This window comes from Atractosteus spatula, chromosome 24 (genome assembly GCF_055471065.1).
Source record: "Atractosteus spatula isolate fAtrSpa1 chromosome 24, fAtrSpa1.hap1, whole genome shotgun sequence".
Lineage (NCBI taxonomy): Eukaryota > Metazoa > Chordata > Actinopteri > Semionotiformes > Lepisosteidae > Atractosteus > Atractosteus spatula.
In genome coordinates, this window is record NC_142729.1 from 14,352,948 (window position 1) to 14,484,077 (window position 131,130).

General features: G+C 53.9%; 5 protein-coding genes across 8 annotated transcripts; 4 read left to right on the forward strand and 1 right to left on the reverse strand.

Annotated features, from left to right (window-relative positions):
- The first annotated feature begins 11,055 nt into the window (after positions 1-11,055).
- On the forward strand, positions 11,056-48,437 carry LOC148815963 (muscarinic acetylcholine receptor M1-like). The gene is made up of 3 exons (XM_088904868.1): positions 11,056-11,319; positions 28,191-28,297; positions 42,790-48,437. The coding sequence occupies exon 3, from the start codon at positions 42,950-42,952 to the stop codon at positions 44,558-44,560; it is 1,611 nt and encodes a 536-aa protein (XP_088760994.1). The 5' UTR covers positions 11,056-11,319; positions 28,191-28,297; positions 42,790-42,949; the 3' UTR covers positions 44,561-48,437.
- Positions 48,294-78,357, reverse strand: LOC148815964 (zinc finger protein ubi-d4). 3 transcript variants are annotated; one of them, XM_088904871.1, is made up of 12 exons: positions 78,305-78,357; positions 73,148-73,308; positions 71,207-71,314; positions 66,714-66,934; positions 65,510-65,602; positions 65,197-65,281; positions 62,786-62,827; positions 57,181-57,318; positions 55,801-55,929; positions 54,435-54,547; positions 53,587-53,668; positions 48,294-52,018 (listed from the first exon to the last, which is right to left on the reverse strand). In XM_088904871.1, exons 1-12 carry the CDS (start codon positions 78,334-78,336, stop codon positions 51,936-51,938), a joined length of 1,287 nt encoding a protein of 428 aa, XP_088760997.1. In that variant the 5' UTR covers positions 78,337-78,357; the 3' UTR covers positions 48,294-51,935. The 3 variants fall into 3 exon arrangements, with proteins under 3 accessions (XP_088760997.1, XP_088760995.1, XP_088760996.1); XM_088904869.1 differs by lacking the exon at positions 62,786-62,827; XM_088904870.1 differs by lacking the exons at positions 62,786-62,827; positions 78,305-78,357 and adding an exon at positions 77,466-77,562.
- A 2,940-nt stretch (positions 78,358-81,297) lies between these two features.
- Positions 81,298-86,638, forward strand: kcnk7 (potassium channel, subfamily K, member 7). 2 transcript variants are annotated; one of them, XM_088904865.1, is made up of 3 exons: positions 81,298-81,862; positions 83,936-84,331; positions 85,461-86,638. In XM_088904865.1, the coding sequence occupies exons 1-3, from the start codon at positions 81,535-81,537 to the stop codon at positions 85,721-85,723; spliced, it is 987 nt and encodes a 328-aa protein (XP_088760991.1). In that variant the 5' UTR covers positions 81,298-81,534; the 3' UTR covers positions 85,724-86,638. The 2 variants fall into 2 exon arrangements, with proteins under 2 accessions (XP_088760991.1, XP_088760989.1); XM_088904863.1 differs by having other exon boundaries at positions 81,300-81,862; positions 84,043-84,331; positions 85,461-86,233.
- Positions 86,639-86,751: 113 nt separating this feature from the next.
- LOC148815966 (solute carrier family 35 member F3) lies at positions 86,752-98,523 on the forward strand. The gene is made up of 7 exons (XM_088904867.1): positions 86,752-88,321; positions 91,143-91,476; positions 92,948-93,167; positions 94,167-94,292; positions 96,164-96,356; positions 97,581-97,670; positions 98,183-98,523. The coding sequence occupies exons 1-7, from the start codon at positions 88,135-88,137 to the stop codon at positions 98,428-98,430; spliced, it is 1,398 nt and encodes a 465-aa protein (XP_088760993.1). The 5' UTR covers positions 86,752-88,134; the 3' UTR covers positions 98,431-98,523.
- Positions 98,524-101,248: 2,725 nt separating this feature from the next.
- znrd2 (zinc ribbon domain containing 2) lies at positions 101,249-108,599 on the forward strand. The gene is made up of 4 exons (XM_088904866.1): positions 101,249-101,345; positions 102,739-102,890; positions 106,225-106,309; positions 108,047-108,599. The coding sequence occupies exons 1-4, from the start codon at positions 101,330-101,332 to the stop codon at positions 108,415-108,417; spliced, it is 624 nt and encodes a 207-aa protein (XP_088760992.1). The 5' UTR covers positions 101,249-101,329; the 3' UTR covers positions 108,418-108,599.
- The last annotated feature ends 22,531 nt before the right edge of the window (positions 108,600-131,130 follow it).

A 131,130-nucleotide genomic window follows, 5' to 3' on the forward strand; every position in this document is an offset into this window, starting at 1 on the left:
ATTATCTGTCCAAATTCGGGAGGTTCATCGCCGCGGCGATAAGGGATAACCCAGTTGTAGTTAAATTGAGGCCCAGATGGAGGGAGCTCAGATTCTCTGTGCAAGGGGCGGTCATAATTTTCTGAAGTGAATACACCGGCCTTCTGCACGGCTTGCTGCAGAGGTCAGCCAGCGGTGGCTGTTTTGCTCCTGTCATGGTGATGTCTGCCTTCACCACCCTGCTCAACCTGTTCCCAGGTTGTGTGCGTTCAGGTTTACCGCGGTGTGTCAAAACAGAGTCAGCCAAGGGTGGTGGGAGTGTGGAACAAGCCGCCCAGCCCTGTGGTCGAAGCTGATACCCTGTCTCCTTTCAAGAAACAGTTGGGTGAGCTCCTCAGAGCGTGTTAGAAGGTACTTCTTTACACCAAGGGTGGTGGGAGTGTGGAACAAGCCGCCCAGCCCTGTGGTCGAAGCTGATACCCTGTCTCCTTTCAAGAAACAGTTGGGTGAGCTCCTCAGAGCGTGTTAGAAGGTACTTCTTTACACCAAGGGTGGTGGGAGTGTGGAACAAGCCGTCCAGCCCTGTGGTCGAAGCTGATACCCTGTCTCCTTTCAAGAAACAGTTGGGTGAGCTCCTCAGAGCGTGTTAGAAGGTACTTCTTTACACCAAGGGTGGTGGGAGTGTGGAACAAGCCGCCCAGCCCTGTGGTCCAAGCTGATACCCTGTCTCCTTTCAAGAAACAGTTGGGTGAGCTCCCCAGAGCATGTCAGAAGGTACTTCTTTACACCAAGGGTGGTGGGAGTGTGGAACAAGCCGCCCAGCCCTGTGGTCGAAGCTGATACCCTGTCTCCTTTCAAGAAACAGTTGGGTGAGCTCCCCAGAGCAAACGGTTTCTTTTTCTAGACGTCTGGGAACACGCATCACTACGCGAAGAGTAGCAGGGGTATGGGACAACCCCCCCCCCCCAGGTGTCTGGGAAATGAAAAGTCTTGAAGCTGATTTGCGCTGGGGCATTATGCGCGGGTGATGGGTTAGAGATGGAGCCCTGTCGTTAGTAACCTTGTGTCCTCGGGGGCTGAGTTGAGTCAATAGCCCGGAAATCAGGAAGTCCTGTCCTCGGATTTCAGATCCAGCCGCTGGCAGGTCCGGCGGACTCCCAGGAGACGCTCACCAGCTCGGCGTTCCGAATACGGCAGGGAGCTGCGGATCTAGCTGGAGTCAGGGGGGGGAGGAGGGATTGGGGATTAACTCAGCGCGTTGGGCAGTGCCATGAATTCCGCAGAGAGCTCCGGCGGCGTAAATAGAGGCAGACAGTGACGATCCGCAGGCGGGAAAGAGGGAGGGGAGGGGAGGGAGAGGATCGTCAGCGAGGACCAACATGGACGGGACGGGACGGGGGGAGAATCAGGAAAAAGGAGAGGGGGAGGGGGAGGAGTCAGGAGGCAGAGAGAGGGGTGCAGGAGATGGGGGGGCAGATCAACAGGAGGAGGAGGAGGAGAGAAGGGCAGGGCGGGGAGGGAGGAAGGAAGCAGGAGAAAGTCTGGGAGAGGTGGTTGTGTCCGGGCGCTCAGGGACTACTAACGACAACGCCCCCCCGTGGCAGCAGGTTGGTGTCAGAGCAGCAGGATCGGACTGTGGAAGCGTGGAGGGGGGGGGGGTGGCTTGATGTGCAGGAAACACGCCTCTGCACCCTTCCCCGGCCAGATCGCCAGGATAGGGGTGCAGACCGATGAGCCTCCGGTCCCCTGAAGAGTTTTCATATTCCTGTCCTGAACCTGCAAGCGAACACGTCTTCCAATCTCAGCTATCCAGTGCACATCCTGGAAGCCGCCATCTTGAACCTTAACCTGCAGTTCAGGGGTAGAAATTCACTATAAGAACACTTGCTCCTTGATCTCCTCCAGCCGGGTTTCTTTTTAAAGAAGTCAGGCCAGCAGCCGCGCGGCTGGGGCAGCTCGGTCCACGCTCCCCCCACCCTTTGTGTAAAGGCCACCTGCCCTTCAGTCCGAAGGGCACTCCCGCGGAGTTCCCACGTGGGCCCCCCCTGGTTCGTGTGTCAATGCTGGGGACGTCCGGGGGATGGGGGGGGGTTGATTTTGTAGTAGTCTCCTCTGTTCAAGACTGAAGAGATTCAGTTCCCGCCGCCTGTCAAAACCAAGATCAATTAACAGCGGATGCAGTGGACACCTCTGGCTGATATTACAGGATATGGCTGAATACAACGGCCACGATCACGTTTTGGAACTCCTTCGCGCCCGTTTCATTTGGAACGGGAGAATGCACAACATCTCGTGCTCCTAGCGTTAACCACACTACAGACGAAGCTGCTCTTCCCCCTACCCCCCCCCCCCCCCCCCCCTCCTAGATCCTGTACCGTTGAGTGACGGACCAGTCATTACCAGAGAACAACAGCCCGTGCTCCAACAGTGGGATTACCGGTGTCTGAGTGCATTTGCAGGAAGATCACAGCGATTAAAACTGCCATTTAAGCTTTTAGCCTCTGCGGACTAAGCACATCCTATCAGCAAACAGGCAGAACCTGGATGAAGGAGCTTTCTTAATCCTACAAATGCAATTGATCAGAAGACTGAATCCCAGGCTTCCAGTGGGCTTTTCCCACTGACCTGTTTTCCCAGGTGCTCCTGCAAAAGACACTTGCTGTCAGCATCTAGTCCTCCTGTTGAGAATAGTTGTGCTTCTGAAGCACAGGGTTTGAGCAAAGCATTCAGCATGATGTTTTTCGATCTTATAGGAGCACCATGTCCCAGGCGCAAGAGGGGAGTTTTGCTGGTGCTCTGTTGTTTGCCCGATGCCCACTGTTTCTTCAAGGGATCAGATGTACTCTGTCGTAGCCCGGGTACGAGAGGGAGGGCCCGCTGTCATGTTAGCTGGCTTTTGTCAACAGTGAGGAAACAACAAAAACTCAGAGCTGACACTCCTGTTCGTGTGCAGAGCTGACACTCCTGCTAGTGTACAGACCCCACACTCCTGCTAGTGTACAGACCCCACACTCCTGCTAGTGTACAGAGCTGACACTCCTGATAGTGTACAGAGCTGAGTGAAACTCCTGCTAGTGTACAGAACAGACACCCCTGCTAGTGTACAGAGCTGAGTGACACCCCTGCTAGTGTACAGAGCTGAGTGACACTCCTGCTAGTGTACAGAGCTGACACTCCTGCTAGTGTACAGAGATGACACTCCTGCTAGTGTACAGAGCTGACACTCCTGCCAGTGTACAGAGCTGAGTGACACCCCTGCTAGTGTACAGAGCTGAGTGACACTCCTGCTAGTGTACAGAGCTGAGTGTCACTTCTGCTAGTGTACAGAACTGAGTCACTCCTGCTAGTGTGCAGAACAGACACTCCTGCTAGTGTACAGAGCTGAGTGACACTCCTGTTAGTGTTAAGAGCTGACACTCCTGCTAGTGTGCAGAACAGACACTCCTGCTAGTGTACAGAGCTGAGTGACACTCCTGTTAGTGTACAGAGCCGACACTCCTGCTAGTGTACAGACCCCACACTCCTGCTAGTGTACAGAACAGACACTCCTGCTAGTGTACAGAGCTGAGTGACACTCCTGTTAGTGTTAAGAGCTGACACTCCTGCTAGTGTACAGAGCTGACATTCCTGCTAGTGTACAGACCGACACTCCTGCTAGTGTACAGACCGACACTCCTGCTAGTGTACAGAGCTGACACTCCTGCTAGTGTACAGACCCCACACTCCTGCTAGTGTACAGAGCTGACACTCCTGCTAGTGTACAGAGCTGACACTCCTGCTAGTGTGCAGAGCTGACACTCCTGCTAGTGTACAGAGCCGACACTCCTGCTAGTGTACAGAGCTGACACTCCTGCCAGTGTACAGAGCTGACACTCCTGATAGTGTACAGAGCTGAGTGACACTCCTGCTAGTGTACAGAACAGACACTCCTGCTAGTGTGCAGAACTGAGTCACTCCTGCTAGTGTGCAGAACAGACACTCCTGCTAGTGTACAGAGCTGAGTGACACTCCTGTTAGTGTACAGAGCTGAGTGTCACTTCTGCTAGTGTACAGAACTGAGTCACTCCTGCTAGTGTGCAGAACAGACACTCCTGCTAGTGTACAGAGCTGAGTGACACTCCTGTTAGTGTTAAGAGCTGACACTCCTGCTAGTGTGCAGAACAGACACTCCTGCTAGTGTACAGAGCTGAGTGACACTCCTGTTAGTGTACAGAGCTGACACTCCTGCTAGTGTACAGAGCCGACACTCCTGCTAGTGTACAGACCCCACACTCCTGCTAGTGTACAGAACAGACACTCCTGCTAGTGTACAGAGCTGAGTGACACTCCTGTTAGTGTTAAGAGCTGACACTCCTGCTAGTGTACAGAGCTGACATTCCTGCTAGTGTACAGACCGACACTCCTGCTAGTGTACAGACCGACACTCCTGCTAGTGTACAGAGCTGACACTCCTGCTAGTGTGCAGACCCCACACTCCTGCTAGTGTACAGAGCTGACACTCCTGCTAGTGTACAGAGCTGACACTCCTGCTAGTGTGCAGAGCTGACACTCCTGCTAGTGTACAGAGCCAACACTCCTGCTAGTGTACAGAGCTGACACTCCTGCCAGTGTACAGAGCTGACACTCCTGATAGTGTACAGAGCTGAGTGACACTCCTGCTAGTGTACAGAACAGACACTCCTGCTAGTGTGCAGAACTGAGTCACTCCTGCTAGTGTGCAGAACAGACACTCCTGCTAGTGTACAGAGCTGAGTGACACTCCTGTTAGTGTACAGAGCTGACACTCCTGCTAGTGCACAGACCCGACACTCCTGCTAGTGTACAGAGCTGACACTCCTGCTAGTGTACAGACCTGAAACTCCTGCTAGTGTGCAGAGCAGAGTGTCACTCCTGCTAATGTACAGAGCTGACACTCCTGCTAATGTGCAGAGCTGACACTCCTGCTAGTGTGCAGAGCTGAGTGTCACTCCTGCTAGTGTACAGAGCTGACACTCCTGATAGTGTACAGAGCTGAGTGACACTCCTGCCAGTGTACAGAGCTGACACTCCTGCTAGTGTACAGAGCTGAGTGACACCCCTGCTAGTGTACAGAGCTGACACTCCTGCTAGTGTACAGAGCTGACACTTCTGCTAGTGTACAGAGCTGACACTCCTGCCAGTGTACAGAGCTGACACTTCTGCTAGTGTACAGAGCTGAGTGACACTCCTGCCAGTGTACAGAGCTGACACTCCTGCTAGTGTACAGAGCTGAGTGACACTCCTGCCAGTGTACAGAGCTGACACTCCTGCCAGTGTGCAGAACTGACACATAGACTCCGGCTCCCCAGCGACTCTGTGCTGGACAAATTCTGATTATTATTAATAATAATAATAATAATAATAATAATGACGCGATAACGTCACGGCGACCGACGAACTGGTCCCCCCGGCGTCGCGAAGCCCGAGGCGGCGGCGGCGGCGCCTCCGTCGACCGACCTGCGTGCGCGCGCTGCTGAACGGGCCTCGTGCCAGCCGGGGGGGGGCTATAAAGCAACAGCTGTAGACCCATGTCGCCCTCGGCCGCCCCCCCCCCCCGAGCGCCCTATCTCTGTGTTCCCGAGAAGCGCCGCGTGTTTGTCCATGGCGGTATTATGAGGCGATACTGTTAAACAAAGGAAATTGAAGCGGCTGATTTCAGTCATGAAGTCGCACGGCCGGTTTATTTCGGTTTATTATGAAGTCGGTTTATTTCCGTCAGCAGGCGTCAACTGCAAAGAAACAGGCCGAAAAGGTTTTCTTCCAGGCTGGAAAGAGCAGAAACGCAACGTTTCGGCTAATTCCCCGCTGCCCCCGACGCATTTTTAAAAAAAAAAAATGTATTTATGCTTAACGAAAGATCAAAAACTACAAAAACGTCGAAATAGTCTGCAACTACCCCCCTTTCGTCCATTTTAAAACGCTCCAATAAATAATTGAATATGGTGTTCGATGGGGCTGAAACGTATCAGAACAGCTGTTTCCGACGCAGTTAGCGATCAGGTGAGCTCCGTTCAACAGCGCCACGAAAAAAACAGGAATTCAGGATTGATAGATTTGTTGTTGTTTTTTTTTTTTCCTAGAATGGATAATGGCACCGATAAACACGACCCGTTGACTTCCACAGGAAAAGGCCCGTCTACAGGAGTCCGACTCGCAGACGGGACTGGACAGCGCTGCCTGCACCAACACCCCCCTCACAGCTCCCCACAACGTTATGCTGAATTTTGCCCCGGGAGGGAATCGGAGCTGAGAGGCGATCCTATCGTCAGACAGTGTGGGGGGGGGGGGGGGGGGTGAGCATTGCTACTTTAGCAGACCTGGGCCACCTGGGTTCAATTCCTGGGGTGCTGTCTGTGGGGAGTTTGCGTGTTCTCCCTGGAGTCACATGGGTTTCCTCCCACAGTGCAGAGACAAGCTGGTGGGGTCCCTGGCCCGGGTGAGGGTGGGTGAGTGAGAGTGAGAGTGAGAGTGTGAGAGAGTGAGAGAGAGAGAGAGGGTGTGTGTGTGCCCTGTGACTGGTGTCCCATCCAGGGTGTACCCCGCCATGGGAGGAAAACAGAGCAGCCTATCCCAGCCAGCACTCGTGTCTCTGGACTGAGGGAGGAAAACAGAGCAGCCTATCCCAGCCAGCACTCATGTCTCCGGACTGTGGGAGGAAACAAGTGTCATCATGGGGGAGAACATGCAAACTCCACACAGACAGCACCCCCCCCAGGTCTGTGAGACAGCTATGCCAAGCACTGGGCTCTGTCCATATCCTTGAGGGAAAGTCCAACCTTCCCAGCCTCCCAGAATTCATTTCCGCCTAATAATCGTAAAATAATCCTATTCAAACAAGTGAGCTATCAGACACCTAGACAGGACTGCAGAGTAGGTCAGCAGTAAGTGTGCACGCACTGTTTGAGACACACACTGAACAGACATTACAATAATGATTGTTTACGCTTCTATAGCGCCTTCCTGGACCCTCCACTCAGAGCTCTGTCCAGGTCATGGGGATCCCCCTCCACCCCCAGCAGGGTGTACCCCCACCTGGATGAGGCGCCAGTCCGCTCCCCACACCCCAGCTCTCAGTGGGGAGGAGAGCAGAGTGATGGAGCCAGTTCAGAGAGGGGGGTTATTAGGAGGCCATGAGGGGTAAAGGCCAGGGGGGAAATTTGGCCAGGACACCGGGGTGACACCCCTACTCTTTTCGAGGACTTTTAATGACCACAGAGAGTCAGGACCTCGGTTTGACGTCTCATCCGAAGGACAGCGCCCGTTTACGAGGGGCGATATGGGATGATCTGCAACACCCAGCCTCTCTCTGTATTTTTCAGGCCGCCCGTTAATGGTTAAAGTTTTGTTTCTCTGCAGGATCAAGGCCAGGGGTCTCAAACTCCCTTTACCTGGTCGAATACTTCTCATGGGGTGTGTGATATCTGAATGAACAACTGCGAAACACCTTCAGAGAAACCCTGGACATGTCTGCCTGAGGACTAACAAGATGAATCGCTGCACTGAGTGCTCAGCTTGAAACAAAACCCAGGAGACACTGGACACTCCAACCACTGAGGGGGGTTTTAGTGAGCCGACAACATGAGGATCATTCGTCAGGCTGTGAGCAGGTGAATAAAAGAGAGTTTTCAAGCCCGCAGAGGGAATCCAGCTCGTCATACTGCCGGTTAGTTGATTCCAGGCACCCGCCACTCTGCGTGTAAGGACCCCCCCCCTCTCGCATTTGCCAGCTCCGTCTCCAAGGTGACCTCCCCTCACTGCTGGTGCCGAAGCCGGCTGGATCAACTGTCCCACTCCACCTTGTTTTCCCCGGATACGAAGGTCGTCCAGGAAATGAGATTGAGCAATCCCTGATAGAAGTGATTCTAATTAAAGGCTCGTGCAAGTGTTTAATCAGATGTGACAGTGCACATATTTGTAGAGGTTATACAACCCCCACCCCATCCCCAATGTTATGCGAGTAATCAGAAATAAACTTAGTGCTATAAACGTTCATTTGATTAACTAGCCATCCTCGTATAACTAATTAAGAACTTAATTAAGAAGCAGTGAAGCAGAAATCTGAAGACAGACATAGGGGCATGAAAGGCTATATGATCCATCTTGTCTGTTTGTGTGTTACTAGGTAACTCTTCCCAGGATCTCATCCAGCAGGGAAAGAGCCCAGGGTATCAGCTTCAACATTGTGGCGGGGCAGCCTGTTCCATGCTCCCACCCCTCTTTGTGTACGAACTGTTTTGTGCTGAATTGGCTTCAGATAAAAGTGGAACAGGTGTGTGTGTGTGTGTGTGTGTGTCTGTGCGTGTCCTGTGATGGACCGGTGTCCCGTCCGGGGTGTACCCTGCCTTGCTCCTGTTGCTTGCTGGGATAGACCCTGACTTGGACCAACAGAAACACTTTCCTCTCCTGTTGTGATCTAGTGAGGAAAGCCATTCCAGGCACTCAGAGCGCCATTGCTGGATTAAACCAACACTAGCGTCCGAAAGGGGGGCTTAAAATGTAAACATCAGATCACTTTCCTGAAGCAGACAGTGAGCTGCTCTGCTCGGGGGGGGGGGGGGGGAGGGGGTACAGCTACCGTGCTCAGGATTCGAACCTGCAACCTCCCGACTGCAGAGCCGTGACCCCTCTTCCCACAGCACCGATTTTCCTGTGCTTGTAGGGAGCCGTCTTGGTTAAAAAGCAGAGGCTGCTTGTGTATGTGTCGGGCTTTTGAAATACGAGGTGAAACTGGTGACCCCCGAGTGTCGAACGAGTCAGGTGCGCTACGCGTGACGCTGGAGACACTTGATTTATTTGACTGGGGGTGGGGGGTGGCTGCCGAATCTCGTTTTTAATTTACCGTGCTGAACTTCCAGCACGCTTTTAAGGGCGAGCCCGGCGAGAGGGCAGGTCCTGAAAAGAAACACGCACGACCGTTTGAAACGCTGCGCCGAGGAGTTATTCCGCGGAGTTTGAAAAAACCCCGGAGAGACCTGCAAGCGTCTGTCAATACAGACAGGCGCTCCCCCTGAGACTACTTCGGATGAGAGGATGGGAGTCGGACAGGAACAGGATACAGGCATCGTGAGTGGGTAGCTTTTAAGTGTCACCTGATCTTGTCGTCTTAATGTATTGTGTTGAACGTCTGGCGGTCTGGCGGTCTGGCGGCCCGCCTTGTGTGTGTGTGTGTGTGTGTGTGTGTGTGTGTGTTCCGGGCACAGATTGTTCTCGGTCTTTTTGAGGGGGGGGGGGCTACCTGACGCTGCGCGTTCACGCTTCTAATTAGTGCAAACAAGATGGCGAGAAACCTATCAAACAGCAACTGGTCTAATTGCGGGTTGGGTGGCTGATCAGGGGTTCCTTAATTAGTATTGTCTATCCAGTGCCCGACAAGGGAAACTCCTGGCCGTCATTCAAGAGGAAAATTTGCCAATTTGGACTGTCGCTAAAATGACCGCACACAAGACTCATTGACGTGCGTTGACGTCATTGGGTACCGTCCTTAATTAACGCTAGGGGAGATGGACGGCGTCTTTCGGCAGCTCGTGACAGTTTCTTGGTTAGGTGCAGTGAAATGCCTATTTGCACGTGTGCTCCGATATAAAGACATTAAAGGGATCGCCACAACACATCAACAAGTTAAGTAACATACAACTTTAAAAAAAAAAAGTCATACACGTAGTGTTTAGTCATTTGGTTATTATTGTCGCTTGAATTGGCGGACGCAAACGCACACGACTCGAAAAACGGGCGCCGTTTTTAAAACTCCTTGACCTCGCGAATCCCCCACGAGAGTGGGTTTCTCCTCTGTCTATCTTCATTTCCCTCCCGGCTCCATCGGATCAGGGGTCTTATTTCACCGACCGAATACGACAGTTCAGAGCTCCGGCAGGGGCGAGAGCTGCGGGTCACACAGTTTAAGTTCAGCTTAAGAGATCTGATGGGGTCACTGAGGGTCTGCTGGGACACAAACCAGTGTTTGGGGGGGGGGGGAGTCACCAGGGTCAGAATTGGGAAGCTGGGGGCTATCCCAGCAAGCAACGGGCGCAAGGCAGGGTACACCCTGGCTGGGACGCCAGTCCATCCCAAGAGACACACACACCAGGGCCAGTTTACCCCAGAAGCCTAATCACCTCCCAGCACGTCTCCGGGCTGTGGGAGTAAAACGGGAGCAAACCAGTGGGTTCTCAAACGTTTCCATCTTACAGCACGCCTAAATAAATCTTAGTGGTATGCGACACACCGCCCCCGGGCACAACGTTACTCGCATGACAAACCGAACCAACGTGTTTCGGTGTGTGACCCGAGTTGGCCTGTGAATAGCGAGCCAGCGTCCTTAGGGTGACCTGTATCTCACGCGTGTGTGCCCCACGGCTTCCCCTCGGAACTAGTTATCTTCACAAATATCTCATTTATTCGCCGTTACTTGACCGTTGTCATGGGCGACGTCTCCAATATGGCGGAAAACAACAAACAACGAACAGCGGTGATGAAGTCTCCTGCTACCGCGTAGCTCCCGAGTTTTATCCTCCATATATTGTCGGGGGGGGGGGGCGGTCAATGTATCCTCCCCGGACAGTACACACACACACACACATACAGGGGCGCCTCCCTCGAACCCCGGACCCAACCGAGGACGAGGAGGGCAGCGCCGCTCATGACAAACTGTCGGCGCTACAACCCCCCCCCGTGGCGTTGAACTGAGGCTGAGGCCGAGCAAGGCCGGGCCCCCCTCGACAGCCGTCGGCGCGGCGGGGGTTAAGGGCCGGGCGCCGCTCCGGGCGGCGGGCTGGGGAGGTGTCGCCCAGGCTGGTGTTTGTGTTGCGAGCGACATAATATTTGCGCTGGTTGGCAGGTAGGAGCCGTTAGCTTCTCCGCAGGGGCGCAGGAGAGCACATTCGCGGGCGGACCCCGAGGGCGGGCGAGACCGGGGCAGAGACCCCTCCTCCTCCCAGGCGGCGCAGGGACAGCGGAGTCCGCGGCGTGGACAGCCGACGGCGGACTTATCCTTAACGGGGTGGCCGGAGGGGCTTCAATTTCGCTCCGGCTGCCGATTCCGAAAAAGCAGGCGGGGACGGGCTGGAGGAGGAGGAGGAGGAGGAGGAGGAGAGGGGGTAGTTAATTCTAAAGACACGTCGCCCTGAAGTCCCGGGTTAGAACTTTTTCTTCTTTCATTTTTCACGACTCCGGACACCCCCACCCCTCCAGAAAGACACACACACACACAAACTTTAGGGGATTAAAACCCGTGGGGTTTATTTTTTTTTGTGTGAAGAAGGGAGATCCCAGGGTCGTCGTCCCCCGTCCCCCCCCCCCCCGGCACTCAGATCGCCAGTCCCTGAGGTAAGTGCTTGCGGGTCGGCGTGGTGTTTTTTAAAATCTTGTATTTCCTGCTCGGTCCGGTGGTTCGGAGCGACGGGGCCGGCCACACGGACACGTCTCGCAAGGGAACCCGTCCGTTTTCTTCACCGATTGACACGAAGGTGGACGTCCGTGGACTGTGGCGGCGGGTAACGTCGCGTCTCAGCAATGGTGGTGGTCGGGGGGGGGATCTCGTCCACCTGTTCCCCCCCTCAGTGAATGTGAGAAAACGAAAGAGCTTCGCTTTTTTTTACTCGTCTCGACGCTTCGTTTTTACGAAGGAAATCAAACCAGCGTGTCGTTTAAAAGTCTCGTCAAAGCGGAGAGGGGGGGGGGGGGGGGACCGTTTTTTCAAGCCGGACCCCGTCCTCGCTAACCGAGAGAAGTGGCGACTGTAATATTTTTTTCCTTCCAGGAGTACACGTTTCAAGTTCCCGAACTTGACCTGGCCTGGGCTGTGGTGTAGTTTTCACGATTAAAAACGACCCCCAACAGTGACCGGAGAAGGATGTGTGCTGTCCACACGCGTGTCTGTGACCGCGCTTACACGCCATAGAAGCTCAACAGCTGAATCTTAAAACGCCACCCAGCAAGTAGAAACCCGCAGAAAACGACTCATTCCCGGTTCTGGGTGTATTGACGGGCTCCGGAGCTGTTGACGTGCGTTAGGTGACACGGAGGGGTTGTGTGCCTGTCCGGGACGATGAGCATGTGCCAAAAATTCAGCAGCGGTTTACAGGCGACTAGACTTCCCCATAGTGACCAATGCGAGCGAAACACACACACAAACACAGACGACCAGAATACACGCGTGTTAAAAAAAAAACAACAGAATTGATCGATTCGCTTTGCCGATCAGCGCACGTCTCTTCAAACTGTAAGCTCTGAAAGTCGAATTTACATCTGTGTCCTCCCGGGCGGGACACCAGCGTCAGGATACAAGGCATGTCGTAAGATAGCTCGTACGATCAATAGACGACCGATGCGACGAGTGGCCCGGTGCCCCCAAAATCGTGGCAAAAGGTGGATTATATCCCAGAGTTTCGAGAGTCGCGTTAGAAGGCGATCGATGACGATCAAGGACGCGACGTTGGTGGTTGAAGACGGCGGCAGGAGCGTGAGTGACTACGAGATTGATCTGCTTCTCCTCAGTCTTAAATCCCCTCTGTACTGTATGTGAAGAGGGGTCTGTCTGCAGTCTGGTATTGAGAGAGTTGGATCTGTACCTGCAGTACTGACCTAGTTGGGGTGTTACCCCGGTGTCCTGGCCAAATTTCCCCCCTGGCCTTTACCCCTCATGGCCTCCTAATAACCCCCCCCTCTCTGAACTGGCTCCATCACTCTGCTCTCCTCCCCACTGAGAGCTGGGGTGTGGGGAGCGGACTGGCGCCTCACCCAGGTGGGGGTACACACTGCTGGGGGGGTGGAGGGGGGGATCCCCCCGGACCTGGAAAGAGCTCTGAGTGGGCGGGTCCAGAAAGGCGCTATATAGAAGTGTAAGCAATGATTATTGTAATGTCTCACTCTCGATAAGTGCCAGGGAGGGGAGGTGAGCCTGCTCACTGTTCAGCCACTTAATAGGCGTCTGTATAGGTGTGTGACAGCAGTTTGAGTAGAATTATCCGGGCTGTTGACAGTGTTACTAAGTTTTCTCCTCTACAGAGGTGGAAATTGATTCTGGGAGGCTGGGAAGGTTGACCTGGGAAGGGCTCTGAGTGGAGGGTCCAGAAAGTGTATATATAGAAGTGTAAGCAAACATTAATTATTATTATGCAAAGGGACAAGAAAAGCCGTATTCCATAGCTGAAAAGAAACGACGTTTCGGCTGTGGAGCCTTCTTCGGGTGTGACGCCACTGACAATATGACTCCGAAGAAGGCTCCACAGCCGAAACGTCGTGTTTTCTGTCTTCTCTCTTTCAGCCTGGAATAAACCTATTACTTGTTCCTTTGCAGCCTACGCCTGCTGACGCAGCTCCCTACTTGAACTTTATTATTATTAATAATAATAATATTATTATAACCTGCAGCCAAACTCTTTACTGTAGTGCAGTGTGTGTGTGTGGCGCTTTGTGAACTACAGCTATGGTACAGCTGATCCAGTGCGCCGGCGGGCAGGGCGGGTCAGAGGTTCGGGCAGAAACTCGCTTTTTAACCCCCCCCCCAGGAGAAATGAGCCCCTCGCCCAGTTCGACACGATGAGTCGGTTTATTTTATAGACGCCGCGTGTGAAGGAGGTCACCTTTTCATTAATTAACGCGGTGACGTTTATGGCCGTCATAAAGAAATAAACTTTAAAACAAAAAAAAAAACTGTGGGAAACTACTGGGTAAGATAACGTCCTGCCGCCTCAGCTGATATTGGATCGAAACCGAAACAACCAGCAGCGGAACACGCCTTGGTCGAACTGGAGGTCACGTCCCGCGAGTGACATTTTCACGCGTGGGAAAGGTGCCCCCCCCACGTGTTTGCGTCACGTCGTGGACTCGCGGAGGGTCGTCTGGTGTGGGGCGTTTGGTGCTGACAGGGCGTGGGGGTGGGGCGTGACGGCATTTCCGTCGGTCCTCAGCGACTTGTAACGTTTTCTCACGAAGCAGAGTCGAGCGATTGACTCGGAATGTTTCTTTCGCGGTGGAAAAAGTTGTTCTTCTAGGGAAGAAAAAAAGCCGTTTTCTTTTAACCCAGGATGGCTGAGAACATATCTATATATATATAAACTTGTATACAGTAGTTGGTCTGCGAATATAGTAAATATAAGTGTGACTCTTCAATGACAACGACGTTGTTTTACAGCATCTGCTATGTCAGCGCCCGGTCACTGAGGTGAGCGGGTCTCTGGATGTTGGGATGAAACCAGGGCAATTCAGGGGGACCCGTGGGAGAACATGCAAACTCCACACAGACAGACCCGACCCTCAGGAATTGAACCCTGGTGGCAGTACTGCTCACCACTGTGCTGCCCAGCTCTCCAAATGCTAAGATCGTAAACGGGTCCCCTGGTAGACTTTGTGCAAGAAAGCACGCAGACTAACCATCAGTGCCTCAATAGGAGCTCTCCTGACTGCGCAAAGGGGATATTCATGTTGGAAAGGGTCCAGTCGCCCTATAGCGCCCTATAGCGCCTTTCTGGACCCTCCACTCAGAGCTCTTTCCAGGTCATGGGGATCCCCTCCACCCCCAGCAGTGTGTACCCCCACCTGGATGAGGCGCCAGTCCGCTCCCCACACCCCAGCTCTCAGCGGGGAGGAGAGCAGAGTGATGGAGCCAGTTCAGAGAGGGGGGGTTATTAGGAGGCCATGAGGGGTAAAGGCCAGGGGGGAAATTTGGCCAGGACACCGGGGTAACACCCCTACTCTTCTCGAGAAACACCCTGGGGTTTTTAATGACCACAGAGAGTCAGGACCTCAGTTTGACATCTCATCAGAAGGACGGCGCCTGTTTACAGTCTAGTGTCCCCGTCACTATACTGGGGCATTAGGACCCACACAGACCGCAGGGTGAGCACCCCCTGCTGGCCCCACTAACACCTCTTCCAGCAGCAGCCTCAGCTTTCCCAGGAGTCTCCCCCTCCAGGTACTGGCCAGGCTCCCACCTGCTGAGTCTCCAGTGGGGCTGCCAGTGGGGAGCTGCAGGGCGATATGGCTGCTGGCAGAACTACACCAGATATATATACACTAGATGGTCTGTGAATATAGCCGATATATATACTTTTTCTGACCCGTTAGTAGCGTGCGTTCACTTTTAGGAGTGTTTTGGTGACTCTTCAATAACGACGATGCTCAGTGTATTGAGGGGTCAGATGTGATCACTGTGTCAGACACACCCGACGGGAGCATTGCAGAGGTTCAGCTAGTTTACCTTTTAGGGGTACGCATCTGAAAGAGTCCCCAGTTCTGTACCTCAGGCAAGGGGTCGTCCCTGTAGGACCAGGGTTCACTGCTTTTCTCTGAGGGACGGCTTTTAGCTCATGAAAGCCACCTGAGACGCACTCTGCCCCCCCAGGTAAACTCACCCCCAAAATCCCTCTGATTTCCAGGAACAGCAAATTCCAGGAAGGGAGTCAAAAAAAAATAACCCGAGCGTATCTCCCAGCATCCGGGAGTCCCCGAACTCGGATCGCGCTTGCAGTGTGACGATGGCTATCTGATCAGATGCTCCGTCTGGCATATGGGGAACCACAAGCGCCATTTGAGCGATGTGAGAATTGTTTTATTAGGTTTATTCAGCAGGTGATAAAGTCGCATGTACTATAAGGGACAGGAGTGCAATATTCCCATAAAAGTCTCCACATGGAGGTCATAGAAAGGCGTCGGGGCAGGGCTTAAGGAAATTAATCCCGAGGACAGATTGAAGGATCAGAAACACGTAATAAAGCTCTCAAAATGTCCGGTCGTCAGCAGCTCATCGATTTGAGTGTCTTGTACAGCTCTGTTCCTTAAGAGAAGCCCCAGGGTATTGGCTTCAACAACAGGGGCTGAGTGCCCTGTTCCACACTCTCCCACCACTCTTTGTGTACAGAAGTGCCCCCTGTTCTCAGTTTTAAATGCACCTTCCACGTAGCAGTGTCCCACTTGTAAGTGTCCTCTGGTGGGGGTTTTCCCCGTTCGTTCTGAAGGAAATTCTGTATTTGACCAGTATCAACAGCACATGGGAAGATGCCACTGTCTGAATTTTCACACTCGACCCGGGGTCGGGCACAGGGATGGGCACCAGGAAAAGCAATGGAGTACCGATATTTGCACTGATAGTCAAGTACAGGCACAAGGAAAAGTAATGGAGTACCAATACCTCCAGCGATACTTGAGTACAAGATGAGGTTTGGTTCAGAATGTCATGGCTGTGTCTCTGTAAACTAAGAAGACACAGCTACTTAGTAATTAAAATAACTAACTAATAATTAATGCTGGGGAGGCCCACGCTTCTGAGGGCCTGGTGTCTTCTAGTTTTTGTTCCAGCCCAAGCAGCCAATTAATCAATTAACCAAGCAGTTTTTCCGAAGTGAGAGAATCTAGTGTTATTCTGAAATGTCTTTTACAGTAGATGACACGACATTTACCTCACCTGAGGCCGAGTCACCTCTAAATCAGCTCAGAGCCTGGGAAAACATTTTACAAGGAACGAAATCATTGGAATAGTTCGATTAAGTGAGAGTTTGTATGTATAGCACAACAACTGTGGTTGACTCTCCTGTTATAAAGGGGGTAAATGCAGGAATAGACACAATTTTAAAACACATAACTATAAGTACTCACAAGCTACTTCAAGGACTTTTACACAGTAATTGAATATCAGGAAGGTTACAAATGACCAGCCTGCTGGGTATCTGAGTTATTGGGTGCAAGATGTCAGGAGGGGTTGTGAGCAATAAAAATATTTATTAAAATGTAGGAGTATCGGAGTCAGCTCGGTGGCGCAGTGGTTATCCTTCAGGGCCCTGGGTTCAATTCCAGACCCGGAGTGCTGTCTGTGTGGAGTCTGCATGTTCTCGTTCGCATGGGTTTCCTCCAGGTGCTCTGGTTTCCTCCCGCAGTCCAAAGACATGCTGGGAGGTGAATTGGCTTCTGGGAAAATTGGCCCTGGTGTGTGTGTGTTTGCCCTATGATAGACTGGCGTCCCATCCATGGTGTACCCTGCCTTGTACACCTATTGCTGGCTGCCCATCCTCAGATCAGTTTCTCTCCTAACTACCAAGAGGGCTGGAGGGGCTGAGTGAGCGAGCGAGCTCTCGTTCGGAGCTGCTCTGATGTCCTGATCCAAACGTCGCACGCTCGTCTCTTCGAAGAAAATTCCGTCGGCTCCGTTTGCCAGACTCCGAAGTAGTTTCGTCGCCTGCCCATTCTGCTCTAGACCTCGTGTCCTTCTCAGAAAGGCTTAGCGCAGAGGGATCTGTATATATTTCGGGAATGAGTTCGTTCCAGACATAAGGACGGGGGGCTTCAGCCTAAGTAGTCAGATGCTTAGTAAGGGATTAGGAAGAAAAAATCAGTGTGGCTTCTCTCACTGGAAATGCTAGCATGAGAAACAACCCGGACTAGCTCACTGTTATCTAACTGATCTCAGAATCCTTCAAAAGAAAAGGCGATAATGTACGATAGCAGTGAATGAGCGATCCCTCACTTATATCTGCCCATGCCATCTTGCAGCACCCACAGTTTAAGAATGGTGTTGAGGACCTCAAGCCACGCCCCCTCCCCCACACAGGCCACACCCCTTTCTGGACACCCCCCCCCCTTCCGTGGGCCCGCCCCTCTCAATCAGTCACACCCCCCACGCCAGAGCCAGAGCCAATCTTCTGGCACTCACTACACCCACCTGACTGGAGAGTTCATTCCGATTGGTGAGATTGAAGATTTCTGTTCTTGTGTGTCCCAGGCTTGAGCCATAGAAGTCTGGACCACAAGGACACAATGTGACATATCTAACGATTGGCATATCTAAAAATTGGCAAAGCACCCTTTTCGAACAAAAATCATGATCAGGAGCCGTGTTCCTTTAATGCATGAAACCTTCTGATCCCGTCATCGATGCCCTGGTCAGACGGCCTGACCTCGTGCCTAGCAATTAAAGGGTATGGCCAGTGTGTTGTCTGCGAGCCTATGCCAAAGCCACTGGCCTGCTTTTCCACAGCAAGCTTGTTCCACCCTCCCACCACCCTCTGTGTAAAGAAGTGCCTTTTGTCCTGATTGGACAGTTTCATCCAGACATGTCTCGAAAGAAACCAGGGTTTCGGCTTCAGCAGCAATGGCTGGGCCACTTGCTCCCCACTCCCACCCCTCTTTGGGTACAGACGTACCTCTTATCCGCCGTTTTAAAAGCACGGCAGCATATGTCATAAGGTCAGTAATCACAGGGACTGCGGGCTGAGGGCATGGGTATTGCCCAAAGCCAACACCAGCAGCCAAAGGGACTTTCATTTAAACATCAGGCCATTTGACTGAAGGCTCTTGCTCAAGGTCAGAACAACAGCGCCCCATCAAGGATACAAACCTATAACCGGCAGTGATGGACCAGTGCTGCACAGATACTTAACCTGCACTGGGATCCCTCAAGAGATCCAAGCTGTTAACCCTCCCCCCCCAAATCATAATGCATTGTAAACACAAATATGGTGGCAGTTGTATTGTGTGAAACTCATGCAACCATGCTGTAGACACTGCAGTTCATCTTAAATATTGTTAAAATGTGTACATATTAGACTATCACCCTCACTACCATTAATTGCCCTAGGATGCAGTAGAGAACTCCAGCAGAATTCTGGGTGAAAGCGGGGGAGGCGCGTTCCTTGCACAAAGAGTGGTAGGAGTCTGGAGCCCGGAGCGCCGCATGCGGGTGCCCCCGGGGGGTCTTGCAGAAAGTGCCCCCCAGATTAATAATAAGATGCACAACACCGACCGTAAGAAGGAAAAACACCCCAGAGCAACCGTGTCTCAGCGGCAGCCAGTTCTGGAAGCTCTCCAAGTTACACAGCTGAGACGAGCCCACTGCGGTCCGACCCCCTTTCTCTGGCGGAGAGGGTTTTCAAGTGCAGGCTGAGAGTCTGATAATCACTCACGGCTTTTCTATCGCCAGCACGTGCGGGACGAGTTGCTTTTTTCCCCAGCTTGCGCACTGAGGCGGCATCAGTTCACCGGAAGACGGGCGCGAAGCGGAGGGTTTTGTGTGCATTACAAACAGCCAGTGTGATCCAGTGCGGTTCAGCGCGCGTCGGGTGTTTCAGCGCGTCTTGCAATATGTACTCGGTCCAGGCGAGCATCGCCGCTGCCCTGGGTTCAATCCCGAGGGGGACTGTCTGGGTGGAGTCTGCATGTTCTCCACACAACCACGTGGGTGTCCTCTGTGTGCTCCGGTTTCTTCCCAGCAGTCCGGGGCCGTGCTGGGAGGCGAGTCCTCTGGCGAAACTGGAGTGTGTACTCGTGTTTGTGTCCTGAATTGGAAGAAGGGGGTGATAAGATGGATAGCTAGCGAAGCCCCAGCACAGACCGGAGGGATAAAAATAAATCTGGATGGCAGGACAGGAGCACACCGAATAGCTTTAGGATGAGCAGTGCGTTGCTTAAGCTGAATTTCGTCAGGCAAGTCGACCCGAGATCAAATGTCCCCCTGCACAATGTCAAATCTGCACGGACTGGGACAATCCGAGAGATTGCTCCAGGATACAACAGCAGTATCCCTCCCGGGATTTGAACCTGCAATCCTTCGGAGCCCTGGTCACCACCCCAGCCCCCCCTGTTCCTCCTCTGCGAGAACCGAAACTGACTGTGGTTTGTTGTTTCTTGGGACCCTAGAGAATGCACTGAGCTGCCAAACTGCTCCTCCTCCCCCCCCAATAACTGTCATCTTTGTCCTGGAAAATGAGAGGAGGGAGGGGTCCTGTTCTTCCAGAGCCAGCAGATGAATCCCTTCGAGCCTCAGACAGAAAGGAAAAGGATCTGAACTCAGCCATTGTGAGACAAGAGTGTCTCCTTCCTCAGCACTGAAACTGAGGTCTCACTGCAGCACGTGTTCATTTCTAATAATAAAAATAATTGCTTACACTTCTATAGCGCCTTTCTGGACCCTCCACTCAGAGCTCTGTACAGGTCCTGGGGATCCCCCCCACCCCCAGCAGTGTGTACCCCCACCTGGGTGAGGCGCCAGTCCGCTCCCCACACCCCAGCTCTCAGTGGGGAGGAGAGCAGAGTGATGGAGCCAGTTCAGAGAGGGGGGTTATTAGGAGGCCATGAGGGGTAAAGGCCAGGGGGGAAATTTGACCAGGACACTGGGGTAACACCCCTACTCTTCTCGAGAAACGCCCTGGGATTTTTAATGACCACAGAGAGTCAGGACCTCGGTTTTACGTCTCATCCGAAGGACGGCGCCTGTTTACAGTCTAGTGTCCCCCGTCACTATACTGGGGCATCAGGACCCACACAGACCGCAGGGTGAGCGCCCCCTGCTGGCCCCCACTAACACCTCTTCCAGCAGCAGCCTCAGCTTTCCCAGGAGTCTCCCCTCCAGGTACTGACCAGGCTCCCACCTGCTGAGTCTCCAGTGGGGCTGCCAGCGGGGAGCTGCAGGGCGATATGGCTGCTGCCTAGTAAGATAATTGTATCTAGAATTTCACCCATCCTTGTATTGAAAAGAGATCAGAGAACTGGAGTCCCCATTGCAAAGAGAGACAATTTCTTCTTTCCTGAGCTTAAGACTCTTGCAGTGTCAATGAATTTATCACTCCATTGACTTTTAATTTCTCCCCATTAATTTGTACCTGAGCTTGGGAACCTTCTACAGACAGAAGACGCAGGTCTTCCTGTGTAGGTACCGGAAAAAAAATGAATTAAAGGTTCAGGAAAACGAGGAACTATCTATGCTCTCTCCCAGCAGCGACACATTTTACAGCAGAGCTTTTTGTCTTTATTACACCCGATTCTCATGGCAGAGAAGATCCACGTCTTTCTCCCTGGCTCCTCGGGGTGTGATGTGAAGAGATGTGCTCATTCTGATCTTGTTGGGGGGTCTTGTTCCCAGGTGGCCCTGGTGCTACAGATTGCAGGGTGTGGGATTTTGAGCAGGAGGGGGGGTCCTTTTAAAGTGGCCACCCCCGACCTGGGGAGACCAGCCCTACAAATGCAGTCGCGTGGACCAGCGAGCGGGCTGGGGCCTGCGCCAGACGCTTTCTAATGGAGTGTCAGAGGCCAGCAGTGGACAAACACATTAAGGGAGATAAGCTCTTATTAAAAGCCACTAGGATCTAACGCAGCCTTTCCACTCCATTCACTTGGCACACGGATTAATCCCAGGCAACTTCCAGTGGCAGCCGGGGAATATTCTAAAAGGTTGCAGGGAACAGTAGCATAAAACAACAGAGCAGGTGTATCTGCGCGTGTTGGGGACAGTCAGCGCTAACGTGGTATCTTGGCAGTCAGCTGCTGTATAAACACAGCAGGGGAGATTAAACCCCACTGAAGTGTCTGGAGTTAACTGGGAGTTGGCACTCGCAGCCTAGTGGCTAAGAACTCTAGATATGCCATATCGCCCTGCAGCTCCCCTCTGGCAGCCCCACTGGAGACTCAGCAGGTGGGAGCCTGGCCAGTACCTGGAGGGGAGACTCCTGGGAAAATCTAAGGTTGCTGCTGGAAGAGGTGTTAGTGGGAGCCAGCAGGGGGCGCTCACCCTGCGGTCTGTGTGGGTCCTGATGCCCCAGTATAGTGACGGGGGACACTAGACTGTAAACGGGCGCCGTCCTTCGGATGAGACGTAAAACCGAGGTCCTGACTCCCTGTGCTCATTAAAAATCCCAGGGTGTTAGTGGGGCCAGCAGGGGGCGCTCACCCTGCGGTCTGTGTGGGTCCTAATGCCCCAGTATAGTGACGGGGGACACTAGACTTTCGGATGAGACATAAAGAAGGAAGCTATGTCTTCGGATGAGACGTCAAACCGAGGTCCTGACTCTCTGCGGTCATTAAAAATCCCAGGGCGTCTCTCGAGAAGAGTAGGGGTGTTACCCCGGTGTCCTGGCCCAATTTCCCCCCTGGCCTTTACCCATCATGGCCTCCTAATAACTCCCCTCTCTGAACTGGCTCCATCACTCTGCTCTCCTCCCCACTGAGAGCTGGGGTGTGGGGAGCGGACTGGCGCCTCATCCAGGTGGGGGTACGCGCTGATGATGGTGGAGGGGATCCCCAGGACCTGTACAGAGCTCTGAGTGGGAGGGTCCAGAAAAAGCTCTAGACCTGTTAAGGAGTGATTCATTCTAAGTGCATGCACAACGAAGAGCAGATGTCTGTGGGGGAAAAACTGGTTTTCCATGGTGGAACACAATGAAATCTCTCGACCCCCCCCCCCACGCCAATTCAAACTGCCGAGGAGAGCAGTGGATTACTGAGGCCGGGGCACAGCCGTGCCCGACGCCTGCCTGACCTCTGGACCGAGGCAGCTGTAAAGCTTGCAAGCCCAGGCAGGCCTGCTCCCGTGGCAGGAGGGGAACCGATTAGCTCCACTGCTGCCTGAGAGACGGGACTGTTTGTCCTGATGGTAGCCGGGGCGTGTGGAGAAGCTCCACAGGTCACTGAGCAGGACGGGCCGGGACTCTGCAGCAGGTCCTGTTCTCAGGGAGACAGGAAGCAGAGAGCGCGAGGGGAATCTATAGGGAATCGCATTCAAAACAGGGGGGGGGCACCTCTTTACCCAAAGAGTTGCGGGAGTGTGGAGCAGCCGCGTCATTGAAGCCGGTCTCCTGGCTGCTCTCGAGAAAAGGCTGGATGAGGGATCGAAGACTCACTTGCGGACTAGAATTAGAACAATCTCCTCTTTCCCGTTTTGTGCCCGTTCTGTTTAGGGCTGGCTCTTCGGGGGTTCGGCTCAGCCAGGTTCCCCCGGGAATCCCACAGGAACGGACGACATTCCCAGCTGAGAATGGAGCGGGAATCTTGAGATTCAGATGCTGCGCTGTCACCTGGGGCGTGTGTCAGTTCTTACCCCCCCCCCCCCCCGTGAGAGACGTGACCAGCCCCTTGAGGCTTGGTAGCTGGTTCCATATCCAGATGCAGCCATTCAAAACGCACGGTACAAACCCCGTACCGCGGGCATCTACGCGTGCGTCACTGCGGTACGTTATTGGCTGGCCAAAATGACCGACAGGGGCACTCGTTTAATTAAACAATTAACTACTATCTTGGGAAGCGGCTGTGGCACGCTGGTTAGCATTGCTGCCTCCCCCAGCGCTGGGGTTCAACTCCCGTCCTGGGGTGCTGTCTGGGTGGAGTTTGCATGGTCTCCCCAGTGTTCGTGTGGGTTTCCTCCCACTGCTCAGAGACGTGATGGCGAATTCATTGGCTTCTGGGAAAACTGGCCCTGGTATGAGTCTGCGTGTGTCTGTGACAGTGTGTGCCCTGTGATGGACTGGCGTCCCGTCCAGGGGGTACCCTGCCTCGCGCCCGTTGCTTGCTGGGATAGACTCCGGCTCCCCCCTCAACCCTGTACTGGACAAAGCAGGTCAGACAATGGATATGCGATTCCATATTATATCCCCTATTAATCAAATTCTTGGTTTTGGTCGGTCGTGGAAAAATGTAATCACTTAATCTCTTTACTGTGCACGTTTTAGTATTGAATATTTATATGAAATTTTACCACTAAAGGGAAATTTTAGTAGCCGAGCATAAAAAGAAGAGGAGCATAACGCATCTGAAGGTCATAAACGATACCAATTTAGGAACATAAACATATGTAAACTGTATATGGCTGGTCTTGGTATTTTAAAGAAAAAATACACACCAGTATTCCATTTCTCCCTAAACATTTTAAGCATCAAAGTCTTACATGTGGTTATTTCGGAAACGTTTTATGTGCTCCCTGCTCTTTCTGACCATTATACAGTACTCAGTACTTTGTGAGAAAAGTGATAGTTTTAAGCTTTTCTGCGAATACGCTCGATATCAGAGTAAACGGAAGCATACTCTTAGAATTTGATTAATAGGGGATATAATATGGAATCGCATATCCATTGTCTGACCTGCTTTGTCCAGTACAGGGTTGAGGGGGGAGCCGGGGTCTATCCCAGCAAGCAACGGGCGCAAGGCAGGGTACCCCCTGGACGGGACGCCAGTCCATCACAGGGCACACACTGACACAGACACACGCAGACTCATACCAGGGCCAGTTTTCCCAGAAGCCAGTGAATTCGCCATCATGTCTGTGAGCAGTGGGAGGAAACCCACACGAACACTGGGGAGACCATGCAAACTCCACCCAGACAGCACCCCAGGACGGGAGTTGAACCCCAGGCCCCCCAGCGCTGGGGAGGCAGCAATGCTAACCAGCGTGCCACAGCGGCTTCCCAAGATAGTAGTTAATTGTTTAATTGGGTCATCAGGACAGGACAAAATGCAGAGGTCCCACCGGGACCTGAGTGGATCAGTGAATCGGCGATATCCGGGTCTTTAGGAATTGTTTGATCATGAGAACAGAAAAAAAAACTCATTCCGATTACGGACAGGCCGTCTGGCTCGTGAAACCTGCTCGGTCCCTGTCCGTTGACCGATCCGGGGCTCAGCACCAGCAGCTTGTCTGGACAGCAGCGCGTCTCTGTTCCAGACACTCACCGCTCTCCATGAGAGAAAGCACATCCTGTTCCCCAGTCCCTGATTTCCTCTTGTACGGATCCAGGGTCATTTGTTTCACTGTTGATCCTGAAGCCGGCTGGATTAATTTTGTCAATAAGCTTGGTTTGTTTTTTTTTTCAAAAGGAGGTTAGGCACAGCTGTAATCCACTCAGGGTTAAGTCCTCGTGCCTGCTGAGAAGGATCTGTATCCTTAGAACGCAGTGTTTACAGAGATTACAGTGGGGGGGGGGGGGGAAATGCAAACATGACTCACCCACAGAGGCACGGAGCTAAGCAGAGCCCTGAGCTAATGGCTCAACTCCTTTTAGAAAGTTTGGAGGTCCGGGCAATTACTTTTCCCCATTTGGTGTCCGTTCCTGGACTATCTTCATCAGCCAGGTGAGCTTGAAAGCAGAGCCCTTTGAGCGAGCTGAGAAATCCAGGATTCCGTCTTTGCTCAAAAGAAACATCTCTCCAGCAGCTGCCACAGATTCATAAAGTTGTCTGGGAACAACACACCTGCTGAGTCTCCAGTGGGGCTGCCAGTGGTGAGCTGCAGGGTGATATGACTGCTGGCCCTCTCACATCCCCTCTACGACATGCTATTGGAAATGAAGAGCACGTTCAGCAATAGGCTGATCCATCCACAGTGCGACAGGGGGCGCTGCAGGAGGTCATTCTGGCCCACAAGACTGTACAACGCAGCCACCTTGCGTCTGGGCAGAGGCAACACTGACAGGGACCTGTGTCTGGACTGAGCAGTAAACTGATACATCTGCTCTTTTTCCCTGTTTACAACTGTTTTTGTGCAATAGATGCCAGGGACCTGTGCAATACAATTATATTTATATTCATATTGTGCAATATGACTTTTTTGTGGACTGTTCTGTTCTGGTTTGTTCCTTGTGTGTTCTGGACTGGGAGTAACTTCTCGCTGCACTGATTGTATCGTATGTGTTGTATTAGTATTATTGTATCATTCGTGACACTGTGGCTGTGTTGTCTGTGTCAAGCTGCTGTTGATCACGGGATCAATAAAGTATCTATCTATCTGATGTAGGCACTGCCCTCCTCTCGGGTCCAATCTGTGTTGTTCGGTCCGGTTTTGCACCAGGGTGGACGTCCAGCAGGGTCAGTCTCCCTTCTCTGCTGTGTCCAGTCAGGTCTCTCACTAGGGAGCAGATCTAGACACAGACAGGTTCCCTCTAGTTTTCCCAGAAGCCAATTAACTCCCCAACCCGTCTTTGGACGGTGGGAGGAGACCAGAGTACTTGGAGGAAAACCCCACGTGAACACAGGGTAGAACATGCAGACTCCACCCAGACAGCACCCCAGGTCTGGAATTGAACCCAGAGATCCTGCCCTGCAAGTCACTGGGACACCTGATGGGGCCTTTTCAGACACTCAGAGTGTCCCAAAAATAGAGGCACAGAGAAACTCTGTAGACGATGTTATGCAATTAAATAATTAAATCAACAATTAAATAATAATCAACAATTATTCCTTAAGGTCTGTTTGGCCTGTATTAGATTTTATTAATCAGTCAGGGAAACCCTTTAAAGTTTGTTTTTTCCAAAGTTATCCCTAATATTTGTCGTGATATGTAATACTTAACTGAAACAGCACATTGTGTTTTGTTTACAGAGGAGAGCACGACACTCCTTTAAAAATAGCTTTATTATTGCTGCTGGACTCAAAATTTATTTATTTTTTTTGCTTCACATGAAATGATGGTTCTTGGAAAGAATGGCTGCCCTCTCATAAAGCTGCTGTTTTCTAATGTGATGTCTTGTAGTTACAAGAAACAGAGAGCGCCCTATTTGTTGACTGTACCTCATTTGATATTATTCACTCTCTCTCTCTCTCTCTCTCTCTCTGGGCAGAGGGGAATCTGAGTTTGTTCAAGATGGGGATCTGTGATTTAATCGCGGTGCTCCCTGCTTTTAAAACCGAGCCCTGCTGCTTTCAAGCTAACCCCAACTGTAGGATAGGATCAGTTTATTGGCCATATCCAATTTCTTGCATTAGGGATGTGTCTTTTCACAGACCCCAGCTTGTTCTCCATGAGACACACAGACAGGGAGAGAGAAGCTGGGGGTCATAGCACATTTATATGGCGCCCCTGGAGCAGCTGGGGTGAAGGGCCTTGCTCAGGGGCCCAATGGAGTAGGATTCCTCTGCCGGCCGCGGGATTCGAACCGGCAACCTACCAGCCACAGGCACAGATCCTGAGCCACAGAGCCACCACACCACCCACTCTCGCTTGAAACTCAGTATATGTTGCTGATTATCTCTCCTGTTAATGCCAGAGGCCGTCCTTGGGTAATTGGGTCAAACTGTTGGCGTCTGCGCTATTTTGCGTTTGGGATTTTAATGTCAACGCGCATGCCGACGCGTTACCATTCCGTTTGAAATCGCCAAGCTCTCCCGTGCTGCCCTGTCAAACATATTGAGGTGGCAGGAATCGCCTAGTAAGAGGAACGACTTTACGCCAAGAGTGGGGGGTGTCTGTAATTAACAAAGCCGGGTCAGCCTGAGCACCACCGCGTCACAGCCCGAAGGGGAATACCTGACCGCGAAGGTTCTTTTCGTGCGGAAATAGAAACGCCAAAAAAGACGAAATCTTGTCATGTGGGTGACACCAAAAAAAAACCCCAGTCAGAGCTGGGTCATTTATCCCAGGGGCCCAGTCTCGATTGGCCCCTGGGGGACACAGAGTTGCTTTCCGTGCAGAAAAGCTACTCAGACCACGAAGTTTTGATTCTCGTCTTCTTTATATTCTGCCTCTGTGACGGAGCTGGTTTGACTCAGGCCGGGGGAGGTGTCTCAAGCTCTGGTGTCTTCTGTTATTTAGCAGGCAATAAGACTGCTAAACAGCCCACCTGCAGCTCCTTCAGCAGATCACCTGTAATGGCTACATGGACACACAGTCTTCACTGTATTCAGCATAACTGCACTACTTGCATATATATTGTACACATAACAGCCCTATTCATATTGAGTTTTATTCAATTTTCAATATTTATTCTCCTGCTCACCTATAAGGCTCTGCATGGCTTGGCACCTCAGTACCTGTCTGAGCTATTATCGCCCTGCTCCCCACCTCGCAACCTCCGCTCTTCAAATTCTGCTCTCCTTACTGTCCCCCCAAGCCCGTCTACACCCTGGGGGTGACCTCAGGGCCTTCTCCTGTTCTGCCCCCAAGCTCTGGAACTCTCTGCCCAAGGATATCAGAGAGTCACCTTCTCTAAACTCCTTCAAATCCAGACTCCAAATCCTCTTCTTCAGAAGAGCCTTTACTGAACTGGCTCCATTCTTCACCCCTCTGCTTGTCTTAGTACCACGGTCTCCTCTGTGTATTGTCATTGTGTTTTATCTTGTGTATTCTTCTTATTTATTATTGTTGTCATTCTGTAAAGCGCTTTGAGAAGCCACCTTTGAAGGCGCTATATAAAATAGTTTATTATTATAATTTCTATTACATCTATTATTATTTAACCTTATTTTCGTAACCTCAGTTTTGTGGCTTTTGTGAATGTTGTGATTTTTTGAGCTCGCAGAAAAGACATTTCAGCGCCAGCAGCTACCGCTGCACGCTGTATTGTTGTGCATTGGATAAATCAACTTTGATTTGGATTTGATTTTGTGCTCCAGCTCTCAGTCAGGTTGAATGGTTTAAATTCCGAGTGACGACTGGTAACCAGGTTCAAAGGGGGGTTTTACTGTATAGGCGACTGAACTTTAACCAAAGCACGTTTTATTTTTTCCCTCAGTAATCCTCAGTTAAAGACCTGAAGAAATCGCCCCCTTCGGTCAAGTCTGGTCGCTCCGACCCGGAGAGACGGTCCTCCCTCAGCATGTCGGCGGAGACGAGCCCCTGGTGAGTCTGGTCGCCCGTCTCTGGTTTTCCTCTCGGGGCCTGGAAAGCAGGCTTAATTCCAGATGTGGTCTAACTAAGGCCCTGCCGGGGTTCAGTAATCCCCCCGCCTGCCTCCGATCGCTCTCTGAAAGCGTGCCAGCGCCCTTTCCGAGCCCGATTCCTGCTGGTTCGCCGAAGGCAGGCCCGCCCGAGGTCTGGAACTCGTCACACGGTCGAAATGCAACCTGCCAGAGGTTTACAGGAGCCACCGCAGGCCCGGGGGGGATCGATAGAAAACCGCAGAGGGCAGAGGAGAGGAGGTGGGAGTGCGTCAGAGACCCTGAAAAACGAGAGGAAAACTCTCTAGGATATCTTAAACAGAAAAACCCATCGCCGTCTCAACAAGACAGGTAATTAAACACCGAGAGTAGACGCAGAAGAGAGGAGATCTTTTCGATCAGGCATGGGAGCACCGATTCGGGTTCGAATTCGGGAGAAAACACCCCTGATCTAAGTAGCTCACGTGCGGGCGTGCGTTATTCCGGAGGCGAACGGGGCCCGACGGGAGATCTGCGCGTTTCCCAGCTCTGAAACGCGAGGGCGCCGAGCAGCTGCTCGTGACAAGGCCTCTTCTCGAGCTTCAGCTGATTAAAAATATCGTCTGCGTAGGAAGAGCGCGCAGCAGAGCATCTCAACGCATTTTAACAAAGACCTGGTTACCGGTCCAGAAACAAGTGAAGGCTCTCACGCTTCCTTCTGAGGATCTTGCAAACACTGGACGGTCATCGAAGAGCACAATCGCCTAATCTTTACACAAAGAGTGGGGGGTGTCTGGAACAGGCTGCCCAGTTGGTTTTCCTGGAACCCCTTCACATAATAGCTGCACAAGACCCTCGGATCAAAAGCTACAGGCACCAAGATGGGTCAGACAGCCTCACCTTGCCTGATGATGCATGAAAACCGTGGCTCCTAAGTTTTTCGGTTTCAGATGCCCCAATTTTCCTATAACACGCCTTCCTCTAAGCTTTGTAAATGATCAGTAGGTCCTAAGTCAGAGAAATTGTTTAATTTAACCCTCATTCAGTTTGTTTTTTCTGCACATTTTCTATAAATCGTTACATTTTTCAACGATGCCCTGGCAAATCTGTCAGCGGTGTCCACAAATAATTTCCATTCTCGTAACGCCTGGCAGCAGAAAGGTCATATTTTGGCTTTGGAAGACTACTGGAAGGGTGATGTAAGAGGTACCAGGGTTGGGAGAGGGTGGATCAGTGTCATCTGCCTACGTCTGCTCATGCCTTACAGACTAGGAGAAACAATCAGGCGTCGGACGTACAAGTTAAAGGGGAAATTTTTATATTTGTATATTTCTAGTTTAGAAAGGATCGGCAGTGAGGAGCGCATTTCAAACCACCATAAAATTAAAATGTACACAGTGACGTGTAAAACCTCCCATTGACATCACAAACTAGAGGACATTTCCAGGTCTGCTCAGCACCATGTTTCTGCAATTCAGAACGAGGCAGCAGGACTTCCGGTGAGGTGAAGCAGCCCTGTGACCCTGTAAACAAGCAGGCTTGTGGATCCAGCTCTTCCAATCCAGTAGAAATACTGCTCTCCTCTCCCAGATTGTTTCTCTGGCAAATACTACTCGCTGGTTAACTCTGCCTGCGGATCACGCTGGAACATTTCTGCTGGGAAATGTCTGCTGCACAACCTGCACTTATTCTCTCGTACACCTCAGTACATTAGTCAGTACGGGGACTAGTGACCAGGAAGGGCCGCTTCACATCTCAGTACATTAGTCATGACGGGGACTAGTGAGCAGGAAGGGCCGCTTCACATCTCGGTACATTAGTCAGTACGGGGACTAGTGAGCAGGAAGGACCGCTTCACATCTCAGTACATTAGTCATGACGGGGACTAGTGAGCAGGAAGGGCCGCTTCAGATTCAGTCTGATGTTAAATTTGTCACCTCCTAAAAAACGCTGTATTAGAAATTTAGTTAAAGAGCGTAGACCGCCCCCCTGCTGGTCCACCAATTCCACTTCCAGCAGCTGTCTGGAATTGCCTGGAGGTCTAATGGAAGTTCTGGGGCTATAATTGGTCGGTAATGAGACCATTAATACATACTAGATCGAGGCTGGGAAATCTCGGGGGTTCCCGGTTCGAGTCCTACTCAGGCCTGCTCCCTTCCTCCCCGATGAGTCCCCCAAACTTCCTCGTGTGCCCAGGAACGGCTTTACACAAAGGGTGGTGGGAGTGTGGGACAAGCCGCCCCAGCCACGTTGTGGAAGCCGGGCCCCCTGGTCTCTCTCGAGAAGCAGCTGGGCGAGACCGTCAGATCAGTTAGCTGCCAACTTCCAAACGTCGATTTCCCTGGAATCCTGCACAAAATAGCTGTACGAGACCCCTCGGATCAAAGCGGGGTACCAAGCAGGTACCAAACGGACTACATGGGCTGATGGTCCTCCTCTGTAACCTTTCTGTTGTTCTTCTATTGGTGTCAAATCTATCAAAGTCTCATTGGCCTGACCTGAGCTTGCTTTCCCCCTGCTGTGCACACACAGCGGCAGAGCAGAGGAGATAAGGCTCCGTTTCTGTGAAAGAGCCTTCAGTGCTTCCACCACCTGACTTAACACGCTGCAGGAACTTAAATACGAGGACGTTTATATTTCCTACTGCAGATCAACAAGTCCCATTGTCATTTTAATATTCTGGCAGCTTGGGCTGTGAGATAACACTGCCCGATATTGCAAAGGAAAAAAAGAAAGCACGCTCTAGGCAGATGGATTGGACATTAGAAATCCTAGGGTGTCTCACGAAAAGAGTAGGGGTGTTACCTTGGTGTCCTGGGTCAAGAGACGCCCCCCCCCCCCCCCCCCCAATCTAGGAGGTCAAACCTAGCCAGCAGCCATATCGCCCTGCAGCTCCCCACTGGAGACTCAGCAGGTGTGAGCCTGGCCAGTACCTGGAGGGGGAGACTCCTGGGAAAGCTGAGGCTGCTGCTGGAAGAGGTGTTAGTGGGGCCAGCAGGGGGCGCTCACCCTGCGGTCTGTGTGGGTTCTGATGCCCCAGTATAGTGACGGGGGACACTAGACTGTAAACAGGCGCCGTCCTTCGAATGAGACGTCAAACCGAGGTCCTGACTCTCTGTGGTCATTAAAAATCCCAGGGCGTTTCTCGAAAAGAGTAGGGGTGTTACCCCGGTGTCCTGGCCAAATGTCCTGGCTCAAAGCGCTTTACAGGTCATGGGGATCCCCCCCTCCACCACCAGCAGTGTGTACCCCCACCTGGATGAGGCGCCAGTCCGCTCCCGACACCCCAGCTCTCAGTGGGGAGGAGAGCAGAGTGATGGAGCCAGTTCAGAGAGGGGGGTTATTAGGAGGCCATGATGGGTAAAGGCCAGGGGGGAAATTTGGCCAGGACACCAGGGTAACACCCCTACTCTTCTCGAGAAACACCCTGGGATTTTTAATGACCACAGAGAGTCAGGACCTCTGTGCACTCATTATCGCTGGGTTGCTGGGGGGCTGGAGTCAGGCAACGGGCGCGAGGCGGGGTACGCCCTGGGTGGGACGCCAGTCCATCACAGGGCACACACACACACACACACACACACACACAGACACACGCATGCTCACCCCAGGGCCAGCATTATCAGAAGCCAACTAACCTACCAGCATGTCGCTGGACGAAACCAGAGCACACCCAAAAGAAACCCATGGAGAACATGCAAACTCCACACAGACGGCACCCCTGGACCACCACACACTGCCAATGATGACTTCCCAGATATCTGTGCTCCAGCTTCACAGGGCTCAGGTGGGCTCTGGAAATATTCCGAGAATAGCCTTCTCTCGTAGTAGTGGCTCCGGGTTCGCGGGGGGGGGGACAGGGGACAGGGGACAGAGAGACAGGACGGGTTCGAACCCTCCAGTCCAGCACCCTCCCTCACCCTCACCCTCATCCTCCCCTGCTGGTGGTGTAAATAAACTCCAGCTCCCGCGAATAATGACGGGCACGAGTTTGCTTACTTTCAACAAAGACGCAAAATGGAAAGAGACTGCATTATTTCGTATACAGGGATGACAATTAAGGAGGCATTCCTAACAGAGCAAAGCTCCCTGCCCAGAGAAAACGCCAGCCGAAATACGCCAGCCCACACTGCCTCCCTCTCTCTCTCCCAGTGCCTCAGCTCTCACCACAAGCCCACACTGCCTCCCTCTCTCTCTCTCAGTGCCTCAGCTCTCACCACAAGCCCACACTGCCTCCCTCTCTCTCTCCCAGTGCCTCAGCTCTAACCACTAGCCCACACTGCCTCCCTCTCTCTCTCTCCCAGTGCCTCAGCTCTCACCACTAGCCCACACTGCCTCCCTCTCTCTCTCTCCCAGTGCCTCAGCTCTCACCACTAGCCCACACTGCCTCCCTCTCTCTCCCAGTGCCTCAGCTCTCACCACTAGCCCACACTGCCTCCCTCTCTCTCTCCCAGTGCCTCAGCTCTCACCACTAGCCCACACTGCCTCCCTCTCTCTCTCCCAGTGCCTCAGCTCTCACCACTAGCCCACACTGCCTCCCTCTCTCTCTCTCTCTCTCTCTCTCCCAGTGCCTCAGCTCTCACCACTAGCCCACACTGCCTCCCCCTCTCTCTCTCTCCCAGTGCCTCAGCTCTCACCACTAGCCCACACTGCAGACTTGTGTATTTGGAGCTGTTGACGCGGTTGCCGGGGCGACGGTGTGGCGCTCTCTGCTGGATGTGGCCGGTCCAAGGCCTGACTCTCTGATCCTACCCCGCGGGGCTCAGGGCCTATTCAGGCTGTGTCTCGTGGCTGCTCTACAGCCCAGGCCAGATCTAAACTGAGAGCTGCACGATGTTGTTATCCTGTCAGAGAGCTGCTTCTGGACCAGAGCAAGGAGAAGACACTGACAAAGTGAAAATAGTCTTTGATTATTCTATTTTCGAATCACTCTATGCTGTACAGAGCCTCTCCCAGCAAGCAATGGGCCCAAGGCAGGGTACACCCTGGGTGGGACGCCAGTCCATCCCAGGACACACACTCATAGCAGTTACAAATTTGCCAGAAGCTAATTTAACCCGCCAGCATGCCTTTGGATTGTATGAGGAAACCCATATGAGCATGGCGAGAACATGCAAACTCCACCCAGACAGCACCCCAGATGTGGAATTGAACCCAGGGCCCCCAGCACTGGGTGAGGCAGCAATGCTCACCACTGCCCTACTGTGCAGCCTGTTTTTGAGAAGAAGGTTTCAGCTGCTCTGGTATCAATCCAGAGAAGAGCACCAGGGAATGATTTACAACAGCAGATTTAAAGGAACTGAATCTCTTTAACTCTGAGATTGAGATTGTATAGGAAAGTACTAAAAGTGTTTAAATTTCTGAAGTGCATCCAACAAAGTTAATCTAGAGGATGGCTTCAAAATAACAGTAGAGTAACAGCAGAGTAAAGAGATGTCTCCTGTTTCTAGTACAATTCGGTGGGCTGTGAGTCCTGATATTTTATCCTGCAATTGGAGTAGCTCTATTAAGTTATATTAACGGTCACTGCAGTGAATCTGCTTGCTTTGGTTGTAGAAACTAAGAACAGGAGGCCCTTCTTTACACAAAGGGTGGTGGGGGTGTGGAACAAGCCTCCCAGCCATGTCGGTGTTGAACCGAGTGCCCTGGCTTCTTTCAAGACACAGCTGGATGAGATCCTCAAGGCACGTCTGTACACAAAGGGTGGTGGGGGGGTGGAACAAGCCGCCCAGCCATACTGCCAAACCAGGTACAAACCAGAGGAGCTGGATGAGAGCCAGAGATCGATTAACCGCCGCCCGCGTTAGGGGGGCTGCATAACCTCCGCCGGTTTAATGACCTGTCTGATGTAGCCTCTGTGTTAAAGCAGGCTGTAAATAGTCAAACACAAGCCACCTGCTATTTAAAGCTCAAAACGCAAGAGAAAAATCAATCAAGCGGTTGTCAGCCTGTTCAAATATGTAACCCTGTTAAGATACACACCCTGGGCCCAGCGTGCCGCTGTCCTGTAACGCAATGCTTGTCTTGCAGGGCTGGTTCTGTGTACAGGCAGCGCTGTGGCCATTCCCACGCTGCACCTAGAGAGCCGACCCCCGCGCCATGCCAACCAGCAGAATATTGACCTCGGTTAATCCCTGCCTTTGTACTGCAGGTCCGGGTGTGAGCTCCTCCCTCCCTCCCTCTCTCTCTCCCTCCCCCTCTCTCCATCTATCTCTCCCTCCATCTCCATCTATCTCTCCTTCCCTCTCTCTCTCCCTCCCTCTCTATCTATCTCTCCCTCCCTCTCTCTCTCTCCCTCCCTCTCCATCTATCTATCTCTCCCTCCCTCCCTCTCTACCTCTCCTTCCCTCTCCATCTATCTCTCCCTCCCTCTCTATCTCTCCCTCCCTCCCTCTCCATCTATCTCTCCCTCCCTCTATCTCTCTCCCTCCCTCTCTCTCCATCTCTCCCTCTCTCTCTATCTCTCCTTCCCTCTCCATCTATCTCTCCCTCCCTATCTCTCTCTCCCTCCCTCTCCATCTCTCTCTCCCTCCCTCTCTATCTCTCCTTCCCTCTCCATCTCTCCCTCCCTCTCTATCTCTCCCTCCCTCCCTCTCCATCTCTCTCCCTCCCTCTCTCTCCATCTATCTCTTCCTCCCTTCCTCTCCATCTATCAATCCCTCCCTCTCCATCTCTCTATCTCTCCCTCCCTCCCTCTCCATCTATCTCTCCCTCCCTCTATCTCTCTCCCTCCCTCTCTCTCCATCTCTCCCTCTCTCTCTATCTCTCCTTCCCTCTCCATCTATCTCTCCCTCCCTATCTCTCTCTCCCTCCCTCTCCATCTCTCTCTCCCTCCCTCTCTATCTCTCCTTCCCTCTCCATCTCTCCCTCCCTCTCTATCTCTCCCTCCCTCCCTCTCCATCTCTCTCCCTCCCTCTCTCTCCATCTATCTCTTCCTCCCTTCCTCTCCATCTATCAATCCCTCCCTCTCCATCTCTCTATCTCTCCCTCCCCCTCTCTCTATCTATCTCTCCCTCCATCTCCATCTATCTCTCCCTCCCTCTCTATCTCTCCCTCCCTCTCCATCTATCTATCTCTCCCTCCCTCTATCTCTATCTCTCCCTCCCTCCCTCTCCATCTATCTCTTCCTCTCTCTCCATCTATCTATCTCTTCCTCCCTCCCTCTCCATCTATCTCTCCCTCTCTCTCTCTCTCTCTCTCTCTCTCCCCCTGCATGACTTCCAGTGAATCTGGGAGGGAGTGTTTTTCCCCAGGATGGGGGCGCTCCGCTAGCCTGTGAAGCCCGCGGGCTCAGAAAGGGGTTCATCCCACAGGCCAGCGGTCCCCAGCCTTGCTCCCGCAGGATCAGGGTGTCTGCTGGTTTCCATTCCGGCTGGGCTCTGCACCTCTGTAACTCAGATTGATGACTGCACTTCATTGATCGGGCCCACCTGTTTAGACTTTTCATGAACTCAGGTCTTACTTGAATGACACTGGATTAAACACAGCCACAGTGGGAGTGTCAATGTACCGGACACACCCATAGTAGGTGTAGCACTGTATTAGACACACCCATAGTGGGCGTATCACTGTATTAGACACACCCATAGTGGGCATAACAATATAGTAGACACCCATAGTGGGCGTATCACTGTATTAGACACACCCATAGTGGGCGTATCACTGTATTAGACACACCCATAGTGGGCATAACAATATAGTAGACACCCATAGTGGGCGTATCACTGTATTAGACACACCCATAGTGGGCATAACAATATAGTAGACACCCATAGTGGGTGTATCACTGTATTAGACACACCCATAGTGGGCGTAACAATATAGTAGACACACCCACAGTGGGTGTATCACTGTATTAGACACACCCATAATGGGAGTGTCCTAACATTGGATGCACCGAGAGTGGGTGTAACACGGTAGTGGACACACCCACAGTGGGAGTGACAGTATGGTGGAAACACCCACATCGCAAGCGACACTGTAGAAGACACACCCACAGTAGGAGGGGGTCCTATGTCAGACCCGCCCCCACAAAGAGCATCATTTCAAGAGCTGAGAGCAACGAACAAATCTGAACTGGAAAACCGAAGTCAATTAAGCCTTTGATCAAGAACTCAGCTGAGGCAGGAGCCAAAAGAGGTTCTGTTTTAATAATCCTGTTGCTTTTGTTTAGTGAATGAGGAGTTGTTCAGGCCATCTTCGCTCATACTTGACTAATGGTGTAGCTTGTTAATCCGGGAAGCTTATTCGGCTGTTTCTGAAAGGCAATCCGTTTCACCAACATGTCTGGACACCTTGTTCCAGACACCCACCCCTCTTAGTATAAAGACGTGCCTCCTGTTCTCAGGCTAAAATGCCTTTTCATGAAGAAATACCTCTGGATCCTAGTTCTAGATGTGTGTAGGCCTCATTCTGGAACACCTGTGCCAGTACCCTTTTAGGATTTGAAATATTTGTATAGCATAAATCCCTTCTGCTCAAAATTAAAAGTACTTCGGTTCCTTTAGTCTCTGTGTGTAAGACGGGGGGGGGGGTCTCCAGCCCTGGTCCTGGAGAGCCCCACTCCAGTAGGTCTTATAGATAACCATTAAACCCTCACTCTCTAACGACCTGAACCCAATTAAAGAAATGAGCTATGAAATCAGGAACTGTTAATTAAGTAGTTTAGAGATCATTTAGAGAAAAAAAAATAGAACTGTCTTCAGACACAAGGGCCAGATTTCACTTAATTGAACAAATGGCCCTGCTTAATTGATCAGTAAATTGCATTTCCGATCCTTAAGTAACAAGCGATTAGGACCAGGCTTTGTAATCCCTGGTGTAAGACATCCAAATCATGTCATTAATGAACCTTCCGCCCGCTTCTGGATCACTGCTGCAGCAGCAGCGTCAGGTCTGTAGTGTGACACTGACAACTGTTCGAAATTTCCCTGAGCAAGGTCTTAACCGCCCACTGCAAAATTTAAATGCCAGATTGTTATGGCCTGGCAGCACGGCGGCACAGCGCTGGGGCCCTGGGTTCGATTCCAGACCTGGGGTGCTTGTCTGGGTGGAGTTTGCATGTTCTCCCCCAGGTTTACATGGGTTTCCTCCCCCAGTTCGAAGACATGCCGGGAGGTGAACTGGCTTCTGGAAAAAAATTGTCCCTGGCGTGAGTGTGTGTGTGTGTGTGTGCGCGTGTGTCTGTGTGTGCCCAGCAATGGACTGGCGTCCTGTCCAGGGTGTACCCTGCCTTGTCCCGTTGCTTGCCGGGATAGGCTCTGCAACCCTCTACTTGATAAAGTGGTTAGGATACGGATATAGTTCTAGGGCCTGACCCCTCTGTGTTTACCCTTTACAGAATTTACTGCAGCGATCCTGTTTGTTCAGTGACTTGTCGCAACTTGCCCATAGCTTCCCCTGTCCTCTCTGAAGGAACGCTGAGAGAGGGTGAGAGGGAGGGAGGGAGGGAGGCAGTGTGCGCCTGTCGCCTGTATTAACAGCACAACACAGAGATCGTAGAAACTTCCCGACATTGGCGTTTCTGTGTTTCAAGATACTTGCAATCTGTGCGGCTTTTCAAAGCCTTTTGGCTCAGAAGCAGATGTAAGGAAATGAACCTCTTCATAAGAGGAATACATTCAAGACGTTACTAATACGAAGTTATTATGGGCTCCTGCAGGGTACCATTGAGTGTTACAGCCCAGATGTCTCGGGTTCGAACCTGGGTCATGTCACTGGCGCGTATTCCCCAAGCACTGCCGGGTTAAGGCTAATCAACCGGGGTGGGGATACTGAGAAATTCCCAGAAGCCCCCCGGCTTGCTGCGACGTCAGAAGGCGACCCTCCAATCAGCACTCACTCACCCGACAGGCGCTGTGGAGCTCACGGGTGTCACATGATCATCTCTCATGCGTGTCACTTCCTTTCCCGGAGCAGGTGCAGGACTTGCAGTACTGTACAGCCAAGTCTTCAAAACAACACGAAATTCCAAATTTGCGTGGTGTATAAGGACAGAAAGATCCAGAATACTTCTTGGAATAGACTGGAACTGTGATGCACTTACATCATTTCCTAATTATTATGCAAATGTAGGTAGCGAGGTTAGTCTGGATTCATATAGCGTCTACTTGCCAAGTGGGTATACAAGTCACTGGCCCCAGTATTACAAAAGCTGCCCGACGTGGATAACATCATCTATGAGCCAGTGAGACCAGCTTTAATAGGATGTGAATCATAATCCAGAAAACTGAAAGAGTTTCAGCCCTGATCCTATCTCCTGTAGTGGTTAGAGCTGAGAGAGAGGGAGGCAGTGTGGGCTAGTGGTTAGAGCTGAGGCACTGGGAGAGAGAGAGGGAGGGAGGCAGTGTGGGCTAGTGGTTAGAGCTGAGGCACTGGGAGAGAGAGAGAGGGAGGCGGTGTGGGCTAGTGGTTAGAGCTGAGGCACTGGGAGAGAGAGAGAGGGAGGCGGTGTGGGCTAGTGGTTAGAGCTGAGGCACTGGGAGAGAGAGAGAGAGGGAGGCAGTGTGGGCTAGTGGTGAGAGCTGAGGCACTGGGAGAGAGAGGGAGGCAGTGTGGGCTAGGGGTTAGAGCTGAGTAACTGGGAGAGAGAGAGAGGGAGGCAGTGTGGGCTAGTGGTGAGAGCTGAGACACTGGGAGAGAGAGAGGGAGAGGCAGTGTGGGCTAGTGGTTAGAGCTGAGTAACTGGGAGAGAGAGAGGGAGGCAGTGTGGGCTAGTGGTGAGAGCTGAGGCACTGGGAGAGAGAGAGGGAGGCAGTGTGGGCTAGTGGTGAGAGCTGAGTAACTGGGAGAGAGAGAGAGGGAGGCAGTGTGGGCTAGTGGTGAGAGCTGAGGCACTGGGAGAGAGAGAGGGAGGCAGTGTGGGCTAGTGGTTAGAGCTGAGGCACTGGGAGAGAGAGAGGAGGCAGTGTGGGCTAGTGGTGAGAGCTGAGGCACTGGGAGAGAAAGAGAGGGAGGCAGTGTGGGCTAATGGTGAGAGCTGAGGCACTGGGAGAGAGAGGAGGCAGTGTGGGCTAGTGGTGAGAGCTGAGACACTGGGAGAGAGAGAGGGAGGCAGTGTGGGCTAGTGGTGAGAGCTGAGGCACTGGGAGAGAGAGAGAGAGGGAGGCAGTGTGGGCTAGTGGTGAGAGCTGAGGCGCTGGGAGAGAGAGAGGCAGTGTGTGCTAGGGGTTACAGCTGAGGCACTGGGAGAGAGAGAGGGAGGTAGTGTGGGCTAGTGGTGAGAGCTGAGGCACTGGGAGAGAGAGAGGGAGGCAGTGTGGGCTAGTGGTGAGAGCTGAGGCACTGGGAGAGAGAGTGGCAGTGTGTGCTAGTGGTGAGAGCTGAGGCACTGAGAGAGAGAGAGAGGCAGTGTGTGCTAGGGGTTAGAGCTGAGGCACTGGGAGAGAGAGAGAGGGAGGTAGTGTGGGCTCGTGGTGAGAGCTGAGGCACTGGGAGAGAGAGAGAGGGGGAGGCAGTGTGGGCTAGTGGTGAGAGCTGAGTCACTGGGAGAGAGAGAGAGGGAGGCAGTGTGGGCTAGTGGTGAGAGCTGAGACACTGGGAGAGAGAGAGAGAGGGAGAGGCAGTGTGGGCTAGTGGTGAGAGCTGAGGCACTGGGAGAGAGAGAGAGAGGGAGAGGCAGTGTGGGCTAGTGGTGAGAGCTGAGGCACTGGGAGAGAGAGAGAGAGGGAGAGGCAGTGTGGGCTAGTGGTGAGAGCTGAGGCACTGGGAGAGAGAGAGAGGGAGAGAGGGAGGCAGTGTGGGCTAGTGGTGAGAGCTGAGGCACTGGGAGAGAGAGAGAGGGAGGTAGTGTGGGCTCGTGGTGAGAGCTGAGGCACTGGGGGAGAGAGAGAGAGAGGGAGAGGCAGTGTGGGCTAGTGGTGAGAGCTGAGGCACTGGGAGAGAGAGAGAGAGGGAGAGGCAGTGTGGGCTAGTGGTGAGAGCTGAGGCACTGGGAGAGAGAGAGAGGGAGAGAGGGAGGCAGTGTGGGCTAGTGGTGAGAGCTGAGGCACTGGGAGAGAGAGAGAGAGGCAGTGTGGGCTAGTGGTGAGAGCTGAGGCAGTGGTGTTGTGTCCGATATTCGCCGCTCTGTGTGCAGGAGGGGGGGTCCTGTGCGCTGGGACAGTCCCAGCACTTCTCCCAGAAGGGCTGAAGGAATCTCCAGCCCCCGGCTCCTGCCTGCAGCGTGTCCGCACCGGCGGCGCCGTCAGCGTACGAGTCTGGACTGTGTCACTCTTCAGCGCCGATGAATCTCCCCCTGGCCCTTTAAAGTGATTCACAGTCCGGCGCTCGCTTCGCACGAAATTAATACTTTTGTTTTTTTTATTTGCGACATTTTTTCCTCCCTCCATTACGCCAAAAACAAACAAACCCCGAACTGGCAGACTGTTGTTAAATCCCACTGCCCGCTTTTCCACCGAGAGTGATAAATCCGCTGGCGTGTAGCCGTGTTTGGCCAATGTCGACGTCTGCTTGCTTACAACCGCTTCCCCCTCCTCCCTTGGCCGGCGCCTCGTGTGACACAGCGCCCCCTGTTGCTCGCTTTTTGAAACGCACCTGCCCCGAAACTGCAGCCTGGACGGTCGATGAGGGCGGGGTCAACTGATCAAGTTTAAAGACGAATTGAGATGGGGGGGAAAAAAAAGTTTCACAGGCGGGAAACTAGCTAAAAGACGTGTTGATGCGCTTTAAAAACCTTGGGGGGGAGGGGGTTCTTTTCCAGACTCTAAAAATAAGAGAATGAGCTTCGAATTTGGGTGGCAGCAACCTTAGTTTTTCCCAGGAGTCTCCCCTCCAGGTACTGGCCAGGCTCCCACCTGCTGAGCTCCAGTGGAGGAGTGGTGCTTTTTCACTAGTGATCTTTTTTTAACTAAAGATCAGCTCTCGGCTCTTTTAAGATCAGATCCGATCACGTTATCGTCCCTATACAATTCCTGCATTAGGAATGTGGCTTTTCACAGACCCCAGCCTGCTCTCCAGGAGACACACAGACAGGGAGAGAGAAGCTGGGGGGGCAGAGCACATTTATACGGCGCCCCTGGAGCAGCAGGGGTGTTAAGGGCCTGGCTCAGGAGCCCCAACGGAGTAGGATTCCTCTGCCGGCTGCGGGATTTGAACCGGCAACCTCCCAGACACAGGCACAGATCTTCAGCCACAGAGCCACCAGTCTACCCTAGTGATTTTACTAGTGCTAAAGTTACACTCTCCCCCAACTAAATCTATAATCAGGGGAATAGAGAGAGAAATGTGCGGTCACCTACGTATTATTTTTTCCTCCGTTTCCGGTGCGGTAAATTAACCAGCTCAAGTACACGCAGCGCCACAGACGTATCTATTTATTAAACAGCCTATGGTGCCACCTTGTGGCCAGTCTGCCTAGCAGCACTACCAAATGTTCCAAGCGGACTCAGAAGAGGGAGGTTTTTTTTTTTTGACTCGCCGGCTCGGCGTTATTGGCAATAAGTCTGTAGTCCGCCTGTGGGCCAGACCAAGCTTGCGCAGTGAAAAAAATATATATTACACACCCGAGAACTGCGGGAAAGGCAACAGGACTCGACAGCACCCTGAAACCTACAGACTCTGGCTGCCCCACTGAAGCTCAGCAGGTGTGAGCCTGGCCAGTACCTGGAGGGGGAGACTCCTGGGAAAAGCTGAGGCTGCTGCTGGAAGAGGTGTTAGTGGGGGCCAGCAGGGGGCGCTCACCCTGCGGTCTGTGTGGGTCCTGATGCCCCAGTATAGTGACGGGGGGACACTAGACTGTAAACAGGCGCCGTCCTTCGGATGAGACGTAAAACCAATTTTCGTGGAATTCTGAACAAGAGGTGACAAGCATCCGATCTGAAAGCGATACACAGAGGCACAGCATCCGTTCGGGTTATTTGCTGAGCAAAACGAGGCAGCAGTGAACCCCGTTCTGGGAACAGGTCTGTGGAGAACCTCCGGAGTCAATAATTCAGCTCAGAGTGAGCTGGTCCAGGTAGCAGTGGCTGCACCTGTGGCTAGGAGGTTGCTGGTTCAAATCCCACAGCTGGCAGAGGAATCCTATTCCACTGGGCCCCTGAGCAAGGCCCTTCGCCCCAGCTGCTCCAGGGGCGCCGTATAAATGTGCTCTGACCCCCCCAGCTTCTCTCCCTGCCTGTGTGTCTCATGGAGAGCAAGGTGGGGTCTGCGAAAAGACACATTCCTCATGCAAGAACTTGTATAGGGACGATAACGTGATCTGAGCTGGACAGTGACCCGCTCTGACCTCTCCAGAACCAGGACCCAGGACTGAACGAGATCCGTTTCACCTCCTTAATTCCGAACTCCTGTGGATTACGCTGGAGGCAGTAAAAACTGAAGGAGGCTAGGGATCCCAGTCATGCAGAGACTGCTCAAAACAGAAAGCACAACAGCCGCTGTAGAAGCATTACAGGGTTCCGAACTGGGCTGCGAGGTCCCGACTCCTAGGCCAGATGACTGCCATTAATTCCACTGTGTTTCTTTTCTCCCGTGCAGATCGGCCCCAGTGATCAGAGGGGACGTCGAGCCCCACCCCCAGACGTCTGCGTAGAAGCTCACTGGCTCCTGGGAGGATGAGCCCCCAGGCTGCATCCCCTCCTCTTTCCCCTCTCCCGTAGCAGGGCCGGCCCAGAGTTCTCGCCCCGCCCCCCCCACCATGTCACTGCCCCACCCCTACCCCACCCCCGTCCCCGCCCAGCCCAACCTCACAAACTCCTCCTCTGCCGCCTCCTCCAACTCCAGCTCGGCCGACCCCCTGGGGGGCCACGCCGTGTGGGAGGTGGTCCTGATCGCCTTCGTCACGGGCTCCCTGTCCCTGGTCACCATCGTCGGCAACCTGCTGGTCATGATCGCCTTCCGGGTCAACAGCCACCTGCGCACGGTCAACAACTACTTCCTGCTGAGCCTGGCCTGCGCCGACCTGGTGCTGGGGGCCGTCTCCATGAACCTGTACACCACCTACATCATCACGGGCCGCTGGACGCTGGGCAACCTGGCCTGCGACATCTGGCTGGCCCTGGACTACGTGGCCAGCAACGCCTCGGTCATGAACCTGCTGGTCATCAGCTTCGACCGCTTCTTCTCCGTCACGCGACCCCTGACCTACCGGGCCAAGCGGACCCCCCGCAGGGCGGCCATCATGATCGGCCTGGCCTGGGCCATCTCCTTCGTCCTGTGGGCCCCCGCCATCCTCTTCTGGCAGTACGCCGAGGGCGTGAGGACGGTGCCGGTGGAGGAGTGCTACATCCAGTTCTTCTCCCAGCCCATCATCACCTTCGGCACGGCCATCGCCGCCTTCTACCTCCCCGTGACCATCATGATCATCCTCTACTGGCGGGTGTACCGGGAGACGGAGAACCGCGCGCGGGAGCTGCCCGGCCTCCTGGGCTCGCAGGCCCGGGGGGCGCCGCCGGGACCCAAACCGCGGCCCAGCGCCAGCAGCAGCAGCACCAGCAGCAGCAGCAGCAGTTGCGAGAGCCCGGGCCGGGGAGGAGGAGGAGGAGGAGGAGGAGAGCCTCCGGGCTGCTGCCTCCTCCGGCACAAGCAGCCGCAAGAGGAGGAGAGGAGGAGGAGGAGGAGGAGGAGGAGGAGGAGAAGGAGGAGGAAGGCTACGTCGCAGCAGAGCGAGAGGACCTACCGGGAAGCCAACAGGAACGGGAACTGGGACGAGGAGGAAGAGGAAGGCTCGGAAGACTCCTCCGAGGAGGAGGAACCCCAGCGGAAGGCGAAGGGGGTCTACGCCATGGTGGCCCGGGTGCCCCTGATCCGGGTGGGCGACGGCCCCGCGGAGGCCGGGGAAGGCGTCTCGGATCCCGGTCTGGCCCGGGTGCGGGCCACCGGCTCCGGGAACTCCTCCTCCTCCCCGAGGGACAGCCTCAACCTGTTCTCCCTGTCCCGCTCCTCCCCCGGCTCCCCCAAGAGGCAGAAGCGACGCAGCCAGTCCCTGATCAAGGAGAAGAAGGCGGCCAGGACCCTGAGCGCCATCCTGCTGGCCTTCATCCTGACCTGGACGCCCTACAACATCATGGTGCTGGTCTCCCCCTTCTGCGACAAGTGCGTGCCCGACACCCTCTGGCAGCTGGGCTACTGGCTCTGCTACGTCAACAGCACCGTCAACCCCATGTGCTACGCCCTGTGCAGCAAGTCCTTCCGGGTCACCTTCAAGATGCTCCTGCTCTGCCGCTGGGACAAGAGGGAGTGGGGCAAGCCCCACCACAGCGCCCGCCCCTCCTACTGCCCCTCGAAAACCAGCAGCAGCACCGTCTGAACGGCCGCCCCCCCCTCCTCCTCCTCCTGTTCCCCGGTTACCGTCACGCGGTCTCGTCCGGGGGGGGGGAAGGGATTCTCCGAAATCGTGCTGCACATCCCCCCCCCCCTCCTCCCCAGCCGGGTGGTGCTGGGCCAACGAGCCGAGGGAACAGGGCGAGGGGGGTTTCTGGGAAGGGGTTCCCGTTCAACCGAGTGAGGTGAGCTGGTTCAGGATGCTGGGGATGTTCAGTCGGGCCAGCGAGAGAGAGAGAGTGGAGGCGGCCGGGGACACCGCCGGGCTCCGACGCCGCGAGGGAACTCGCTCGGCGCTCTGCGGACCGCCGTCCCCGTCCGCGAGGTCTCCAGCCTTCTGGGGGGGGTGCCAAACCAACCGATCTCCCCCCCCCAGCCGGATTCAGACACGTCCTCCTGTCGCCTCCGGCGGCGGCACTGTCGTGGGGGAGAAGGGAACGAAGAGCTGGGGAAACGGCGGATCGCAGGAATCCCGGCTCGGAATCGCCCGGTCCGAGGATCGGCCAGTCCGGTGGGCTGGCGGGCGGGCGGCCAGCAAGGGAGGGGGGGGGGGGGTTATCCGTGTCTGGAAGAGCGCAGTCCAGGCATAAAGACGGGATCTGCATGCGGGGGGGTGGCGGGGGGATAGACGATCCGTAACGCAAAACCGGCGACCAGCGACCGGCGAACTGTACAGGACTGGACTTGTTGTGGGGGTGTCCCCGTTTTCTTCTGTCCTTTCGAAAGAAATGTTTTCTCGGTCCCAATAAAGGGCGCCCTGTGCTCCGATTCATCTTCTTCTGCTTTGGTACGACCAATCAGGGAGGCTGTGAAAGCACAGACATCCCTCTCTCTCCCCCTCTCTCTCGCTTTCTTAATCCACAGACGGAGGACGAGAGGAGCTCGGACCTCCTTACCCCGAGATCTCGACTCGAATCGGTCGGGTGGACATTACTGTCTCGGTTGACTTCCGACCATCAGCAGGAAGGAAGTGAAGATGCTCCCACCACATTCCATAGGCCTGCAGTCACGAGGAATTATGGGCATTAACATTTCAGCCTTGACGTGTTCCTGTGCCAGTTCTGTCAAGGGCAGATTGCCGAGACAGCACGAAAAGCATTCATTGCCATAACTCACAGGGGGCTCTGCGATTTTTTTTTTTTAGACTGCGATGGCAAGTTACTTACAAAAAGTGATCCATCACAGTAACTCATGCGAGTATCCTGTTGAGCGGTTAAAGAGCTGGGGAGAAAAGTTTAAAACTCACATAGTTACAGCGATCTATGTGGCGTAAACACTTGCTACGAAAAGTAATGCGTCTCACAGCACATGTTCCCCAATTTGAACGGTGATGGATTTAAAAACCTTCCCCGGTCTTACTCTGAACATCTCCAGAAACCAAACTGACATTTCTGGCCTGTTTCCCAGTGGAAAGACGGCTTTTCAGGCTGTTTGAAATATATCCACACTATTACAGTCAAATGCTGTACACAGGCATTGAGACATGGACAGATCTAGGTACACAGGCTTGCTTTATCACCATATACCCACTTTCCTGAAATGAGCAGACCAGTGTCTTGGAAACCTTGGTCTAATATAATGTCCCATTCTCCCACAGCAACACCCAACATGTTCTGATTGTACAATACTTTAATGGTGGTTAAATATATGTCTTCAGAACACGCTGGTCATGGGAATATTCACAGGTGACAACTGTTCAACGTCCATGTAGGTGCTCAGGTGCAGGACGTTTCAGGGCTGGGGTTCTGACTCCTCAAAGCTGCTTCTAGTTTCTAGTTTCAGGCCAGCAGCCATATCGCCCTGCAGCTCCCCACTGGCAGCCCCACTGGAGCTCAGCAGGTGGGAGCCTGGTCAGTACCTGGAGGGGGAGACTCCTGGGAAAGCTGAGGCTGCTGCTGGAAGAGGTGTTAGTGGGGCCAGCAGGGGGTGCTCACCCTGCGGTCTGTGTGGGTCCTGATGCCCCAGTATAGTGACGGGGACACTAGACTGTAAACAGGCGCTGTCCTTCAGATGAGACGTCAAACCGAGGTCCTGACTCTCTGGGGTCATTAAAAATCCCAGGGCGTTTCTCGAGAAGAGTAGGGGTGTCACCCCGGTGTCCTGGCCAAATTTCCCCCCTGGCCTTTACCCATCATGGCCTCCTAATAACCCCCCTCTCTGAACTGGCTCCATCACTCTGCTCTCCTCCCCACTGAGAGCTGGGGTGTGGGGAGCAGACTGGCGCCTCACCCAGGTGGGGGTACACACTGCTGGGGGTGGAGGGGATCCTCATGACCTGGAAAGCACTTTGAGTGGAGTGTCCAGAAAAGCGCTACACAAGTGTAAGCAATTATTATTATTCTAGTTAGGTGTGAAAGCAGAGGGAGGTGAAAGACCCCTGGATTATTGTAGGGCAGTCACAGAAGGATTTCACTTGCCTTGAACTAAAAAAAACAAACAAACATTGTTTGGTAAAAATGACCCACGGACCTGTACCTGAGCAATTCAAGCAAAACTCTCGTCGAGTGGCGCAGCTTTTCTTGCTGTTGGAATTCAGAATCACCAGTTTCTGGGTCTCGTGCAAGAAGGGTCTCCCCCCGAGAACGCAGGTACCCCACAAACCGTAGGACTTGGGTTTCACCAACCGTAGGACCCGGGACCGAGCAGGTAAGGTTCAAGAAAAGGAGTTAAAGGGAAGCAGGCCTCGAGGCGGTTTAAAGCTCCTCAAGAATTTCCACCCCTTTCTTGATTTAGGACACAGCCAGTTCTGGTTTAACCAGCTGGATGTGCAATGTACCTGGTACAGACAGGGGGCGAGTCAGAATTCATCACCAGTAACACTGCTTGTGGAACAAGAAGACCACCGGGCAGCTTGTCTCAAGACCTCCACTTACTCCTGGAGCTTCGCCAGGTTTGCAATGGCGCTCACGAGACTTTAAATGAAACAGCGTTTCAAGGGCTCGCTGGGAACCGAAGGTGGTTCACCAACCACTCGCTGCCCTCCAGCGCCAAGGCTCTCCTGCACGTTTTTAATCGCATTGATCAGCATTAAAAATCAGAACAGAAAGCATCTTTGGTGGCGCATGTGGTCAGCATTGCTGCCTCACAGCGCTGGGGGGTGGGTTGGCCCGGGTTCAATTCCGAATCTGGGGGGGGGGGGTGCTGTCTGGGTGGAGTTTGCATGTTCTTCCTGCATTTGCGTGGGTTTCCTCCCACAGTCCGAAGACAAGCTGGTGGCTTCTGGGAAAACTGCCCTTGGCGTGAGTGTGTGAGTGTGTGTCCTGTAATGGACTGGTGTCTCATCCAGGGTGTACCCCGCCCTGGTGCCCATTGCTTGTCGGGATAGACTCCGACTCTCCCGTGACCCTGAACTGGAAGAAGCAATAAAAAGGATGGACAAATGGAAAACTATAAACCTCCTGTATGACCCAACGTAATTTGGTTTTACTTAGGAGGAAATATCCGCAACCCCCAACATCTGTGCATTCTTACGGGAAATGAGTTCTCAACATAAGCATCTGCCCTGGAAACTCAGATCTGACTGATCTGCCTGCCCAAGATCCGACACAGAGCCTCCGGAGATGTTCTGCTTTAAAACGGAGCTCCAAGCGCCATGGTTCTGCGCCTTCCCCGAGCCCTGCCGAGTCCGGCTCAGAACCGAGATGTGGACCCCGCAATCTAAGCAACGGAAAACAGCAGGGGAGTTCGGTGTCGGCAAAAAAAACACCAACAAAAAAAGAGAGATTTATTTTCCTTTATAAAAACAAGAACAACGATGTACCATAAAAACTGAACCGTCCCGTGAGAGACTGAATAAAACTAGAAAAACAAATGCTTACACCATCCTAGTAAAGAACATTGGAAAAACATGAAAAAAAATGACCCTCTCTCCATCCTCCTCCAACAACAAAAAAACATTCAAATGGCCACTAATTCTACCCATGAGAAAAAAAACCAACAATAACATAACTAGGCAGGTAATGTTTTAGTAGTAATGGTTAGTTGGCTATTGATAAAACAAGATTAAATCATACCCCCCCCCCCACCCTCCCCCAAATAAAAACATCCCGACAGTAAATACATCATAAAAAGAATTAGAAAATAATGCGATTGTGTGTACAGTTCACAGACGTGTGGGGGTGTGAGATTACACAGGGCGATGTGGACAGGAGAATGCTGTCGTGTGTGTCTGGACAGCGCGGGGGACAGAGGAATGGACTCGATCGACCGACAGTGGGGAATCTACCGCCTCTATAAACTCAGAAGAGCTCTCTCGGTCCAGACGGGCCCCCCCCCTCCGTCTGTAACCACCCCGATATGGGTCACAGGAACGGGGTCTCGTCTTGACACGTGCGGTCTGGTCTGGCAACCTTAAGATTCGGATGAAAAGGCGCACGCGTTAACCCTTTCACGCCCGCCTAAGACGGAAAGATCCGGAGCCGTTTCGACGCCTGGCCGGCCGTGACTGGGAGCTCGACTCCGAGACTGTGGCCCTGCGGAGGGCGCTCCTGCCCATCGGTGCCCGTGCTGTTAAATCCAGCTGGACTGACGGGGGGGGGGGGACAGACTGGCCGCCAGGGCACACGTGAGCGCTGGCTCTGGAGAGCTGACATTGGTGGGGGGGGGGGGGGGCAGGTGCTCCGCGGGCCTGGGTCAGAGGTCAAAGTCGGGGGCTGGAAATGTGACCCCCCCCCCCCACCACCACCACCACCACCCCAACTGGCGGGCAAGAGGCAAGGCGATCAGGGCTTTCCGGGAATCCGAGGGGGAAACATCCCAGGTCTCATCCCCGGCTGCGGGAAACCTGGGATTCGCACACGGGGAAAGAAAACAGGCTGAATCTGCTGCAGGCTCCCCGATTCGTGTGGGGTAGCAATTTCTGCACCCCCCCCCCCCCCCCACAGCCCCGGGAACATTACTCAAGTTGGGCGCCGACGTCTCAGTGGCCAGCCCGACAGAATTCCGTTTCTCCGTGCCATGAGCTCAAAACCCCCCCAGTGGAAAAATGTATTGCCGTTTTGGATTGACAGAAAAACCGGGGGGGGGGGGGGGCGTTTCTGTGTTTGCCCTCTGCTCAGAAGCACACGTGAGAAATGAGCGGCCGGTGATTGGAAAGAGATTCCGAAACCACAGCCAGCCGAACATACCCCCCTCCGGGACGTCACTGGAAAGGGATCATAAAGAAGCGCTGCACTTGAGACAGAAGAGGAGCAGCTGTCCTTCTTCCATGAGAACCTAGCGGGTGTGGGCACCGTTGTCTTTTTTGAAATACAAGAACGGATCTGATTGACCGCTGAAAAGGGTCTAAAAAGCACTACAGAATAAAACATGGGAGAGAAAGGAGACGGCACGGTCAGCCTCCGATGGATTGTGGGACAAAGCCTGAATGAGGAATTAATCCGGCTTCACAGCTCAAACGCGTCGAATTGTCAGTCACGTACAAGTCCGATCAGAGCAGCAGTCCTCATCGCGTTCTGCTCCGGGACGGTATTTCTGACTACGTGTTTGGTGTGTTCGGTGTGGTAGGTGCTAACTGCTAACAGCCGTTCAGAAGCTGCAGAACTGGAGTGGGGCAACAGAAGTAAAGTAGGCCTTCCGAAAACAGTCGAGTACGACGATCCAAACGGCGGCAGCTCTCAGGAATGACGAGACAGAGACAGAGACAGAGACAGAGACAGAGACAGAGACAGAGACAGAGATAGAGATAGAGATAGAGATAGAGACAGAGAAAGAGACAGAGAAAGAGACAGAGAAAGAGACAGAGACAGAGAGAATGACAGTGCTGTGCCAGACGCCGGGGACATTTTCAGCCTCTGCAAATCCACCCGAGTGCCCCCCCACCAGAAACCGTACTTAAATGTCATTTCATGTCAGGAATTCAAAATCCACAAAGTGGACAGCAAGCTGCTGTTCTGAAATACGAGCCCAAAGACGGCAAGTCTCACGCAACCTCCTTAGAAGAAAGAAAAGGTTTGCATCCAAGACATTTCCCAGAGCCCTGGACTCATTCACCTAGGCTACTGGCCTAAAATTCCCACAGCAGTCACCGACAGCAGTTGTAGACTGGAGATGTACAAACACGATTATCTCCTGTAGTCTTTTGCACGTCCTTACAGAGAGCGGCAACGAATTTTGGATTGAGCAGACGGCGTGGAAAGAGGATTTCCATTAGTTTTGTTCATGAACGACGCCACTAGGTGTTAAGGGGACGATCCTCCTCCCATCGGCCTAACCTGGAGCCTCGCACGGCGCTGTTCAGATTCACATCAAAGGGCAGAACGCGCTGGCACCCCGGCCCGTCACCAGCACGATCTTGTCAACGAGACCGGACACTGAAAACGTCACGGCCTCCCAGTTTAGTACAGGCGGCTGGATTGGACTGAAGAGGCCACGCACAGCTAAATCGGGGGCTCTCTGCTTTGAGGAGCTCCACACTGACTGCGATGGAGTCAGGTTCTCCTTGTCAAGGGACCGAGAGACGTCTCATGCGCCGCCTTCCTGCAGGATCGGCCTGCCCGAGATGAATGAGATCCAAGAGACGCACACAGACAAGAACGTTCGGAAAGTAACGAGGACGGGGTAGGGAAACGGGTCATCAACACGAGTCAGTCACGCGGCGTTTAAGGGAGGGAGGGAGGGAAAAAACGAGTGTTTTTCGGCTATTCTCTGCCTCGATTTCAGCGATATGGGTCACAACTTTAGACCGGGCAGTCCCTGAACCTTTAGAGGGGTTCAACCAATTTCCTCTTCCCCCTGTAAACATCCGTGCGCGCCTTGAGCTCCGATCGCGAAGGCGGAGACAAAAAACGGCTTTTGGGGGGAAAAAAAAGGGTTCAGTCGGGCGCCTGAACGCCACTCATCTCCGAAAGCACCCTTCCAACTCCCCTCAGGTGCCGTTTACTACACGCCATTGAGTAGTGATGGGCTGGACCTTAGGTACGGGTCTGTCAAGCGATTTGGAACTGTGCTTTTCTTCAATTCGACCATCTGCTCTCTGGACTGGAAGGGTATTGCACTGAAGGGGGGGGGGGGGCACCACGGTATTTGCGACAAGAAACTCTCACTTCCTGCAGGATGATCACAGGTTGGCTGGTATCTACAGATTACAGCTTTCAGGTTAAAGCAGATCGCGGTCTCACAGCTGAAGACGGAAAGCCACAGGTACGGGTTTTCAATAGCGTGAACAGCCACACTGTGAGTCCACTGAGGTGGTGAGGAGATGGTGGCGGGGGGGGCGTCTGGTTTTCGGGATCTGACCCCCTCTCCCCAGCGGGGCGCACGGTTCCCCTGGGCGCGTCCCCCCCCGTCCCCGTCCCCGTCCCTCCCCCCTGCGTGGATCTGTAGGCGAGGGAAGTCACAGGGGCCCCTTGTGGGGACCCCCATCACGACAGAGGCGCGTTCTGATTCTGATATATGGAGGCTTTGTCTTTCAAGAGGTCCAGACACAGGTGACAACTCCAGCTCCCTGAAAACAGAAAACGGGGGAAATTCAGGAGCCTTGTATCAACTCCGCGGAGCTTAGGAGGAAAAGAGAACCGGGATACACTGCGTGACCCCTCTCTCCGGCAGCAAGCCCTAGAAACCTCGGCGCGTGAAAACTCCTCTTTTAACACAGCTGGAAACGGGAGTGGGGAACCAGTCGTACTTTTAGAACAAAGGAGACAAAAGCCTGCTTCTTCTCCTGAACTCCTAACTCTCAAGAAACACAACTGGGCGGTTAAGCTGGCACAGAGGCTGGTGGCTCTGGTGCAAACGCATAACAGAGGCTCCGTTCGCTATTAAGCCAGCAGAGACCAAAAGCTGCCCAGCAACCGCAGCTTCCTGGATTTAAATGTCACCCGACCAATGGTCTTCCACCCTTTGGTCAGGTGACTGAGCATGACTGGTCCCCACTGCATTCTGGGGAATGTAGTTCAGCCAAGAGTCTCCATCTTTCACACTGGAAATAACCCACAAACCTCCCTTAGAATCTCCCAAACCTGTCCCGCCCCCACCAAACTTTGCTGAGCACTACAGATTACTGGCCAGTTGCAAGGCAAATTAAATTTTCCCGAGGTCAAGGTGACTAATCTTTGTGACACGATGAAGTGAACACCATAGTTAAGACATTGTCCACTTTCAATGCTTCGGGCATTTAAGGTTTTATTCAAGTGGACACAGACGGAGATCTGGGGCCAGTTGCCGAGCGCAACACAATAATGTTTTGTTAGTTTTCCTGGTTCAAGCGTTTCTTCAAAGCAAGCGAACACAATGAGGTGAGCGGCCAGGCTACAGGGAAAAGGGTCCATATTTAAGACTTTAAACTTAAAATATATATATATACTGACATTAATTTTCATTTGAGTAAATGAAAAGGGTAACAAATGAGATACTGCCATACATGTTCATATTGTGTGCTATATTGGGTACTGGGGCGGTACCTCACAGTATGGGCGCTTAATTCAATTCTTGGGGTGCTGTCTGGGTGGAGTTTGCATGTTCCCCCTAGGTTCATGTGGGTTTCCACCAGCTGCTCTGGTTTTCTCTCACAGTCCAGAGACATGCTGGGAGGGGAATGGGCTTCTGGGAAAACCGACCCTGGTATGTGTCCTGTGATGGACTGGCGTCCTGTCCAGGGCGTACCCTGCCTTGGCCCTGTTTGCTTGGCTCAGCCACACGGCTGGACTGCTTGCTCCTGACTCCCACCACACTGTCTCTCCTGTTCCTGGTCCTACACGCTCATCCTCATAGCATTCGGCTGGGTTTTCAAATCCCTGTTGCACTGCTGAGCATCAAGTCATCCAGTGGGTATAGTCAAAAACCCATCATGATCTGCAAAACTGTATTCAAGACTCAAAAGACTGCGTTCCTTTAACCTCTTTTTGCACACAATTCTGTCTGACCTAGTTTCTCTGCTTCAATGCGATTTTTTTGCGATACTGTGACAGGCGGTTCGCTGGGGTATATCGACGCAGGTCTGGAGGGGCGATGCTACAGACGTTGCCCTGGACCGGAAACGTTTCTAACCGGGGGAGAAGATAAGATGGGACTCACCTTCGGGGGGCTCTGACATGGGGGGGCTGAGACAGTACATGTGGTAGCCTCGATCACAGTCGTCGCAAAACAGCAGCTGGTCCTAAGGCAAAGAGGAGACACTTCAGGAGCTGCAGGAGGGTAGCAGAGACATTCACTGCTGCTGGAAACCAGCTGCAATTAGCTCAGGTGGTTACAACGTGGTGCTAATAGCACCAAGGTTGCGGGTTCGACCCCCGTACGGGCCAGGCAAACTCCTTCTTTCTGGGCGGAGCGGTGGCTCTGCGGCTGAGGATCTGCGCCTGCGGCTGGGAGGTTGCCGGTTCGAATCCCGCGGCCGGCAGAGGAATCCTACTCCGTGGGGCCCCTGAGCAAGGCCCTTCACCCCCAGCTGCTCCAGGGGCGCCGTATAAATGCCCGACCCTGCGCTCTGACCCCCAGCTTCTCTCTCCCTGTCTGTGTGTCTCCTGGAGAGCAAGCTGGGGTCTGTGAAAAGACACATTCCTAATGCAAGAAATTGTATAGATAAGATAGTGATCTTATCTTATTAGGAAAGCCCCCATTTCAACAGGAAATCAACAAACACGACCACCCCAAATTTCACCAGGAAATCAAGCAATGCACAATCATTCTAGATTCCTATAGTATCCAGCGGTGAGCTGCAGGGTGATGTGTCTGCTAGTCTAAGGCGTACCCCCTTCAAAATGGCCGTATTCTTGTCAAATCCAAACTCGGTTCGACCCTTCGCTGAGATGCCTCCCACGCTGGCCAGCCTGGGCGTTATATTCCTGACCGGTGAAAGTGCCCCTGGATTAACGGGGTCGCCCTGGTTGATGGGGGGTGGGGGGGGGGGGGGACTGGATACTTACGTCGTTCTCCGACGTCCCGCAGATGTTGCAGCACTTGCACTCGATGCACTGCCAGCGGTAGGTCTTGACCGCCGCCATCATGACCGGGGTGAACTGCAGGCAGGAGGGGTGACCTGGGAAGACAACGGGAGTCAGGCCGCTTGCTGGCGCCCCCTGTCGAACCCCCAACACCCACCCGACAGCCAACGGTTAACTCGCTTGTACATAGATGGATAAGACTTAATTGATCCCGAAGGGCGATTGAGGTGTTACATCATAGAGTACATTAACGTGCAGCTTTAACGGCATTGATGAGCACAGTGAGCACAGTGAAAGTAAAATGTGCACAGTAACGTGTAAAAACGCCGATTTAAAATGGCAAACTAGAGGAAATCTGCAGGTCTGTGCTTCAGAACGAGGCAGCAGGACTTCCGGTGGTGAGGTGGAGCGGCCCTGTGACCCTGTAAACAAGCAGGCTTGTGGATCCAGCTCTTCTAATCCAGCAGAAATACTGCTCTCCTCTCCCAGACGGTTTCACTGGCAAATACTACTCACTGGTTAACTCTGCCTGCAGATCACGCTGGAACATTTCTGCTGTGAAATGTCTGCTGCTCAACCTGTACTTATTCGCTCGTACATCTCAGTACATTAGTCAGTACGGGGACTAGTGAGCAGGAAGGGCCGCTGCACATCTCAGTACATTAGTCAGTACGGGGACTAGTGAGCAGGAAGGGCCGCTTCACATCTCAGTACGTTAGTAAGTACAGGGACTAGTGAGCAGGAAGGGCCGCTTCACATCTCAGTACATTAGTAAGTACAGGGACTAGTAAGCAGGAAGGGCCGCTTCACATCTCAGTACATTAGTAAGTACAGGGACTAGTGAGCAGGAAGGGCCGCTTCACATCTCAGTACATTAGTCAGTACGGGGACTAGTGAGCAGGAAGGGCCGCTTCACATCTCAGTACATTAGTAAGTACAGGGACTAGCGAGCAGGAAGGGCTGCTTCACATCACAATTCGTGGGAACTCCTGACAACACGGTGACTTACAGTACTTTCTGGCACTCCGAGGACTCCCCAGGAACTGAACTCTGAGCCGCAGCCCTGCAAGGCTGTGCCACCATCCTGGCCTTGACATGAGAAATTGAGGATCTAAAAGCCCGCAGGACCGGAGACCCCTGCTCTAGTGCCACGTACTGTCCTGACGGTTTGGCCCAGGATGCTAGTTAAAACCTCCCCCTTTCAGAACACATGTTGGCCGTCCCTTGAGGTGCCCCGGTTCTGAATTCTTCCAGTCCCACTCGAATTCCTTCACCCCACGACCAGTCCCCGCCAGCAGAGACGCAACGGCTCCCCCCCACCCTCTCTTCGACCCCCGAGGAGACGCACCTGACCGGCCGCAGTCCGAGCAGGACACCAGCTCCTCCGACTGCCCGGTCTTGTGGTTGATCTTGGAGTCTCCCAGGCAGAAGTCGCAGTAGTTATTGGGCAACGCCAAACCGTCGGGCCCCTTTTTCGCTGGGGGGGGGAAGGACAGACAGCCGTGAAGAAACACATCACTGGATTCACTCCCTACAGGCATGGCTAGGAACGTGTCACTTGCTGAAACCTCCACGTCCATTTGGCTGACAAAGGGAGTTTCACTGGTACCCTTTTATAATAATAATAATCCTTACACTTATATAGCGCTTTCCTGGACACTCCACTCAGAGCTCTGTACAGGTCATGGTGATCCCCTCCACCCCCACCAGTGTGCAGCCCCACCTGGATGAGGCGCCAGTCCGCTCCCCACACCCCAGCTCTCAGTGGGGAGGAGAGCAGAGTGATGGAGCCAGTTCAGAGAGGGGGGTTATTAGGAGGCCATGATGGGTAAAGGCCAGGGGGGAAATTTGGCCAGGACACCGTTGTAACACCCCTACTCTTTTCAAGAAACACTCTGGGATTTTTAATGACCACAGAGAGTCAGGACCTCGGTTTGACGTCTCATCCAAAGGACGGCGCCTGTTTACAGTCTAGTGTCCCCCGTCACTATACTGGGGCATCAGGACCCACACAGACCGCAGGGTGAGCGCCCCCTGCTGGCCCCACTAACACCTCTTCCAGCAGCAGCCTCAGCTTTCCCAGGAGTCTCCCCTCCAGGTACTGGCCAGGCTCCCACCTGCTGAGTCTCCAGTGGGGCTGCCAGCGGTGAGCTGCAGGGTGGTACGGCTGCTGGCCCACGTGAGATCTGAACCCACAACCTTCCCGCTGCGAGTCCAGAAACCCAACCACTGCTCCACCAAACACCCTGTATACAGCTGAACTATACAATTCAGACCTGCATATACAAGTACAGTATAGCTGTACTGTACAAGTCAGACTAACTATCTCCCTCTTCAATGTCAGTTGTGTTTCCATCTGGCCTTTAAACCTGCAGTGTTAAGTCTTAAGTGCTGCTTTGGGGCAGGGCAGTGTGAACTGGGCGGGGTACGCCACAGGTGGGACAGACGGGGGCCAACTTTCCCAGAAGCCAATTCACCTCCCAGCGTGTCTTTGGACTGTGGGAGGAAAGCCCAGGCAAACCAGACAGGAACATGCAAGCTCCACCCAGACAGTGATTGGAACCCAGCTACCCCCCAGCAATGCTACCGCGTTATTAAATATGGGACACTGCCATGTTTAAAAAACTGAGATTGGATTGCAGGCAGTGGGGACCCCCAATGACGGCAACCGGGGATAAAGGGGTCCCCCTGGCCAGGGGTTTCTGTGAATCCTGGGACCGGCACTCACACTTCTGTTCCTCGGGCCGGGCTGGGATGGGGGTGCGGGGCTCCGAGTCCTCCTTGTCCTCCCCTTCCTCGTCAGCCAGGTGCGAGTGGGCGTAGTGGTAGCTCAGCCCGGGACGGTTCTTGTAGCGTTTCCCGCAGACTGGCGGATTCGGAGGACGGGTTGGGGGGGGGGGTGGGGGGGGGTGAGGAACGCAAGAAAAAAAACACCCTGTTAAAACATCAGATAGGCGGCAGATGCGACCTCCAACCCACCCCCCTACCCCCAATTCAACTGCCCCCTCTAGCCTGAGGCCTCTCAGGTCCGTACTTGTACCCACAAACCACTCCTCAGACATCCCCATCCCATGATCCCCCATCCCGGTCAACGGTTTTGCACCGCTGCACGCCGACGTAGCGCGACCCCTTTGTCCTAAACGGGCAGGTTCCGGAGGACGGGGTTCCCCAGTTCCGATCCATGGGGATCCCCACACACACACCGGCTGGTTCTGGGAGAACGGGGCGCCCCAGTTCCGATCCATGGGGGTCCCCACACACCGGCTGGTTCTGCTCCAGCTGGGCTCCGGCTGAGCTGGGATCCCAGCTGAACGCATGATTTCAACCGGGTGTGTCCAGCTCCCCAAACAAGCCGGAGGCCCCCCCCCCCCCATCAGCAACTACATTTTGACAACCAACTTCAAAACGCTTGTGTTCCCCGCCCTCGTACAGCAAAACGACCGCTTGGCTAGGCTGGAAGAGCTTTCAGTCAGCTGACAAGACACGGGTTCAGGTCCGGGGCGCTGGTAACGTTAGCGGACACAGCCCCATGCTTGCGCCGTCACCTGAAAGCGATACACATGGCTGTGTCGCGTGGGGTCAGGTGGTCTGTAGAAAGCAGTGCATGCTGGGAACTGTAGTCTTCTGGCCCCAAGTCCAAACCAAAAATTTACTATAGCGCTCCAATATAATTGTGGGTGTCCACTACACCACAGTCAACTAGCATCAGATTTTTAAAAAGAGCTGGTCTACAAGCCTTCACGCACCTATACAAGGGCACAAGCATTCATAGTGCTTGACAACTGACAGAAAGCTTACTTGGAATACCTAGCAGTCAATATGCACCACCCTCCTCAACCACACGCCCTTCTCCCCAACCTGCCCCCACAGCCGGGAGTGGAGCGAAGATCAGTCTGGATCACAGCGAGGCTTCAGCCCACGGGGGGACGTGGTCTCAAATATTTTGGAGCTAGTGCTTTCGTTACTAGATTTTGCAGTTACCCCTAATGAATGGGACATGTCTGTGTGGTGTGGGGTCAGGTCACTGTCAGCTTTGAAACAAACTAGGTTCAGGACACAAGGGGCTCCAGTAGTGCTGGGCGATAATTGGATAACGATAATTACCGCGCTATAATTTTCCTCGATCTCATTTTAACAAAAGTTCGGTAAATGTTCGATATGTATGTTTATGCTTTGCGCATACTGCGCGAGGGGGCGCGTGCGTGTCGCAGACCGGGCAGCTGATGTGGTGTTGTTTACCCACACGGTGGCGGCTGACAGGATTGTAGTTAAGAGTAGAGAAATGAGCGACACTTAAGCAAATGTAGCACCGCCAACGACCAGCTCGAAGGACGATGACATCGTCAGCAGAAAAGGCAATTCCACCTCGGTCATCTGGAGATATTTGGGCTTTTTTACGATCAGGCAGAAAACAGAGCACTTTAAACTTTGCAGGCTGTCTGAGCCATCTTCTATGTGTGTGTTATCACACTGCAGTATTTAATTCTTCCATTAAGATATTTATTTGGTCCATTTTACTCATGCATATTTTGACATAATAAGAGACTCTCTACCTCAGATTTCTTGAATGTTTCTGCTGTTTGGCAAGTGTTTGTTAAAATAAGGAGTTGTCTAATTGACCAATTAACTGTCTGGTTTCTTCAGCTTTCACTCGGGAGAAAACAAAATCTGCCTTTAAACTTGAAAGAAATAATGATCTGACATTTATCGTGATCATTATCCATATCGACCGATACGAACATTTTTAATCGGGATAAAGTTTTTGGCCAAGGCTCCAGTGCTCGACACTGATTCGAGTTATAGCGATGAGTGACGTGTGTGCATCTGTGGCGCCGCACAGCTGCTGGAGAAGGGGCCCCTTTCTGCCTGCAGGGAAAGAGAGAGCTTGCTGCTCTCTGCTTGACAGCTCTGGGCCTGGCCGGGTGTCCTGACCACCGACAATCACCACCGTCCGCTTCTCAGTAGCCCAGCGGTGATGAGATCAGAGAGCCACCCGGGAAGGAGGGAGACAATACTATAATTTCTCGTTTTTTGTACTTTTGCAAACCGTGCAGTCCAGTGTCTTGAAGTTAGCTTTGCGCTCAAATATATCTAAAGATGCCGCCTGTCCTTGGTCAGTAAGATAAGGGGCATGTATTTGGTCAGCTGCCCAGAACATGAAAAGAACTGTTGTCTAGTCTGCAACTTAGATATAATTAATTGGTAGGTGTTGCTGTCTTATCATTTGTTTAGAATGCGTAAATCGTTTTGTTTTAAGGTATAAAGGACCACCTTCAGCTACTCATTTTTTAAGTCTGGTTGGTTGCAAGCCGGACTTCCATATGCATGTGGAAATAAAGACACTACCGCTTCACAGACGCCTGAGCTTTGTCATTTGTTTCTCTGTCGAAGAGGGAAGGAGGCTTGGATTTGGGGATTTACCTCGCTTGCTTTGTGAAAACGGTCTTCTGGTAAAAAAAAAAACACCACAATGGCAAATCCCAAATTCCAGGGCCCAATTCCAGTCCTTGAGAGCAGAAGGCCAAAGTCTTTTGAGTTTCTTCCCACCTCCCCCAAGCTCACATGCAGCAGACCTCCTTTTGCTGGACGCGTGGGACTCGCCGGCCAAAATATGGGGAACCCCGCCCGCCCATTAATGTCCCCGGGCTCTGCAAGTCTCATTGGTGGGTTACAACAAGGCCTGGGCTGGTAAACTCTGCCAGATCTGAAATAGCGGCAGCTCAATCCTTGTCCCGTTCTGCCAGCAGGATCTCCTTCGGCTGATCGTCTAGTGCAAGTGATCACATTACTCCTATCCTGGAGTCCTTGCACTGGCTTCCGGTCAAATTCCACGTGGACTTTAAAATCCTCCTGCTCACCTATAAGGCTCTGCATGGCTTGGCACCTCAGTACCTGTCTGAGCTATTATCGCCCTACTCCCCACCTCGCAACCTTCGCTCTTCGAATTCTGCCCTCCTTACTGTCCCCCCAAGACCGTCTACACTCTGGGGGTGACAGGGCCTTCTCCTGTTATGCCCCCAAGCTCTGGAACTCTATCCCCAAGGATATCAGAGAGTCACCTTCTCTAAACTCCTTCAAATCCAGACTCCAAACCCTCTTCTTCAGAAAAGCCTTTACTGAACTGGCTCCATTCTTCACCCCTCTGCTCTTCTTAGTACCACCATCCACGGTCTCCTCTGTGTATTGTCATTGTGTTTTATCTGGTGTATTCTTCATATTTATTGTTGTTGTCATCCTGTAAAGCGCTTTGAGAAGCCACCTTTAAAGGCGCTATATAAAATAAAGTTTATTATTATTATCATCTGAGTGGGACTGGAGTGATTCCACCCATTTCCCAAAGGAAAAACGGCTCTGGGACAGGAACACGGGGCAGAATTATAGCTGCTGCTGCTGCTGCTACTCATCCAGAGTCACCTTGTGCTGCCTTTGAGAAAAACAGCCTGTCCGCCCGACGCCTTCTAGTCTCAAGTCAAAGGCCGGTAGGGCTTTGCAAGCTCTGTGATTGGAAAATGCCGAGACCTATAACGGCGGACATTTATCCAGTCAGCTGATAAGCCAAGCAGGTGCAAGGGCTCTGGAAGGCACAGAGGGAGCCGGAAGACTTTCCAAGCCACTGCCGAGAACCGGACTTTGACAAAGCAGCGCCCCCAGGGCCACCGGGAAAAGCCCCCAGCATTTCCAGACACACGTTCAGGGGGAAAACACGTTTGCGCACCCTTAGCGAGTCGTGACTGTGACGTGCAAAACGCTGGTATCGTTCTAAAGTTTTGGACACCAATGGATCGTCACTGGGCGCACGCCGGCACAAAAACACTCTCGGACCAGGGCCGATTTTCCCAGAAGCCAATTCACCTCCCAGCATGCTTCTGGACTGTGGAGGGGGGGGAGAACATGCAAACTCCACCCAGACAGCACCCTAGGTCCGGCATTGAACCCAGGGCCCCGGTTCAGTGACTGCAGCGACTGCGCTGCCCCTAAGTGCAAACCATCAAAGATAATTTCAGAAAATTAAACGACTTCTCTGTTTCGGCTTTGACAAGACAATTCAAATTGGGGGACAGCGAAGGCGAGTTTGTCACCATCAGGCAGGGAGCGTAACCGTGTGTAGATTTCAGCTACCACCCCATTCTGTGCAAAGGGTACGCAAACGTCTTTCCCTTCCCTGAACCATCCAAAAGCATAAACTCGTTTCGCTGGTGAATCCCAAGGGCCATGAAGAGATGAGACACACGAGGAGGTGGAGAGGAAGTGAAGAGCCCCAAAACAAACGCACAGAAGCAGCAAAAACAAGGGCAAGACAAGAGAGAAAGCCAGATGGAAAAATGAACACATAAGCAGGAGTTCTGAAACGGCAGGCTTGCAGCACGTTAGAGTGAAGCTACGAGATAGGGTCGATCGGACTATAATGACGGCCCCCAGCAAAGAAATAGTGCAAAGGCATCTTAGCAGCCAGGAGGAGGAGGAGGAGCCAGGAATGAGCGTAGCCAGCTTCTTTCAGCTTGAGAGCCAGTAGCCATATCGCCCTGCAGCTCACCGCTGGCAGCCCCACTGGAGACTCAGCAGGTGGGAACCTGGCCAGTACCTGGAGGGGGAGACTCCTGGGAAAGCTGAGGCTGCTGCTGGAAGAGGTGTTCGTGGGGCCAGCAGGAGGCGCTCACCCTGCGGTCTGTGTGGGTCCTAATGCCCCAGTATAGTGACGGGGGACACTAGACTGTAAACAGGCGCCGTCCTTCGGATGAGACGTCAAACCGAGGTCCTGACTCTCTGTGGTCATTAAAAATCCCAGGGCGTTTCTCGAGAAGAGTAGGGGTGTTACCCCGGTGTCCTGGCCAAATTTGCCCCCTGGCCTTTACCCATCATGGCCTCCTAATAACCCCCCTCTCTGAACTGACTCCATCACTCTGCTCTCCTCCCCACTGAGAGCTGGTGTGTGGGGAGCGAACTGGTGCATCATCCAGGTGGGGCTGCACACTGCTGGGGGTGGAGGGGATCCCCATTGCCTGTCAAGCGCTTTGAGTGGAGTGCCCAGAAAAGTGTATGCAAGTTAGCAATTATTAATTATTATTTCTGCTCTGTGATCGGACTCAAGTCAGGATGCGACCCCTGGATTTCCACACTATGGAGAAGTAGTATTGCACCCAGTAGTGCACCACGTGGATCATTAAAACTAGAGAAAAGTGATGGGGACTCAGGCTGGCTCGGTTTAAGGAGAACTTCGCTGTCTTCGTGTAGGCTGCACACATTCAACGCGGACGAGGTGGAAGAAGCACAGGCAATGAGTGGACAAGGGGGGGGGGGGAGGAGGGGAAAGGAGGGATGAGAGAGAAATATACCTCGTTCAGAAGGTTTTGAAATATGCTTTTGTTTGTGAGTGTCTGAAAGAGAGGGAAAAAAAAAGAGAGAGAGAGAGAAAGAGAGAGGGAGAGAGAGCAGAGACAGAAGGACTCAGAGTACTTCTCACAAGACACGGGAAATGAAAAGAGACACATGCCCCACCCGGTCCCAACCCCCCCCTCGCACCCCCCCCCCAAACCTCTATTCTGGTTAGACCTTTGCAATCATGTGGCAAACCTCCAAGTTCGATCTAGTGCACGCCTCTCTTTTTTTTGGGGGGGGGATTCGCCTGAGCTAAGGGGGTGCCGATCGAGGAAAAACTGGACCGATTCATCGCGTGCCTATGGGTACAAAGAGCCGCAGGAGAAACCAGAGGAAGAGGGCATGATGGCGAACTACCCAGAACGACGCGTCTTTGAAGACGCATTGGGGACGCACTGATCTCACCGTCTTGAGCGGCAAGTCAGCTTGATCTTTTACGCCGCTGTACATTAGAAACAGTCCCCCCTTTTTCGTTTTTGTCTTAAGAGTCCCTGCTAATCGACGGCACGGCGTGCAAGCCCTACATTTGCATATTCTTACTGTGAACGTGTTGCCACTGTCCAGTTCTTAAAATGGCTTCCCCCTTCAAAACGTGAGTTCGTGCCCGCTTGCAATATCACGATTCGCCCCAAATGTTAGCTTTAGATGGGGTTTTTTTTTTTTAACAGATTGGAACAGTCTTGGGGGTGAGCTGAGTGAATGGTCGTCCACAAGGAGTGGGCGATCGGTTGTGGAGGGGGGGGGGTCACCGGCACTGGGCAGGGAGAGCACAGAATTGGCCATTGTGATGCCCCAGACTTCAACGGGGGGGGTGATGCGATTTCTGACAAGGTCAGGTCGGCTCCGAGTTCTCATCGGAGAACACCCACCCGGAGGTAGGCCCGGTTAAGAGGCCCCTAAATTTAGGCAGGGCGCTAAGGATCAGTGCATCTCGACTCGTGCCACCTGACAAAGCAAGATTCGGGCGACTGCAAGCAGGAGACCTTCAACGCCAAGTCCCCCCCCCCCACCATCGTCGCGCTCAGGTGGTGAGGCGACAGCGCCACCTGCTGGTCCGCCGTTTCTAGCGGCCACACCGCAACGCGATTCCTAGCCAGGAGATTCCAAGGAATAACCAGAACTACCAGGACAGCGTTTGGCGGATTTCTTTCGCCCCAAAAGCCGCACCCCCGTTTCCTTAGAAAAGCTTTTGACTCGGGCGCCGCGTTCTTTTGTCGACGCGGCGCCCCCACTTTAAAAACGGACTTTCTGCCACGGTGTACCGCCGGTGAGCCCGTATTGGCACGGATCACACCCGGCGCCTCTGAAAAAAAATGGAAAAATGAGACGCATCTCGGCCTTCATTTAACACAATCTGACAGCACTGTGGAACAGCCAAATTATTTTTTTCCTTCTGCCACCTGTAGCCAAAGAAGTTCTCTAATTTTCTTCCCAGTCCCGCAACCCGCTCTGTCAAAAGAATCCCACTTTTGTCTTTTGATCTTTTCCGCCAGATGGCTCTTTGGGATGGAGTTTCGGCACCCCACCGGGATTTAGGATTTAGGAGGACCCCCCCCAAAAAAAGACAGATTCAAGTGTTCAAAAGCTTTGAGGAGGAAACGTGGTCCAAGCTCGGGACCGGCGGACAGACGCGAGGGGGTGCGCTGGGGGGGGGGGGGCGCCTGTGCTGGCTGACACCCCCCGCGATGCACCCCAGAAACGACCCGACTCCTCCTCTTCTTCCTCCTCCTCCTCCTCCTCCTCCGGCACCCGAGGGGCAGGAGAGAGAAAGGGTGGGTTTCTTCCCCCTCCCTTTCTAAGCTCTGATCCAACGACCGCGGCTGAAAGCTCTGGATCTGCAGACTGGGGGGAGAGGGGGGGGGGGCCGCCAGCTTGACGTGAGCGGAGGGCGTTCCGTCTTGAGAGCGCCTCTGATCTTAAATCCCCCCCCCCCCAATCTCCGCGCACTGGGACGGGCTCGGCCTCGGTTCCGGCTTCGGAAATGGCGGCTGGCGGACTTCGCCATCCAGAACGCGGGAGGGGAGGGGAGGGGAGGGGGTTGGCACAGAGGCCATGGGGGAAGCTTTGTCCGCTCGGGTGCAGGAGCAGCGGGAGCGCGATCTGTTCGGCCACGCAGGGTGGGGGCGCCGCGGTCCGCGGACAGAGAGACACTATCGTCCCCCGGCCCCGGCCCCTGTGGTCCCCAAAGAAGCCGCACAGACTGGACAGAGGCAGACGGAGACTGGGGCGCCTTGAGGGCTTCAGTCTCCCAGCACCGAAACCGTCTTTCAACCTGGGGGAGGGGGGGGGGGGCACAGCTCACAGCTCTCGGACGGAGGGGGCGCCAGGGTTTCGGAGGGCGGTGGGGGTGGCGGGGGGCTGTACTCACTGTCGCAGGCGTAGGGCTTGTCTCGGTCCTCCATGGCGGCGGCGGCGGCGTCCAGTTTCTTGCGGGTGCTGCCCACGCCGCGGCCCTGCGGACACCAACGGCTTCGGTCACACCGCGCAACGGCCCCCTTCCTCACACCCCCCACCCCCACCCCCGCCAAAAAATCAAAGCTCTTCATCGGGCCCCATCGGAACCCGTCTTCAGCTCGAGCTTTCTTTCAGGACATCCGAGCGCCACGTTCCCGGGTTTTCAGCCCCATCCAAGCACGGACCCCCGGCAGGCAGGCGGGCGGGCGGGTGGGGGGGGGACTCACCTTCCCTTTGCCTTTCCCTCGCCGCTTGGGGGTGTCCTCCTCGTAGTCTTCGTCGTCCAGGTCGTCCAGGAAGTCGTCGGGCTCCAGGATCCGCTGCGAAGGCAGAGAGACTGTTTCGGGGTACAGTCAGAACGCACCCCCACAGCCAGCGCTAACACCGCCGGGGTGCCCCGGGCCTACAGACGACCGCTACGGGACTTAACCCCACGGATTAAAAGAACGGTCAAATTCGAGAATCCGTTTTGTTACCGGGGTGCCTGAAACCGCCCCCCGCGTTTGTCCTCCGTGTAGCTCGTCTCTGCTTGGCCAGCGGGCAGCACCGATACCCGGCTGACCCCGAACGAGGTTCCCAAGTGTAGATCAAACGCATACAAACATCCGTCTGTTCCCTTACCCCTTAAAGCAGTTCATACAAACACTGGGTCCTGGGTTCGAAACCCCAGGGTGCTGTCTGTGTGGAGTTTGTATGTTCTCTTCATGTTTCTGGGTGCTCTCGTTTCCCCCTACAGTCCAAAGGCATGCTGGTGGGTTAACTGGCTTCTGGCCTTGGTGTGTGTGTATGCCCCCTATCTGGGCGACCAACAGGCACAAGGCAGGGTACAGCCTGGACAGGATGCCAGTGATGAAGCCAGTTCAGAGAGGAGGGTTATTAGGAGGCCATGATGGGTAAAGGCCAGGGGGGAAATTTGGCCAGGACACCGGGGTAACACCCCTACTCTTCTCGAGAGACACCCTGGGATTTTTAATGAGCACAGAGAGTCAGGACCTCGGTTTGACGTCTCATCCGAAGGACGGCGCCTGTTTACAGTCTAGTGTCCCCCGTCACTATACTGGGGCATCAGGACCCACACAGACCGCAGGGTGAGCGCCCCCTGCTGGCCCCCACTAACACCTCTTCCAGCAGCAGCCTCAGCTTTCCCAGGAGTCTCCCCCTCCAGGTACTGGCCAGGCTCCCACCTGCTGAGTCTCCAGTGAGTGCGAGTGACGCACAATGTTTTATTCGTGCAAGCTCTCCGATGGCGGGGGGGGACGATCAGGCAGCCGCTGTCCTGCGCTAACAAACAGGCCGAGAGCCCCCCCCCCAGACAGCCCGCTGCAGAGCGAGGAGAGGAAGGCCGGGGTCTACAGGAGAGGACAGAAATGACTTGGGGGTCTCCTCTTTTACCATGAAGCTCCCTCGAGCCACCTAAGGGTGCTGCTGTACCTTCCGGGCGCGGGCGGAGCTGGTGACACCCCCGCCGCCGCCCCCGCCGCCGCCGCCGCCGCCCCCACCCCCGCCGGCGAAGTCGGCCAGGCCGGAGTCCTCCTCGGGGCCCCGGGGCTCGGGGGCGCCCCGCTTGTCCAGGGGCTCGGCCTTCAGCAGGGCCTCCAGGCTGCTGCCGTCCGGGGGCGCCAGCGCGTCCTTCTTCAGGGCCACCTCCAGCTCTGCGGGGGCAGAAGGGCAGGTAAGAGGGTGGGGGGGGGGGGGGGGGGCGCGCACTCGCACGGGCTCTGGTTCTGTGTAGCGGATCCGCCCCCCCGTCGAGCCAGCCTGACCCCGTGACCTCAAAATCTGCGTTTCTCCTCAGAGCCAGACGATCGGGCCTGTTCCGCTCAAACCAGGATGACTGCTCTTCGTACTGAAATGGAAATCTGACCTAATCCTTAAAATGTAAAGAGCTTTAGAGAAATATATAACAAGGATGAAACTGCTGTGCTACGGGCAGGTCGTCAGAAGACAGGACGTACTGTCTAGATCACCAAATTAGCCGAGTACAAGTGCTAAGCTCTGCAGAATATATATTGGCACTTCTTCTTTCGTTTCTGTGCTGTAATCTTTCTTGTCCTAAGGAAAAGGAGAAGTATCAGAAAGGGGCTGAGTGCTGTATTTTTCCACTGCATTGCAACATCTTTATAAAAAGCCTGCGCTGCCTGTAGCAAGTGGGGTCTCCGACGCGCTCCGCAGAGTGACAGCGGGGCTCCCCATCTTGCAGTATTGAAATAAAGACCTTACTCGGGTGAGAACTCTCTCTCGCGGCGTCCTTGATGGGTATACTCCCACGACAGCACGCGAGATCAGTACGTAGGGCATCAGTGGCACACCAGCCTGAACCTTCCTGAGCGTCTCCACGCATTAAACCATGTTTGTGCTGCAATTCTGGGCCATCCGAAGACGTTATACACCCCACCTGAAGAAGGCTCTCTCTTCTTTTCCCTTTCAATGCCGAATAAACCTTAACATGTTAGGTTTTGTGCCGCTCTCCCAGGTGGGTATTCAGTTCCTAGGCTCCTGGACCAGATTCCTATCTGGTCTGGACTCGGAGGTAGCCGGGACTGTCTGAAACCCCACTTTGCTTGGCTCGGTGCAAGAAACTACTGCCTTTCGGTGTTTTTGCCGCCTCATCAAGCACATCGCGAGGCCTTAAGGCAGTTTAACCCTCACAGTTATTGAAAACTTGAAGGCCCGGACGATAATACTGCTGCCTATGCCGCACATCGTCGGCAGTGCTTTACCACCCAACCAGGAAATCTACAACGCCAGGAGTCTGAAAAAAGCCACCCAAACTATGTCTGTCCCCACTCATAACTTGTTTGTTCCCCTACCATCTGGCAGAAGGTTCCGGTCACTCCAGTCGCACACAGCTAGACTCCAAAATAGCTTCTTCCCCAGAGCTATCAAGTTGGTGACGCCCCCACTCCCTCCCATCATGCTATGGTCTCTCCTAACGTCTTCCTATACCCACAATGACTGTACTCCCACACCACTACACACACATGTAAGCCGAAATTGTACTGTCCCTTCGATAGCTCAGTAAAACTGTACCGGTCATAATAATATTTAATATTTATTAATTAACCATACTATTTTTAACCATACTATTTTTGCACTGTTCCAAGAATTACCTTGCACTGTTTTTGTCCCGTTATATTTTCTCTGTTTGCGGAATTTTGCACAGTTTTGATTACTTGATTACATGTTATTTATGTTACGTTATTACATGTTACTGTTATTGCTATTGTGTTACTGTCTATTGTCTTATCTTCTGTCCTATTTATATACTGCACCTGAGTGACTAATGAGAATCACTTTTCATTATACTATGCACCTGTGTAAGTTTAATGACAAAGTTGAATTGAGTTGAGTTGAATTGAGTTTTGTACCGCTCTCCCAGGTGGGTATTCAGTTCCTAGGCTCCTGGACCAGATTCCTATCTGGTCTGGACTCGGAGGTAGCCGGGACTGTCTGAAACCCCACTTTGCTTGGCTCGGTGCACGAAACTACTGCCTTTCGGTGTTTTTGCCGCCTCATCAAGCACATCGCGAGGCCTTAAGGCAGTTAAACCGTCACAGTTATTGAAAACTTGAAGGCCCGGATGATAATACTGCTGCCTACGCCGCACATCTTCGGCAGCGCCTTACCACCCAACCAGGAAATCTACAACGCCAGGAGTCTGAAAAAAGCCACCCAAACTATGTCTGTCCCCACTCATAACTTGTTTGTTCCCCTACCATCTGGCAGAAGGTTCCGGTCACTCCAGTCGCACACAGCTAGACTCCAAAATAGCTTCTTCGCCAGAGCTATCAAGCTGGAGACGCCCCCAATACCTCCCATCATGCTATGGTCTCTCCTAACATCTTCCTGTACCCACAAGGACTGTACTCCAACACCACTACACACACGTGTAAGCCGAAATTGTACTGTCCCTTCGATAGCTCAGTAAAACTGTATTAGTTGTCATATTTATTAATCACCATACTATTTTTGCCCTGTTCCCTGAAGGACCTTGCACTGTTTTTGTCCTGTTGTATTTCTCTGTTTGTGGATTTTGCACAGTTTTGATAACATATTATGTTATTACGCGTTACTGTTATTGTGCTACTGTCTATGGTCTTATCTTCTGTTCTATTTCTATACTGCACCTGGGTGACTCATGAGAAACACTTTTCACTGTACTATGCACCTGTGTCAGTATAATGCCAATAAAGTTGAACTGAATTGAATATTCTTCCAACGCATACAGTTGGTGCAGGGCGATAATTCGATAACGATAATTATCGCGCTATAATTTTCCCCGATAAAATTTTAACAAAAGTTCGATAAATACGTTTATGATATGCGCATGCGCACAAAATACTGCGCGAGGGGGCGCGTGCGTGTCGCAGACCGGGCAGCTGACGTGGTGGTGTTCACCCACACGGTGGCGGCTGACAGGATTGTAGTTAAGAGTAGAGAAATGAGCGACACTGAAGCAAATGTAGCACCGCCAACGACCAGCTCGAAGGACGATAACATCGTCGGCAGAAAAGGTCATTCCACTTCGGTCATCTGGAGATATTTGGGCTTTTTACGATCAGACATTTCAACTTTGCAGGCTGTCTGAGCCATCTTCTACGTGTGTGTTATCACACTGCAGTATTTAATTCTTCCATTAAGATATTTATTTTGTCCATTTTACTCATGCATATTTTGACATAAAAAAAGACTTTACCTCAGATTTGTTGAATGTTTCTGCTGTTTGGCAAGTGTTTGTTAAAATAAGGAGTTGTCTAATTTACCAATTAACTGTCTGGTTTCTTCAGCTTTCACTCAGGAGAAAAAACCCTGCCTTTAAACTTGAAAGAAATAATGATTTGACATTTATCGTGATCATTATCCATATTGACCGATATGAACATTTTTATCGGGATAATGTTTTTGGCCATATCGCCCAGCCCTACATACAGTCTTCCACACCTCCTGCCTTCGGCTCTGACACACTACCCCTCCCACTCTCATTCCCCCCCACACACCTGCTGGCTCGGGCTCCGAGCGGCCCGTTAAGGCAGCTCGGTCCTTCACAGACCCAGCAACGGCGTCGGATACGAACTCCGGGCTCGCAGAGCCAACCCTGAGCAGGCAGGAGGCCTGGCTCTGGGCCCCCGGAACCCCAACCCTTGAGCCCAGTTAGAAAAAAACTGGCAAAGATCGCAACCCAGTGAGCTGCCGGGTCACCTGCATAAAGAGCTCGGCTTTCCATGAAATCCAGCAGGGATGGGGAGCCCCCCCACTGTAGTGACCGGGAACCCCTGAACTATGGCCACCCGGCTTCTCCTTTATAATAATAATAATAATTGCTTAAACTTATATAGAGCTTTTCTGGACACTCCACTCAAAGCGCTTTACAGGTAATGGGGATCCCCTCCACCCCCACCAGTGTGTACCCCAACCTGGGTGAGGCACCGGTCCGCTCCCCACACCCCAGCTCTCAGTGGGGAGGAGAGCAGAGTGATGGAGCCAGTTCAGAGAGGGGGGTTATTAGGAGGCCATGATTGGTAAGGGCCAGGGGGGAAATTTGGCCAGGACACCGGGGTAACACCCCTACTCTTTTCGAGAAAACGCCCTGGGATTTTTAATGATTTTTACTGACCAGGCTCACACCTGCTGAGCTCCAGTGGGGCTGCCAGCTGTGAGTTGCAGGGTGATATGGCTGCTGGCATTATCGCTGCAGTAACTTTCTCTGCCCGGGAGTTAATTATATCACTCGGGACGAGCGATTCAATAATTAAGGATCGGGCTGGGTGGATGGGGCCACAACGCTAGACCACAGAACCCAACCTCCCTGCAGTACAGCTACAGTACAGCCGAGATACTAGGGGCCCCACCGGCCCTGAATTTCTGAAGCCTCGAGTCTGAGGGGGGGCAGACGATGGCTGCAGGCGGGGGGGGGGCGAGGATACCTGATTTGAGCGGGGGGAAGGCAAGCCGGGGGTCTTCAGGTGGGTGCGCCCTCCTCTTCTTCCTCCAGCGCCGAGCTGGGTAGCTGTAGAGCTGCCCGGGACCCATCCCTGCAGGGGGGGGGGGGGGGGTGGGGGAGGGCAGAGGCGTTTACGGGAAAAAAAAAAATGATTTTGTTTTTCCTCTCTACCGGAGAACGCCCGAGCAGACGGGCGCCAACTTGGCCCACCCCCAAATCTCTTTTTTTTTTATAGGCCGGGAACCAGCACCGATCACTCCTTCATTAAACCCCGCGAGGCCGTCTGGAAGTGAGCCCTGCACCTGCGCAGGGAAACTACGGAGGGCTGTCTCCACATACGCCACAGTGGCAGTTCTGGACCCTGCTTATCGGCTACTCCAAAACGGCACAGGCAGCAGCTGTCCCTCGCCCTAAATTTAGGATGAACGCCAGATCAGGTTCTACAAGGGGGGGGGGGCGAAGGAAAAGAGAGCAAGAGAAGGAAGGGAGAGCGCTAGAAAAATTATAATAATAAACTATTTTCTAAAGCGCCTTTAAAGGTGGCTTCTCAAAGCGCTTTACAGGATGACAACAACAATAAATAAGAAGAATACACCAGATAAAACACAATGACAATACACAGAGGAGACCGTGGATGGAGGTACTAAGAAAAGCAGAGGGGTGAAGAATGGAGCCAGTTCAGTAAAGGCTTAAAGGTAAGTTGCTCAATAGTGTTTCGACAATAACAAACCCGCCCCTCTGAGCCAATGTCGGCTTTCTCTTCAACTTCTGGGGATCTTACGCTCACTGGCACTGAACTGCCGCTACAAAAGGCCCCCTACTGTCTGGGCCTCCCATCCCTGGCCCTGAGCCCTGTCCCTCGCTGGAGCCTGGCGCGTGATTAACTCGGAGGGCAGAGTTCATTTTCTGAGGCGCTGCACCTCCGGAGGAGCAGACAGGAGCCTGCGGCTGGGAGGTTGCCGGTTCGAATCCGGCGGCCGGCAGAGGAATCCTACTCTGTTGGGGCCCCTGAGCGAGGCCCTTCACCCCAGCTGCTCCAGGGGCGCTGTATAAATGGCTGACCCTGCATTCTGACCCCCCAGCTTCTCTCTCCCTGTCTGTGTGTCTCCTGGAGAGCAGGCTGGGGTCTGCGAAAAGACACATTCCTAATGCAGGAAATTGTATAGGGCTGATAAAGTGATCTGATCTTTTATTTTCGATCTTCCTGCACGCCGTGTGCAGCTTGAAAGGGGATCGGAGAGGGACTTTGGCGATGTCTTGAGGATCCAGAACCCACCCTCTCGCCCCCCCCCGAGAGGGTGGGGGACAGGCAGGCCAGATTTTTTTAGGAAGCACAAATTAAGCACAGGCCACCACGTTCAACTGCTCGGTGTATTTTAAGGTAAAGGTAAAAAATAAATAAGTACGATTTTCCTGCATCCTTCATTTTCCTGCAAAACGGACGTACGTATCGAACCTAACCCTCCCTCTTCCACGCCGCGGGAGTGAGATCAGTTGGGTTTCCCGAACCGAGCGACGACAGCGATTGTGATCAGGGGGTGCGAGACCAGGCAGATCTTCGGGAACCCGAAAAAATTCCGGCTCCGCCTAATAAAAATATCTTTACGGCTCTCTGTACCGTCGCCGAAAGAGCTAGCAGGGGGCGACTGGTGGATAACGGGGGCCTCTCGCGCGCGTGGAGCTGGTCGACGAAGCCAGTGCACAAATTCTGCATTTGACTGCTTATCACCTGGGAGGTAAAATAAATAGAGGGGAAGACGCTCAGGGAAAGAGACGTGCAGAGGAAATAGGGATGGAAGGGAGAAAAATAAATGAACTGGACATGTAAAAAAAGAGGAGGGGAGCAGGCTACAGGACAGCGCCGGCCGGCTTGGAGACAGCCGAGCAGCTAGGGGGAGCTCTCTGCCCGTCCGGCGCGCCTCACCTGGGCCCCGGTGCCGCTTCTCCATCCAGATGTAGCAGTTGCTCTGCGCCACGCCGGTCTGCGAGTCCAGGAAGGGCATGCGCACGCTCCGCTCCGCGCACAGCCGGGCGTTGTAGTTGTGGCACTGCTCCATGGCGTCCTTGTAATACTGCTCCCCCAGCCTGCGCAGAAATAATAACACTCCTCACACCTCCACCGAGCGCCTTTCGGGACCCTCCACTCGGAGCTCTTCACGGGTCAGGGGGAGCCCCTCCACCCCCCAGCAGTGTGTGTACCCCCACCTGGATGAGGCGCCAGTCCGCTCCCCCCACACCCCAGCTCTCAGTGGGGAGGAGAGCAGAGTGATGGAGCCAGTTCAGAGAGGGGGGTTATTAGGAGGCCATGATGGGTAAAGGCCAGGGGGGAAACTGGGCCAGGACACTGGGGTGACACCCCTACTCTTCTCGAGAAACACCCTGGGATTTTTAATGACCACAGAGAGTCAGGACCTCGGTTTGACGTCTCATCCAAAGGACGGCGCCTGTTTACAGTCTAGTGTCCCCCGTCACTATACTGGGGCATCAGGACCCACACGGACCGCAGGGTGAGCGCCCCCTGCTGGCCCCACTAACCTCTTCCAGCAGCAGCCTCAGCTTTCCCCAGGAGTCTCCCCCTCCAGGTACTGGCCAGGCTCCCACCTGCTGAGTCTCCAGTGGGGGCTGCCAGCGGGGAGCTGCAGGGTGGTACGGCTGCTGACATCAATGCGTCACTGCCCTTGCGTGGACACAAACCCTCAACTGACTCGGGTCCCACCCCCTTTGTCCTCGACTGAGAAGCTGCAGTGCACACCGGGCGGCTTCAGCAGAGGTGTCCAGTCCTGCAATCGCGTCCGAGCTTCCTACATTTTGGGGCTGAGGCGCACCTCCGTAAAAATAAGGACCTGCTCGAAGAGCTTCTCTGCCCACCAGTCCCCTCTGGTTGTTGAACTGGACGCCCCGCTGTCACTCCTTTTCATCAAAAAGGAGAGACGCTTAGTGCACAACCGGTGGAAACGATGACGGGTTCATCCCGACGATTTTACCCCACACCCAGGGCTGGATCGATTGTGCTGGCTAGCGACGGCAACTGCTGGAAGATATTACATAAGGGGACGCACGCTGCGGTATCGTAAACACCGAAAAGGCAGAGCCTTGAGGACGGAAACAGTCAAACGGCAGCCTGAACTGCACGGAGAGCCAGTGTAGCGTACCGAGGACGGGGGTTAACCTGCTTCTGCGTAGCGGACAAGCGGACATGTCGAAGCCTATTTAGGGGAGCACTTCAAGCTTCGATGTTGCCTGCGGAAAAATTTGTTTCACAGCACAGTCCGACGCGACAGTGCGACAAAGTCGGACATGATCGGCAGAGAACGGGAGAGTTTCCGGAACCGAGAGCGTTATATATACGTTCTTTGAGCGTGTCAGTTTTAGACCTGGGGTGCGGTCTGGGTGGAGTTCGCATGTTCTCGCCGCATCCTCCTGGGTTTCCTCTGGGCGCTTCTGTTACCTCCCAGAAATCAAACACGTACGCATAGGTTAACTGGCTTCTGGGAAAACTGATACTGGTGTAAGTGTGGGTGTGTGTGTGCCCTGTGATGGACTGGCGTCCCTTCCAGGGCGTACCCTGCCTTGCGTCTACTGCTTGCCGGGATAGACTCCTGCTCCCCCACAGCCCTGAATAAGAAGCAGCAGTAAGAAGATGGCGGGATAGTAAGATTGGTTTCCATTTTCAAGGACGTCGGTCAGCATCAAACGTTTGAAAAGCGCGAGAGAGAGAGAACTGGAACGCTTTAGAATCGAGCAGATCCAGTCGGCCCTTCTGGTCCGGTTGGTAGTTAAGAGTTAGTTGATGCCAGGACCTCACCCAGCTGTTTCTTGAAAGAAGCCAGGGGTGTGACTTCAGCCATAAAATACTTAAATTATTGCTCCAGGCATGCCAAATTCTGGCAGCCCGGGACGCTTCTGTAAAGTATTAAAGGCCTTCGAACTATAATAATCATTCCTCGATGCTGGGAGAAAATAAACCTGTTTTTGGTCAAAGGTCCACTTTTGTGTTCCGGTCACACGGGGATAAGATTTTAATCGCGGGAGAGGACACGCGTGCGTCCGAGATTTGTTAGGTAGACAGCTGCTTTCAAACACAACCGTTTCCCGCAAATCGCCACAGCTTAGACAACTGAATGTGGGCAGTATTCAACCAAAGACTGTAGATGACACAGAAATTCACATTTCTATTTCTAAGCCAGAATCCTGACCAGGTCGCGTGCAAGTGATCACGTCACTCCTGTCCTGGAGTCCCTGTGAACCCCCCCCCCCCAACACACACACACACACACACACACACACAAGAGATATGATGACTAACGGAAGAAGATGACGCAAGTCTTCCTTCTTGAAAGCCCTTGTGGCCTTCAGACGCCCGTCCCTGCTCAGGGTTCAGGGTGTCCCATTTTGAAATCCGTGTTTCACAAGGGGTGCTCCCCCACACCCTCCACCAGCTCTTCTCTGAAGTCCGCAGCGGGACAGCCGAAGGGAACCACCCCCACCCCAATTCCAGCTGCACGAAAGGCGACGTTTCCAGTTGTAACGCCTCAACGTGTGGCGTGAGGTTCCCACGGAGGAGAGAACAAGCGAGGGTTGGCAGAACCGAACGTTCTTGCAGTTTTGAAACCAAAAGCATCTTCCATCGCTGGGAAAGGCGCTATATAAAAACAGATTGAAATGGAAACCAAATTCAGCTTTAGATCCATATGCATTCGAGGTACGAAGAGCTGGCAGAAGGCTTCTATTTAAGTGACAACCCCAGTTCGACTGATGAATATTCATTTCCCTACGGTGTATTTGGCACACAGCAAAACATAGGAGTTGATAGTCCACAGCTTTGACTAAACAGAGAGAGGTGTTGCCATTGGCAGAGTGGTGGCTCTGTGGCTGAGGATCTGCGCCTGTGGCTGGGAGGTTGCCAGTTCAAATCCTGTGGCTGGCAGAGGAATCCTACTCCGTTGGGGCCCCTGAGCGAGGCCCTTCACCCCCAGCTGCTCCAGGGGGCTGACCCTGCGCTCTGACCCCCCAGCTTCTCTCTCCCTGTCTGTGTGTCTCATGGAGAGCAAGCTGGGGTCTGCGAAAAGACACGTTCCTAATGCAAGAAATTGGATATGGCCGATAAAGTGATCCGATCGAGACCGTGAACCAGCGAGTGACGTCATGCGAGGGCGGGATCTTTTGATAACTTGGGCGACCTTCCTTACAAAACTCCCCAGCCAGGCGAGTTGCATTGAGCATTGTTAATTACACCGGCAGTTAGGGGGCACAACAGCGGAAATATCATCGATCTGCATCCCATTTAAGCGAAATAAACACGATCACACCCAGAAGAGCAATATTAAAACAAAGAGGCATTATTATATAATAGTAATAATTGCTTACACTTATATAGGGCTTTTCTGGACCCTCCACTCAAAGCGCTTTACAGGTAATGGGGATCCCCTCCACCCTCAGCAGTGTGTACCCCCACCTGGATGATGCGCCAGTCCACTCCCCACACCCCAGCTCTCAGAGGGGAGGAGAGCAGAGTGATGGAGCCAGTTCAGAGAGGGGGGTTATTAGGAGGCCATGATGGGTAAAGGCCAGGGGGGAAATTTGGCCAGGACACCGGGGTGACACCCCTACTCTTCTCGAGAAACGCCCTGGGATTTTTAATGACCACAGAGAGTCAGGACCTCGGTTTGACGTCTCATCTGAAGGACGGCGCCTGTTTACAGTCTAGTGTCCCCCGTCACTATACTGGGGCATCAGGACCCACACGGACCACAGGGTGAGCGCCCCCTACTGGCCCCACTAACACCTCTTCCAGCAGCAGCCTCAGCTTTCCCAGGAGTCTCCCCTCCAGGTACTGGCCAGGCTCCCACCTGCTGAGCTCCAGTGGGGGCTGCCAGTGGTGAGCTGCAGGGTGATACGGGTGCTGGCTAGATATGATGCAGCACGACTCAACATGGGGCGCACAATAACAACATCGCGCTGCGGTGCGCTTCAAGACCGGGAGCTTAGTAAACAACGTTATTCTGCAATAGAAAGAGCTACAGGCGTCTTCTCTTCCAGAATGAGAGATGCGCACAGCTAGGCGTTTTTACTACGTGAATCGGGAGGGATGGGTTTTTTTTAAAAAAAACAACACAAATGACCAGATGACGGATGTTGCGATTTTGAATCTACACGAATTGCAAACTCCCCCCCCCCCACCCACCCCGCAATTTCGTGCCCGGGTGTCCACAAAACGTCTTCAAAACACGTGTTTTACCTACCCGCAGTGTGCGGCGGGAGAGGGACTTGGTTGTAGCCGAGTTTTGAACCGGCTTGTGCTGCGAGCTCTGTGAACTTTGTTGTCAACATTCACTTGCACTGCCCAGCGTCAGGCCCTGCCGGGGGTGATCCGTTCTCCGAGGAGCGATCGAGAGCAGGGAGCGGGCCGACCGGCTGGGGGATCGTACAGAGGAACAAAGCTACACGCCGGGCGAGGGGAGGGGGGGGGTGCAAAGCCAACAGCGGAGCCCTTCTCTTACACACACAGCGTGTTGATGAATCACGATCGCGGAGCATCGAGTTACAAACACACACACACACATACATGCAAGAGGACGGCGCAGCCTACACCGGCTGGGACAAAACCGCAGGCACCGGTCCCATCGATCCGCTGGATCGGGACGAGAGCTCACACAGCACCAGAGACCCGGCACCAACGGGGATCCAGGCTCGGACCGGCAATTCGGCGACCAACACTACCGCCTCCCAGGGCTCGGTATAGCTGCTCTGAAACCCCCCCCCTTGACAAGAGGCGAAAACTCCCCCCCCCGCCCCGTGTTGCGCTGCCGCCGGGAGAAAAGTTTTGAGCGGCGGCCGAACAATGAATCAGTTGGCCGCCCTCACGCCCGGCGCCCTCGGCTGCCGCGACCGGAGAGACGTCGTGGCTTCTCGTCCCCCGCCACCCGGCTTGCCCACAACGTCGCTTCCCCGTCCCTGAACCCCGTCCCCCCCCAGCTCTGAACCCCGAGCCCTTCGCAACCCGCCCGCTCAGCTCCGGCGAAGGGGGGACGCGCTGGAAGGCGAGAGGAGGGGAGGAAAAAAAAAAAACAACAACACTCACAGTTTGACTACATTCTCCACGACGGCCGCCATCTTGGTTCGCCTCCCGTCTCGGACGACGGCAGCGCGCGCCTGCGCAGAAGGCGACGCGCGGAGGTCACGTCGAGCTCGCTCGCGCGCGTGGCCGGGGGGGGGACGAACGCGGCCGCGCCGGAAGCAGCCGGCGCGCGCATCTCCCAGAGTTCCACCTGAAGCGGCTTCCTCTGTTTTCGCCTTTTATTTTTAATTTTTAATTTTTTTTAGTAGACGCATAAAGCATTTACAAATACAGCTACACTTCTTCTGTTTCTGCCTTTTTCTTCTTCGTGACGTTAGCGAACTAGCCTGCTTACTAACCTTTGCTTTTTAAGAAGTGTGCTGAAAATGTAGTTGTAAAACGCGAATTTCAAGTGCCATTTCCACTAATTCTTTAAGTAAGTGTGTGTGTGTGTATATATATTCCCAGAAATAACGTACTTAGAAACTTAGAAATAGAAATAACGTACTTATCGTTAAGCGAAGACAATGAGCTGACCTCATAATGAGCATAGCAGAATAGTACTGATCTCGCCACTCCTCAGAACTGGGGTGAACAGTAATTTGTGATTAGTCTCAAAGAGCAGATATGTTAGGGATCCCCTCCACCCCCAGCAGTGTGTACCCCCACCTGGATGAGGCGCCAGTCCGCTCCCCACACCCCAGCTCTCAGTGGGGAGGAGAGCAGAGTGATGGAGCCAGTTCAGAGAGGGGGGTTATTAGGAGGCCATGATGGGTGAAGACCAGGGGGGAAATTTGGCCAGGACACCGGGGTAACACCCCTACTCTTCTCGAGAAACACCCTGGGATTTTTAATGACCACAGAGAGTCAGGACCTCGGTTTGACGTCTCATCCGAAGAACGGCGCCTGTTTACAGTCTAGTGTCCCCCGTCACTATACTGGGGCATCAGGACCCACACGGACCGCAGGGTGAGCGCCCCCTGCTGGCCCCCACTAACACCTCTTCCAGCAGCAGCCTCAGCTTTCCCAGGAGTCTCCCCTCCAGGTACTGACCAGGCTCCCACCTGCTGAGTCTCCAGTGGGGTTGCCAGCGGGGAGCTGCAGGGTGATATGGCTGCTGGCAAGATAAGATCAGATCACTTTATTGGCCATATACAATTTCTTGCATTATGCATATAAGTGTATATAATAACGTGCCAGTATAATAATTAAGTCAATCACAACCGATTATTTTTGTAATATTTGCAATAATGTAATTGAAATTTAACATTACATCTATGTCTTTCCAAATGATAGCAATATTGGCTTCTTTTTTTCAATATACATTTGCAAATCAATCTAGAATGTTTTTACCAGAGGACATAACCAAACATAAATGTTGAATAGTTTCAGGGCTACTTTCACAAAAGAACACTTTTTTCAAACTTGTTTTTTAAATTATTGAACATATAAAGAATTTACAAATACAAATACAACCAGAGGATCAGAAACAGGTACAAGAGACAGATACAGAAGAACACAGTTATCATCTATATTAATTTTGATATGGCCAGCAGTCATGTCATTCTGCAACTTACAACTGGCAGCCCCACTGGAGACTCAGCAGGTGGGAGCCTGGCCAGTACCTGGAGGGGAGACTCCTGGGAAAGCTGAGGCTGCTGCTGGAAGAGGTGTTAGTGGGGCCAGCAGGGGGCGCTCACCCTGCGGTCTGTGTGGGTCCTGATGCCCCAGTATAGTGACGGGGGACACTAGACTGTAAACAGGCGCCGTTCTTCGGATGAGACGTCAAACCGAGGTCCTGACGCTCTGTGGTCATTAAAAATCCCAGGGCGTCTCTCGAGAAGAGTAGGGGTGTTACCCCGGTGTCCTGGCCAAATTTCCCCCCTGGCCTTTACCCATCATGGCCTCCTAATAACCCCCCTCTCTGAACTGGCTCCATCACTCTGCTCTCCTCCCCACTGAGAGCTGGGGTGTGGGGAGCGGCCTGGCGCCTCATCCAGGTGGGGGTACACACTGCTGGGGGTGGAGGGGATCCCCAGGACCTGGAAAGAGCTCTGAGCTCTGGAGGGTCCAGAAAGGCGCTATATAAGCGTGAGCAATTATTCATATTAACTTGAAGTCGCTGCACAAGCAGGGGCTCGACTAGGCTCTCCGCTCAGCCGCTAGAGGGAGCCACAGTCCAAGCTATATTTGGGGGAAGGTGAAATTCTTTTCAAACCTGAGGTCTGACTTCGTACGCTGTGTGATTTTGCCCCAGTACCGTGGCCAGATACCGGGTCTTTAAACGTGCAGATTCGCGGGGGGTGTCCGTATTCGGTTCCCAGTTTGACCACAGGGCGTGAGCACCTCGCACGACTCGTTCTGAGATGCCGTTTCCAAAAGCTACGATAAGACCCCGTCGAGTCAGAGTGAGAAAAAAAAAATATTTTATTTAGGTTTGAAAGAGGAGCCGTAGAGTAAGGGGGGGGTTTATTGAGGAAAAAGTGGTCGGGTTTCATACAAAAAATAATTCCCCGAATTGAGCCAGTTAAGACTCTCGTTACCCAGCGATTTCAAATTAATCTAGATGACAAATGTGTTGTTGTTGTTGGGTTTTTTTTTGTGTGTGTGTGACAACAGCCCTGAAACTATTCAGCATTTGTTTGGGTTATGCATGTCCCGGGGTACAACTTTTCTGGACTAAGTTGTAGAATTGTATTTAAAAAAAGAGACCAATATTGATGTTTGTTGTGATGAAAAAGATGTTCAGCCCCAGCAAAAACAATATTACAATTGCGTTTGTAATCAATGTAATTATTCTCTTTTTTCATGACTTGAATTTATGGAGTAATATGTACTCCCCCCGACGATCTTTGTGTCTAGAATTGTTCTATGTACTCTTGTTTGTACTGTGCTTGTTAAGCAATCAAGTTTGCCTATTAAGTGGGTGGGGTGGGGCGAGAGGGTTCCTGGGTTCGTGGATACAAGATAAATGAGACGGGCGAAGGTGCGGGCTGGGACACTGAGCTAATTTGGACGTTAATAACCGTGAAAGACGTACAAGAAGGATTAAGGGTCTGAAATTGAAGCCTAGCAAGGGGAAACTTTATACGCGCTCGGGCATTAAACTTTAAATAACAGGAAAGGAAGCTATAGGATTTCAGGCCAGCAGCGCAAAGGTTATCGGGGGTTTTGGCGTCGGAGAAGACCAGGCGATGCAATTTCAGCGCCCGGTTGGACTAATGTAGCGCCGTCCCAAGCCCCCGTCTTTCGGAATGGCGGCCGGCTGGGAGTCGGTCCGGAGACTGTGCCGGGAGCGGGCGTTCGGGCTGCTGGCGCTGGGCTACGTGCTGTACGTCGTGCTGGGCGGCGCCGTGTTCACGGCTCTGGAGCAGGCCGGCGAGGGGGCCCTGCGCCGGGAGCTGCGGGCCGCCTTCCTGGACGCCCACCGCTGCCTGCGGGACGGTCCGCTGGACGCCCTGCTGGAGAAGGTCGTCTCCGCCGGCAAGCACGGCGTGTCGGCGCTGGACGACAGAAGCGAGGAGTGCAACCACGACTTCACCTCGTCCCTCTTCTTCGTGACCACTTTTCTCACGACGACGGGTAGGTAGGAGGCGGGGGGGGGGGTTACAGTTTTGACTTCGGCTTGTGGCGTCTGTTATGTCGCGCCCAGCGTCCGTTTGGGCTTTTACGACGCTGTTGCGCTGTGGGTTTTGGGGAGGGGAGGGTTACCGCTTTACGGCACCTGGGTGCCTTGGTGGGGTTCAGTGTCACAATACTCAAGATCTTCAAGTCCGGAGCTGATTAAAAAAAAAAACCGCCCCATATGTGCAGAAGGTTCCGACTGGACCGGCTCCGTGAGGGATTGGGATTGGGATGGGGGGGGGGAATGAGAGGGCTCAGCTGGGAAGGAAAACCAGGAGATGTGGGGGGGGTCCCCGGGGTGGGAACCCCCCACATTATCCTGTAAAGGACAGGAGGGATGGACCGTACAGCACCTTAGATGTTTTGTCTGGTGTCAAACAGGTGGAGGTTTAAATCTCTGGTACTAGAGAAAAACTGGTGTCTTAGAAGTTGGGGATCCCCGCAGGACCAGGGCTGGGGGTCCACTCATGCACCCCATTTGTAAAGATCTTGAGCCATCTGCAGTAACCATGATTAATCAGACAGGTGGCTCATTATGTGATGCCGATGGGGTGATTGCTACCTCGATTGGCCAGGGCGCCTGATCTTTAACGAGAACGGGCGATTGGGTTTGGGAGGAGATCCTGCAATCAGGAGAGGGGAGACCCTGCTTTACACAAAGGGTGGCGGGGGTGTGGAACAAGCCGCTAAGCCATGCGGTGGAAGCCGGTACCCTGGCTCCTCCCAAGCCGCAGCTGGGGGAGATGGCTCCAGTCAAGATGGGGGGGGGAATACCACTGTACACAAAGGGTGGTGGGAGGATGGAACGAGCTCCACAGCCTTCTTGCGAGTTACAGCTGGGTGAGATACAGCGATCAGGATGGGGGGGGGGGGGGACACTACACAAAGGGTGGTAGGAGAATGGACCAAACTCCTCTGGCTTCTTTCGAGAAAAGGGGGAAAGAGCACCTCGCAGAATTCAGCTCTGGGTCTGCACCTGCTCTGGGTGCACCTGCGCCCTCGTTTGCTGTAATACAAAGAGGATGTTTGCTTAAAAATGTTTTTTTTTCCCCTGTTTGCACAGCTCTATTGTGGTTGGGACGTTATTTTTAGCTTGCTGTATGTGCACAAGGAGGAGAGATGGTGGTGAACGTTGCTGCCCCGTAGGGCTGGGGGCCCTGGGTTCAGCTCCGGATCTGGGGTGTGCTGTCTGGGGGGAGTTTGCATGTTCCTGGAGGTTAACTGGTTTCTGGGAAAACTGGCCCCGGTGTCCGTGTCCGTGTCCTGTGATGGACTGGCGTCCTGTCCAGGATGTGTCATGCCCATCGCTTGTTGGGACAGGCTCCAGCTCCCCCATGACCTTGACTTGGGAGAAGCAGTTAAACTGGATGGATCTATCTGCACAATTTCCTTCCCATCTGTCCAATGTAATGGGCTGTTTTCTAGAAGGCACATGGCCCTGGATTTAGGGAATCTTTCTTTTACCCATTGGAGGACTCTGACCTCAGACTGTGCACAGGGAGAGTCTGTGCTTTTGTCCGATGTCCAGACACACCCAACCTCCGGTTCGTGTGTGACTGAGGTGATAGATCCTGCCCTTTTAATAATATTATTCATTCCTTGAATCCCCCCCCTCCCACTCAGAGCTCTTTCCAGGTCCTGGGGATCCCCTCCACCCCCAGCAGTGTGTACCCCCACCTGGATAAGGCACCAGTCCGTTCCCCACACCCCAGCTCTCAGTGGGGAGGAGAGCAGAGTGATGGAGCCAGTTCAGAGAGGGGGGGTTATTAGGAGGCCATGATGGGTAAAGGCCAGGGGGGGAATTTGGCCAGGACACCGGGGTAACACCCCTACTCTTCTCGAGAAACGCCCTGGGGTTTTTAATGAGCACCAGGAGTCAGGACCCCTACAGTGTTGACGCTGAGAGACTTGCAGGCAAGCACTAATTTTTTTTTTTTGATGCATTCCAATGGTCCAGTTGTTCTCCCAGGTTCCCCCCCGAATCGGGGGGGGGGTCCCCAGCCCAGTTATTCTTGCTGTCTCCCCCTGCAGGCTACGGCAGCACGGTGCCCCTGTCGGACCAGGGCAAGCTCTTCTGCGTGCTCTACTGCTGCCTGGGCATCCCCCTCACCCTGCTGCTGCTCTCCTGCCTCACCCAGCGCCTGCTCCCCTGGGTGACGCGCCGCCCGCTGCGCTACGCCCGCGCCCGCTGGGGGCTGCCCCCCCGCCGCCTGGCCCTGGCGCACGCGCTGGCGCTGGCCGGCCTGACCGGCGCCCTCTTCTTCCTGGTGCCCGCCGGCGTCTTCTGCGGACTGGAGGGCGACTGGAGCTTCCTGGAGGCGCTGTACTTCTGCTTCATCTCCCTCAGCACCGTGGGCCTGGGGGACTACCTGCCCGGCCACGCCCGGGGCCAGGCCACGCGCCAGGCCCTGGAGCTCAGCCTCTCCTGTGAGCGGGGAGGGGGGCAGGGGGGTACGGGACAGGGAGGGGGGTGGATAGGGAGGGGGGGGTACAGGGCTGGCAGGGGGGAGGGGGGCAGGCAGGGAGAGGGGGGTACGGGGCGGGCAGGGAGAGGGGTACAGGACGGGGAGGAGGGCGGATAGGGAGAGGGGGGTACAGGGGTGGATAGGGAGAAGGGGGGTACAGGGCTGGCAGGGGGCAGGGGGGTGGATAGGGAGAGGGGGGGTACAGGGCTGGCAGGGGGCAGGTGGGTGGATAGGGAGAGGGGGGTACAGGGCTGGCAGCGGGGAGGGGGTGGATGGGGGGGGCTGGGTCCTGGCAGAGCGAGGGGTACAGGGTGGGGAGGGGGGCAGGCAGGGAGAGCGGGGTACGGGGCTGGCAGGGGGGCTGGGTCCTGGCAGAGAGAGGGGTACAGGGCGGGGAGGCGGGCAGGCAGGGAGAGGGGGGTACAGGGCTGGCAGTGGGGAGGGGGGCGGATAGGGGGAGGGGGGTACGGGGCTGGCAGGGGGGAGGGGTGGATGGGGGGGGCTGAGTCCTGGCAGAGAGGGGTACAGGGCGGGGAGGCGGGCAGGTAGGGAGAGGGGGGTACAGGGCTGGCAGTGGGGAGGGGGGTACGGGGCTGGCAGGGGGAGGGGGTGGATGGGGGGGCTGGGTCCTGGCAAAGAGATGGGTACAGGGCGGGGAGGGGGGTGGAGGGGGGCAGGCAGGGAGAGGGGGGTACAGGGCAGAGGGTGCTTGCACTGGATCAGAGTGGTGGGGTACAGGCAGCTGGGTTTTGGGGTGCGGGCGCAGGTCACTTGGGTTGGAGAATGAGAGCACATGATGGCTGGTGGGAGAGGGGGACCGGGGATGAAGGTCAGGGCTGGCAGGAGCGGGCATGCAGGGAGTCCCCGACCCCTTAAAGGGTCCCCAATTCCCACAGAGTCTTAGGGTGACATCGGAGCGCGTCTCTCTCGGAGAGCGAGCTGGAATCGGGAGACTTCAGGGGGTGGGGGGTGATCGGAAAACAACAGGGGAGGGAATGTAGAGGCTGGAGAGAGAGAAGTGGGGTGTGGTGACCCCCAAAAGGCATCCATTTTGACTTCCCCCCCCCTCTCGTTTCCTCTCTGCCCTCCAGGCTACCTGGTCGTGGGGCTGGTGGCCGTGCTGGTGGTCCTGGAGACGTTCCGGGAGTTGCCGCAGGTCCGGGACCTGGTCCGGTTCTTCTGCGGCCCCCCGCCGGGCCAGGAGGGCCGGCTCCACGTCCTGCCCCTGGACGAGCAGGTCTTCACTGGGGACCCCCGGACCCCCACCGCCGCCGCCGCCCTGGAGGACAAACGCCCCCCCGAAAACGACTCCAGGCAGTACAGCCCTGCCCCCGTCCACCCCTGCCTCCAGTAGGGGGCGGGTCTCCTGACCACCTCTCTCGGTCCTGGGGGGGTTCTCGACCCCCGTTCTTGGGAGGGGGACCCCCCTCCCCAGCCCAGCGTGCGCTAGGGTCTTCCAACTGAGCTCTTCTCTTACTTGAACCCCTAGCTGCACTTGGAGCTCCCGTCTTTCTAATGTTGAGGAGCCTGAAGTGGTTAATTGGACAGCTCGTTAGCGATTTAAATGGGCACCCCCGCTCGAACAACAATTAAGGCCCTTTGAAACGCGATCTGCGGCTTCCCGAAAGGTTTCGGAGCCGTGTCCGGGCGTTTGTCTGCTGGTGTGCTTGTGTGTTTCTACCTACACGGGGCCAGGAGTGTGTGTGGTGTGTGGTGTGTGGTGTGTGGTGTGTGGTGTGTGGTGTGTGGTGTGTGGTGTGTGTACCAACAGGACCAGAATTTGGGAACCTGTTGAATGAAATCATTCCTTTGGTTTTAAAACCCCGTCCGGTTGTGGCTCTCAAAAAAAAAAAAAAAAAAAAAAAAAAAACACACAAAACAACCGCGGTCGTCTCTTTGGCGTGACCCCCCACTTCCGGGTGGCGCGGTGGACCGGGAGAATTTTAAGGCGCCGGACCGCCATGCCACCGCCGACGCCTTCGTTGTAGCGGTGAGTCACCTGTTGGTTCAAAAAAAAAAAAAACACGGAAATCTGGCGTGAGTGCAGTTTTTTTTTTTTCCCTTTCCAGCTGCTTAGACGGCTGGGTTCCGGTTTAAATTTGGACCTGTGTGCTCTGCAGCGTCACAGGGGGGGTAAATCGGAAGCCACTTCTCTGGGTGTGGAGTTTTCGAAGGGGGAGAAAGGTTTATATAAGTGTGTGTATATATTCCGATTGATTGAATTAAATTATATTTGAGGTTATTAACCGTTGCCTCGTTGGTCCGATTTGTGTAAATGGGTCCTCTTTTGCGATCGCGGTGGGGTAGGGGTGGGTGGAAGGGCATTTCTTTACACCGAGAGTGGTAGGTGCAGGTGGTGCGCCCAGCCTCTGTTTGGGGGGGGGGGGAATACTACTCATTTCCAGCCTCTCCCAGGTTCTCGGGTCTCTGCCTCCGAAACGCTGTCCGCCGTGAAGCCGTGCCCTGCCTTTGGGGTCACCCCCACATTCCGGGACCCCACAATCCCGGCCGTCTTGCCACAGACTGGGGGGGTTTCAGGGCGAGAGTTGGGTTTATAGTGACTCCCATCAAAGGACAGGGGGAATGGGGTCTTTTCCCACCTCGAAGAAGACGGGAGCATTTTAACTCGCTGAGGGCTCCGAACCTGAAACCCAAGTCGAAACAAAATTTCTTTTTTTTTTTTTCCTTCCCGCTACTGGACGTGGAAAGGGGTTTGATCCAAAATCCTGGAGAGCTGGGCTGGACCGGACCGCCGCCCGTCCCACGGGGCGGGACGAGGGGAGGACGCGCCCGGGAGAGATTCGGCCTGAAAGCCCACGACCGAGGCGGGGTGCGGATTCGCTTCCCCCCCCCCCACGCCACGCCACGCCACGCCACGCCACGCCCCGGTGTCCTGTATCTAAACCCGGGTGGGGGGGTGGCACACCCTCCCTGGACTGCGCTGTGTGTTTCCGCACCTGTTTCTTGAGAAGCCGGGCGGGAAAGTTTAAATTCGGGTGACCAGACGCCCTCTTTTTTTTTTCTTTTTCTCCCGGACATGTCCCCTGTTTCGAGAACTAAAATACCGGTCCGACCGGGATTGATAAAATTCCCCCAACATTGTCCGGGATCTTGTTTCGCTCGGCACTCGGGCCGTGTAAACAAAGCGGCCTACATCTTTCCCTTCGACCCACGCCATGACCCGTAGATGTTTTGAACTTACACGCAGCGTAGCTTGAAAAGCGTGTGTGTGTGTGAGGGAGGGAGGGAGGTTATGGCCGTGAGAAATAACGATTTTGAACTTGTTCCGTTATATTTCAAAACGTTTCGTTAAAAGGGATCATTTGTGCCACCAGTGAGGACGTCTCCTCGGTTATGTCGTCTTCATTTTTTTTTCCCCCCCTCAGAGGTTAAGACTGTCGTTGCCTTACAATGGGGGGAAGAAACTTTCAAGTTTAAAAAAGGGCTCTGTGTTTGTTTTAATCCCTTTTAATTGGCCATTATGGGAGAAAAATAGCAACTGTTTAAAAGTTCACTCAGTTTAGATTGTTTTGTGGACGAGAGAAAGTCATGAAGATTCATTACTTTGGAGGCGAGTGTCGATTATTCCCCCCAAAAAAACATGGTCACCCCAGTCTAAATTGAAGTGGTCCCCGAATTGGCGTTCTGGGGGTGCGGAGAGCCCCGTCCGCTCCCCCTGTATCTGTCTGCCCGGTGCCCGGGTGACGGGGATTGCAGAGGTTTTAAGCCTCCTAATCCCACCTCGCCTCGCCTCTTAGCGCGCAAATGCGCCGGCTAAAGCCCCGCACACCCCCCCCCCGGCGGGGTCTGGAGCCGGGCGCAGGCGGGGGGCTGTCGCGGAGCGGGAGGGCGGACGCGATGCACCGGCTGACGGCGAGAGTTTCTCCGGCGGCGGCGGCGGCGGCGGCGACCGGGCCGGCGTTCTCGCTGGCGGGGCTGCGGGCGAAACCGGGTAAAAACAACACCCCCCCCCCCCCCCCCCAAAAAAAAACCTCGAGGTTCCCGTGGTCGAAGTGGGCGTGGGCGGTTCTCCAAGTCACATTCTCAAAATAGGAATGAGAGCAGGCGGGGGTACACACTGGTGGTGGTGGTGGTGGAGGGGATCCCCATGACCTGTAAGCGAGCATTGAGTGGAGCGGCCAGAAAGGCGCTATAACAGTGTAAGCTATGATAATAATCATCATTTTTTTTTATTATTATTATTATTATTATTATTATCAACGGCGGACGGGGGAGCTAACAGGAATTGAGTCGGAGGGTTTTCTGAAAAGCGGGGTGCAGCAGGTGGTTCTTGAGAGGGCGAACGGGGCGGTTTGCAGGAATCGGTGTGTGTTACACGACATACCCCCCCCCCCCCAAGCGTTGTGTGTGTCGGTCGCCTTGCGGTTTTTTTTTGAACGGCGCTAAGGATCATGTGTACGATACAGCAACAGCAGAAGCAGCGATACCTGCCTGGTTTGCACCTGGTGGCGCAGCCTGGTCAGGACTGGGAGGGGAGACCTCCGGGTAAAACCAGGCTGCCGATGTCAGGGGTGATGGTGGACCAGCAGGGGGCGCCCTTCTCTCTGGGCCCGGATTTCCAATGAGCAGTGACCTGGGACACTGGCCTCGGGATGAGAAGGTGAACTGAGACCCTGTCTGTTTGGGCTTTAAAGATTGCCCGTTTGTATGTTTGTGTGTCTGTGTGTTTGTCTGGTTGTGTGCCTATGTGTTTGTGCGTTTGTGTGTTTATGGATTTGTGTGTTTATGGATTTGTGTGCCTATGTGTCTGTGCATTTATCTGTTGGTGTGCCTATGTGTTTGTGCGTTTGTCTGCTTGTGTGTTCGTCAGTGTGTTTATGGATTTGTGTGCCTATGTGTCTGTGCGTTTATCTGTTGGTGTGCCTATGTGTTTGTGCGTTTGTCTGCCTGTGTGTTTGTCTGTGTGTTTATGTATTTGTGTGCCTATGTGTTTGTGCGTTTGTCTGCTTGTGTGTTTGTCTGTGTGTTTATGTATTTGTGTGCCTATGTGTCTGTGTGTTTATGTATTTGTGTGCCTATGTGTTTGTGCATTTGTCTGCTTGTGTGTTTGTCTGTGTGTTTATGTATTTGTGTGCCTATGTGTCTGTGCGTTTATCTGTTGGTGTGCCTATGTGTTTGTGCGTTTGTCTGTGTGTTTGTCTGTGTGTTTATGTATTTGTGTACCTATGTGTCTGTGCGTTTGTCAGTCTGTTGGTGTGCCTATGTGTTTGTGTGTTTATGTATTTGTGTGTTTGTCTGTGTGTTTATGTATTTGTGTGCCTATGTGTCTGTGCGTTTATCTGTTGGTGTGCCTATGTGTTTGTGCGTTTATCTGTTTGTGTGTTTCTCTGTGTGTTTATGTATTTGTGTACCTATGTGTCTGTGCATTTGTCAGTCTGTTGGTGTGCCTATGTGTTTGTGTATTTGTGTGTTTGTCAGTGTGTTTATGTATTTGTGTGCCTATGTGTCTGTGCGTTTGTCTGGTTGTGTGTTTCTACCCACACAGGGCCAGGGGTTCAGTCACCCATCTGGGGGGCTTGAGACTAGAAACCTCCCTCAGTTTTTTTTTTTAAAAAGCCCTTTAGTTTTAATGGCAGGACAGCCCCAGGACAGAGGAGCTGTTTCAGGGTTTCTGCAGCCTCCAGAAGTTCTCGAGCATCGTCTTCCAGTTTTCAGCCAAGGGATGGGGTAGCCAGCCATTAACAGTGAAAACTGAGTTCAGAAGCTGAAAGCCGGAGGTGCACCTTTACACAAAGAGCAGCGGGAGGCTGGAACGCACCAGCCACTCAGGCCCTGTGAGAAACTGAGAAATGGCTGGGTAATATTCTGTGATCTGTGATCTATTCTGTGATCTGTTCACTAGAAGCGTGTCCCAGTGGCACACAAAAAGGTGCTACATTTTTACATGTCACAGCTGCATGTGCCCATAATCACCTGTGCATATGGGAGGAGGGCAGTAAGCGGCTGGTACAGCGCCCTCTGGTGTGTGCTGGTGTCATTGCACATGAGTATTTTTTACTACTGCATTCCACTGCTCTGCAGTGTGCAATAATAATAATAATAATAATAATTATAATAATTGCTTACACTTATATAGCTCTTTCCTGGACACTCCACTCAAAGCGCTTTCCAGGTCATGGGGATCCCCTCCACCCCCAGCAGTGTGTACCCCCACCTGGATGAGGCGCCAGTCCGCTCCCCACACCCCAGCTCTCAGTGGGGAGGAGAGCAGAGTGATGGAGCCAGTTCAGAGAGGGGGGTTATTAGGAGGCCATGATGGGTAAAGGCCAGGGGGGAAATTTGGCCAGGACACCGGGGTAACACCCCTACTCTTCTCGAGAAACGCCCTGGGATTTTTAATGACCACAGAGAGTCAGGACCTCGGTTTGACGTCTCATCCGAAGGACGGCGCCTGTTTACAGTCTAGTGTCCCCCGTCACTATACTGGGGCATCAGGACCCACACAGACCGCAGGGTGAGCGCCCCCTGCTGGCCCCACTAACACCTCTTCCAGCAGCAGCCTCAGCTTTCCCAGGAGTCTCCCCCTCCAGGTACTGACCAGGCTCACAGCTGCTGAGTCTCCAGTGGGGAGCTGCAGGGTGACTGGGCTGCTGGCGACAGGAAGAGAGGCACCGGCGGGATTCGGACCCAGGATCTCCCATTTTGTCCGACAGGCGCTTTAACCGACTAAGCCACGGCGCCGGCAGTTGTGCAGTTCAGCTGGTGGGATTTTGGGGGGGGGGGATTCCGGATCATATGTGTTTATCTTGTAGATGATCCCCAGCAAGAGGGGGACCCCGGCTCTGCACCAGCAGGGAGCGAAGCGGAGAGCAGCAGCAGCAGCAGGGAGGGGGACGGCGGAGGCCGTGGCGCGTGGTGCCCCGCGCGGGGACTGCGGCGGCTGGCCTGGGGGGCACTCCTGGGGGGGGGCGTGGCGCTGTCGTGGGCGGGCGCCACTCACAGCGCCCGGCGGGCCCTGCAGCGCCTGCCCGCCCCCTTCTTCGTCACCTGGTTCGCCAGCACCTGGAACCTTCTTTTTTTCCCCTTGTACTACGGGGGACACCTGTTGGGGGCGGACGCGAGGCAGTGGCCTTTGACCCGGTTCAGGTGAGTGAGTGAGCGAGTTTGTGGGGGGGTCATCGGGTTCCAAAGCACCTGAAACTAAGCCTCCGAAAATACAAGAAACGGGGGGAGAAGCCAAGACTTAGGACACGAGATCTGCAGATCGATCGCCTCCCGAGGGCAGCCACCCGTCGTTTGGACCTCTCACAACGCACTCGCGCCACTGACGGCCCCCGCCGGTGACACAAAAGCCGCAGGCAAAGCCGATTTTCTCCCGCTAATCCGCTCCAATCTGCTCGGAGCCGCTCAAAGCCTTTTTGCAGCCCATAGGTAATTAAACAGAGATGGCCAGCAGATTTGGGGGGGGGGCTGGGATCCATGGGATCTCTACCTAGAGAACATCTACGTACATTCATAATAGGACTACATCAGAGGACGTTTACATACAGGGGGTGCGTAGTCCCCCAGGGGACTCCGAAACGTGCACAAAGACAACGTGACATCGATTGACATGACGCACGTGAAACTGTTCTTCATGCCGAACCCCGTGATTGATGGGGCGAGCCGAGCGCCTGTCACTGCGAGACCTCTAGTTTCTAGAACAGCCCCTCGAGAGCGTGTGGTTATTGATCTGGAGCCCCTAGAGCCGATCGCAAGCGCGCTGTTCCAGCTCGTGTCTCGTGAGTCGCTAGTGCGTCCCTCCTTCGTGGGGCCCCTCAACATTTCCTAGGCCCCTAGGCTCTGTGCCTGCAGGGCTTCATGGGAAATCCAGCGCTGCTCCCTCTCTTTTTCTCTTCCTCTCTCTGTTCCCTCTCTCCCTCCCTCTCTCCCTGCCTCTCTCTGTTCCCTCTCTCCCTCTCTTCCTCCCCTCTCCCTCTCCCCCCCTCTCTCAACCTCTCCCTCTCTCCCTCTCCCCCTATTCCCCTTTCCCTCTCTCACCCTCTCTCACCCCTCCGTCCCTCTCTCCCTCTCTCACCCTAACCCTCTCCCTCTCTCCCCCTCTCACCCTAACCCTCTCCCCCTCTCCCTCTCTCACCCCTCCGTCCCTCTCTCACCCTCTCCCCCTCTCACCCTAACCCTCTCCCCCTCTCCCTCTCTCACCCCTCCGTCCCCCTCTCCCCCTCTCCCCCTCTCCCCCTCTCACCCTCTCACCCTCTCACCCTAACCCTCCCCCTCTCCCCCTCTCCCTCTCCCTCTCTCACCCTCTCTCACCCCTCCGTCCCTCTCTCCCTCTCTCTGTTCCCTCTCACCCCCTCTCCCTCTCTCACCCTCTCCCTCTCCCTCTCGTCTCTCCCTCCCCTCTCTCCCTCTCTCCCTCTCTCCCTCCCTCTCACCCTCTCCCTCTCACCCTCTCCCTCTCTCTTGCTCTGAGAGTGCCAGTGACCCCTCCAGTGTCCGATCCATCAGCTGCCCTCTCCCCCTGCGCCCCTCACCCTCTCCCTCTCTCTTGTTCTGAGAGTGCCAGTGACCCCTCCAGTGTCCGATCCATCAGCTGCCCTCTCCCCCTGCGCCCCAGGCAGTGCAGCCGGGTGCTGGGCGAGGAGGGGGTGACGGTCAGGCTGCTCCTGAGGAAGGCCTCCCCCTTCGCGGTGCTGTGGAGCCTCACCACCTACCTGTACCTGCTGGCGCTGCTCCGGATCTCCAGCACGGACGCCAGCGCCGTGCTGTGCTGCAGCCAGCCCTTCGTCTTCCTGCTGTCCTGGATCGGGCTCAAGGACCGCTTCCTGGGCATCAGGGTGAGGGCCGGTCCCGGGTTCGAATCCGCACGGGAGAGGGCACCTTCTGGGTGGAGTCTGCATGTTCTTCCAGGGTGTGCGTGGGGATGCCCCAGTGATCTCCACTTGCAGAGCGAGGCGGACCGGGCTAGTTGGCAACTCCAAATTGTACCTGTGTGTGTGCGTGTGTGTGTTTTATGTGCGTTTGAGTGTGGGAGGGTGTTTTGTTCGTGTGTATAATTCTGTGTGGTTGTTTGTGTGTTTGTAGTTAGTTGTGTGTGGGTGGTTGTGTGTGTGTAGAGGGTGTTTTTTTCATGAGTATAATTCGGTGTGGGTATGTATTTGTGTGTGTAGTTGTTTGTGTGTGTGGATGTGTATTTGTGTGTGTGTAGTTGGTTGTGTGTGTGTATCTGTGTGTAGTTGTTTATCTGTGTGTAAGTGTGGATCTGTGTGTGTAGTTGGTTGTGTGTGTGTTGGTGTGGATCTGTGTGTGTGTAGTTGGTTGTGTGTGTGTAAGTGTGGATCTGTGTGTGTGTCGCTGGTTGTGTGTGTGTGGGTGTGGATCTGTGTGTGTGGTTGGTTGTGTGTGTGTGGGTGTGGATCTGTGTGTGTGGTTGGTTGTGTGTGTGTGTGGGTATGGATCTGTGTGTGGGGTTGGTTGTGTGTGTGTAAGTGTGGATCTGTGTGTGTGGTTGGTTGTGTGTGTGTGGGTGTGGATCTGTGTGTGTGTAGTTGTGTGTGTGTGGGTGTGGATCTGAGTGTGTGGTTGGTTGTGTATCTGTGTGTGGTTGGTTGTGTGTGTGTGGGTGTGGATCTGTGTGTGTGTAGTTGGTTGTGTGTGTGTGGGTGTGGATCTGTGTGTGTGTGGGTGTGGATCTGTGTGTGTGTAGTTGGTTGTGTGTGTGTGTGTGGTTGTGTGTGTGTGTCCCTCTCCCTCAGCAGATTCACACTGTCGATGGGGGCAGGAAGGGAGGGAACAGGATGTGCCGTTGAGCTTCTCTCCTCTCCTGTCCTTCCCAGATTGTAGCGGCCATCCTGTCAATCACCGGCATCGTGATGATGGCCTATGCCGACGGTTTCCATAGCGACTCCATCACTGGGGTGGCCCTCGCAGTGGGCTCCGCCTCCAGCTCCGCCCTCTATAAAGTGAGTGTGTGTGTCAGTCTGTCTCTGAGTGTGTGTGTCAGTCTGTCTCTGTGAGTGTGTGTGTCAATCTGTCTCTGAGTGTGTGTGTCAGTCTGTCTCTGAGTGTGTGTCAGTCTGTCTCTGTGAGTGTGTGTGTCAATCTGTCTCTGAGTGTGTGTGTCAGTCTGTCTCTGAGTGTGTGTCAGTCTGTCTCTGAGTGTGTGTGTCAATCTGTCTCTGAGTGTGTGTGTCAGTCTGTCTCTGTGAGTGTGTGTGTCAATCTGTCTCTGAGTGTGTGTGTCAGTCTGTCTCTGAGTGTGTGTCTCAGTCTGTCTCTGAGTGTGTGTCTCAGTCTGTCTCTAAGTGTGTGTCTCAGTCTGTCTCTGTGTGTGTGTGTCAGTCTGTCTCTGTGAGTGTGTGTGTCAGTCTGTCTCTGAGTGTGTGTGTCAATCTGTCTCTGAGTGTGTGTCAGTCTGTCTCTGTGAGTGTGTGTGTCAGTCTGTCTCTGTGAGTGTGTGTCAATCTGTCTCTGTGAGTGTGTGTGTCAGTCTGTCTCTGTGAGTGTGTGTGTCAATCTGTCTCTGAGTGTGTGTGTCAGTCTGTCTCTGTGAGTGTGTGTGTCAGTCTGTCTCTGAGTGTGTGTCAGTCTGTCTCTGAGTGTGTGTCAGTCTGTCTCTGTGAGTGTCAGTCTGTCTCTGAGTGTGTGTGTCAGTCTGTCTCTGTGAGTGTGTGTGTCAATCTGTCTCTGTGTGTGTGTGTCAGTCTGTCTCTGAGTGTGTGTGTCAGTCTGTCTCTGTGAGTGTGTGTCAATCTGTCTCTGTGAGTGTGTGTGTCAGTCTGTCTCTGTGAGTGTGTGTCAATCTGTCTCTGAGTGTGTGTGTCAGTCTGTCTCTGTGAGTGTGTGTGTCAGTCTGTCTCTGAGTGTGTGTCAGTCTGTCTCTGTGAGTGTCAGTCTGTCTCTGAGTGTGTGTGTCAGTCTGTCTCTGTGAGTGTGTGTGTCAGTCTGTCTCTGAGTGTGTGTGTCAGTCTGTCTCTGTGTGTGTGTGTCAGTCTGTCTCTGAGTGTGTGTGTCAGTCTGTCTCTGTGAGTGTGTGTCAATCTGTCTCTGTGAGTGTGTGTGTCAATCTGTCTCTGTGAGTGTGTGTGTCAGTCTGTCTCTGTGAGTGTGTGTGTCAATCTGTCTCTGAGTGTGTGTGTCAGTCTGTCTCTGTGAGTGTGTGTGTCAGTCTGTCTCTGAGTGTGTGTCAGTCTGTCTCTGTGAGTGTCAGTCTGTCTCTGAGTGTGTGTGTCAGTCTGTCTCTGTGAGTGTGTGTGTCAGTCTGTCTCTGTGAGTGTGTGTGTCAATCTGTCTCTGAGTGTGCGTCAGTCTGTCTCTGTGTGTGTCAGTCTGTCTCTGTGAGTGTGCGTGTCAGTCTGTCTCTGTGTGTGTGCGTCAGTCTGTCTCCGAGTGTGTGTGTCAGTCTGTCTCCGAGTGTGTGTGTCAGTCTGTCTCTGTGAGTGCGCGTCAGTCTGTCTCTGTGAGTGTGTGCGTCAGTCTGTCTCTGAGTGTGTGCGTCAGTCTGTCTCTGAGTGTGTGCGTCAGTCTGTCTCTGTGTGTGTGTGTCAGTCTGTCTCTGAGTGTGTGTGTCAGTCTGTCTCTGTGAGTGTGTGTGTCAATCTGTCTCTGTGAGTGTGTGTGTCAGTCTGTCTCTGTGAGTGTGTGTGTCAGTCTGTCTGTGTGAGTGTGTCTCAGTCTGTCTCTGTGAGTGTGTGTCTCAGTCTGTCTCTGTGAGTGTGTGTCTCAGTCTGTCTCTGAGCCTGTGTTTGTGTGTCAGTCTGTCTCTGAGTGTGAGTGTGAGTGAGTGTGTGTGTGTGTGGCAGTCTGTCTCGCAGCCCCTGCGCGTGTGTTCCAGGTGCTGTTCAGGCTGCTGGGGGGGGACCTGCGGCAGGGGGAGGTGGCGGTGCTCTTGTCCTGTGTGGGCCTGTGCGGCACCGTGCTGCTGGCCTGGATCTGCGTCCTGCTGTATCTCACCCGCGTGGAGTACTGGCCCTCCGCACAGCACCTGCCCTGGGACCTGCTGTGCACCCTCTCCTCCTTACTGCTCTGTAAGCACCCTCATTTCTCCTTCCATTTTCTATGGGTCACGGGGGAGCTGGAGTCTATCCCAGCAAGCCACAAGCACAAGGCAGGGTACGCCCTGGGCAGGACACCAGTCCGTCACAGGACACACACAGACACACACTCACACACCCTGGGCAGGACACCAGTCCGTCACAGGACACACACACACACACTCACACACCCTGGGCAGGACACCAGTCCGTCACAGGACACACACAGACAACTACTCACACACCCTGGGCAGGACACCAGTCCGTCACAGGACACACACAGACAACTACTCACACACCCTGGGCAGGACACCAGTCCGTCACAGGACACACACAGACAACTACTCACACACCCTGGGCAGGACACCAGTCCGTCACAGGACACACACAGACACACACTCACACACCCTGGGCAGGACACCAGTCCGTCACAGGACACAAACAGACACACACTCACACACCCTGGGCAGGACACCAGTCCGTCGCAGGACACACACAGACACACACTCACACACCCTGGGCAGGACACCAGTCCGTCACAGGACACACACAGACACACACTCACACACCCTGGGCAGGACACCAGTCTGTCACAGAACACACACAGACAACTACTCACACACCCTGGGCAGGACACCAGTCCATCACAGGACACACACACACACTCACACACCCTGGGCAGGACACCAGTCCGTCGCAGGACACACACAGACACACACTCACACACCTTGGGCAGGACACCAGTCCATCACAGGACACCCACAGACACTTACACCAGGGCTAGTTTTCCCAGAAGCCCATTCACCCCCCAGGATGTCTCTGGACTGCGGGAGGAAACCCACATGAAGATATGGGAGAACATGCAAACTCCACCCAGACAGCACCTCAGGAATTAGCCCCAGCGCTGTGAGGCAGCATTGCTCACCACCGTGTCACCCGAAACCTTCTTTATCATCCGATAAAAGTACGCCCCCCCCCCCCCACACACACTCCAGCACACTAAGAGTGCAATACAGTACCCTCCCTACAGGGGGCGCTGTAGAGCTTAAGCAAAGGTGGTACTCCTTGATCATTGGTACAGATGAGCCGGCTGGAACAGTGAGGGTAAAGTACAGTCCAGGGGGAGGACGCAGAGCCTAAAAGAGGGCTGTCAAAGACACTTTCTGCAGAGCAATGTCTCCATCTGCTGATTTTGTGCTGTTTCACTTGGCCCCACAGCTTTCAACATGCTGGTGCACTTCGGGGCCGCGGTCACTCACCCCTCCCTCATTGCGCTGGGCTTCCTGCTGAGCGTGCCAGCCAACGCAGGTAAGACGGGCCCCTCGGGGACCCTTCAAGCCCAGACCACACACAGGAGAGCTGTGCCTGGTGGCTCGAACGTTTGGTAACACGTCACTTTCTCACTGTCTCCTCTCTCTCCTCCTCTCTGCCCTCTCTCTCCTCTCTCTCCTCCTCTCTGCTCTCTCTCCCCTCTCTCCCCTCTCTCTCCTCCTCTCTGCCCTCTCTCCCCTCTCTCTCCCCTCTCTCTCCTCCTCTCCCCTCCTCTCTGCCCTCTCCCCTCTCTCTCCCCTCCTCTCTCCCCTCTCTCTCTTTTCTCTCCCCTCTCTCCCCTCTCTCTCCTCCTCTCTCCTCCTCTCTGCCTTCTCTCTCTCCTCGTCTCTCCCCCCTCCCCTCCCCTCTATCTCTCCCATCTCTCTCCTTTCTCTCTCTATCCCCTCTCTCTCTCCTCCTCTCTCCCCTCTCTCTCTCTCCTCTCTCTCTCCTCCTCTCTCCCCCTCTCTCCCCCTCTCTCTCCCCTCAATCTCCTCCCCTCTCCCCAGCGATCGACCTGCACATGAACTCCGCGCAGCCGTTCAGTCAGGAGCGCCTGGCCGCCAGCGGCACCATCGGCGCCGGCTTCCTGCTGCTGCTGCTGCCCGAGGAGTGGGACGAGAGCGCCCTCCGGTGGCTGGCCCGGCTGCGGGCGGAGCGGCGCCGGGAGGAGGCGGCGGGGGCGGAGGAAGGGGGGGAGGGGGCGACGCCCAGCCGGGCCAAGATCAAGCTGGGGGGGGCGTCCGCGCTGGCGTGACGCCACAGCCCCCCGGGCAGAGAGAGCAGAGGGCAGGAGCCAGCAGCCCAGTCCCAGCCGGCCATCAGGGAAAAATAATCCATCTTAATCCAACTGGAGACTCAGCAGGTATGAGCCTGGCCAGTACCTGGAGGGGGAGACTCCTGGGAAAGCTGAGGCTGCTGCTGGAAGAGGTGTTAGTGGGGCCAGCAGGGGGCGCTCACCCTGCGGTCTGTGTGGGTCCTGATGCCCCAGTATAGTGACGGGGGACACTAGACTGTAAACAGGCGCCGTCCTTCGGATGAGACGTCAAACTGAGGTCCTGACTCTCTGTGGTCATTAAAAATCCCAGGGTGTTTCTCGAGAAGAGTAGGGGTGTTACCCCAGTGTCCTGGCCAAATTTCCCCCCTGGCCTTTACCCATCATGGCCTCCTAATAACCCCCCTCTCTGAACTGGCTCCATCACTCTGCTCTCCTCCCCACTGAGAGCTGGGGTGTGGGGAGCGGACTGGTGCCTCATCCAGATGGGGGTTCACACTGCTGGGGGTGGAGGGGGGATCCCCATGACCTGTGAAGAGCTCTGAGTGGGAGGGTCCAGAAAGGCGCTATAGGAGTGTAAGCAATTATTATTATTGATGACTTGAAGACCAAAATAAAAAACTAAACACCTATTTGAACAGTGTAGAACAACAGGTGTTATCCTGATGGGTAAACTAAGGAACGCCCCCTGCTGGCCCCACTAACACCTCTTCCAGCAGCAGCCTCAGCTTTCCCAGGAGTCTCCCCCTCCAGGTACTGGCCAGGCTCCCACCTGCTGAGTCTCCAGTGGGGCTGCCAGCGGGGAGCTGCAGGGCGATGTGGCATCAGGCATCTGTTGACACTGGGAAGTCTCTTGCCTCACAGACACAAAAGACAGTCTCTGAGGAGCCCTCAGTTCTGCACGGCTCCGCCTCTGGAGTTTTCATTCCTGTGGGATCCCGGAATGGAGATTTCTCTGAGAAAAACCTTGTCACTCTCGTACAAGCCACATTCAGTGTGCTCTAAGGCACTGTATTTCACTTTCAAACAAAGTTACAAATCAGAACACTAGCTTATTATTAGAATGCTTTTTTTTTGCCTATATTTCTTTGTCTTTTAATGGTGTTAAAGCAATATTGCTTTTCCATTTTGTAAGCATCATAAGAGTGTGTAGCATGAGACCAGTGTTTTGTGAATGTGATGTCTACCCAGTATCACTAACAGGTTCATTCTAAATAAATGTTCTTTTTTTCCATATTGCATCTCGCAAAGTATAACATAATCTTAAATCTAACATTCACAGCTAAATGGTTCATGTTTTGCAGGTCTGTGCAAAACAGCGTATATATAATAAAATAATCCAATAAAACCTATGGACCAATTTACATTTTATTTCTTTAACCTGGTTTGTAAGGTTGTCCAAGCGAATCTCCAGTGAGTATTTTCAAATATTGCATTCCAGAAGGATATACAGGGAGGGATGAAGACGGGTTAACACAGATCCGTTGCATTTTTGTTTTTTATTTTCTATTTCATCACTGTGCAAGAACAGATTCGAAGGTACTGCTATGAATCTGCACGGCAAACACTGGGTGACGGAGGGTTTTGTGTTGATGACGTCACTCGTACGCGACTTTTACCTGTGAAAGTGAGTCGCAGTTACACCGTGGCGAGAAAAACAAAACAATTTCAATTCAATTCAAGGTGCTTTATTAGCACGGTACAATCAGTGTTGCCACAACAAATAAAAAGAATACTCTCACTGGTGTGAACAATAAATATATACCACGTTTCTGCGTGTTGAACAGCAATCGTTATCATCACGTTTTAGGAATAAATAAGTAAAATTATCAACGCGAATTGTTTTAGTTTCCAGTTGAAGAACATACATTTCGCAGAGCTTTTATTGATTTATTTTCAAGTTGCCATTTTCCTTAAATCTAGACGAGAAGTAAGAAACAAGAAGTTTTCGCCACGCAAGCCCTTTGAACGTGTAGGGGAACAGGTGAACCGCATTTCCGTGCTCTTACTTCACTGAAAAGAGATTGAGGATGAGGATGGTCAGCACACTGCGCATCACATCAAATCACTGTTTTATTTCTTTACTTACTCATCATGCCACTGTTCCTCGGATTTTATCTGCGCGGGATTTTGCCGTGTAGACCTAACTTCAAACACACAAACTGTAATAACAATACAATATATGGGTACTTGCAACTGGCAGCCCCACTGGAGCTCAGCAGGTGTGAGTCTGGTCAGTACCTGGAGGGGGAGACTCCTGGGAAAGCTGAGGCTGCTGCTGGAAGAGGTGTTAGTGGGGCCAGCAGGGGGCGCTCACCCTGCGGTCTGTGTGGGTCCTGATGCCCCAGTATAGTGACGGGGGACACTAGACTGTAAACAGGCGCCGTCCTTCGGATGAGACGTCAAACCGAGTTCCTGACTCTCTGTGGTCATTAAAAATCCCAGGGCGTTTCTCGAGAAGAGTAGGGGTGTCACCACGGTGTCCTGGCCAAATTTCCCCCCTGGCCTTTACCCATCATGGCCTCCTAATAACCCCCCTCTCTGAACTGGCTCCATCACTCTGCTCTCCTCCCCACTGAGAGCTGGGGTGTGGGGAGCGGACTGGCGCCTCATCCAGGTGGGGGTACACACTGCTGGGGGTGGTGGGGATCCCCATTACCTGTAAAGCGCTATCTAAGTGTAAGCAATTAATATTATTAATTTAATGCATTGCCAGTTTACCCGAGGTTATTTTACGGGGGGCACAGCGACGATGCCCCGCACAACGTCACTTCCTTTCCAAGTCGGTTCAACCCAGGCAATGACAAGCTGACACCCAGTGACGCCACTGCCGGAATTAGAGGCACTGGGATCTAGGCAGTTGGGGAAGCATAGCGGCACAATGGCCTTAAACGCAGGTAAATTTGCACATTTCTCATTTTGTTTAACGGGTTTTTCCCAACATCTGTATTGCGCTGCGGAATTTCACGGGGCCGCTAGCCCGAACAGAAGCTAGTCTGTTAGACCAAAGCGACTTTGTATCGGTGGTGGCAGGAAGATTTTCCCCTGCATGCTTGTCGTTGAGCTTCGTAGATGCTGCACCAAACTTTCTAGAAAGACCATCTACATTTTCTGAAGTGCACAGACAGCTGGCCATTCCCCTGGCTGTCGTGCGCGTAAAGTCGCGTATTAGTTCCGTGTTGGTGGCTGAGCGCTGTTTTTTTCGATAGGGAAAAGGCTGCGGTTTTAAAATGCCATTGATCGGTAGTGTTTATTTGTACAGATATATATACCCGTGCTGCCTTTTGCTTATACGCTTAAACGTTCCCCTTTTTTAATTATCTTAAACGTTCACCTGGTGTCGTATGCGCCCTGGAGATCTGAATCCCTGGACATAGCTCCTGCGTGCGTGCCTGTCTGTGTTTATTACAGCGGGAAAACGAGCTTATTGCTTGTGCGTGTTCATATCTGTTTCTCCTGTGTTTTTAATACGTTTGGTGGGGATTCGAGTGATGTTAAAAAAAAGTACCGCCGCCTCCACCTGAATGACAACTGAAGTCATCTCGACTTAATAATAATTACACTTATATAGCGCTTTTCTGGCCACTCCACTCCACCCCCAGCAGTGTGCAGCCCCACCTGGATGATGCAACAGAACGTTCCCCACACCCCAGCTCTCAGTGGGGAGGAGAGCAGAGTGATGGAGCCAGTTCAGAGAGGGGGGTTATTAGGAGGCCATGAGGGGTAAAGGCCAGGGGGGAAATTTGGCCAGGACACTGGGGTAACACCCCTACTCTTCTCGAGAAACACCCTGGGATTTTTAATGACCACAGAGAGTCAGGACCTCGGTCTTACGTCTCATCCGAAGGACGGCGCCTGTTTACAGTCTAGTGTCCCCCGTCACTATACTGGGGCATCAGGACCCACACAGACCGCAGGGTGAGCGCCCCCTGCTGGCCCCCACTAACACCTCTTCCAGCAGCAGCCTCAGCTTTCCCAGGAGTCTCCCCTCCAGGTACTGGCCAGGCTCCCACCTGCTGAGTCTCCAGTGGGGGCTGCCAGTGGGGAGCTGCAGGGCGATATGGCTGCTGGCAACTCAACTCAAGACAGGAGATCTGCTGAGACAGAGAGGGGTCAGTTCAAACACACTGGACACTACTGTGACTCTGTGCTGACACAGAGAGGCGGAAGTCATTATTATTAAGATGTATTTTTTGTCAATTTATGAGAATAAAAAAGTTTGCAGTCAGTTTACAACCAGAAAGGAGTGCAGTGTACACTGAGTATTAATCCCTGTGCACTCACTCACAGAGGATGAAGACTACGAGTGGGAGCCGCCCTCGGCGGCCGAGATGAAGGTGATCCAGGCCAGGAGAGAGCGACAGGACAAGATCAGCAAGCTGATGGGAGACTACCTGCTGAAGGGCTTCAAGATGCTGGGAGAGTGCTGTGATCAGTGTGGGGTGAGCCTGGGGAGAGGGAGGCAAACACAAACTCGCCGGACACTGCTGATACAGAGTACAGGGTCAGCACAGACACTGCTGGAGCAGGCAGAGATCAGGGTCAGCACAGACACTGCTGAGACAGGCGGAGATCAGGGTGAGCACAGGCACTGCTGAGACAGGCGGAGATCAGGGTGAGCACAGACACTGCTGATACAGAGTACAGGGTCAGCACAGACACTGCTGGAGCAGGCAGAGATCAGGGTCAGCACAGACACTGCTGAGACAGGCGGAGATCAGGGTGAGCACAGGCACTGCTGAGACAGGCGGAGATCAGGGTGAGCACAGGCACTGCTGGAGCAGGCAGAGATCAGGGTGAGCACAGGCACTGCTGAGACAGACGGAGATCAGGGTGAGCACAGACACTGCTGAGACAGGCGGAGATCAGGGTGAGCACAGACACTGCTGAGACAGGCGGAGATCAGGGTGAGCACAGGCACTGCTGAGACAGGCAGAGATCAGGGTCAGCACAGGCACTGCTGAGACAAGCGGAGATCAGGGTGAGCACAGACACTGCTGAGACAGGCGGAGATCAGGGTGAGCACAGACACTGCTGAGACAGGCGGAGATCAGGGTGAGCACAGACACTGCTGAGACAGACGGAGATCAGGGTGAGCACAGACACTGCTGAGACAGACGGAGATCAGGGTGAGCACAGGCACTGCTGGAGCAGGCAGAGATCAGGGTCAGCACAGGCACTGCTGAGACAAGCAGAGATCAGGGTGAGCACAGGCACTGCTGAGACAGGCAGAGATCAGGGTGAGCACAGGCACTGCTGAGACAAGCGGAGATTAGGGTGAGCACAGACACTGCTGAGACAAGCAGAGATCAGGGTGAGCACAGACACTGCTGAGACAGGCAGAGATCAGGGTCAGCACAGACACTGCTGAGACAGGCGGAGATCAGGGTGAGCACAGGCACTGCTGAGACAGGCGGAGATCAGGGTCAGCACAGACACTGCTGAGACAGGCGGAGATCAGGGTGAGCACAGACACTGCTGAGACAGGCAGAGATCAGGGTGAGCACAGACACTGCTGAGACATTCAGAGATCAGGGTGAGCACAGGCACTGCTGAGACAGGCAGAGATCAGGGTGAGCACAGGCACTGCTGAGACAGGCAGAGATCAGGGTGAGCACAGACACTGCTAAGACAGGCAGAGATCAGGGTGAGCACAGACACTGCTGAGACAAGCGGAGATCAGGGTGAGCACAGACACTGCTGAGACTGGCGGAGATCAGGGTCAGCACAGACACTGCTGAGACAGACGGAGATCAGGGTCAGCACAGACACTGCTGAGACAGGCAGAGATCAGGGTCAGCACAGGCACTGCTGAGACAAGCGGAGATCAGGGTGAGCACAGACACTGCTGAGACAAGCAGAGATCAGGGTGAGCACAGGCACTGCTGAGACAGGCAGAGATCAGGGTGAGGACAGACACTGCTGAGACAAGCGGAGATCAGGGTGAGCACAGACACTGCTAAGACAGGCAGAGATCAGGGTGAGCACAGACACTGCTGAGACAAGCGGAGATCAGGGTGAGCACAGACACTGCTGAGACTGGCGGAGATCAGGGTCAGCACAGACACTGCTGAGACAGACGGAGATCAGGGTCAGCACAGACACTGCTGAGACAGGCAGAGATCAGGGTCAGCACAGGCACTGCTGAGACAAGCGGAGATCAGGGTGAGCACAGACACTGCTGAGACAAGCAGAGATCAGGGTGAGCACAGGCACTGCTGAGACAGGCAGAGATCAGGGTGAGGACAGACACTGCTGAGACAAGCGGAGATCAGGGTGAGCACAGACACTGCTGAGACAAGCAGAGATCAGGGTGAGCACAGGCACTGCTGAGACAGGCAGAGATCAGGGTGAGCACAGACACTGCTGAGACAGGCAGAGATCAGGGTGAGCACAGACACTGCTGAGACAGGCAGAGATCAGGGTGAGCACAGACACTGCTGAGACTGGCGGAGATCAGGGTGAGCACAGACACTGCTGAGACTGGCGGAGATCAGGGTGAGGACAGACACTGCTGAGACAGGCAGAGATCAGGGTGAGCACAGACACTGCTGAGACTGGCAGAGATCAGGGTCAGCACAGACACTGCTGAGACAGACGGAGATCAGGGTGAGCACAGGCACTGCTGAGACAAGCGGAGATCAGGGTGAGCACAGACACTGCTGAGACAAGCAGAGATCAGGGTGAGCACAGGCACTGCTGAGACAGGCAGAGATCAGGGTGAGCACAGGCACTGCTGAGACAGGCAGAGATCAGGGTGAGCACAGACACTGCTGGAGCAGGCAGAGATCAGGGTGAGCATAGACACTGCTGAGACAAGCGGAGATCAGGGTGAGCACAGACACTGCTGAGACAAGCAGAGATCAGGGTGAGCACAGGCACTGCTGAGACAGGCAGAGATCAGGGTGAGCACAGGCACTGCTGAGACAGGCAGAGATCAGGGTGAGCACAGACACTGCTGAGACAGGCAGAGATCAAGGTGAGCACAGACACTGCTGAGACAGGCGGAGATCAGGGTGAGCACAGGCACTGCTGAGACAGGCAGAGATCAGGGTGAGCACAGACACTGCTGAGACTGGAAGAGATCAGGGTCAGCACAGACACTGCTGAGACAGACGGAGATCAGGGTCAGCACAGTCACTGCTGAGACAGGCAGAGATCAGTGTCAGCACAGACACTGCTGAGACAGGCGGAGATCAGGGTCAGCACAGACACTGCTGGAGCAGGCAGAGATCAGGGTCAGCACAGTCACTGCTGAGACAGGCAGAGATCAGGGTGAGGACAGACACTGCTGGAGCAGGCAGAGATCAGGGTGAGGACAGACACTGCTGGAGCAGGCAGAGATCAGGGTGAGCACAGACACTGCTGAGACAGGCAGAGATCAGGGTGAGCACAGACACTGCTGAGACAGACGGAGATCAGGGTGAGCACAGACACTGCTGGAGCAGGCAGAGATCAGGGTGAGCACAGACACTGCTGAGACAGACGGAGATCAGGGTGAGCACAGACACTGCTGAGACAGGCAGAGATCAGGGTGAGCACAGACACTGCTGAGACAGGCAGAGATCAGGGTCAGCACAGACACTGCTGAGACAGGCGGAGATCAGGGTGAGCACAGACACTGCTGGAGCAGGCAGAGATCAGGGTGAGCACAGACACTGCTGGAGCAGGCAGAGATCAGGGTGAGCACAGACACTGCTGGAGCAGGCAGAGATCAGGGTCAGCCTAAGATGACTGCGAGACGAGGCTCCTGTAATCCTCTCTTTCTGTCTCCAGACGATTTTGCTCCAGGACAAACAGAAAAAGAACTACTGCGTGGCGTGCCAGGAGCTGGACTCGGACATCGACAAAGATAACCCAGGTACTTGCTGTCCTGCCGTCCTGTCCTAGAGGAACACGCCACTTTTTGGGATTCTCCCCGAGCTGTGCTTTCGGACAGGCGGGTTCGCGTTCTATCCCTCCATCTTCCAACCGCTTTATCCAGTCCAGGGTCGCGGGGGAGCTGGAGTCTATCCCAGCAGGCAAAGGGGCACAAGGCAGGGTACGCCCTGGACAGGACGCCCGTCCATCACAGGACACGCACGCACACCAGGGCCAGCTTACCCAGAAGCCAGTTAACTCCCCAGCATGTCTTTGGACTGCGGGAGGAAACCCACGTGAACACAGGGAGAACGTGCAAACTCCACCCAGACAGCACCTCAGGGATTAGCCCCAGCGCTGCAGGGCAGCATTGCTCACCACCGTGTCACCTGAAACCTTCTTTATTATCCGATATATAAAAGTATAAAAGTACGCCCCCCCCCCCCACACTCCAGCACACTAAGAGTGCAATACAGTACCCTCCCTACAGGGGGCGCTGTGGAGCTTAAGCAAGGGTGGTACTCCTTGATCCTTGGTACAGATGAGCTGGCCGGAACAGTGAGGGTAAAATACAGTCCAGGGGGAGGACGCAGAGCCTAAAAGAGGGCTGTCAAAGACACTTTCTGCAGAGAAGTGTCTCCATCTGCTGATTTTATACTGTTTTATTTGGCCTCATCTATTAAGCTGCTGAAGAGCCCTGTGGCCCGCAGGGGGCGCTCTACCGCCAAGAGGCCATAAACGTGGCGCTCGCCTTGCTCGAGTCACGAGGAGGGGCCGCCTTTTGCATGGACACAGTGGCACTGCCCCCCCCCCCCCCTCCCAAAAACTCTCCTGAGAGAATGGGATCATGGGAAGCGTTGGCGCCCCCAGACAGACCGCCACGCGACCTGTCCGTCCCCCTGCTTTTAATGTCATCCTGAAAACCACGAGCCCCGCCAAACTCACCAAGCGGAAAAAGCCAGCTCTCCCCTTTCTGATCTGCTCTCAACTGAAGACGTCGCGTTTATTGTATCGTACCAGGTGTAACACAGGGGGACAGTGGGATACGCACGGACCAGAAACAGGTTGTTCTGCTGTAATAATAATAATAATAATAATAATAATAATAATTGCTTACACTTATATAGCGCTTTTCTGGACACTCCACTCAAAGCACTTTACAGGTGATGGGGATCCCCTCCACCCCCAGCAGTGTGTACCCCCACCTGGGTGAGGTGCCAGTCCGCTCCCCACACCCCAGCTCTCAGTGGGGAGGAGAGCAGAGTGATGGAGCCAGTTCAGAGAGGGGGGTTATTAGGAGGCCATGATGGGTAAAGGCCAGGGGGGAAATTTGGCCAGGACACCGGGGTGACACCCCTACTCTTCTCGAGAAACGCCCTGGGATTGTAAATGACTACAGAGAGTCAGGAACTCGGTTTGACGTCTCATCCGAAGGACGGCGCCTGTTTACAGTCTAGTGTCCCCCGTCACTATACTGGGGCATCAGGACCCACACAGACCGCAGGGTGAGCGCCCCCTGCTGGCCCCCACTAACACCTCTTCCAGCAGCAGCCTCAGCTTTCCCAGGAGTCTCCCCCTCCAGGTACTGGCCAGGCTCCCACCTGCTGAGTCTCCAGTGGGGCTGCCAGTGGGGAGTTGCAGGGCGATATGGCTGCTCGCAAATGCTTTGGCAGGGCGTCTGGCCTCAGGTCTGGGGAATGTTCGATTTAGTTTCCTACGTTTTCCCACTCTCTCGCAGCTCTCAACGCGCAGGCCGCCCTGTCCCAGGTCCGAGAGAGACAGCTCGCCTCTCAGCCCAGCCCCCAGGTCAACGGGACCCCGCCTTCCGACCCCGCCCCTCCGGCCGCCGGCCAACCCCGGCCCGAGCCCTGCGAGGGCGTGGCCCCCCCCGGCCCGCGGGCCCCGCCCATCGCCCAATCAGCCGCCTCCTCCGCCGCCGGCCCCGCCCACTCCGCCCTGGCCTGCGCGGAGGAGGCCCTTCTGCAGAAGCTGGAGTGGGCCGCGCGAGAGCTCCAGCGCTCCACCTGCGTGGAGGCCAACATCCAGCTGTGCGGCCTGATTCGCGGCTGTGCCGACTCCCTGCGCAGCCTGAAGAGCCTGCAGTCCTGATCTCTGACTTTTGAGGGACGCGAGGTTAATCAAGGGAATGAGACCACCAAGGAGAGAGTTCCTGGCTTAAAAACCAAACAGCTATTTTAACAACTGGCGATTTGGGGCCTGTTACCCTTCGGTTGTTGTTGGTTTTTTTTTTTTTTGCACATCGGGACAGTTTAAAATGGTGGAGCTTGAAATCCGGGCTTTTGTCTTTTTTTTTTTCTGGTGCGATTGTTGTTCTGAAATGAATGGGACAGACACAGCGCCGCCAGCTCAGTCCTGTTTCCACATCTGTAGGTCTTTTAGATCTGCAAGAAGTGGTTGTTTTGATTATCTGGGTTCTTGCCGTTCTTCCAGTTCGGTGCATTTGGATCCAACAGCCAGATGCACTGAACAGGGCGGAGCGGTGGCTCTGGGGCTGAGGCTCTGCGCTTGTGGCTGGGAGGTTGCCGGTTCGAATCCCGCGGCCGGTAGAGGAATCCTACTCCGTTGGGGCCCCTGAGCGAGGCCCTTAACACCCCAGCTGCTCCAGGGGCGCCATATAAATGGCCGACCCTGCGCTCTGACCCCCCAGCTTCTCTCTCCCTGTCTGTGTGTCTCCTGGAGAGCGAGCTGGGGTCTGCGAAAAGACACATTCCTAATGCAAGAAATTGGACGTGGCCAATAAAGTGATCTGATCTGATGCGCAGGAAAACATGTCAGGTTGTCTCACGCAAGATGCAATTGCCATTTTAATTTTAAATCTGCATCTGATCCGATCCAACGCAAATAATTATTTCCCTCTGCCCGGGTCGGTCAGTTTCTTCCTTGTCTGCTCGAGTCCCTACGCAGAACTGCATTTGAAACCGAGAACAGGCGGCGCTTCTTTACACAAAGGGCGGTGGGGGTGGGGAACAAGCGGCCCAGCCCTGTGGTTGAAGCCCCTACCCTGGCTGCTCTCAAGACCCAGCTGGGTGAGACCCTCCAGTCAGTACAGGAGGTCCTTCTTTACACAAAGTGTGGTGGGGGTGGGGAACAAGCGGCCCAGCCCTGTGGTTGAAGCCACTACCCTGGCTGCCCTCAAGACCCAGCTGGGTGAGACCCTCCAGTCAGTACAGGAGGTCCTTCTTTACACAAAGGGTGGTGGGGGTGGGGAACAAGCGGCCCAGCCAGGTTGTTGAAGACGAAACCCTGGTTTCTTTTAAGAAATGTCTCGAGGGGATCCACTCTGTCCCTACCTATGAGCAATTGAGAGACGGCAATTAACCTAATCAGCGCGCCTTTTTATTAAATGGGGGGGTGGAGAGCGCGCATATTCCACGCAGAAGCCCCACCAGGAACCCAGGACCCGCGATCCGTGAGGCAGCGGCTTCATCGCTGGGCCGGCGGCCGCTACTCCGTCGTCTCGAATCGGCAGTTTCTCTCGACACGTCTCCTAATGCTGTTCGGAAATCAAACAGCCCAGCGTCGTTTCCAGGTGCCGACTGCCTGTGGGGAATTAAGGCCGCCGGTTTCTGATTGACTCGTACCTTCGCCGCCAGGTCTTCAATAAAATACTCAATTCAATTCAAGGGGCTTTATTAGCATGACCGATGGGTACAATCGGTGTTGCCAAAGCAAATAAAAATAATAAAATTAACAAAAAATAGAAGTAAAATAAAATCTACAGACATGTTACAGACATTTACAACGAAGAAAATTATAAACGAAGATTATAAAATACTCACATATACTGTAGGCGGCTGGAGCATTATTGAGAGACAGGCTCACTGTTCCTCAGGCTGGGACAGGAGATCACACACTGTATTATTATTATTGAGAGACAGGCTCACTGTCTGTTCCTCAGGCTGGGACAGGAGATCACACACTGTATTATTATTATTATTGAGAGACAGGCTCACTGTCTGTTCCTCAGGCTGGGACAGGAGATCACACACTGTATTATTATTATTGAGAGACATGGTCACTGTTCCTCAGGCTGGGGACAGGAGATCACACACTGTATTATTATTATTGAGAGACAGGCTCACTGTTCCTCAGGCTGGGACAGGAGATCACACACTGTATTATTATTATTGAGAGACGGGCTCACTGTCTGTTCCTCAGGCTGGGACAGGAGATCACGCACTGTATTATTATTATTGAGAGACAGGCTCACTGTCTGTTCCTCAGGCTGGGACAGGAGGTCACACACTGTATTATTATTATTGAGAGACAGGCTCACTGTCTGTTCCTCAGGCTGGGACAGGAGATCACACACTGTATTATTATTATTGGGAGACAGACTCACTGTTCCTCAGGCTGTGACAGGAGATCACACACTGTATTATTATTATTGAGAGACAGGCTCACTGTTCCTCAGGCTGTGACAGGAGATCACATACTGGGCTGCCAGATCAACTGAGTTCCCTCCTCCCTCTCCCAGTAGGATTGGGACCCGTTGTGACTCTGGCAGGTGTGGGAACTCTGGGATTAGATTTCTGAATTTCGGGAAGAATGTTTCTCTAATCCCAGAGTATCTGTCACAGTGCAGTAGGAAGTGCACCTCTGTCTCTATTTCTCCCCACTGGCAGTGGGAGCACAGCCTGTCCTCTCTGGGCAGCCAGGTCTGCCTGTGTCGCCCAGTTTCTCTGGCCAGGCTGTGGTCACTGAGCCTGTACTTCGTCAGGGTCTGTTTCTGTTTGTTGTTTCTTATCTCGGTCAAATATTCAGCCAGTGTGTATTGTCTGTTCAGGGTTCTGTAGCATTCCAGTTTATGTTGTGTTTGTGTGTGTGTGTCCCAGTGTGTGAGATATTGCTAAAATAAATAAAATAAAATACTCTCTCGTCAGCTCTGAAGAGCAGAGGTCGGTCTCAGGAGGGGGGCGGGGGCGGGGGGTGATCTGGTTTATGAGCGGTTCAGCTGTGCTGAGTTAAGAAGCGTTTGGGGACGCGGTGCTTTGCAGGTACAGGGAACGCCCAACCGGTCTGGGTCACAGCTGTGCAAACGATAAAGAGACGTTTCGCCGGCGGGGGGAGAAGGAGTTAAGAGACCGGGCCGACGAGCAGTTAAGCCTTTGTACGCCCACACAGCGTCGCTGGAGGAAACGCGACCGGACCCGGCGCCCCCCCCCCCTCCCTCCCTCCCCGGTTGGAGTCGGGGGTCTGGGCCGGGACGGCGGACGCAGGCGAGGCCGGTGCCTCACCCAGCGCCGGAGGCCCCGCGGGGACTGGGGAGACCGGGAGACCACACGGCGGGCTTGTGCCTTTATTCCCTTTTCTTCCACGGAGGAATCGACATCGCCCCGAGGGAGAAATTGACACGCTGGTAAAACAAAACAAAACAAAAAAAATCGACGATTTTCTAGGCTTTTCTAACGCCGCGGTTGGTGGTGGTGGTGGTCGTCGTGGAGACCCGACGCGCCCGCACAAGCTGCGCATCCTCTGGGTAGCATCTCATTTCAAAAGCTTCGGTTTTCAAAAAGTGACCATTTTACCCCCCTTCTTCCCCCCCCCCCCTCTCTCTCTGTGTGTGTGTGTCCGTCCGTGGGCATCGCTCGCTTGCGGGATGGGAGAGCAGCGCCCAGCGAGACGGAGGGCCGGGTCATTGCAGGAGCGGCGCTGGAGACAGTGGAGATCGATCAATCGATCAATCAATCAATCAAACGCGCCCGTCTTGGGCTGAAGCCGTCCGTGGAAACACCTCTGTTCTGCGGGCAGCATCCGTGTGCACATGGGCACGCTGTGTGAGAGGATTGAGTTACCGAGACCCGGAGTTTCAGACGCGCTAATCCTGTCCGCAGGTGGAGACAAAGTCCCTCTCTGGGGGTGTGGAAATACAGCGAGATGAGAACCCCCCCCCCCCCCCCCCGTCTTCTCGTCTGATCGCACCGTTACTGCTCCCCGTTTTCAAGAAAACTGTTTTGGGGGGGGGAAACGCGTCTTTTTAATCAAGATTGGATCCAACCTTGATGAGCTTGTAACGGGCGCGAAACGGGCAGTTTTTCTTTTCCCGGCGCAAGGCGAGGAGCGGTTTCGGTCGAGTGAGGGAAGTATTTTACTTCCAACTCATTAATTTATCTCTGTTCGGGTGGGGGGGAGACATCCGAGGCTCTAAAAATAATTAAAAAAACTCCTAACGTAATACCCCCCCCCCCCCCCTCCTAAATCAAAACCTTTCAGGCGCTAAATTTAAAGGAAATTTCAACCAAATCGGCTTCATCGTTATTTTTTTTTTTGTCAACACGTAGTCCGAAGGCGCTTTTGGCGCCTTTGGGTAGATTTTTTTTTTTTTTTATCCCTCCTTGAAGTCCTCGCCGGGAGAGATGGACGGCCTTCAGCCCGAGTGCCCGGCCGCCGCCCCCCCCCCCCCCCGCTGCCCAGGGGCCTGAGCGGCGGCGGCGGCGAGGGCGGGGGCTGCCGGCGGGACCCGGGGAAGGCCTAAACCTCCCCCCCCCCCCGCAAGACCCGCAGCCTCTCGCCGGCCTCCGCAAGGACGTGGTAAGGGGGCGGAGAAGTGTGTGTGTGTGTGTGTGTGTGTGTGTGTGTGGGGGGGGGTGTGTGTGTGTGTGTGTGTGGGGGGGGGTGTGTGTGACGGCCAGGATAAATGATAACAACCAGACCCACACGTGCGTTGTCGAGAAGGAGAAATATGTATTAGTGTGGGGGGGAAACGTGGTAGTCCGTGCTCAAAGTGTACAGCGCATTGAGTCTGAGCTACTGCCCAGGCAGCTGTTGGGGACGCACGCTGCAGGGGGGTAGACGCCGTTCTTAAGCCTGGTGCTCTGTGCTTGAGGGTGTGGATCTCGTCGATCGAGGGTCAGTCGCGTCCGATAATCCCCTGCACCCTGCCACAACCCCCTGTAGCACGCCTCGGTCGCGCGTAGTGGTGTTGCTGTAACCCTACTGGGCAGATTTGCCCACTTTGCTTAGCGTTGGGGGGACGGTACGGGTCTTCGTGCGCTAACACATGGGTGGACTCCAAGAGTACTCAAGACAGGCTGGTGGGTTGATTGGCTTCAGGGAGGCCACACGCCTGCTGTGAGTGTGTCTGTGTGTGTGCCCTGTGATGGACTGGCGTCCCACCCAGGGGGTACCCCGCCTTGCGCCCGTTGCTTGCTGGGATAGACTCCAGCTTCCCCACCCCCCATCACTGACCCTGTACTGGATAAAGCAAGACAGAGGTTGAAGTGTATTAAATTGAACGCGTGTCCAGTGCTACCCCTAGCCCAGACGTCTCCCAGAATGCCTCTTGTCCTGCCTCCTCTTTGCAGTGGTCAGTGTGTTTTGTCCCGGTGTCTTTCTGTCCCTCAGGTGGGCCTGAGGCAGCTGGACGTGTCCCTGCTCCGTCAGCTCTGGTCGCTGTACAAGGCCATCCAGGAGTACAAGGGCTCCTTCCCCACCGAGAACGGCTCCTCGGAGGAGGAGGAGCTGGAGACTTCCTTGTCCACCGGATCTCCGCCGGCCCGCCCCCAGCTCGCGGGGCCAGTGGATCAAGGGCTCTTTCCACATCCCGCTGGGAGATCGGAGGGGGGAGCTGCCCAGTGTCCCCTCACCCTCACCCTCACGCTATCAGCCTGGCTGTAGGGGTGCCGACCCCGGTCGTTAGGCCAGGGCTTCCTGGTCACTGGGTCACTCGGCTCCTGCAGGCGTTCCCACCTTGGCCGTTTCCAGGCAGCAGCTGGACGAGGACCTCCAGTCAGGACAGAAGGCCCCTCTTTACACAAAGGACAGTGGGAGCGTGGAACGAGCTGCCCGGCCATGTCGTTTGAAGCCTCTGTCCTGGCTTCTTTCCAAAATGGCTGGACGGGATCCTTATTAAGTTGTAGCGGGAGGCGCTTCTTTACACTAAGAGTGGTAGGAGCGTGGAATAATCTACCCAGCCGTGTTGTTGAAGCCGAGACCTTGGCTCCTTTCGTGATAGGACTGGACTAGGAGAGGACCTGATGCAAGGATTCGAAATCGGCCACCCAGCGGACTTCTTGACAGTGAAAACGCGAAGCAGAGGGCGCAATTGGGCACTGTGGGAGTGCGTTTAAAACGAAGAACGGCGGGCGCTCCTTTACGCGAAGGGCAGCAGGGGTGTGGAGCAACCTGCCGCAGCCCTGTTGTTGAAGCCGATACCCTGGCTTCTTTCGAGGAACGGCTGGCCGCGTTCCTCGGGAGAGACTTCTGTACACAAAGGGTGGCGGGAGTGTGGAACAGGCTTCCCAGGCAAGGTTGCTGAAGCCAGTACTCTGGCTTTCTTCAAGAAACAGTTGAATGGGATCCTCCAGTCAGGCCAGGAGGCACGTCTCTTCACAAAGGGAGGTGGGAGTGGGGAACAAGCTGCCCAGCCATGTTGTTGCAGCCGGTTTGGCTTCTGTCAGGAAAGGTCTGGATGAGCTACTCGCTACCAAACGGGTTGGATGAGCCGACCAGCCCCTCTTGCTTGTAACTTTTTTTTGTTCTTAAGTTGCAGTCGTTAGCGGAGCTCCTCGACTGCTCCCTCGATATCTCTGTAATCCAGCAGCCATATCGCCCTGGAGCTCAGCAGGTGGGAGCCTGGCCAGTACCTGGAGGGGAGACTCCTGGGAAAGCTGAGGCTGCTGCTGGAAGAGGTGTTAGTGGGGGCCAGCAGGGGGCGCTCACCCTGCGGTCTGTGTGGGTCCTGATGCCCCAGTATAGTGACGGGGGACACTAGACTGTAAACAGGCGCCGTCCTTCGGATGAGACGTCAAACCGAGGTCCTGACTCTCTGTGGTCATTAAAAATCCCAGGGCGTCTCTCGAGAAGAGTAGGGGTGTTACCTTGGTGTCCTGGCCAAATTTCCCCCCTGGCCTTTACCCATCATGGCCTCCTAATAACCCCCCTCTCTGAACTGGCTTAATTTACTAGCTCTGCGTAGTCAGGCTAGGAAGGGTCAAAGTGCAGTTTCTGAGCGTCAGTCTGGTTCTTGACTTCTTGACTTGAATGGAGGGCAGATTAAAGCTGAAATCATTTATATCTGATTTCCAGGCCTCTTGGTCAGGACGTGTGGGGGGGGAAGTGGGTGTGGTTTTAATTAAGGGGGGGGAGTGTTTTTTTTTTTTAACGTCCATGCTTCAGTGGTTCACTTTCCCCCGGCAGTCTTCCTGCGCGGATCGATACTCCGCCTAGTGGTCAGAAGCGGAACTGTCTTCCTGTAGTTAAACAGCTGCTGAGAGTCAATTCAAGGTGCTTTCTATGGTGGGGAGCGTTCTGGCGCACTATGGCTGCCGTCGCATCATCCAGGTGGGGCTGCACACTCCTGGGGGTGGAGGGGATCCCCATGACCTGTAAAGCGCTTTGAGTGGAGTGTCCAGAAAAGTGCTATATAAGTGTAAGCTATTATTATTATTATTATTATTATTATTGGCATGTCCTATTTGTGTACAATCAGTGTTGCCAAAGCAAATAAAAAATAAAATTAACATATTACAACAAAGACATGTCATAAAATATTTCCATATACTGTAGACAGATGGAGCATTAGTGGGAGACAGGCTCACTGTTCCTCAGGCTGGGACAGGAGATCACACACTGTATTATTATTATTGAGAGACAGACTCACTGTCTGTTCCTCAGGCTGGGACAGGAGATCACACACTGTATTATTATTATTGAGAGACAGGCTCACTGTCTGTTCCTCAGGCTGGGACAGGAGATCACACACTGTATTATTATTATTGAGAGACAGGCTCACTGTCTGTTCCTCAGGCTGGGACAGGAGATCACACACTGTATTATTATTATTGGGAGACAGGCTCACTGTTCCTCAGGCTGGGACAGGAGATCACATACTGGGCTGCCAGTTCAACTGAGTTCCCTCCTCCCCTCTCCCACTAGGTTTGGGACCCGTTGTGATTCTGGCAGGTGTGGGAACTCTGGGATTAGATTTCTGAATTTAGGGAAGGATGTTTCTCTAATCCCGAAATGTCTCTGTGTCTCCGGGTTTTCCTCCCACCTCTCCTCTCCAATCGGCTAATTTAAGCTTAATGGGACCTTTTAAACCCTTGTCAAAGGGCCGGAGCCGTGGAGGTTGTACAGGAGACCTGGAAGAAGGGCTGGGTTCCAGCCCTGGGGGACTGGAGTGGATCACTTGGGATCCGGTCTGCTCCTGGGTTCATGCCCTGGGGGACTGGCGTGGGTCGCTCAGGATCCACGCCGCTCCTGGGTTCCGGCCCCGGGGGACTGGAGTGGATCACTTGGGATCCGCGCTGCTCCTGGGTTCATGCCCTGGGGGACTGGAGTGGATCGCTCGGGATCCACGCCGCTTCTGGGTTCTGGCCCTGGGGGACTGGAGTGGATCACTTGAGATCCGGTCTGCTCCTGGGTTCTGGCCCTGGGGGGGGCTGGAGTGGATCACTTGGAATCCGGTCTGCTCCTGGGTTCTGGCCCTGGGGGGGACCGGAGAGGATCGCTCGGGATCCGTTCCGCTGCTGGGTTCTGTCCCTGGGGCGCTGGAGTGGATCGCTCGGGATCCGGTCGGCTCCTGGAGGGCCGGTCCCTGTATCTGTAGGGTTTTTCAGGGTCTCTTTCCAACACCCTCCCCCTGGCACCCTGAGCCAGCTGGTCCACTTCGGCCAGCATTTCCCTGACCGCTTCCTCCCGAACAGGGGCGCGAGGGGGAGCCGGCCCCTCTCCCAGCCAGCAGGGGGCGCCAGGCAGAACATGCAAACTCCACCCAGACAGCACCCCAGTCACCACTGCTCCAGAAGAGGCCAGCCGGACTGTAACCCAGGAGGTCCAGCAGCAGAACTGGACACCCCCATGTCCCCCCCCCACCCCCACCCCCCATGGGGTCAGTGTCCACTAAAGAGGAGTTCAAGCCTGGGCTGGAGGAACCCCAGGGACAGGGGCGTCAAATTCTGCGCCCGGGAAGCTAAAGGTGTTCTTGCGCTGGCTGAAGACAGACGACCACCCCCCTCCTTATTGATTATCTACGATCACCTGGCTCCTTTTAAATGGTAGTGAAGATGGCGGCTGGTAGTTAGATGATTGCTGCTGCTTTTGCCCAGTACAGCTCCCACCAGCATGCGCTGGTTCCCAGTTGGGGTCCTGGGGCCTCAACCTCCAGCAGAGCGCGGAGGCCCACCGTGATCAAGGAAGTTGCTTCCTGGGTGTGGTTCCTGGCACAAGTCCGGGCTTTTATTTCGGGGACCGAACACAACCGTTTCAGGCTCCAGCGCAGGTAAGAGCGATCTGGTTGGGGAGGGGGGGGCTCCAGGCCCGGTCTTGGGGAGCCCCCGACAGGGTGAGTCCCTGCCAGATGACCTGCGTGAGGTTGATACTTCATGCCAGTCTCAGCAGCGGCCGCTACGGTTAAGTTGCACATCCCTCCGCTAGATGGCGCCCCTACCCTTTTCTGTGCTCGACTTGAGTTCCATTATTTAGATCGATAATACTTTATTAATCCCGTAGGGAAATTGATGATTTCAAAAAAAAAGGATGAGGTCTCCTTTCACATATACCTCCACAAAAATAGTTCGTACGCCTTTTTAATTCTATTGTGTGCACTGCTGGTTCAGTTGAATTGTGCTTTTAATTCAATGTTAAGATTTTAATGTTGTTATAACGTCCGGTATAGCTGGATTTCGTGACAAAAAGCCAAATCTTGTTGCCCCCCCCCCCCCCCAAAAAAAAAAAAACATCTGCTGTCTATCCTTCTAAAGAAATCATCAACCCCCTCCTTGTTGGATGGGTGGGGCCAGGTCTCCTTTTACCTATACCTCCACAAAAAGAGTGCGTACGCCTTTTAATTATAATGGTGTGCAGTGCTGGTTCAGTTGGATTGTGCTCTTCCCTGGGTGTAGATTTTAATGTTTTTTAACGTCGGGGTCTATCCGGATTTCGGGACGAGAAGCCAAATGTTATTCTTAATTAAATTAAGCGAAAGTGCATTTTCCTTATCGGAAACGGCCACACACACACACCTGCTGTCTGTCCTGCGCGGATAGCCCTAATTTCTAGAGAAATCGGATTAAGGACGAGACCCGCACGACCGGGTGAGCGGCTCCGAGAGGGGAATTGAGATTGGAGAAAGGGCCGCTTGTTCAGAGGGCGGCCACTGGATGGGGGCGTTGCGCCGGGCTCCGGCTCGGTCCCCGCTCTCCGCACGGAGCCGGCCGAGGAGCCGAACAAGCGTTTCCTTTACGCGGATCAAGACGTTTTCCAGAATCCCCCCTCTCTTCTTGCCACAGCCCTGCGCCGAGAATTGACATCTTTTCCTTTTATCTGGGCGCCCTTGTCTGCAGGACCCATAGTGCCCGTATCGCCCTTCCCAGGCTGGTGTGAGTGACGCTGTCGGTATGCAAACCCACCCCCCTCTGCCTCTGTGTTTAAACACCAGCCTGGCGCCCGTTCCGCAGTTGTATAGTCTTATAAGGTAAAAAAAGAGACCGCTAAGGGAGGGCCAAGGGGAATTTCGCTTTGAAAGCGCCGTGGGGGAGACGGGCTGCCGGCGGGGTGTGCGTTGTGTCGCAGAGAGCCGAGGACGGAGGGGGGCCGGGAGACCACACGCATCTGGGTACGGGCGGCGGCGCAGGGGCTGCCTCGCAGGTCGCAGTGCTTCTACACCCGTGGATGCAGTCCAGGACTTGGGGGCGGGGGGTGCTGTCTGTGTGGAGCTTGCATGTTCCCACCCGCCTGCTCTAGAGGGGTTTCCTCCGGCGACTAACCTCGCAAAGACCTACACGCTGGTGGGTGAATTGGCCGCCGGGAAAACTGGCCCTGGTGTGTGGGTGTGTGTGTGTTTACTCTGATGGACTGGTGTCCCCTTCAGGGTGTAACCCGCCTTGTGCCTCGTTGCTGGGATAGACACTATCTTCCCCCCCCCCCCAGGCCTTGAATAGGGTGAAACGGTTAAAAAATGGACGGATAAAAATCACGTTTCACTGTTTCCGAAGGAATTCCTGACGGCGAGGCTGTATCTGGAGCCCCGCCGCTCCCGGGGGCATCGGGAATTTGATCTCGGGCCCCCCCCCAAAAAAAAAAACAACAACAACTGAGGGTTCCCGTCCGACACCCTAAATCTCGAGAGCCCGTTGGCCCAGACCACTTACAGTACACAGGGCAACAGACATGGTGGTTTACCACAGTACTGTAGTCGAAACAGGTGTGTGTTACAAAATATTGGGTTTCTAAACAACGGCTTAGTTAAGTGTGGGTATCTCCGGTAAGGACGGGGATTTAATGGGGTTCTCCTCTTCTGGAAACAACCTCAGGCTTTCAACAGAAATATCCCAAAGCGGTCGGGTAATCTCCTGGTTGTTACCCCGAAGGGCGCCGCCATTTTGCTGCCGTTGCCCGGATACGAACGGGTCCCGCTTCCCGCCCGGTTTCGGTTGACCCGGCTGCGGCAAAAAACCCCACTATTCGTCTTCGGGAAGCGCATTAAAATCACTCGCGACAAGCAGGAGCTCGCCCAAATCTACTGAAAACGGTTTAGCGTGCCCTCGATTGCGGGTGGGTGTGGGGCCACTTGAAAGGTTTGTCATGAAAGTATCCGCGCCGGCCGCTCCGCTGAGGTTATTTTTGGAAGAAACCGGAGCCCTCCCGTGTGGCCGCTTCATTTCCACAGCCATGGCCCTTTTTTCGGGGCTCAGCTGTCGCCGGGAGACAGACGCGGTTCCTGTATTTATAGGTCGGCGGGATGTGGGTCGCGACCCAGTAATGTGACCGCCTGCCAGGCCCGCCCGCACGGCCTCTCCACCCCCCCCCCCGTCCCCCTCCCGCTCCAGGTGCCGGCTCTCGTCGCCCTGAGCCCGGACACCGAGCCGCCCCCCCCGGCCCACGTCCTCGCCGAAAGAGCGGTGTCGAAGAGACGGGACTGTCGTGGCGTTTCCCCTCGGGGAGAGCCAGAATTCTGATTTTTTGGACGTTTTCACGGCGGGGTCGGGAATGACCTGCGGTATTTTGTGTTTTTCGTTGTGTTTCCCCCCCCGTACGTTCTTTGCGTGCCTGGGAGAGAGAGAGAGTCATTGTTGTAAATGTCTGTAGATTTTATTTTACTTTTATTTTTTGCTTTGTTTCATGTGAATTTCATTAATTTATTTGCTCTGGCGACACTGATCGTACCCATCGGTCATGCTAATAAAGCACCTTGAATTGAACTGAGAGAGAGAGACACCCCCCCCCACATCCTGGGCGGAGACCGAAGAGGTCGAGTTCCTTCAACCCGCTGGTTGAACAACAGCAGGGCCCTGAGACTGGATCTTTGTCACTCTTCTTCTGGATAAAAAACAAAGTGCAGATCGGAGCTGTGCGGGCCTCACCTGGGCTGTGTAAAAATCCGGCGTATAATTCCCGGACTTGTATTTCACAGTCCTCCTCTCCCTCATTCCCATCGACACTGGTCCGGACTGGTCGACTGCCAATGCTGGAATCTAGGTGTACTGGTTCCAGGGCACACAGATTGGTCAGCGCCTGTAAACCAGACTGTTTGATAATTACAGGTCGTGTCCTGGCATCAAAACATTCCCGGAATTCTCAGTCGTTCAACAGGCACATTATCGCAAAACTGGGTTTGAATTCTCCATTACAGTGCCTTGGCTGGGACCGTCTGAGTCCCATCTCCCCCAGTTGAACACTTTGCAGTGGGTCACCGGCTGGGTATCGTTTAAAGACGGCTGGAACGCCTGCAGTGGGGCCCGGCGGCACCTGGAGTAAGAGCTGTCCTTGTGGAGTCTGCATGTTCCCCTCCCCCCCAACCTGTTCACATGGGTTTCCTCCCGGTTCAAAGCCGCAGGATTTTGATTCCGATTCTTAAGATCCTTATTTTCTTTTCACAGATAAAAACCGCTCATCGCAAATGAGAAAACTTCACATGAATATATATAGATACTGTACCCAAAACAGTAGATAAGAACACATCTTGGTACGTTCAGACGAGGCCACGGTAACATAGCACTCAGTTATCTTACTTTTGTGAGTCATTTTCAGTCACTTCCAAAGCGGGACAAATCTCGTTTCCCTTTACGTGATTATCCATATCAGAGATTCAGTGGGCACCTGGAGTAAGAGCTGTCCGTGCGGAGTCTGCGTGTTCCCCCCATTATCCATATTAGAGATTCAGTGGGCACCTGGGTCCACTGGCCCTGGTGGGCGTGTGTGTCTGTGTCTGTCCTGTGATGGACTGGCGTCCCACCCGTGCCCCCCCCCCCCCCCGTTGCCTCCTGCGATAGACCCCGCCCCCCACGCCCCTGCACTGGATGAAGGGGTGAGAATATGCACGAGGAACGCAGGACCACCTGCTGGATTCGGATCCTCCAGGAGCTGATCCGCGAACCTTCGGGTGAAAATCGCTCCCGACCAGCTTCCCAGGGTGCACAGCCTCTCGGAGAAGCGCTCGAACACGGAGAAAGAGTCTTTAACAGGGCCGTGTTGCCACTGGGTGACCGCTGGGCCTTTAACATGAGGGGCGGGGACCCTGTCATGAGCTCCTGCTGCCTCGCTGCGCCAGGTCAGGTGATATCCCAAGCTCGTTACTCATCCAGTGCCTGGATTAATGGGGAATACCGCAGGCCGGGAAACCTGAGACGCAGCCACGGAGGGGAATAACAGACCCAGGCCTATTTATAGAGCTGGGCTGGAGAATCTTTGTGCGTAATAATAATAATAATAATTATTATTATTATTCCTTACGCTTCTATAGTGCTTTTCTGGACCCTCCACTCAGAGCTCTTCAGAGGGCCTGGGGATCCCCCTCCACCACCACCACCAGCGTGCAGCCCCACCTGGATGAGGCGCCATATTAGGAGCCACCCCTAACAAAATCAGTAGATTCTCAGCACATGCAATGCGTGGAGGAACTTGACGTTCCCGGGCTGTAATCTCTCCAGACCTCAGTCCCGGTGGGATGTATTGATAGGCTATTACTCCTAGGAGCGGCACGGTAGGTGGGGACCTGCGTACAGTTCCGGTCCTGGGGGTCCTGTCTGTGTGGAGTTTGCATGTTCCCCCCCTTGTTTGGGTGGGTTTCCTCCCACAGTCCAGAGACAGAGCGGTAGGTTAACCGGCCCTGGTGGGTGTGTGTGTGTGTGTGTGTGTGTGTGTGTGCCCTGTGATGGACTGGTGTCCTGCCCAGGGTGTACCCTGCCTTGTGCCCCGTTGCTTGCTGGGATAGGCTCCGGCTCCCCCTGGACTGGACAAAGGGACAAAGGGACGACCCGCCCGGACAGCCATCCTGCTGCAAGGAAGGCCAGGAATCTGGGCTGCGGAAATGTCCACATCGCTGGGATGCGCTTCAGGTTCTCAAAGAGGCCCCCGTGCCTCATCTGTGGGGCGTGGGGGGCGTCCCTCACAATTTGGCCCGCGTGTTGCCTGATATCCCAGCTCGCCTGGATGACCTTCAGGGACAGCCAGTTGGCATGGCTTTTGCCCGCACGATCTCCGACCTCCAGAGGCGGTGAGGACCGCGCGCGACTGGCCGTCGGTATGGACGCCCTGGGTCTCTCTCCGCCGAGCCAGACCTCGACCCAGGAGGTGACCGTGAAGATGTACGATCTGATTCACTCCACACCTGCTGTGTGATTGATAGAGGTCACCTTGTACGCTTTCTGACAGCTGTCCTACTAACGTTACCCCTGGCTTCTCTCCGGCTCTGTGTCCGTGACAGGCAGGGGACAGGTGCTGAGCGCCGGCATTCAGTGGCTATATTTGTCGGCGTTGCAGGCGCGTTTGAAGACCTATAATAGTCAGCTGCTCTATCGCCCTGCAGCTCACCGCTGGCAGCCCCACTGGAGACTCAGCAGGTGTGAGCCTGGCCAGTACCTGGAGGGGAAAAGCTGAGGCTGCTGCTGGAAGAGGTGTTAGTGGGGCCAGCAGGGGGCGCTCACCCTGCGGTCTGTGTGGGTCCTGATGCCCCAGTATAGTGACGGGGGACACTAGACTGTAAACAGGCGCCGTCCTGCAGATGAGACGTCAAACCGAGGTCCTGACTCTCTGTGGTCATTAAAAATCCCAGGGTGTTTCTCGAGAAGAGTAGGGGTGTCACCCCGGTGTCCTGGCCAAATTTCCCCCCTGGCCTTTACCCATCATGGCCTCCTAATAACCCCCCTCTCTGAACTGGCTCCATCACTCTGCTCTCCTCCCCACTGAGAGCTGGGGTGTGGGGAGCGGACTGGCGCCTCACCCAGGTGGGGGTACACACTGCTGGGGGTGGAGGGGATCCCCATGACCTGGAAAGAGCTCTGAGTGGAGGGTCCCGAAAGGCACTATATAAGTGTAAGGATTGATTTTCTAATTCAAGCGCCTTTGTTTTTTTTCCTCCAGGTTCCTCTGGGAGTTCAGAAGAGAAGGAACGGAGCTGAAAATCCCAGCTGTGAGAGCCGGAAGCAGAAGTCCGGGCAACGCGTGACAGGAAGTGTCTGCCAAGAACAGGAAGTGATCCCGTCACGCGCACGCGGCTACCCTGCCCCACATCCTGCACGGCTCCCTGGGATAGGTCAGATTTTCAAAGTTGATGAAGACAGCAGCTCAGAGACGCAGCAGAGCAGGGTGGGGGTGGGGGGGGGGGTTCTGCACTGATTATAATGAGGGAAGTAGAGTTTTGATCCCCCCCCCCCACACACACACACACCCCACTATGAGGTGTAAATAATAAAAGCATCGATTGAGCGCTGAATCTTTGCTGTTAACATCTCCCCTCCTGGGTGAATCTTAGTGCATCCCAGAGAGCTGGGGTGCACTAACAGCCGAAGGGCTGTCCAGAGAGGACAGGCTCAGTGACCACAGCCTGGACACATACAGACCTGACTGTCCAGAGAGGACAGGCTCAGTGACCACAGCCTGGCCATAGACACTGGACACAGGCAGACCTGACTGCCCAGAGAGGACAGGCTCAGTGACCACAGCCTGGCCATAGAAACTGGACTCAGGCAGACCTGGCTGTCCAGAGAGGACAGACTCAGTGACTACAGCCTGGCCATAGACACTGGACACATGCAGACCTGGCTGCCCAGAGAGGACAGGCTCAGTGACCACAGCCTGGCCATAGACACTGGACACAGGCAGACCTGGATGTCCAGAGAGGACAGGATCAGTGACCACAGCCTGGACACATACAGACCTGACTGTCCAGAGAGGACAGACTCAGTGACCACAGCCTGGACATAGAAACTGGACACAGACAGACTTGACTGTCCAGAGAGGACAGGATCATTGACCACAGCCTGGACACACACTGGACACAGGCAGACCTGGCTGTCCGGAGAGGACAGGCTGTGCCCCCCACTGCCAGCGGGGAGAAACCGAGATGCACTTCCTACTGCACTGGGACAAATATCCTGGGATTAGAGAAACGGTCTTCCTGAAATTTACACAGCTAATTCCAGAATTCCCACACCTGCCAGAATCACAACCACAACTCCCAATCCTACTGGGAGAGGGAGGAGGGAGCTCAGCTGAGCTGTAGGTGGAGAGAGGAGCAGAAACAGAGTGGTGTGTCAGGGTGTTTTGCTCACAATTGTGAAAATATTGCCGCACAGTGATATTTTTTTAATTTGCTTGCAGTCCAGCAAGAGAACACTAACGGAGCTGACGTCATATATATCTATAAATTGAAATGAAATGACGAGCAGAAATCACAGCCACGTGCATCTGCACACATTAATCTGACGTTTGGCAAACCTTATAACCGAAGGGTGAGAGTCCCAAATATCTAATGCATTCCGCACAAACTTCCAGGTCTCTCCCATCCGTCTGCAACACGGATCTACACTGGGCAAGGTGATGCTGCAAAACGTTACAGTCGGATATCTAGAGAGCATTAACAGAGCCGTAGCTTCAGCTGCAAAGGTCCGGCCTTGGAGTGGGAGCAGCGATCAGGAGCCCCAGGATTCCTTTCCGGTGTCCTGGAATTCCAGATGTTTCATTTCCCAGAGGTGGCCGGAGAGATCGGGGGGGGGCTTTCCAGAAGACGAGAAGGGGGGAAAAAAACAAGGCGAAAAGCCATCCCCCAGCTTGGCCACTGTGCTTTGAGTTTCTGCCAGTGTTCTGGGCCTGTTTGTATAAACCTGGGCGGCTTGTGGTCTGAGCCGAGTTATTATCAACAAATTCTTCCTGCTGTTTGAATAGAGACAGACGACTCTGTTTCACTGGAGCTAGGAACTGTTTTTAAAACATGTACACAGAGCCCTACAGGCATCAAGGAGAGGGCTGATCTCAGTGTTTATTCTTGTGCGCACTGTTTAAAGGAGCTAAATCACTCTAGTCCTGATCAGCGCGGAGAGGGGGTGAGATTGATGAAATTATCCAGTACCTCTGCAGGCTCTTATATACTCTGAAGTTGTTATATTTGGCACAACACCAAGCACTAAAGAGAGGAGACACAAACACAATAGCACACTGTGCAGGGCCTGATGCAGGCAGTTAAGGCGAAGGCTGATGTGTATTTGACCTGTATGGGGCAGTATGGTGGTCAGCGACACTCCCTCCCAGTGGAACAGGGCAGGAAATGACATCATCCCCTTGGGATCTGGAGATCTTCCCAGTGTCTGGGTAATGGCGCCGTGAGGCCTGTGAAGGTGGGGGCTTGCCACGAGAGGCCATGGTGAAATGCCAGCAGGGTGTGAGGCACACTAGTGTCCTGGGTTCGAGGCCAAAGAGGAGCACCTGTCTGTGGGGAGCCTGCGTGTTCTTTCTGAGCGTTGGGACTTTTTCATATGGATGAGCGGCCCCCTGAAACCTGCAGCAGCTCAGGAGCGAAGAAGAATTTTAAAAACCCCCATCGTTCAGCAGGTTTGTTCAGTGACATCAGTGGCTTTCCTTCCAGGGGGTTGAAAATTGGCTGCCGTCCCGGCTCCCACAGGTCAGGGTTTTTCAGAACCGTGATCTAGGGTTCAAAGTGCCTCATAAAGTAGGAGTCCAGTAGTCTGTTACAGTGCACAGGTCCTACAGGAGCCTCCATGTCTTAGAAAACTTGTAAAAACTGTAAGTTTCTTTGGATTAGGGTGTCTGATATGCTAATTGATACTGAGGATGGCAATAATACAACCACTCATTTCCTTTCACAGAGAGTTCTATAGTTCAACCTCCCTGCAGACTGACCTTTGACCTCCCCATTGCCCCCCAACGAGAGTCAGCACCAGGCACACAGCAGACGGACCTTTGACCTCTCTGTTGCCTCTGGTGAGGGTCCTCTGATGAGTCAGCACCAGCCGCCGAGCACACTGACCTTTGACCTCTGTTGCCCCCGGCGAGGGGTCCTCTGATGAGTCAGCACCAGCCGCCGAGGAAACTGACCTTTGACCTCTGTTGCCCCTGGCGAGGGGTCCTCTGATGAGTCAGCACCAGCCACCGAGCACACTGACCTTTGACCTCTGTTGCCCCTGGCGAGGGTTCCTCTGATGAGTCAGCACCAGCCGCCAAGCAAACTGACCTTTGACCTCTGTTGCCCCTGGCGAAGGGTCCTCTGATGAGTCAGCACCAGGCACACAGCAGGCTGACCTTTGACCTCTGTTGCCCCAGGTGAGGGGTCCTATGATGAGTCAGCGCCAGGCACACAGCAGACTGACCCTTGACCTCTGTTGCCCCTGGCGAGGGGTCCTCTGATGAGTCAGCACCAGCCGCAGAGCAAACTGACCTTTGACCTCTGTCGCCCCCGGCGAGGGGTCCTCTGATGAGTCAGCACCAGGCACACAGCAGGCTGACCTTTGACCTCTGTTGCCCCAGGTGAGGGGTCCTCTGATGAGTCAGCGCCAGGCACACAGCAGACTGACCCTTGACCTCTGTTGCCCCCGGCGAGGGGTCCTCTGATGAGTCAGCACCAGGCACACAGCAGGCTGACCTTTGACCTCTGTTGCCCCTGGCGAGGGGTCCTCTGATGAATCAGCACCAGCAGCACAGCGTGTAAACAGGGAACCTCCCTGCGTTGTGAAATGACTGTGTTACCACGGAAACCGGCCAACTCCCTCTGGTGGGGGGGGCGCTGTACAGGAAGGCAGGCACTCGTGCAGTCCCCTCCTACCGCCGCGCGCCGGACACTGCTGGGTGGGTGGGGTCCCACTGGTGCGGAGGGCAGGAGTTCAGTCGCAGCGGAGACATTCGCCGATCGTGACTGGGGGGGGACTGAGGCCGGCGGTGGTTTCTCAGCTTGACAAGAGGAGTCAAGTCAGCAGGAAGTAGGTGAGAAAAGCCATCGTACCCACAAGCCCCTCGATGGCTGAAGTTCCTCTCCTATATCCTCTCTCTCTTTCCTCCTGGCCTCCACTGGGTTTGCCCCAGAATTGCCCCCTCACTACCGCCCTTGCCAGCCGGGCCGAGCGCAGCTGGAAAGCAGTCAGCCACCACCAGGCATGCTGGGATAGCGGCGCAGTGGAAAGGTCGCCCCCTGGAGGGCGGGTGCTCCAAGGCATCGAGGTTCCAGTCAAGGGAGCAGGTAGCCGGGCGCTGTCCGTTATTAGAGAGAGCCATTACCTCAGAGATCTGGGGAGAGAAGGGAAAATCTGTGGGAAACAGAGGACTGTATCTCAGGAACGTACGATATTGACTATCACGTAAAGGAAAAAATGGGATTGGTCCTGTTTTGGAAGTGATTCAAAATGACTTGGAGAAATGCACATAATTATGTTGGAACTGTTGCCTTAACGAGACATGTTCATATATACTGTTTTAGGTCTATATATCTTACCGTAAAATGTTTCTATTTTGTGCTCCTCTGTATTTATTTGTGAAAAGAAAATAAAGTGCTTAAACCAGGGCACCTAAACTCTATGCTCTCCAGGTGAAGGCAGTGTGCAGGCACCACCCAGGGCAGCCCGGTGCGAGGACCCCAGGCTCAATTCCAGTTTGCATGCCTGTCTGGGGGGAGTCTGCACGTTCTTCTCCGGTTTGCGTGGGGCGAAGCTGGCAAACGGTAAACGTAAAGCATTTCCCCCCCTCCAAAAAAGCCCAAAGAAATCCTGTGCCTTCCCAAAAGAGCAGCGTTTGGTTCACCTGACTTATTTTTAAATTCCAGGGAAACTCCGGGTGGTTAGGTGACATGAAAGTTTCTGCTGCAGCTCACCGCAACGAGATATGAAATTGACGGAGCTCGAAAATTCCGAGCGGTTTAACTTCTTTTTTTTGTTATGGCAAAGAGTTTCCTCAATTTTTGTCTTTGGCAGCTTTGGACACGTAGCGCGTTACTGCTCGACGCCCAAAGGAGAAGTCTCGCTCGGCTGCTTTCTGTATTTTCGGGAGTTCTTCATACAGTAAAATCGGTTCTGAGGGTCGGGTTCAATGGACGCACAAGAGAATGTCAGGAACGGGGAACTCGGGGTCATTTCAGATACAAAAGCTCAAGTGTGCTGTGTAGAAACCTGGACTGGACCAGAGTGGGCCCCATTGATAAGAACAGATCACTTTATCGGCCATATCCAATGTCTTGCATTAGGAATGTGTCTTTTCGCAGACCCCAGCTTGTTCTCCAGGAGACACACAGACAGGGAGAGAAGCTGGGGGTCAGAGCGCAGGGTCGGGCATTTATACGGCGCCCCTGGAGCAGCTGGGGTGAAGGGCCCTGCTCGGGGGCCCTACGGAGTAGGATTCCTCTGCCAGCCGCGGGATTTGAACTGGCAACCTCCCAGCCACAGGCGCAGAGACTGAGCCGCAGATGTGTAATCAGTATTTCTGATTAGGCTGATTAGGACTGCCAGCACTGTGTGTTTCCCTTTTTTCTTTGCCGGGGAAGGATATTGCGGTTGCGCAGGGCTTTGTGGCATATTTTGTCACAGATTGGAGCCAGAGAACGAGAGGAGAATGTGAGTTTTTTTTTCATTTCTTTAGATTTTATTTTCAAACGTTCAGCCTCGCAATGTTAGACACAGACATGAAGGAACTGGGGCAGCACAGTGTTGAGCCTCGCTCCCACTCGGCGCCGAGGCCGAAGGTTTGATTCCTGGGGTGCTGTCTGGGTGGAGCCTGCACGTTCCCCCCTGTGTTCATGTGGGTTTCCTCCGGGTGCTCAGGTTTCCTACCATGGTCCACAGACATGCTGGGAGGTGAATTGGCCTCTGGGAAAGTTGGCCCTGGTGCAAGTGTGTGTCCTGTGACGGACTGGTGTCCTGCCCAGGGTGTACCCTGCCCTGTGCTCGTGGCTTGCTGGGATAGACTCCAGCTCCCCTGTGACCCTGAATTGGTAGAGGTATTCCAGCCAATACAGGCCAAGTTCTTCTTCAGCTCCAGGACATTTCTGCTAAGGTGATTGCTGCAGTGATTAGTCCCTCAAAGCTCTGAAATATCATGGGGAAGAAATTCAGGGCTGCATGTACATTTTGACAGAAAGGGAGATGAATGTTTTCAATGGCACTGACCGTTTATTTGCTTATTGGGAAAACCTCCGATCACGGTATCATGCAATTGCTGTTGAAAGGATATTCATTAAAATTCAATTACTTTCAATTGTGTACTTGCATTTTCCAAATATGGTATTGCTTTCAAAAGATTGTCATGTGGAGTTTTTTTTATTGGATACTTTCTTTTATGTATAAATAATTGTAACGGCAATTACCAATACCCTTATTTAATCCTTGTTTAGAGAACAGGAAAGTAAAACACCATCACCGGTGACTGAGTGACGCGGGAGTCCCGGGTTCGAGCCCCTGACGGTGGGGGGCCGACCTAATGCGGCAAGGGCGCCCGCCTGAGCCCCCGTTGCGTTACACTATTTTTTTTTTAAAAAATCCCCATTTCCGCTCTGTAACTTTACTATCTTGATATTCTGCGTTTAAAGCCTCCTGGACTCTTCTTTTGGGGGTACCGCAGCGTGTTTCCAGACAGACCCGACCGCAATGTTGCCAAAGGCCTGGTCTCCAAAACAGGGACTTTTGCCGCCGCGGGTCACCTGGCGCTGCGTTCCCGGTCACCTGCGCTCACGGCCCGGCGGGAAGATCGCCCGCCAGCCCAGGCCTGGTCCCCAGGCCTAGTTCGGACGACGCTCGGGTTTTCTCCATCTTCAGCGAAAAGCTGAGAGAGAGAGACGATTTACAACGGTTTATTTCGTTTTAATCGAACTGACCCTTCTTCGTGTACGAACAAAAGGCCCTTTAATACGGCTTGTGGTTTAAACCGCTCCGGTCGTTTACCGAAACAGCCACGGAAAATTTCAAATTAATCTCCAGTCTTCCAGTACCCGTACTCCCGCCCTGACTGTCTCTTAAATCCCCCTCCCATTTATAATTCAGTCTGCTGAAATTATTGGATGAGGAGGTTCAACGCCTATTTTTCCATTTTTTCCCGGTAATGTTTTAATGATGTCAACATCTTACACGATACGCGAACGCTGTTAACATCAACCAGGACTTTCGAGATCAAAAACGTTTATAATAATAATGCTGAACACATGAATAGGCTCTGTGTCCTAATATTACAAACTCCTTTTATAACTGGGAAATGTAAGCACTGGAAATAAATATCCTTCCCACTGTCGGTTTTTAACGTGCAAAAGGAGCCGAGAGGTGAGAATCCAACGGGAAAAAGATTTGCATTATCAGAATATCTATTACGTAATGAATTTCAATGGGGGAGATAGGAAAATTTTCCTCCAGAAAGACAGGTCAACTTTCCTGTCCCAGCGCTTAAACACCGGGTCCAATCTGGTTCCGGACGATCGTGCGTATCTGGGCACTAAAAACCCGGTCTGTACTACGGGACATTAAGAACCCGGTTTGTTTCGGGACAGAAATAACCCGGTCTGGACCGGGACATTTAGAACCCGGTTTGTTTCGGGACAGAAATAACCCGGTCTGTACCGGGACATTAAGAACACGCTGCTTGTTGTCCTGTTGTCTCGAA

What these genes read in the sequence shown, in the direction of transcription:
- LOC148815963 (XM_088904868.1), top strand. Translation starts at nt 42,950, where the DNA reads ATGTCACTGCCCCACCCCTACCCCACCCCCGTCCCCGCCCAGCCCAAC.
- LOC148815964 (XM_088904871.1), bottom strand. Translation starts at nt 78,336, where the DNA reads ATGGCGGCCGTCGTGGAGAATGTAGTCAAACT. An exon ending in GAAGCGGCACCGGGGCCCAG is followed by an intron (nt 71,315 to 73,147) that starts GTGAGGCGCGCC and finishes CCCCCCCTGCAG; the next exon opens with GGATGGGTCCCGGGCAGCTC. An exon ending in GAGGGAAAGGCAAAGGGAAG is followed by an intron (nt 65,282 to 65,509) that starts GTGAGTCCCCCC and finishes TGGTGTCCGCAG; the next exon opens with GGCCGCGGCGTGGGCAGCAC.
- kcnk7 (XM_088904863.1), top strand. Translation starts at nt 81,535, where the DNA reads ATGGCGGCCGGCTGGGAGTCGGTCCGGAGACTGTGCCGGGAGCGGGCG. An exon ending in CACTTTTCTCACGACGACGG is followed by an intron (nt 81,863 to 84,042) that starts GTAGGTAGGAGG and finishes TGCCTCACCCAG; the next exon opens with CGCCTGCTCCCCTGGGTGAC. An exon ending in CCTGGAGCTCAGCCTCTCCT is followed by an intron (nt 84,332 to 85,460) that starts GTGAGCGGGGAG and finishes TCTGCCCTCCAG; the next exon opens with GCTACCTGGTCGTGGGGCTG.
- LOC148815966 (XM_088904867.1), top strand. Translation starts at nt 88,135, where the DNA reads ATGCGCCGGCTAAAGCCCCGCACACCCCCCCCCCGGCGGGGTCTGGAG. An exon ending in GGGGCTGCGGGCGAAACCGG is followed by an intron (nt 88,322 to 91,142) that starts GTAAAAACAACA and finishes TTTATCTTGTAG; the next exon opens with ATGATCCCCAGCAAGAGGGG. An exon ending in CCTCTCCTCCTTACTGCTCT is followed by an intron (nt 96,357 to 97,580) that starts GTAAGCACCCTC and finishes TTGGCCCCACAG; the next exon opens with CTTTCAACATGCTGGTGCAC.
- znrd2 (XM_088904866.1), top strand. An exon ending in AGTGCTGTGATCAGTGTGGG is followed by an intron (nt 102,891 to 106,224) that starts GTGAGCCTGGGG and finishes TTCTGTCTCCAG; the next exon opens with ACGATTTTGCTCCAGGACAA. An exon ending in CATCGACAAAGATAACCCAG is followed by an intron (nt 106,310 to 108,046) that starts GTACTTGCTGTC and finishes ACTCTCTCGCAG; the next exon opens with CTCTCAACGCGCAGGCCGCC.